Source organism: Bactrocera dorsalis, chromosome 3, assembly GCF_023373825.1.
Source record: "Bactrocera dorsalis isolate Fly_Bdor chromosome 3, ASM2337382v1, whole genome shotgun sequence".
NCBI classification, from domain to species: Eukaryota; Metazoa; Arthropoda; class Insecta; order Diptera; family Tephritidae; genus Bactrocera; species Bactrocera dorsalis.
The window spans coordinates 55,101,242-55,245,420 of record NC_064305.1 but is presented as its reverse complement, the minus strand read 5'-3'; the positions used below and the strand labels follow the sequence as shown (position 1 = coordinate 55,245,420).

Sequence of the window (144,179 nt, the reverse complement as noted above, 5' to 3'; positions counted from 1 at the left end):
CTCTAAATTGGTTTAAAAAATACGTTTCCTTCACTTTCTCAATGTGGGCGTCTTTAACATAAGATAATAAATCACTCTCATGGCCCAATTCTTTACGATCTCACGAGCTGTACTGACCAAGGATTTGTATGATTAGAGTACAAAGAGTAATCGAAAAGGTGGCGACCAAAGTATGCATTTAAAGTCACTGTAAACAAACTCAAGCAATCGTACATACATATTTCCAGCACAGAGTTGAGTGTGCCAATTTTATGTTTTTTATCTGCAAGTGCGGGGCGTGGAGATAGGCGCTTACGTAGCGCCACCAATTATTTGTCTAGGCCTCATCTGCTCCCACAAAACTGGTCCTTTTCATTTTTATTCGGAATTTTTCGGGTGATAATTACAGTGGCGTGCACAAATGAGTACATAATTCATTTCTTTACTTTTCTGAACGATAAAATAAGTAATAACAAAGAAAATAAAAATAAATATTTTTCCGTTTATTCGTTGTTCCATTCTGAATAAAACAACAAAAAATTCAAAACATAAAGCAACAAATTTATAGAGATAAAAAACCATAACAAAAATAACTCGCATGTACTCAATTTTGCACTTTTGTATGTACTCAGTATAAAACCAGTTTATACCGTTAGTTTTGAATTGTTTGCTATCGTCTACGACCAGCAATGCAAATTTATGTGTAAAAAAACGTGGTGTGATTAGTAATAAATAAAGTGTTATATCAAGTGTACCGCAATAATATTCTGTATTAAAAAAAAATGAAAAAGTTATCGCGTGATGTGGAGAATAATGTAGTTTCCTTAACAAATAATGGTGCTTCATCTCGGGAAATAGCCAAGGAGTTAAATATTAGTCAATCTGTGATCGTTCGGGTTCAAAAAAGACGACATGCTGCTCCCAAAGAGCAAACCAAAGGCCGCCACAAACTGTTGACCGACGCGGATGCACGTCTTATGATGGCAGAAATGAGGCAGAACAAGACCATTACTCCGAAAAATACATTAGTTGCCAAAAATAAGCACGTTAGTGAATGGACAGCACGACGAGCGCTCCACAACATTGGCTATATTTCAGCCGTTAAAAAAAATAAACCTGCATTGTCCAAAAAAAACCAAAAGGCGCGAATGAAATTTGCAAGAGAGCATAAAAATTGGACGATAAATGACTGGCAACGAGTTATTTGGTCAGATGAATCAAAATTAATCGTTTCCAATCGGACGGTAAGCAGTACTGCTGGCGTCTCCCTGGTGATACCATTCAACGCCACCACGTCAAGCAAACTGTGAGGCATGGTGGTGGAAACATCATGGTTTGGGGATGCTCTTACTTGGTGGCATATTGGGCCATTACACAAAATTGAAGGTATAATGAAAAAGGAAGATTACCTTACCATTTTGCAGACTCATCTTCCCGAGTTCGTTGACAAGTGTGCCTATCCTGAAGAAGAAGTCGTGTTTCAGCAGGATGGTGACCCAAAGCATACTGCGAAAATAGTGAAAAAATGGTTGAGTGAGCAAAATTTTCGTCTGATGAATTGGTCAGCCCAAAGCCCCGACCTCAACCCGATTGAGAATTTATGGTCAATCGTGGGAAGACGGCTGGGGTTGTGCCAATCAGCTCCATCAAACCTAGAAGAGCTGTGGGCACGGGTACAGCTGGAGTGGCAGAATGTACCAAAAGAAATAATACAGGAACTGTTGAAAGCATGCCAAAGCGCATTAATATGGTACTAAAAAATAAAAGGGTTATGGGACCAAGTACTAAAAAAGAGTTATTTTTTGTTTATGGTTTTTTATCTCTAAGAATTTGTTGCTTTATGTTTTGAATTTTTTGTTGTTTAATTTTAGAATGGAAAAACGAATAAACGAAAAAATATTTGTTTTTATTTTCTTTGTTATTACTTATTTTATCGTTCAGAAAAGTAAAGAAATGAATTATGTACTCATTTGTGCACGCCACTGTATATGTGGCATATGCACTTACACATATGAATGTATGTATATATGTTACGTACATAACACCACCATGCTTCCAGTGCACTAGTTGCTCGGTGTCGCCGCTTTAGTGCTTCGAAGATAGCTTCGTTCATTCGAATTGCTCGTAATTACCCGTATTTTATGCAAATGTATGACGCGATAGCGTTATGCCACAACTAACTAACATTCATGGTATACCCAAAGCCACATAGAAGTTTAGTGAATCGCCATTTCATAAAAAAAATCGTCTGTTGAAAAAATGTATTCTTAAACTAAGTAAGCTATTTGTGTCATTGGTATATTCAAAAATATTCTGCATAAAAGATAGAATTCGGAGAACTCCTAATGATAACTGGAATGCGGTCGCCATTATAGATTACAATAAAAATTTCTTAAATTCTTGTTAAGCACACTTTTGCACCGCTGAGAAATAAAACAAAGAAAACACATTAACTTCGGCTTTTCAGAAAGTTATTTTGTATGGCTGTTACATACTAGGTTATCCGATATAAACAATTTATTCGACGATTATAATGCTGACTTGAAGAATAATCTTTGCCAAATTTCGTGAAGGTATGTTGCCAAATTATTTTCCATATAAGCACTCAAGTGTCATCACATAGTGACCCGATAAATGAGCAGCTTCTTGTGAAGAAAGAAGAATGCGTGCAAATTTTCAGATCGATATCTCGGGACTCGTTCGAGTATATACAGACATATAAATATACTCCTATGTACATACTTTATAGGATCTCGGACATTTCTTTCTGTGTTACAAACTTTGTTACAAACTTAATATATCCTTTTCAGTGGAGAGAAAATGGACTGCCTACCTCGCAACGTTACAATCGACCACAAGACGTGCGGCATGGTATAGAACCGAGAGTTGAAGAAGAAACCAGTATTAACACAACAATATTATCTTCGAAACCAAACGTAGAGTTACTCTTGCCAAATAAAATCTTATCTCGACGAACAAACTCCAAATTCTATAAGTCTATTATTTCCGTTCTACTGTATGGTACAGAAATTCTGTGGAATATTGCATTCGATGGAACGGTGAGCTGTACGAGATATATGACGACATTGACATATTTCAGATCAAGTCGTCCAAATGGACAAAAATACTCCTGTTCTGAAAGTATTAGACGCAGTACCCGCCGGATATGCAGAGGAAGACCTCCACTACGTTGTAAAAACCAGGTGGAGAAAGATCTGGCTTCACTTGGAATCTTCAGAAGAAGAAGTTCAGGGTATAACTATAAATTAGGGCCGAGCAATGCACCGAATGCACTACAATGTGCCACTCAGTCACTTATTTTTTATTCGCTGAAGTGTACTAACTTCGACTTAAAATAGATACAGTTCATTCTATGCGATATTCAAAGGTACCATGGAACTGAACTCCATAACTTTTTCCTGGCATATTCCTCTGTCAAATCGTAGAAAATGTCTTAACCTGGAAACTCATGTACCCGATATTTAGCCCAATGAAATTAATGTCAACCCTTATGTACATGCATCTTATTGTTTCTAATATGATAACGAAAAATCACATGACATGCTACTTCATTAAGAATTGTTTAGGCATTTATAAAGATCTGATATTTATATGGCGTATTCGGATAGGAGAACCGATTATGGAAAAGTATGTACATATTTTGACACTTTTGATCCGGTTTATGATTCATGGTAATAAGAGGGAATATACTATACACGACAGGGATACGAGGGCTGCTATATATATTTCTGGACTAATAATGAAAATAGCCATATTTATCAAATGTTTTTTTTATTTATTTATTTATTTTTTTTCTCGTTGGATTTGGCTCGTCTTGGAAGACCCACACGGTCGATTGCTGTTTTGTTTCAGGCTCATACGCATAGATCCATGATTCGTCACCTATGACGATCTTATAAACGTCTTTTGAAGCACCGCGATCGTATTTTTTCAGCATTTCTTTACACCAATCCACATGAGCCTTTTTTTGAGCGATTGTCAAATTGTGCGGGATCCAACGAGAACAAAACTTTTTTACGACCAGGTGTTCATGCAATATCGAATGTATGCTGGTGGGAGAAATGCATAGGCATGCCTCTAGCTGAAGGTATGTTACATGACGGTCTTGCATTATCAGTTCACGTACGGTGTCGATGTTTTCTGGCACAACGGCTCTTTTTGGACGACCTTTACGGAATTCGTCTTTGAGCGAGCGTCGGCCACGATTCGTTGTACCAGTTTTTCACAGTGCTATAGGATGGTGCTTCATAGCCATACAAAGATTTTAGTTCATCGATGCACTCTTGTCGTAATAATCCCCGTCTAAAGTTGTGAAAAATGATCGCACGAAAATGTTCATGAGTTAATTCCATTTTTTAGCCGAGATTAATTTTTTAATTCCCTGTAAATAAAACAATTCAAGATTAAATGACAAAACTGATGATGTTGATATCACCTAAAAATAATCGAGTTAGGTATGGGGTTATGTTAAAATCCGAACTCTCTCTCTCTCTGTCTGTCAAACTGTAACTTGTGTAAAATTGGAGATATCGTAATGAAACTTTATACACATGATTATTGGCAATAAAGTAATCGTGAGTTCATAAATGGGATTTAATAGGATTAATGCACATACACCCCGCCTACTCCCCATATAACGGTTTTGCTAAAAACCACTAAAAGTGCGATGAATTAATAACTAAATCATGGGCGTGAACCGTGCACATTTGAGTTGTTTTTTGAAACAACTTACTTCCGGACTTACCGGACCAATTTCAACCAAATTTGGTACATATTATTATCCTCCTTGGCGCCCACTTAACTGATATTCAGGATTTTGAAATTGTCCGGCTGAATTTACTCCATATAAATGTTTATATGTATATTGAATTGGGTCAAAAAAGACGAATGGTTTTGGTTAGCTTTGTACCTTAAAAAATTACTGATAGACACCTCTTTTGAGTGGCATTTTATAGATAATTTAATTTCCTACAAAATCCTCAGAACGAAATATTCTTTAAATGCAAGTGAAATTTTAATATTAGTTTATTGGATTTAATTTTAATCTATTAACAAATTTAAATATTACAATATTTAATTAATACGTCACATTTCAATGTTTGCTTAATGACTAACTCATCCTTGCTTAATAACTGCTACAGAAGGTCATCTCGATTATTTTACTTCTAACGTATAAGACGTATAAGAGCGTATTGATATTAATTTATTGTTTGAGTGAGTGTAGCAATGTCACTCCTCCCATCTTAAAATATTGCAATGTCCTCATTGCAGTTTTGGTTTTTATTATTTACAAAATAAGTAGAACTAAAATGTTAACAGGTTCATGGGATGCTTAATAATATTAGTAAATGCTTAACCCATTTGGTTTGTTTTTTGTTTTGTACAAAATATTAAATATTTAAAGACTAAAACTAAATTGTAAACATAAATCAGTTAGACATATTTTTTTCTTCTTTTAAATTGGCTTTTTGTATTTTCTTACTTTTCTGTTTTTAAACTTTACTACATGATGTTCCCCATCAGACTCGGTTTGAACAAGTCTTACTCTTTTATAAGGGTTACTAATTTTATCTAATCTTTTCCTAGAGGTTTCGGCGCTAACAAAATTCGTATCTATTTCTTTTTCTTGACGGTTTTGATTTATGTTATTTATTCTTCGCTCTTTAATTAATTGGGGATTTGTTTTGGGTGTTTTCGATTAAAAAATATGTTGTACGGACTTTCACCTGTAGTGGAATGAGAAATAACATGATTGTAGGTAAATAATGCTTGCTCAATTTGAAGGTATTTCAACTCTTTATCCCCAGAGCTACAAATAATTCGCAGTTTTTCATTCATCGTTTTATGAAACCGTTCAATGTCACAATACCAGTTTTCCCAGTTGTGACTTCGACTGCTATATTCAATTGTTGACACCACTGCTTTATGCTAACATTATTGATACCTTGGTCCTGATCTATTTTTAATGTTTTCGGAGGTCCCATAAAATTAAAAATCTTTAGGAGAGCTTTCTTAGTTTCTAACCAATTTAAAGCTGATACTTTTTCAGCTGCAGCAAATTTGGAAAATAAATCAATACATGTTAAATAATTTTCATCATCCCATTTCCAAAAGTCTACTACAAACTTTTCTCGAGTCTCATACACAGGAGGCGTAACTTTAAATGGTAATTTGTTCGAAATATGGTCGTTTTTGCAATGGTTGCATAACTCACATTCATTAATTATTTTAGTTATCTCCTTAACGTAATTAGGGTGGTAATATTTTTGCTTGAAGCAATTTGCAACTTTTTCAATTCCCTGATCCACTCCTTCGAGGTGAATTGCTATTACTTTTGATTTGAAGTCCGAATAATCTTCAATATTTTCTAATTCCTTCATGGTTCGGTAAATTTTAAATCTGTTTGAAGTGATCAGTCTATTATAAATGTTTTGCAATTGTATAAAGTCGTCGTCATCTGTCATAAGTATTGTTGTATTTTTGTTTAATAAATAAGTTTTAATTATGTCCTTTATAAACTCAGTTGTTAGTGCCGTATAAGTTATAGTAGTAAGATTGTTAGAAAATATTTTGCATGTGTTTGTACAATTTTGGTTAGATCTTATTAGTTTAAGTTGGTTTCTGAATACGTTTAATGGCCTTTCGGCAATTCTAATAAACTCACCGGAGTCTTCGTCAGCGGAATGGATTGTGGCTACATTCGAAGCAGTTACTTCATTAACGTTACATTCTTCAATTTTAACGCGAGATAGCGCATCGGCAACATGATTTTCTTTACCAGGAATGTATTTGATATCAAAATCGTATTCATTCAACCTAATCTTCCACCGTTGCAGTTTTGCATTTGGCTCTTTTAAATTATGTAACCATTGCAGAGGGCGATGATCACTATTTATTAAGAACCTTCTGCCATATAAATACGGTCTGAAGTATTTCGTAGCCCATACCATTGCCAAGAGCTCTTTTTCTGTTGCCGAATAATTCAACTCATGTTCATTGAGTGTACGGCTGGCGAAACAGATCGGATGTCCATTTTGGCTTAATACTGCTCCTAATGCTACATTAGAGGCGTCTGTCGTTAACGTAAATAATTTCTCGTAATTTGGATACGCCAAGATCGGCTCTTTTGTTATTAATAACTTGATAGTTTCTACGGCTCTGATAAATTCTTTATCTGAATTATTCACTATATTGCCTTTTTTTAAACAATTTGTTAAGGGTTTTGTTATTTTTGAAAAATTTTGTATAAATTTGCGGTAAAATCCCGCTAAACCCAAAAATTGTTTTATTTCCTTTTCCGTTTTGGGAATCGGATAATTTAAAATTGCTACGACTTTATTAGGATTTGGTTTTATGCCGGAAGGGGTAATAACATGGCCAAGAAACTCGGTTCTTGTTTTAAAAATTCACTTTTGTTCGGCTGCACTTTTAGATTCGCTTCAGCTAATCTTTGAAACACTTTATCGAGAGATTCGATGTGCTCCTGCAGAGATGTATTGAAAACTACTATATCATCTAAATACACCATGCAATCTTTCCCAATTAGACCGTCCAAGACTGTATTCATCAGCCGTTGGAAGGTGGCTGGCGCATTTTTTAAACCGAATGGCATTCTCAAAAAATTCGAAGTGGCCATTTTGTGTAGAAAAAGCTGTTTTTTGTCTATCTATTGGATCCAGTTCGATTTGATGGAATCCTTGCGCCAAATCAATTGTCGTGAAGTATAAACATCTACCTAACTTGTCCAGTATCTCGTCCATGTTGGGAATGGGGTACTTGTCATCCACAGTAATATTATTTAACTTACGGTAATCTACAACGATTCTCCACTTGTCTTTACCTGAAGCATCTAGCTTTTTAGGTACCACCCAAATCGGTGCAGAATATGGAGAAGTACTGTGGCAAATTATTTTTTGTTCTAACATATCTTTTATTTGTTTGTTTACTTCCGCTTTATGTACTTCTGGGTACCTATAGGATTTAACGTAGATGGGATCTTCATGAATAGTTTTTATTTTGTGTTTAATTCTGTGGGTGAATGTAAGCTTCTCACCTTCCTTGTAAAATAAAGTTTTGTGTTTCTTCAGTAATTTATTCAATTTTTCCGATTCTTCATTATTTAAATGGTTGAGTCTGAATGTGTTAGTAAATTGACCATCATTGACTTTCAACTCGGTTAGTAAGTTTGTGTGTGTATAATTTTTAACAGTGTTGAAAAATTTGTATATATGTCCTTGTAAACTAATCGTATTATTTTTTAAATCGATTTTAGAGTTGAGCTGACGAAGTGTATTGTAGCCTAATAATCCGTCGTAATTATCGGAAAAATTATAAACGTAAAACGTCAATTTGTGGTTATGGTAATTGTCGAAAACTTCTTGAATTTGTTTTAAGTAATACCTTTCCTGTAACTGTTTTTTAATAATATTGGTTCAACTTCAACGATTCTACTACTAAGAACTTGGGGCTTAATTAAACTAACAGAAGACCCCGTATCTATCAAAAACCTTATAAATTTATGTTCAATCTTTAATTCTATTGTTGGTAATCCTCCGAGGCTTCTAATTGAAAATTTGATGACTCAAATTCCATTGGTTGAGGAGCGCCGTATCGCCTTATTCTAGATTGATTCGAATTACTTTCATTTTGCCTTCTTGTTTGTTGCGAATTTATTTTAGGTACATTATTGTCATTATGCGCATTAAAATTATTTCTATTAGTATAACTATTAGGACAATTCAAAGTTGTATTCATTTGTGGGTGATAAATCCATCCATTTGGATTTGAATGATAAAAATGATTTGCGTTATTAGGTGGCAATGCATATCCCTGATAGTTATTGTCATGAGAATAGTCAAAAAATCGATTTACATTAGGCGGACAAAAATGTTGAAACTCGTTACCATTTTCTCTATTTGAATTTATGTGAGAAAGGATAGGAACTCTGGGAAATGGGATGTTTCTCTGATTATGATTTTGTTTGGTTTTGCTCAATCTTCTATCATCTTCAAAAACATTATTTTCTTTCAAAATTTTAACTGCGGACTTAAGGTCAGTTACTAAATTTGCGTTTATTAATGCTGTTAAATAATTTGGCAATTCCCTTTTCAACGTCTTTAAACTAATCTGATCTAGCTCTTTGTACAAAAATGTTTTAGTGGATATATTTTCATTTTTTAATTTAATGCAATCTTTTACTCTACATACTTCGATGTTAATTTCTTCGCACAATAATTTTACACTATTCTTAAATTTTATATTACTGATTTCCAAAATAAGAGTAGATACAGGTGTATGTTCGCCAAATTCATCGATAAGCAATTGTCGTAGTGTTGTCCAATCACACGGTTGCTCCCGTCTTACAATATCAAGAGCAGAACCTCTTAGAGTGCAGGTAACACAGTTGAAATAAAATGCAGCCTCTTCTGAAGAGATAGTTGTGTACCGAGGTACAACGCTATCCATGCTGTCGACATACATCGCTAAGTAGTTTTTGTTGCCGTCAAACGGTTGAATCAGCTTAATGGTTCGCATAACGAGATCACGCTTTTCTCTTCCTTCGGTCATTGTTATTTCTTTATTTATACTAAGAGAGCTCAACTTTTTGTCTATAGTTTCTAACTCTTCTTCAACGCGCATTGATAAGAGCAGTATATAGATTAATATCAATTGTTTTTTATATAGTTCTTTTTTTTATCAAATTATCTTAACAAAATTAAGTAATAGATATCGGTAAAATTTTTCTTTACTTTAGTAGTATTTGTTCTAAAGCTCTCTTTTTATACACGAATTCTTTATTGTCAAGAGTATTAATTTTCATACACTGTGAGTTTTTTGAGTCTCTTAACTAGTTAAAATTCGTGTAAATCACTGAAGCCGATTTGATTAATTTTTTTTTTGTATTTTAGTTCTCGTTCTTTCGTGTAAACTGTCACTGTCACTAGAACCGTTCTTAATAATTTTTTTTTTGTATTGTAGATGTCTTTCCTTTGACATTAATTTGTCCTTAATTTACATTGACATTGGCATGATATTGAAAGACACTACACTGATCTTTATTTGACATTGAACTGCTTTACTTTGACATGACGGCATGACAATAGAATATGCCTTTTTTTTATTCAGCGCGTGTATTTATTTTTATTTTTATTAACTTTATTTTTATTATTATGATTATTATTAATTTTTTAATTGTAGGTTCGTTTAAGGATCTTTTTCGTAGATCCTACCGACTGCGCCAGTGAAATTTTAATATTAGTTTATTGGATTTAATTTTAATCTATTAACAAATTTAAATATTACAATATTTAATTAATACGTCACATTTCAATGTTTGCTTAATGACTAACTCATCCTTGCTTAATAACTGCTACAGAAGGTCATCTCGATTATTTTACTTCTAACGTATAAGACGTATAAGAGCGTATTGATATTAATTTATTGTTTGAGTGAGTGTAGCAATGTCACTTGCATATTAATAGTTTTTCAAGACAAGATATCGAAGAAACATACATATTGTTCATGAGCACAGTTATTATAGTGATCATTTGTTATTCCGAGGTGGAATTTGTGCGTCGGTTGATTACGTAATTTGTACGTAGTTTACAAATCAGCCCATTATGCTCCTTCATATCTATAGATTCATGGAAACTCAAGCTCGCGTGCCGATTATTGTCACTGCAACTATTGCTGTCGGCTATAATTTGAACCAAGTTGCTGTCGAATAGCTAGGTAGGTATGTATACCTGGCTACTCATAGATATATGTATATGTATGTAGGTGCATATGTAAGTCCGCAGAGGTGGCCCCACATATTAAATATTGAAATATGTATACTTCGTGGCTTAAGTCAGCCAAAATTGCAGTTACATACTTAGATTACCTATTGCAATCACACAAACCTACATAAGTACGGTTTAGTACACTATGCTCGCATATGGATGTGTAACAGGTGGAGAACTAAATTTGCGCGCAACGCTTACACATATTGATGATATTGAAACAAAATTGTCCTATCAGCGCTATCGGTGGCGGCTTAATTGGGTTTCAGGTGTCAACGTTTTTAATGGCTGTCTCCAAGCGATGGTTTAAATAATGCGTAGTGTGATATAAGGATTTCTGTGCGACAGTGTGTGTAAGTTCATGTTCACGTATGGTGCTTTGCTTCTAGTTAAAATCAGGCATATAAAGATATGGTTATTCATTCCGAAACTCTTAGGTATGTATGCATGAAATTTTTTTTTAAATGCATAAAATGTGATAATTTAGATGACTAAGGGGCAGTTAACAAACAATTGGGCGAATAATTTTTGTTTATGACTTATAAATTTGATCAATAAAATAAATATATGACCTTTGTAATAATGAATTTGATACTTCCACATTTGTATAATTTATTTTTAAATGATTTCCGGATGTCACGCCATACATAGACCTACTGGTCCTCAGTAATGTAGCATGAAGATTTAGTTAAGTTTGAGGTGAAGTATTCGTCATTCAGAACGTACACGCCTTATGTAAACTTTAAGAGGGACTTGATATCTAGGTTTAATATTTCCCCTAGTTCATTAAATTACGAAGGTCCTAGATACTTAAGATGGGTTCTAGATAGATCTGAACACAAGCATAGGGGGTGTTTCAAAATCTCTCTCAAGATAACTTCTTTTCACATTCTGCAGGTATCGTCGTAGGTTGTGACCTGTCAAGAGGCCAACAACCAACAGCCCCCAGTCCTATCGAGGACGCGTGAGGAAAAAACAAGAGAGAAATCCTAATGGGCTCTTGCATATAGTCTTAGCGATCCCGCATGTGTTTATAGTACTCCATTTCGTCCTGATCCGAATGTCAGCCTCTTCGAAAATTTCATTGTGAAAGTACGAAGAAGTTAGGCTTAGAGAAGTACTATCCATGCACGTTCCAGTACACAAATCAAGCACCAATGAATACATAGACATCGAAACCTTGTGACCAAAATTTGTCGAAATTGGACTACAACTATTTAAGCTCCTACATGCCGAGTATGTGGACCACAGTTCCAATTACCAATTAATCTTTATCGAAAGTATCGGTAAATCTGTAAGATAAAAATTCGGAAACCCTCTCTCCTGATAATAGAATTTCTGAATACAAAAAAATATTTTGAAGCGGATATTTTTTTCCCGCAGCCCCCATATATAAAGATTTTCGAAACTTCCGGAAGTCTTTATGTCACATATACTGGTCAATATCGAGTCAATGTTAATGAAATCGAGCGACCGTGTTTTTCTAATAAGGAAGCGACTTTGCGTCTGAAATTAATTAAGTCAGGATAGTACTTGCCCTTGCCGCATATAACTATTATCAGGATTCTCTAATATCCGGTTGACATTGTCCCACATATGGGGGTGATGGGATATGAGGTACTTTAATGAAACTTGGTTCAATCCTATCTCCCATATACCTAATATAGGATTATCAAAATTCCGGTTTATATCGTATACTATATATCGACCAATATGTATGATACAAAAGCAAAATTATCTGAATACATAACGAATATTCTATTATTTGGATATACTATGTATTAATACCGAAAATATGTGAAATTATGCCATAGTGCATATAATAATTTTCATCTGTCGTTCGTCATCTGTGTAAGCTGTAATTTGAGTAAAAATTAAGATACATACATTGAAACTTCGTCCACATGTTTCTGGCACCATAAGAAGTTATATTAAGAAGTGAGCATGACCTCACCCCCTAAATAGTTTAGTTTATATATCTTCCAAACTTTTTAAAACAACTTTTTCTCATATAAAAAATTAAACATTTTATTTGTTTTTTTTTTTATTGTTACAAATACACACTATTAACAAAGAAATTCTGAAAGTTTTGGGGAAAATATTTTAAACTCGGTCATTGCGATACAATTTCCGGTAACCCCTCGGGAAAAAGATGCGCCCGCGTTGGCAGGATAACCTTGCAGAATCATCTAAAGTGAAAAATATGTGTTTTACGTAAAACCTTAACGTAAAACTTGGACGAAGGAAAACAAAAACCTAAAATTGGATTGTTGGCAAAAATTTTTTCAAAAAAAATTCAAGTCTTTAAGAATTGTATCTCAAAGACATGTGTAAAATTTCATGAAGATCAGTTGAGTAGTTCTCGAGAAATCTTGCCAACCACCTCACGACACAGTTTCGAGAAAAACGCGTTTAAAGATGGCGCGCTTAGCCTAGCTAGCCTCGAGCGCACAAGGTTTCAAGGTTGTAAGGCGTTAAGCGGTGTTCCAGTAGTATGGTTGCGACATGTTCAGTTTTTCCAAAAAAATGCAACAATTTGCTTGGAACCACTGTCATCATATTTCTTTAACAGTTCTCTTCACCAATCGACACGAACCTTCTTTTTAGCGTTTGACAAATTTTGTGAGATCCAACTTTTTTGCAATGGTATTGAATGTACTCTGTACTCCGACTGATGTCTCTGACAATAGGTCACATGCCGATTTTGCAATATCAGTTTGCGCACAGCACCAAAAGTTTCCGGAACAACAACTGAGTTTGGACGACTTTCACGAAATTCGTCTTAGATTGATCTATGATCTCGATTGAATTCATAAGTCCTTCGATAAAGACTGGTCCTTGATTCAGTTTTGTATGAAGATCATTGACCCATTAGCTTAGTTAGTCCACGTCAATAATAAAAAAATAAACATGTGCAAATCTTCGCTATTTAATTCCATTTTTGCCGATATGAATATATTAAATTACTCTAAACAACACAAATAGCGGTCAAAGGTAAAAAAATTCTACAGGATTTCTCCGGAAGGTAATAAAACTGATGTTCTTTCGCCGCGACTGTACTTTGGAGCGTGCGCGCACCGAATGGGCGTTCCTAGCCAAAGGTCGACCGGTCAGTTGTCTACGAGCACCTGGGGAGCCAGGACAAACATTTTCGCGCGACGTGTTTTTGTAAGTGGTGCAAGACGAACTTCGCCGGGGACCGAAATATGGTTATTTATAGTACTAGATTCCACCACAGAAATATTCATCAACCTACCAGGCTGTCTGCGAATCGAAAAGCCACCGATCAGACCAATCATGATAGACGGAAGCCACGTCTCTAGAGTTTTAGATGAGCGTATGCTCCGACGTCCGAACATCGACCAAGATACGCACCCACCTCCGCGCAGCAAAGAACGCACGTCAACAAACACAAGCAAGGTTCGACGTCGAGAAGTTGCAATCACATCAGACAGCCGAACAATTTTCAACTCGACTCGTATTCATGCTCTCTGAGCACGCCAACAACTAAGTAGATATAAGGAAACTGGGGATCGGTATTTTAAGCTCATTACGTTTAGAAAATACAAAAGAACAACTGGTACGATGAGGAGTGCCGTGTCGCCGCGGACAGAAAACAGACTGCCTACCTCGCAACGTTACAATCGATCACTATACGTGCGGGATGGAATATAGTATATACCGAGAGTTGAAGAGGGGCTGACAAGGGTAGTGCTCGAAAATTCTACGCAAAGACGCGACGACTAACAGATAGCAATTATCCGTCTAAAGAACAACAAAACGGCGGGACTGATGGATTGCCACCCGAGCTTTTCAAACACGGCGGCGAAGAACTGATAAGGAGAATGCATCAGCTTCTTTGTAGAATATGGTCGGGCAAAAGCATGCCCAACGATTGGCATTTAAGTGTGCTCTGCCCAATCCACAAAAAGGGAGACCCCACAATCTGCGCCAACTACCATGGGATAAGCCTCCTCAACATCGCGTATAAGGCTCTATCAACCGTATTGTGTAAAAGATTAAAGCCCACCGTCAACAAACTGATTGCACCTTATCAGTTGAAAAATAAACAACTAACCTGATATTCACCATGCACCAAATCTTGGAAAAAACAGTGAAAAAAGGATCGACACACACCACCTTTTCGTCGATTTCAAAGCTGTTTTTGACATCACGAAAGCCTTTATTCCGCGATGTCTGAATTTGGTATCCCCGCAAAACTAATACGGCTGTGTATACTGACGCCGAGCAACCCTAAAAGTTCCCAATCTACTCTTGGAGAAAATAATTCGAGTTGCAGAACTAAACAGAGAAAGTACCATTTTCTATAGGAGTGTACAGCTGCTGCCATATGCTGATGATATTAATATCAATGGCCTTAACAACCGCGTCGTTAATTCTGTTCCTCCAGAATGGATAAGGCAGCAAAGCAAATGGATCTGGTGGTAAAGGAGAGCAAGAAAAAATATCTCCTGTCTTCAAACAAACAGTTATCGCTCTCGCAACTAGGCACTCACGTCACTGTTGACAGTCATAACTTTGAAGTCGTAAATAACTTCGTCTATTTTGGAAACAGCATCAACACCAACAACAACGCCTGCCTCGAAATAGCAGAATACCTTTTGCCACCAGGTGGTATTTCGGACTAAGTAGGCAATTGAGAAGTAAATTCCTCGAAGAAACACAAAACTCTATAAGTCACTCATTATTTCCGTCCTGCATTGTGGTGCAGAGTCTTGGACGATGACAACAACTGACGAGTCGACGTTGCGAGTTTTCGAGAGAAAGGTTCTGCGAAAGATTAATGGACCTTTGCGCGTTGGCCACGGCGAATACCGCATTCGATGGAACGATGAGCTGTATGAGATATACGACGACAATAACATAGTTCAGCGAATTAAAAGACAGCGGCTACGCTGGCTCGGTCATGTTGTCCGAATGGACGAAAACACTCCAGCTCCAGCTTCGACGCAGTACCCGACGGGGAAAGCAGAGGGAGAAGAATACCTCCACTCCTTTGGAAAGACCAGGTCGAGAAGGACCTGACTTTGCTTGGAGTCTCCAATTGGCGCCACCTTGCGAAAAGAAGAAACTGCTAGCGCTCTATTGTTAACTCGGCTATAACCGCATAAGTGGTTTCTGCGCCAGTAAAGAAGAAGAAGTCTAAAATCGATGTGGAACTAACGACTTTAAGTCGAGCTTTTTACTGCTTACATAGTTTCTTGTTCAGAAGTTTAATTGAGACGTAGATTCCCACATATATGATTTGCGGTTTATTCCGCTCCGATCTGCTCTAATGCATATATATGTACATACATATGTGCATGTTTTAATATTATTTTTTTTTAATTCAAGCATTTCCGTCACAACGTTTTCGTAAACAATCTATTTTGAAAATAGCTCAAAATGAAATTATTTCAGCTTAATAGAAAGAATTAAGTCATCTGAGTAAATGATGTGAATCACATTGAAAAATACATATGTACATAATTAATACATATAAGAGGGTGGTCAAATAGATATTATATTTATTTTACAGTAGATAAGCGATATACTTGTATGTGACTCAGCGATTCGACAACTGCAAAGAAGTTTCCTGAAGGTCGTCAGAGTATATCCCCTGCGATTAATCTCGCCGTTCGACACAAATTTCTACCCGGTGAGTGATGTTTTGACGTTTTCAAACAAAACGAAGTCGCACGAACCGAATACGTTAGATATAATAGCAGTTCGTAGACCAAACTCACCAAATCGGAAATCTACTGCCTCGACTGCTCCTTAGCCTTTGGAGAGTATCAGTGGTTTCTTTTCTATTCTGTTATTCGGGATGAGCAATCGCGCCGACATCTTTATTAATATAATGCTAATATAAGCACTTAGGACCGTTTCCTTAATGTCTTGTTAGAAACCATCTATCAGTAGACTTTCCAAAAACAGGAAATGAATTGCCGACCGTTCCATCTCCGTACATTATCGTACCGTCCTCGTATATATAATTAAATATGCAAATATGTAAACAAGAAAAAGTGAAATTGATAAGCAAAATACTACAATATTTTTCCAGGAATTTGTGGTCGTAGAATTTGTGTAATAGAGCAAAATAATTAATAAGAGGTTACAGTTAGCTGGCACGAAGTCACTTTCGTTATTGGGTAATTATGAATAAATATGAGGGAATGTAAATCTAAGACGCAGTTAATGAATTAAATGAGGCAATCAAGAATTCCCCTGTAAGTAGTATACACGCTACATATGTATATTTATGTGCGCTTATATACAATATATATACATATATTTATATATGCCCAACCGATTGCGCTAAATACGCACCAAAACAAAAACACTACGTTCTAACTAATGATTAGAAATTCAAATATTAAGATAGCAGTGATCCGCATAACCCTTTAATCTGGGAACAATCTATGATTTATTCTTGTAAGAAAACTCAGACTTGCTGCTTATTAATCAAATAAATAAGACAAAAGAACAGCTGGTACGAAGAGGAGTGCGGTGTCGCAGTGGACAACAAAAACAAACTGATTTGATTTTTTAAGTGTTACCACAGGCCTGAAAAATCAACAGCTGATCACATAGTCACCTTGCCATAAATCTTGGAAAATACCCTTGAAAAGAAGATCGACACACATCACCTCTTCGTCAAACAAATACCAAACTCTACAAGTCACTCAACATCCCCGTCCTGCTATATGGTGCAGAAGCATGGACGATGACAACATCTGATAAGTCGACGAATTTTCGAAAGAAAGATTCTGTGGAAGATTTATGGTCCTTTGCTCATTGGCAACGTCGAATATCGCATTCGATAGAACGATGAGCTGAACAAGTTATACGACGACAGTCACATACCTCAGTAAGAGCCAACGGCAACACTGGCTAGGTCATGTCATCCGAATGGATGAGAGCACTCCAGCTCTGACGCGGTACCAAGGCGGAGGAAGCAGAGGAAAGCCTCCAGTCCGTTGGAAAGACCAGGTGGAGAAAGACCAGGCTACACATGGAAACTCCAATTGGTAACAAAGACAAAAAACGGAACAACAACTGGCGCGCTGTCATAAACTCGGCTATAACGACGTGTTTACGCTAATAAAGAAGAAAAATAATGGAAGTACTGCAGTGACCCAAATTCCAATACCACTCTTCAGGTATTGAAAGTTCCACTTTTCTTTCTCCATAATTCTCCTTACTACTTTATAATTATCAGGTAAGATGATAAGTTCAGAAATATTTCTTATAAGACAGTTAGAAATATAGGTTGATTATTGATTACAATCCATCTTTTGATAGCTGTATTTTATTAAAGGTTACAGGTGGTGTTTTAATGTTCACTATTTAATATTTAATTATTTTAAACAGTATGAGAAAAATAACATTATGAATTTAGAAAAATGGCAAGAAAATGTCAACTCAGAAACACTTATAAGGGGACATCGGTGACACTATAAAATCCATATATAAAGCGTATAGTCAACTATACCCTCAGTTTCTGATATATGGATATGAAATTTTGAATTGTTCTTTTTCCCAAAAAGTTCAAGTTCTTGTATGTATGAAAAAAGTTTTACTTAACGATGTATTCTCCCTAACTATACTAACCGAGTAACGAAGTAGAGACCTCCGTGTTATACGTAATGCAAACTTTATACTAGAAATATCAATGAATAAGCGAGAAATCTTATGGAAACTAAGTAAGCTACTTTTCCTAACAATGTATAAATAGTAATGGTAATAAAAATGGATGAAATGCTTCTAATCCTTTAACTCCTTATACCTAATATTAGCTGTATTATATATTTGACAAGCGTTAAAAAGGAGCGAATCGAACAAACTGTAACAGATGTTCAAACAAACTAAAAACAGGAAATTGTATTTTCATTTGTCATTTGAGCCATTCAAAACAGTAAAACTGATCAAAAATATGAGACACAAAACTTGGCAGTATTGAAGATAGTGTTATATCACTTGAATGTACTCTCTTGTGTGAATTCAACTCAGTAACTTTGTTGTTGCTTTTACAAGTAATGCGGTATGCAGGTTTTTATTTGAGAAAAATATATCTTTAAATTACTCTAGCTAGAAAAACAATTCGCTTGAAAACGGCAAGAATTTTGTAAGTCTCCATAAACTCGATAAACTCGTCTACTTTGTTTAATTGCTTTAAAGACATTACTTTTTCTAGCGAGTGTTCTCTTGTCACTCGGTTCCTCGGTTCTTCGTGCGAGATAACAGTTTTATTACTTATCATAACTCTAATGCACTGAGCAACAAGTAGCGCAAAAGCATAAAAGCGCTGTGTATTTGGGAAACCCTGCATTCTGGCTGCAGCATTTAGATGTAATTTAGAAATTGCAAGTGTCTTCCCAACCTTGTTGTGTGTGTATTTGAGTCTCACATAAAGATTGCTCGTATTGCAAGCTATTATTTTCTCAAACTAAAAACGCGCGATCTCCAGCAAGGTTATTCATCACATTCGCTTGGCATTGTTTGAGGTTAAATGGTTGTTCAAATTGCTGGCGGTATTAATAGTCGCGAAGATAATGATGTGACCAAGCACACTGTGGAATGGATGACAACACAATAAAACTCAATTGCTTTGTTTTTTGTTATTACACAACAACAGCAATTGATGTACATATGGATGTGCGTATGTAAAATAGTCGGTCAAGTGTTAGTGAACGTATTTCCAGCTCGCCACTCGCCACTTTCCGCTGCTCAATTTGCATACATACATATAGACTTACTATTGAATAGTTTTTTCTATCCCCGCTTTAACAAGACTTAATTTTGTTTTCATTTGAGTGACGCTCTCTTTCATTCTGAATCACTGCTGAAAGTATGAGAATATTATTGCATTTTTGATTTTGTTTAAATATTCGAGATTAAAGGCCTAAAAGATAACACAAAATAGCTTGATTTTGTTCGGACAGTTTGTATGGCAGCTACATATATGTACTTGTATATATTATAGTGATCTGATCTGACCAATTTATTCAGAGGTAGTACCGTTACTTGGGCAATAATGTTTGGAGCTAGACTAAACCTAGAGTCCCATCGGAAATGGCGTAAGGCGAAAAGTAACAAGTAAGGAAGGGCTAAGTTCGGGTGCAACCGAATATTTTATACTCTTGCAACTTGCAAGAATCAAAGCCAGGAATATACTTTAAGGTGTAAAACCAATCAGATAGAGTAAAGTGAGCCGAATATTCGAAAATCCTGATATAAGTATTTTAGTAATATATACTTGGATATAACACATTGGTCTAAATATTCTGTACCCAGGGGCTTGAGCAGTTTTTATTGCATTTAAAAATATCTTGGTCATAAGGTGTCACACACTAAACACATTATTCGTGCAAAGTTGTATCCCGTTATAATAATTCCTTCTTGATTTGTGTACTGTAAACTGAACGAATTATGTAAGTGGAATTTAAAATTGTGCTATATAGGAATTAAGCGTGGTTGTTGTCCGGTTTCGTTCGTTTTCATAATGTGACATAAGAACGCACTAAATTTTCAAACCAGCTCCCATAAAACTCTCTTATACCTCTTATCTCGGTGGCAAAATTCATGCTTCTGCCGTATTTAGTTATTAATTTATCGAGCTTTTATTAGTTTTTAACATAACCGTTATAATGGGGAGTGAGCGGGGTATCCTCCGATTTCATTTTCACATCGTCGATAGAAGTTCTTATAAGATTTGTACTCCGCAAATTTGGTTGTTGTAGCTTACGTTGTTTACGAGATATGTACATTAAATTTGTCAGAGGGCGGCCACACCCCCTTTTTCAAACAACAAGAAAATCATGTAGTAATCAAAAAATGTATTTGGTATGCAGTATTATCTAAGAAAATGTAAGTATTGCTGAATAAATAATTTTTTTTTAAGGATTAAAAATAACTGTTTCCGTTTAGAGGAAAATGTGCCTTGTTTAAGAGAGGAATTAAATATCCTTGTCAAAGGCAAGTAGAAATATTTGTCATATTCGAACCGTATTCAAAAAGATAGTTTGAATCCCAATTGAATTACTAAGCACCATTTTCAACTGACTAACTACTTGAGAAGAAAATCGCTTGGCACAGGGGTGATAGCGGTAGAGTCTTCGCAAGAAATTACAAATAAAAGACTTAAAACTGCTTTCTACATATTTTCACATTGGTCTTGAGAATTTGAATTCTATAACATCTGCGGCTGTTGAAAATGCAATGCAATATATTAAAACAGCTCCAAAGTGCTGAAGTTCTGGAATTATTTGGCGCATTTTGACTCATATTTAAAAATGTGTCCATAAATAAATAAAATCGATCTTCGTCTTCACTGCGCTGTCGCATGTTTCCTCATTGTTTTATGCAGACTAAATACATACTATATATGTATATATTTGTAAACATACTGCTTTTGAAACTTGCATTGATTGTATATTGCGAACAAGTGCGCTTTTCGCTTATCAATTGCTCTCCGGTCTCAAACCTTATGGCATAAAATCACATGAGCGTCGACATGGGCACGTGATAGCTCGAAAATGGGCGACGCGGCATGGTTAGAGGCGACTGAGTTGCCAACTGTCAAAATGACTTAAGCACATACAACCACACAGTCACATATGCTCTAAGAGGCCATATGAGTATTAATAGCTTTAAATATTTTTATACACATATTTCAATTAATTATTTAATATAAATATAGAAGTACATATGTTATTTAATCGCCTCTTTTTCCACTTATGGCGCATTTTCTTCTCCTTATATTTATTTATTCTCTAACTATTTGTTGACGCTCTAAACGGATTCTACACAAGCGTGATTGTTTTACTTTCAGCTTTATTTTGCAACGAGCGCAAATTCAAGTACAATCCCAAGACTGTGAGCAATGAATCAACTGCATCCGGTATAATGCACTTTTCCCTACTTCGCTCTTATATAATTTATTTAGTTTAATATTTATTGTATGCTACTGTGTCTTCCATCAATTGCGCAATGATGTAAGGGAATATGCCAGTTTGTACTTAATAATAACTGCGTCTTATCAAATACGGCGGAGAAGAATAATTTGTGGATGGATACTTTCTTGGAGAATAATTGCAGTCCTTTAGACTTGAATATCCATGTACATACATATGAGTATAACTCATTAACACCACCTTAAATATTTGACAACTTTTTTACTCAAGCAAAATAAATCAAAGCAAGGACCAACATGCAAAATATAAAAAATACTAAAGTCGGAGAACTATTAGGTCTACAACTTTGCTTCTGCCGTTTTCCAGATGTCTCTACGGTCAAGCACTGGTCGATTAAATCGATTAAATCGTTTTATATCGATTTTGGACATTTTTGTCAACATTAACCCAACAAAATATTTGTAGAGATCTGTTTGCATCCCAAAATGTCACTTTTTGAGCCGAATTCTCGACATTTGCAGGAAATTTCGCTTTTTTTTAATTCCAAGAAACGTGCGGCTGAGTCTCATCGAATGCTTTCGGATACGTACGGTGAGGCTGTGCTAAGTGAAAGAACATGTCGCGTTTCAACGTTTTATGAATGGTGATTATGAAGCCGAAGACCGGCATGGTGGTGGAAGGGAGAAGATTTTCGAAGATGCTGAGGAAAGACACTATAAAGTCATTCTCCAGCATAACAATGCTCGGCCTCACGTCGCAAAGGTTGTCAAAAATATTTGGAGACGCTGAAATGGGAGATCTTACCCCACCCGCCGTATTCTCCAGACGTTAATCCATCTGACTACCACTTGTTCAGATCGATGGCACACGGTCTAACTAACAAGCACTTCAATTCTTATGAAGAAGTCAAAAGATATTTAAATTCTTACGTATTCTATCTCTTTTATTTAGCTCCACCTACTTATAATTGCAAGAATTTACCTCATTCTAGAAAACATTCGTAGGATTAAGTTCACAAAATATTAATTCTAATAATAAGCTATAAAAGTATATGTGTGGAAAGCTAGCCTAAGTCCTGGACCTTTTTATAGGAATACTTCCTGTTTGACAGCATTTTATTTCAATTTCATAATTACAAAATAAATTATTAATAATTAAAAATTGCATTCATCTGGATCATAAGCCAGAGTCTTCAAAATACCACACTTATTTATGATGCTTTGATGATTTTATTGAAAACAAATTATGCCTTCCTAAAATACTCGCAATGGAAACGTGTGCCGTTGATTTTTACAAGGAGAGCCATTGCCACTACAATCAGCAAACCAAAATTATGTTAGACACAATAATAGACGGTTGTAATAATCATATTTTAAATTTCAAACCACTAAAAAGTGTGACCACTGCGTGAGCTATTTTTACACATGATCTCTAAACGTCAACGAAAACGAAAACTATTTGCATGCTCACAAATGAGTGTAGTTCGAAGATGTTTATGAGTATCATCTCTCTTTTCAGCACTCATTTTCATATTGAAACCATAAAACCGTCTTCAATCGTTTTGGAGCATTTTCAAAATATTTTACAAGGTCGTTTATTTCCATATCGTAAGGTCACTAGACCAAAAGATATGTGGTTCAACGTACCTATGCAGTTTTTATGGCGTGTGTTCTTGAAAAAATAATATTTCGGAAAACTTTTAAAAATTAACATTTGGATTCTAACCAAATCTTAGTTCTTGTAACATCTATCCTACTGTGAATAAAATAAGATTTTTAAAATATTCCAGAAGATTCATGATTTAGTCCGTCAGCAGGTTATAGTATGTATTTACAACAATAAATAATTTTGTTTACTTCATAAATTGAGACGCATTTGATTTTTGCTGCCTCGAAAACAACGCGCGTCTATTTATTAAATATATTCATAGGCTCTTATACAGACATACATACATATAAATGTTAATAATATATACATACATATGTGTATATATGCAGGCTCTACTATCATTTTAATTTGGTTGATACCGGGCTGGGTGGCGAATTCAATAAAGATGAACTTGACATTGAACTTAAGTACTTACGCCCATGAATAAGTATGTAAGCATATTTATTTATATCCCATAAATAAATCTAATAAATTCTGTATGAAATCAGAGAGTATTAAAAATCGGTCATTAGGTCAATTTGTATTTATGTACAGAAATAAAGCCTTAAATTAGATCAGAGGGTCGGAATAAAATATCTCACTGCTCCAATTCCTGGAATGTTGAATGTAGTAGGATTCCTAGAAATTTATTGCTTTTTTGTTTACAATTTGCACAGTTCTAATTCCGACATAAAATACATAAACACCATCCATTTTGCGCACACCGCCTAAACCCAATAATCAGCATAATGATGTCAGCTCGAAAACCATGCGTAAGTATCTTCGTTTGCATATACCATCGAATAATGTTCAAAGCACAGCGGCCTTATCTTCGATTTGCGTCTGTTTTTTATCCGTGCAAATATGGGTTTATTTACATTATCGAATATGTGTATATTGACCCAGTTTATTGAGAACTTACAGTCGATGACATTGACCCACATTCGATTTGTTTAGCGTTTTCTTAAAACCAAGTAGTAAGTATTTTTGAGATAAATCCCAGCAGTATTCGACTAGCTAAACCTTGTAGTGTTGCGAATCGAACAAACAACATAACTAAAGATAGAAACTATATGTTCGGTATAAAGCAAATTAAACTAACAAGATTTTCGGTGTAAAGTTAGCTATAGGTACCAACGATTCATATTCGGTTTTTGGATATTAAGAAAAGTTTATCCGATTTTTACAAATTTTAGAGAAGGGTTGACGTCGCTGTGGCCACTTTTCTGTTCATATCGTTGAATTGGAAGTGGATAAAGTAATATTCAATTTTGCACTTTGTCATGAATTGTTAAAGAGAAATAAATGTTTTTTCTACGTTATACTCGTATTGATAGAAGAAGGGATCATAACCACCTTTGCACCAGACTCGAACCAGAGTCAATTCTGTTGAATAAGGTGGTTGACCGGTTGTATTCACTGCGTTTTTTATAAACTCCTTCTAAATCATACTATTTAAAAAAAAATTGAGCTTTATAGGGATGAGTCCAGCAAGAACGCGTTTCATACCCAAAATATCTACCAAAATCATTCGAACGAACTCGCGAGAGATGTCGAGCTCTCTTGCCATCTCTCTAACACTTGCCTGATGTTTTTCAAGCTTACCATACCCTTAATTTTTTTTTAAATCTTCATTCATTTCATTTTTGAAGTGGTCGAAAGTCGTTCAGAACCAGGCAAGCTTTCAACGATCGCTCTATCGCCTTTGAAGGCTTTGTACCTACCACTCGTAGGCTTATGTTTTTGGTAACACTGAATCACCATAAGCCTTTGTCAACATTCGCACCGATTTCACACAAGAAATTTGGTTAGAAATACAAACTTTGAGAAAAATTCTTTGTTCGATATTTTTTTCCATCCTCTTGCAATCATTTTTAACCAAAGGCTGAAAAGCTTGTAATTCTAGTATTTCTAGTAATGAGGCAAAGACTCACGAGATAACTTTACATTACGAGAAGTTTGCAAAAACTGGGAGGAGGTAACGCTTCCTTTGACAATTCATCAAACACACTGCTTCTCAAACCTACCTGTAATTTTCCTTTGGACGTCGACCAGAGAAATCAAAAGACAAAGCTTTTCCTTATAGATTTTTATAATTAAATACAACATTTTTTATTTGCAGACATTTGCATTTTTTCCTTCTTTAGCTGCTGTCAAAGTAAACTGTTCTTTATATATAGGTATATTTAGTGTGTCATAAATACAAGTCAACCCACATGGGCATGAAGTTGCGAAACAAGTGGGCGATAAGCAATTGCCATTAATTAACTTAAAATTAAACCAAGAAAACTAAAAACTCATCATAAAAAGTAATATATAGGAAAAATACATTACAATACATTCAGTAATTACTCGAACGAGCGAATGAGTTGCATATGATGCATCCTCCTACTTTTCTCTGAACAGAACGATTGGCTCGAACGATCTTTGTTAAAGCTTAGTTTAGTTTAATTCGATATACTCACTGGAGTACATGAGTATATTACATACATATATAAATTTAAACAAAATATTTTAGTTATATTCGTATTATTAATAATATGCGCACACGTCCGATGGATGTGAGAACCTTCCTTAGGCTTAGACTAGGACACAACAGACTTGTCCGCCTTGGCAATCGGTGCCGGGTCGCTGTAGGTACTCGGCACAGGTGTTCATGCAGATGCCCAAATGCTGCTCACACGGTGCGGGCCTCAGTGGCACTACTCGGTATGCAAAATGCGAATATGACGTGATTGGGTTGATGCAGTGATGCAAGGTTTTCGGATGGATGTTGTCGATGAGCGTGGCGAATGAGTTCAGTCACGGAATGCATTCATTTCGGCGGAGGCGCGGTTGCGTTTGCGGCGAATGTTGAATGTTTTCGATTAGATTGCGTTAGAAAAAATCATCATCATAGGAATTTGTTGGATTTTGGATAGTGTGGTAACATAGTAGAAGGTGGTGGCAGGTGGAGGCGACAGTAAGGATAACAATGAAGAAGAATACAAATATTACAGTGGATTAGTGAGAGTGAAATACCGATTTTATTTGCTTTTGTTAGTATAGAATTTGTGTGGAGCCAACACAATGGAATTAAGTGTAGATATATATGTATATATATATAGTTTTTGTAGAGGAATTCAGTTTTTGGGAGTTTTTGTGTGATTTGTTTAGAGATTTTCAGGATTTACTGTCGAAAATTGTGTAAATGTTAGTTATGTCCCCATCAGCAGTGTAAGTGTGCACAATATACTTACGTTCATAGCAACATTCCACGCCACGGTGTTTGTTGGCTGGGCATAGTCCGCGATTCGTAGTCGGCTCCAAGCAATCGCTGTGGTGCACACACAAACCGCCAAGCAGGGCGCACTCACGGTCGGCCGGATAGACTTTCACTCCCTGTAACACTGAGGATTGAGAGAGAATTTATGTTAATAATTTTGCGCAAAATAGGGGCTAGTTCTTAATAGCAACATAAATAAATAATGGTACGCTATGTCGGAAAAAAACAAAAATGTTTACGTATTTTTTTCTAAAAGCAGCTTATAAGATGGTTAATTTCTCAACACTTAGTAAAACAAAAAATTTCGCTGTTGGTTGAATTAAAAAAAAATATCCAGTGACAAAGAATTAAATTAATAATAATCGATCCATAATTTATATTTCTTCAACCTTAGTCTTTCGTTACTTTTAACTTTTTTTGCATCTCTTAAAATTAAATTAATTTCAGTTTCACATCTTTTGTTTATTTTTCAACAATGAAATGCGGTAATTGCTTTTTACGCTAACGGTACACGTATGTATGCTTGTAAACAACAGTTGTGGCTACAGTTAAAAGGTGTTGACCCAATTTAGCCATACTTTGAAGTGCTGATCGTCGGTTACATGCTTGACTCAAGTGATCAACTTTTATTTTTTGCGATCTCAAACAATTAATATTATGCAATGTTTTTACTGCCGCATTATAAAGATGGATGTTAAATATATTTCACAGCATGATTTTCTTATAAAAAAATTTAATTATTTTTTGCTTAATTTTTTTTACAAAGTTTTTTAAACTATAAAATAATTTTTTTTGCTCAAACTTTTTTACATTTAAGTATTAAGGGTTTCCTAGTTTTAAAGTTTATAAAACATTGAAAATAAAAAAATATCTATTTTTAATTTAAATATTTTTTTTTTTTATTTAAATATTAACTTAAAATTTACATTTACAAAATTTATGAGACACTTAAAATGTAAATATTTTTTTTTAATTTAAGTTGTAATTAACTCATAATTTGGATTAATATTTGATTAGAAATACATTATAAAACTGTATGTAAATTTTGAAATTTTCATTCCTTACTATTTTTAATACATAATTGATAAATTTTATGAAAATAATAAATTTTATACTATAAGTGAATTATTTAAGTGTTAGTAATTAATGATTATTTGTGCCACTTCCAAGTATTTTTACTTCAATTATTTTTTGTACTTCTATTCAAACATTTTTAACAGTAAACCAACTTTATTGCAATAATATTTATTATTTTTAATTTTTTGATTATACAGAAATTGTTAAATCTCACTTTTCTCCAGATTTTTTATAAATTAAAGCAAAAAAATTGAAAATTTAAAAATATTAAAACTAAATTCACTGAAAAGCACTTCAATGTTCATATGTATATTATATATAAATTAATTATTTTTTAAACTTTAATGAAAAATATATAATTTTATGGTTATGTTAAAAATCAATACTTTCTTTCCAAATATATTATTTTTCCTCGCTCCTTTGAACTTTTTCATATAGTCAAATAGTTGTTAAGTGTTTTTAAAATTTATTAATTTTATTTTTAGTAAGTGCTTATAGTATTACAATTTTTTATTAAAATTATATTTGTTTAATGGAATGAATTGGCGATCGTTCCCAAATATTTGTTATGTTTCAAAAACAAAAAAATATGTTTGTAAAAACTCTTTCTCTGAGTAATTTTGAAGCAATCAGCTGTCCTATGTAACTTTTCTACTTTTTGATGTTATTTTTAATGAAAATTTTGCATTAAAATTACGAATTTTATTATACAGAGAAACTCCTTTAGTGAAATTCTTATTTAAAAAAATATTTACGAAATTAAAAGTCATGAAATTATAGTACGTTAATGAAAAAATACGTTTATATAAATGGAAAACAAAGTATCAGCCAAAAAAAATTTTAAACTTCCGCTGTCCAATATATCCAATATATAATCAATTTATAACCAAAACACACTTTATAAGTGGTTTATATAATATCGTGATGGAAACTTCATTTGTAAACTCGTGAATATAGATTTTATGTTATATTGCATTTTAGGTGACGATATACTAAAATTAAACATTTATTTAATTCAATTAAAAACAAGCGGTTAATCACATTTTTCTTGTTAAATTATGCTTATCACATTTGCTAGCTTCTCACGTATACAGACAGTTTCGTGCAATATATGGACTTGAGCTTTATTTCGATGTTCAAAGCACGATGTTTTCATAAAGCAGCGTCAAACTCAAAACGCAGAATATTTTTACAAAGCAAAAAAATGTCATTTAGATCACGAGTTTGCAGCTGATAATTGCTGAGAAACCTTCTGTTTTGAAAGCACAAATATTTTACTAATCGCGGAGATTAAACCAAGATTTTGTCGAATAATTTTTTATGCACTCGCCATTTGCTATATTATTTTTTTCAAATTACATAAAACTATGGAATGGGTTGAAGTGAGCACTCACAGTAGTATTCTGGCGCATTGTCGATCTCGTTATCATCCGTGCCGGCGCTGATGCCGTTTATCGGTATCTGTGCAATAAGTAGAACACTTAGCAGATATGAGAACACTTTGCAGGACATAATATTTTCTTTTGTTTATTTAATTTTGCTTATGGCTGAGCTTGGCAAACTGAAGCGCAACGCTCCTGGAGATACTTTGAAATGCACTTGACGAACGCAAAACTCGCAGGTTTCTATGCACTTGACACCGTAATTTATATCAGCTCGAATTTGAAGCTTTCTAATGTGATTACAATAACACTTAAAGTATGCACGATCTTCCAAAAATTTCAATTTCTATTTTTGCCACACTTGACGGCGCGCCAGCTCGTTCACAACTGAATGTTCTAAATTATGCGATGTTTCCTTTTAAACAAATCTCCAAATTAACAACAAACATTTAATTGCTCGCTAGTATTGAACGTTTTGTTTATGCGATAGTTGTGTGTGCGTGTGTTTGTTTGTGCACTATATATATATATGAATATTCACATGTATATCAGTTTGTGTGTGTGTGGACGCTGCTCTTTAATATTTTATTTGATTATTTATTGTTTAGCACAAATTTCTATTTTTTTATATTTATTTACGTTGCTCAGCGACTAAGAAAGAACGCTCTTTCGCGGTTCGTTGCAATTCGATGAATGAATTTCTTCTCAGTTCAAATGAATGGTAAATGTTGCCGCTGGCGCTTGGCACTCGCGCGATTCGCACAATTGGCGATCGCCAATGCCAAAGAGAGCGCCACTCTTGGGAGCGCATGGCACGAATTGCGCGAACACGGGTGCCTGTGTGTGTGCGTGTTTCGTGAACTCTTGCTCCTTTTCATGCTGGCTGAAGATCAACGAAAATCGCATTGAATTGATGAGTTATCAGTGTGAAATTAGCAAGTTATGCTGTTTTTGTTTTTCACAATCTTTTGCTTTCCTTCGGTTAGAGTTGCTTATTTAATTGCAAATGTCACAACAAATCGCGTGTGTGTTTTTGTAGTTATGTGTGTCATAGAAATATGCGATTATTATTTGCAATTGAAGGCGTTACGTTACCCATATTTTTTCATTAATTCAATGTTTCATGTGTGTCATGAGACCAAAGCCATCACGTGGCCTTAACCAATAGCGCTGCAAATAGTTCGAGAGCAGCTCAGCGCAGCAGACAAGGAAGAGTTCCGGTTATATTGGGTTTTAATTGAACAGTCCAAGAACATAAACAATAACAACAAAATGGAGGGAGTATTTTTCTGTCGAAATAAGCTGCATAAACAATTATATAATATATGGCACGTATAAAATGTATATTCATACATAAATACATATGTATAAATAAGCTAGGAAAGTTCAAGAAACTATTGAAATGTGTGGACTGTGCTATAAAATTGCAGTTATTGAACTCTATTACAAGCGTTGTAATTATCTATTAATAACTCCTAATATCGCCGTGCAATAATATTTGCATCTTTTATTGCACACGAACAATTTATGGGCACAGACATACATACATACAAACTAGCATACTATATGTATATAAGTATGTAGGAATGTGGGTACCGCGCTGACCATTCACAGTCACCAAACAATCACGTCAAAGTGTTTACACACTGACTCCTCTAGTAGATCCATAATGTCATTTAGTAAGCGGCTTTGTTTTGGTTGTTTTTGTGGCGAATACAACACCAATGGCGCGATTATGTATGCAACACGCATACTAATTAATTTATGGCGGTATTTCCATGAAAAATACTACATACATATTTGTAATATATCAACATGAACATACGTACTAGAGTATATACAAACATAAGTGTCTACTTTTAGAGACACTTTTTCCAATAAACTAGGTATAAGTTTCAAAAACATCCCGTTTATTTCAAAAATTAAAATTGCACAAATTATGACAAAAAAGTACCCGAAATTGTAATTTAAATTCCCCGAGTAAATGATACTTAAAAAAATGTATTTTGCTCAGTTGGTAAGACTGCCTTTATTTACCAAAACCGCAGAAAAATCAATGTGATGCTTATTATTTAATTCGATATTCGTGTTTTAGTTTATTATGAATTTATTCCGGAGGGGCAGATAGTCAATAAGGAGTTCTTTTTGGTCATATTGAGGCGGCTGGTATTGTGAAAAAATAATTAATGGATTTCGTACGATGATAATGCACTATCGCATCAAGCCACGATTGTGATTCTGAACAACTTTGCTAAGATGCTATGAGTCTAAAACGTGTTTCGAGCCAGCATAAGCAGCGCGGAAATCTTTATAAAGGATGTTTTCAAAAATAAGTAAACCGCATGTAATTTAATCTTATTGCCATCACTTCCAATGGGAGATGATGCTTTATAGCAGCATACCACAAAAATGTGACATACCATGTACTTTGTGCATATTTCACTACGAGATCGTTATAAAGGTTACTACTGTAACTTACGAAAATAATAAAAATAAGCTTCTAATTTAAAATTTTTTATTTTACCTCTGAATCTGAGTATTTCATCAACTAATATCTCCATTTCATTCTCTCATGATGATGAGGACAAATCGACCAATAATGGTTTTAATAAAATTAACCGACTCATTTTACTTTGTGCAAAAACTTGATTAATATCTTTTGGAAATTTCAGTTGGTGCATTTTTGCTTGATTATGAAGCAACACTTGAGAAAAGATCGAATGAACCTGAAAACATGTTGAAATTTTTGCTTGATAAGCAAATGAAAACTTTATTTTTAATGTTAAAGCAATGAAATCTGTACGTCAAAATAATATTTTACTTCATAAGTCATACAAAAATAATGCAACTTTGATTGCCACATAGGAAAAACGTAAGTTGAATGTTGAAAATTTAGCACTACTTCTTAGTTTTGCTAAATAAGAAATATATTAACAAAGCTAATTGGTATCTTGCAAAGGCTCGTTAATTTGTTGAAGACCGGAATCTAAGCTTACTTTACGAAGCCATCTTTTTGCTCGCTTCTAAAAGTATCTACAGCCATGGACATATAAATAGCACAAATCCGAATCCAATATTACTTCAAATTTCTTTAATCGTAAAGTAGCAGAATTATAAAAAATGTGGTATGTATCTATAGTGTTGATTTGAAGTGGACACATTAATAGTACATTTTGTGCGAAATTTTAGCACGTTTTTAACTTAAATTTGCAAATCAACAATTATTTCGTCGATATTTCATTAATATAAGAAGAGGAAAATATTGCACGCCAGAAAAGGAAGCGTTTATATGCGATACGAGCAAAAAAGGAAAAGCTCTTGTTGAAGTTGCTAAAATAATTCATTGTGCTCTTTATGCACCAAACAAAAAAAAACATCTTATATCAACAAAAAATAAGAAGAATACCAAAACCACGTAAAACCGTTATTGTATTAATAAAATCAAAGCCGATCCTTTGAAGTCAGTCAGAGAAATTATGATCGAAGTTAATGACGAATATAGTGTGGACGTGCCGAGAAAGCTTGTAAAAAGACAACTCAACGAAGCTCAATTTTTTGGACGAATTAGCAGGAAGAAACCACTTCTGTCAAAATGCCACTTAAAAATTCGACTGGCATTTGTAAAGGCCCACAGAGACAAACAAGCACAATAATATGATGGGCCCAGATGAAAAAACATTTGTACGTCGCCCACGAAATCAAACCTTACCCCTAGGTATACTAAAAAACCATTAAGCACGGCGGTGGAAGTATCATGGTCTGGCACCCGTTTTCATGCATTTCGTCGGGCCAATTGTACGAAGTAATGATATAATGGACCGGTTTCAGTATTTGGATGTACTGAAAAACAAAATGAATACATTTGTATTTGAATCCATGTCCATAAACTTGGCACTAATGCAAGATAATGAAAGCAAAGGTGGTAAAGCATTGGCTCGACAATGAAAAAATTAGAATATTGGATTAACCTGCTCAATGCCCGGATCTGAATTCAATAAAAAATTTGTGGAATGATGTTAAGACCAAAATTGCAAGCAAAAAATTTCAATGATTTATGGGCTGGAATTGAGGAGGGTTGGTATTCAATCCTAAAAGAACGATGTCAGAAAGTGGTGGACAGCACACAGCGAAGATATGAAGATGGTAGATATTGTACAAAGCACCAACGAAGTGAGCAATATTATGATATTTTTTTACTCATTTTTAAACATTTTTGTCCTTTTTTGTAAACCATTTCAGATTATGGATGGGATAGAAGATCCGTAAGTGAGAGTAAGGAATAAATGGCTTTTTATTTGATGATCAAGTGAGCTATTTACGTGTCCATGGCTGTGGTTGCATCAACATTTTCAAAGTGATTATTTTTTTCAAATATAGTTTTGAGCAAATCTTTAGGAGAATTCATCAGCAATATGTCGAGAATATTGTGTATAAATTTTGAGTCAATTATAGTCAAATTAACGGAGTTCCAGCGTTTTAAACCACCGGCCGTGATACCTGACTTTCAGGTATAAAAAACTTCAAATCGATTTTCCCGAAAACGCTTTTTTTGAAGTTCGTGAACATTAGAACTCAAAATCTACTGAACCGATCCTTTCGAAAATTTGAACATTACTTCTTCACATAAATCAACAAGTAATCAGATGGAGTTTTTTTACATTTATTTTTTATTAACAAATGAATCGCGATTTTTTGAGCTAAAATCGCGTTTTTATATATACTTATAAATATTTTGTACTTGAGAAATACATCACTTTTAAAACGCATATCAATTTTTTTTTGTTTCAGAAGATCCCGTAATGAGTTCTAATGTGCACCGCCAAACCACTTTTTTCAAGGTGCTTCCGGAGATTCACCATCACTGGCTTCTTTATATGTAAATATTTTTAATTGAAAATTTTTTGTAATATACTTCAAAAGTTGTACAATTATATGTCATTAAATTTAATAAAATCATATTAACTACTCATGTCGCCGCAAAACAAAAACACATATATATCCTTTTTTTTTGCCTTTAAAACCCATGCAAGCATTTGAGTCCGATCATTCAGTTTGTATAGCAGCTATATGCTATAGTTAACCGATCTGAACAATTATCAATCTTAAAAAATAACCTGTGCCAACTTTTGTGAAGATACATTGTCAAATCTGAAAGTTTTCCATATAAGAACTTGATTCTGAAGGTTCAGTTTGTATGGCAGCTATAAGTTATAGTGGTCTGATATCGGTAGTTCCGACAAATGAGCAGCTTCTTGAAGAAAAAATGATGTTTACAAAATTTCAAAACGATATCTCAAAAACTGAGGGACCAGGTCGTATATATACAGACAGACGGTCATAGCTAAATCGGCTCAGCTCAACATACTGATCATTTATATATATACTTTATAGGGTCTCCGACGTTGCATTCCGGGTATTACAAACTTTGTGACAAACTTAATATACCCTGTTCAGGGTATAAAAATCGCCGATTCAGGAGGAATCCAGGGAATCAGTGCAGTAAAAATCAGGGAATTTTCACGAACATCAGGAAATTCCCTGACCAATCAGGGAATATGATAACCCTATATATAGCATGTAATTGATATAAACTAGTTCATTTTAAGTTTTCTAAAATCTTTTTATACATAAGTAACTGAAAACGATAAGAGCTTACTAAGCGAGCTTTTAAAAGCACATCTTAACGTCTCGAACTTTTGGATAAGTTACATGAATGCTAACTTCCGGTTGATGTCTATTTGTGAAGACATAACCTTTTCAGAAAGCTTTCTGATTAAAATATAAACATGTGTATGAGTCTGTATGTATACCGAGCATACGAAACAGGGTATAAACTTTATACTTATGTTCTGACAACAGCATACTTCTTTTGTTCACTAAATTAGAAAAATTAATTGATTCCAAAGTTTCAAGTTTTCTCAATCGAAAAGTGAGTTTTGTAAAAGTTGTTCTTTATATTCAAATGATCTGTCTAAAAATACACATATACTCGTATTTCTAGATATATGTATGTACCTCAGCTAATCACAAAATTGCACGATCTTTGCATATACAAATGGGGCAAATATATATATACTATACATATTCTATATATTTGCTCCATATATACATACATGTACATATATAGATCACCGCAGAATAATCCTAAATCCGTAAAACTAAGTATAACAAGTTCGACACAAGAGTAAAATAAAAAATTGGAGTATGGTTTTAACAGCTCAGGACACTCCATTAGCAACAAGTAAGAAAGGGCTAAGTTCGGGTGCAACTGACAATAATTAAAGCCAGGGAAATAGCTTAAGGTATAAAATGTCAACCAGAGGATCAAAATCCAATTTTATACACATTTTCATATACAATATATGTCTTATACACTGACCGACATGACATATTCAGCTAGTCGAGTGAAGCTAGCTTCAGTTAGAAAAACGAATATCATAATTTATAGTACTTCACAAATTGATAGGGTTTTGTCCGTTTCACTTCCTTCAAAGTAATCCCCTCCCGCTGCAATATACTTATACCAACGAATTTTTCCAGTCATTATAGAACTTGGAAAAGTTAATTGAGTCAAAACGGTGTCCTTGGAGTGGTCATGTGAATTTTCTGAATAGCCAGAAGTTATACGAAGGTAAACCAGGCGAATGGGGTGGTTGCGGCACGATATTATTATAGTTGAAAATGTGGCGAAATGATCAGGAATAACCAATGCAGTATGAGATGGTGCATGATCGCCCTTCTTTGTTCAATAAATTCAGACATAGTAAAAATTGAAGAATTCACTTTTAGAGCCTCACCAAACTACGCGGATCTCAAATAATAATTAATATTTTGACGCGAAATTTAGCATAGATGTCACTAACAGTACTACCAACTTACCGATTCGAAAAACACTTGAATTATAAATTAAAAATTCACATTTTAATTTGATCATTGTAATATATATGAAAAAATTATAAAAGGGCCCCCATAATTTTTTTAAAATTGTGCAAATTCTATTTTCATTATTTTTATTCAACTTACATATATTTAAGATTATTTTGCACTACTCTTTTCAATGTGTTAAAAATCATGTTTTTGATTTTTTTTAATATTTAATTGATTCAGAGTATTTTTCCGAATATATGGAGTAATTACTTGAATCATAACTGGCTCAGTGAGCTGGCTATTTTGGCAGCCAAAAATGTTGATGTTGATGAAATTAACTTCCAAATACAATAGTTGTTACCAGCGATCTGATGTCTTTTAAATCAATCGATACTGTTCTTAATGAAAATGAAAGTGTAAGTTTTGAATTTTTAAATTCAGTAGATATACCCGGAATGCCACCACATAATCTTCGATTAAAGAATGGTTCACCTATTTTTCTCCTGCCTAATTTGAATACACCTCGATTATGCAATGGTGCGAGTTTGGTTATCAAAAAGTTCACCGGAAATATTCTGGAAGCAACTATATAATCTGGAAAGTTTAAAGGTAAAGTGCTCCTGTTGCCACGCATTCCAATGATATCATCGGATTCAACGATACCTTTGAGGGGGCTACAATTTCCAGTTCGTTTAGCTTTTTCAATGGCGATAAATAAATCTCAAGGCCAAACAATGCCCATTTGAGGTTTAGATTTGGAAAATCCATGTTTTGCTCATGGGCAACTACATATATGTTGCACGTACACGTGTAGTGTATGAAAATTTGAGAAAATGTTCTCAAGGAGTTGCTCTTTAAGATAAAGCAATAAAAAAATTTTCGATTTTTTGAAATTAAAAAAGGTATATAAACTGCGACTTTTTCCATGAAATTGGAAAGTCTCTAAAACAAAGAGTTGATTTGAAAGCAAAGTGAGCACCTCTACAGCAATAATTCGTAATTCAATTAGCATTTTGGGGTTAATATTATCATGTCCCGGCGACTTTTTGGATTAAGTTCATTTATGATTCCAATAATTTCAGAGGATGAAGTCTTAAAAGACGTGATATATGAAGGAAATATTACGTTCCCTGATGTTCAATAGTAGTATGAAGACGTACTAGTGTAGTAAATTCCAGCATGAGAACGGAAACAACACCAATGACATCATGGAAAGAAATATCTATCAGTTTGCATTCATTGTTGAGTGCATTGAGCGGTTTAAGAGATTTAAGAGAAATAACAATTCCGAGCTTGAGACTAAAGTATAAAGTCCTAAAAATTACGTCAGTCAGAATTTATTTATAAAAACCCATGTGATTGTGGAAATTGTACGTGTGTCAGACAAGACTCTAAATCGGAATATAAATGAAGCATATAGTGCATATATAATATGTTTTTAGAAGGCACAGTAAATCTTGAGACCGACGTGAATAACTTGAGCAATTTTTATAATGGATTCCTTAACAAATGTAAGAAAATTCAATTTAGATGTAGTAAGAAATAACAGCGGTTAAGATTGTATTTGACTCTAACATTGAATAGATTAATATTTTCTAAATTGCTTTTATTTAATTAAAAGATGAAGCCGCAACTAACAAAATAAAGATACTTGCATGTCTCCTCAGACCCGAAGCGCGTGCTACTTTTGCCGTCAGTTTCATTGCACCCAATACTGAAACCTTAGAAACCTTAAGAAATTGTTACTCCCGACCTTCACCCACCATTTGAGTCAAGCAGAGCATCAACGTAAATTCCTATCCCTATGCATCTCCACCGCACTTACAAGTATAACGCCCAGATAGTTCGTGGCCTTAATCTAAAAGCACTATGTGAGAGGATGGTCATAACAGCGTTGGTTTATTAAAAGATCTTGACACAGTAAAGCATAAAATGCTGCTCGAAAACATAGAACAAACTGTCCTTCCTCCAGGACTTTCAAAACTATCGCAACCCCCAGAGAGAATTCCATGACCGAGTATGCAGAGGATACTACGACATTATCATCGGGCTATATCACAGATCTTTTTCACTTCCGCTCTGCAAATTCTTCGCTACTACCATACTCATGAACTGTACGAGGTAGTACATACTGGATCTTATTATCGCAGTCGATGGCATACAAAATTCTGACTATCAACCACCCCAACTCCGCAGAAGCAACTAACTTCAGACACTCATTGAAAGTCACTCACAGCGAAGCCACCAAAGCATTCACCGACTATCTCGAAGTTAATTTACCAAAAATGGATAGCTTAGTAGGTTAAGGGGTACTCGTACAGTTAGGAGGTCGAAAAAAAGGCATTTTTCAAGAATTTTTCTAAGCAAACTATTTGGTTTATTGATTTGAAACTTTTCAGGTATATTATGGCAACCTTAAACTATATTCACATATTTTTTATTGCCGAAAATAATTATCGGGAACGTTGATATTGCCAATTTTGCAGAGATCCGCAAAAAAAAGGTCTCTTGCGGTGAGCACGATATCTCTGGACTGGATCATCTAAAATGCAAAATCCAAATAAATTTCATTAATATAATAAATAATCTAGTGATTGATCGAAGGAATTAGCAAAAAAAAATGTTTGACAAAATGGCGGCTACTCGAAGCAAAAGGTTTGATTTTCGACTAAAATTCGGTATTTAATTGTTTATAAAAAATAAGAAACTTTCATCGGATGGGGAAATCTTTCGATTAGTTAGTAAAAAATATAGTTAGGAAGCTTGTGTAAAAATTTCAGTCCGATCGGTTCAGCCGTTTCTGAGAAATCTTGCTCACCGACTTTGAAAACACCGTTTCGATAAAAACGAGTTTAAAGTTTTGAAAGCTCTTTACATGTAGTCAGCGCGCCTTCACTAATGTGTCTATAACTTCGAAAATTTTCGTCGGATCGACGAAATTTTGTGTGTGTATACTCAGATATATATATATATATTAAGAAAACGCATAAAAAAATCGATTTTTTGAAATCCAAACTGTACATATATAACCCCTTAAACTCCTATCTATTCATCTCTTTCAGGGAACACTTACACAGTGAGGCCCGTACGCTTCAGCTTAAAAAATATAACGCACTCCTCTACAGGCAGTTTCTGAAACATAATTTAGTACCAAAACACTTATCTCAGATAAAGCAATTAAAGAAAAGATTTTAAACAGAATTGGTGGACTCGCACATCCGTTCATTTCTAACTCCAATCCCTTGCTGCTTTACAATGGTTCTTATTATACCCTGAACAGGGTATATTAAGTTTGCCACGAAGTTACGAAGCTGAGCTGAGAAGTTGAGCTGAGCCGATTTACCCATGTCCGTCTGTCTGTCTGTCCATCTGTGTGTCTGGCCGTCTGTCTGTATACATATATGCGAACTAGTCCCTCAGTTTTTAAGATATCGCTTGGAAATTTTGAAAACATCATTTTCTCTTCAAGAAGCTGCTCATTTGTCGGAACAGCCGATATCGGACTACTATAACATATAGCTGCCATACAAACTGAACGATCGGAATCAAGTTCTTGTGTGGAACACTTTTGCATTTTATAAGATATATTCACGAAATTTGGTATAGATTATTTCCTAAGGCAGCAATGTAATCTCCAAAAAAATTGTTTAGATCAGATTACTATAGCATATAGCTTCCATACAAACTGGACACATATTGACTAAAAGAAATTCGCCTGTGAAGGGTATATCAGCATTGGTGTATCCGAAGTTAACGTTTTTTTCTTGTTTTTTATACATATTAATTCTGAGAGGAAATGCAAGAAATGAAAATATATTTGAATTTTATTATTTTAATTAATCAATGTTTCTGAATATTAAATATGATTTAAGAAAGTTAAACATCGTCTCAAACTATGGAATCAATGTTTCTGAATATTAAATATGATTTAAGAAAGTTAAACATCGTCTCAAACTATGGAATCAGTGCATCAAAATACTCCCTAAGTCAAAAAAGAAAATAGGAAAATGTTAAATTAAATTGTTTGCTTGGTAAGAAACATATTAACAAATCGAATTGATATCTTACAAGGACTCGTTAATTTGCTGTTGACCGGAAGCTTACTTTACACAAACCATGACTAGCTCACGTTTCTCGCTTCTAGGCATCTAGCGATTATTTTTACTGTCAATGTTTTGTCAATCTTTGGTTTGGTATAAATATATATGTATGTATATTTTTTTTTTATTTAAAAAAAATTAAACTTAAAAACAAATATGCAAATCGTGGACATAACATTGAGTGCTAAACTTTTTTTTAGCATTTTTAAGTATATATACATATGTAATTGAAATCTTCATAATTTGTAAAAAAAATCATAACGTTTCATTTACCTAATTGCCTAATTTAGATTAGTTGTTCATAATTTTTTTTTATAATTTTTGTCACACTTTACCTTTAACATTCATAATGGAGCTTAATATGCGAAGCTTTTGAAAGTGTGTCGAGCTTTTGGATATGTCTAATGTTTGGCAACTTCCGGTTTGTGTCTACTTCTGAAGACATAAACTTTCGAGAAAGCTTTCTGATATGCTTATACACATATGTATATAAACCTTTCATATTCTAGCAACATGTTGACAAGATTATTTTACTTTTATTCAATATCTTTTTTTAAACAACTCCATTTTTTTAGTCGGCTGAACATTGATGGCCGGAAGTTGTGGACCTCTCCATCGAATGATGGCTTATATAAAAATTATTCTTTCTTCCACGAAATAAAAACTAATTCATATAAGAATCTTATACAAGACTGGAGCTCGCAAAAAGCAGAGGTGTTTTCATAAATAATTCAAATAGTTTCAGTAAAAAAACGAAAGATTGGTTGTGCTCACACCCTCCAATAAATATTACACACTTTGGAAGTACAATAAAGACTCAAAACACCGTTAATAATATATAATTTTATAGAAGTAGAATTCCCAACTGTGCACCATGGAAGTATTGAAGTAGTTTTCGTACCATATTTATGTCTGATTACAAACAATATTCAGTTTTAGTTCAAATATGTATAGTTTTCCGGCGCATATTTGATTGTGGCAGGGTCATGCACTTCGAACCAAATGGGTTGATATAGGGGCGAACTATTTCTATCAGCAATAGTGCGTATCGTCACCTGAAATGCAAAATAACATAACAACATTTTCGGAAATTTACAGTGGCATGAATGAAACACGAAATAAAATGGAACATGAGTGAAACAAAATATTAATATTGGTTAAAACTGGTTTATATATGACCGCAGAACCAGAAAATGTTGAACATATTTAAAATTATGTATATAATTTGAAGTAGTGAAGCGTAATCAATAAGACACTCAATTTCGAATTTTTTGATGATACGTTATTTTGCATTTCAGGTGACGATATGTATATTTTTTCAATTTTATAGAATTTTTCAAGAAATTAAATTTTGAATTTCGAAATTTTTTCTAACGCAATAAGAAAATTTTAAAATTTAACTGAAAATTCGAAAGCAACGTGATCGTAATCAAAAGTTTAACTATTCAAGCTCATTTGGGATCAGGAAGAAAGTGGTTTTCACTTAAATTTGTACTTGTACTTAAATATTGAAGAATTAATCGATATTAAACCTCTACTATAAACAACACGTGTTTGCAATTTAGAATTTACACACAAAGCAAACACAGCAAAAATGCAAATTTACTAACTACTGCTCGAGCATGCATCTGGTAAAACCATTAATAATGGAAAATTAATTTAACGCAAATTGAACTCCATTTAATTTCAAGTTCAACTGGTTCTATATACCCCATTTGTTCCCAAGCCGCTAGCATATAGCACTATGTGCTTATTAAAAACAACAAAATTACTTTTAATTAAAAATAAATCACTAACGATTACATTCTATGAGAACGTTGCATTACACATTTCATATACATAATTGCATAATATTACTTACATTTACATTTGTATGTATGTATATATGTATGTGAAGGAGCGGTAAGCTGTTATAGCGTTTTCTTTTCTCGCTGAAAATGGCAACATTATAGAAATGTTCCATTCATGACATGACAACTGAATAAAAGAAATGCAAACCAGCTCTTTTGCAATATCTATTATTGGGCTTGGAAACTGATCGATTCCTTGTAAATAGTAGAAAAAATTGATTTAAAAAAATAACTATCAAATACGAAAGATAGACATCGCCCACATTCTGAGAATAAAACAAAATTGAATGCAATACATTTGTGAGATAATAAAACGCTCTTAGTAACATGATCGTAAACCTTGTTTCTGGCACTTTGAAACAACCCCTGAAATCGACAATTGAGGGTAATAATCGTCACCATATTCAGTATCGGGTACTGAACCACCAAAGAAATACTGTACAACAAAAAATTTGAAAATATAGTAAACCGCAAACTTGCTAAGATTTATAATGTAAGTCCATTCGAATAAATTTATAATTAATCTATAATTGGATGCAATATAAACTGGCGTAATTAATTGAGAGAATCCAGTATCGTATACTCAATACGTTAGTTACAAATTTGTTTCACAACTTTTACAAGACTGGGTAACAAAAGTGCCTTGATATCCTCGAAGATGCGTTGATCACGTTAATTGTTTTAAGAAGAGTGGGAAACTTAATTAGCTTTACCAAATTTGTATAAGAAACAATATTATAATTAGATCTCCAGCATTAATTTCTTAAAGGAAAAAACTTAAATTTTTTTAGCCGACTCTATCCAATCATATTATTTCATCTTAGACTCTAAATTACCAAATAGGCTAAATTAAGGTTATATTAACTGCCTATGGTAGCTTATCTCTCTATTGTTTTGTTTGTATACAAAATATTATTTTAAAAGGAAACGTCAGAGTCCCCATAAAGTTCATACCTAACTTATCAGCGTGAAGAGCTGAGTCCATTTAGCCGTCGTCTAACTGGCCGTTGTCCGTCCGTCTGTCTGTATATATACGAACTAGTCCTCAGTTTATGAGATGTCGAATTGAAATTTTACACCCGTCCATTTCTCACCAAGAAGCTGTTCATTTGTCGGAATGGATAATATCGGACATCTATAGCATTTTGTAGCTGGCATAGACTGAACAATCGGAATTAAGTGCTTGAGTGAAAAGCCTTTTCATTTGACGAAATGTCTTCACGATATTCATGGATTATTTTCTAAGGCAATGATGCAATGTCCGAAGAAGTTGTTTAGATCTTATTTATAAAAATTGTTATACAAACTGAACGATCAATATGCTTGTAAGAACTATTTTGCATTTGTGGAGGGTGAAACTGAAGTTACTGCTTTTTCTTTACCTTTTCACTCTTTAAACACCACAGAATTTAATATTCAATAAAAGAATGTAGCACAATTTTAGCATGTGTGCTAATTATCAAGTTAAATAATTATCATGCTATATATCAATTCTCAGATTAGAGTTATTTCTCTTGATTCTTTGAATTGAAGGAAAAGTGATGGTCCTTTTAAAAATAAAAGCATTAGATGAAACCGAAAATAACATTCATTAAATAACATTTCATAGCAAAGGAACAAGGACATTATTGCATTTAATTTCAATCTTAATACACTCTCGATTTTGACTGAGCTTTTCAAAGGACAACTTTTCTTCTAATTTTACATTTTCGTTCCGACGAATTTTTAACTGATGCCTACATAATTTTTTGTAATCCAAAAATGTTTGCATGACAGGTGTTACACAGTGAAATTCATGATTGTTTATTCGAGTTTTTAGTTTATTAGCCTCCTCACCCAATTGCCGCACAGTTTGCGAAAGCTAAGGTGTGCTCTCTTGCCATCAAAACAAGCCTCAAGTTTTAAGTAATAATCTTATCAGCAAGACAATTTGCCGGTAAATGTTGCACAAATATGAACACACATACGAAATTTAATCTAAATTGGGCGGTGAATGAATAAATAAAAGCAATTCATGTGCTTAATTATATTCAGTTTATTTTATGGAGCTGTCAGTCTCTCACTAAGCAAATATTAGTCTAACAACCCAAAATAATTACTTTATTAAGGCAATAATTAGCTGGGCACAGTAACAATGAAATCTTTTCAATGGATCGTTTTCATTCCATGTTTAACGCACATACATACACACTATATATAGGCGTGTTAGGATTTTTCTAAATTTATACTCCAGCAACATGTTGCTACAGAGTCGAAGAGTTTTTTTTACATAGAGATTGTTTGTTTTAGGAGTACTTACATATGTACATATATATGTATAAAAGATCGAGATGACGGAACGAGTTGAACTCCGAATGATACTCTGAACAAATTCGAAAGTTAAAAATGGGTTGAATCAATGAAGTCTTCTCTTAGCCGTTATATACCTACTTAATATAAAGAATTTCGAACGCAGTGAGCTTATTATTAGTATATGTTGCGTTAATAGTAGGTGACATTCAAAAAATAAGGTCAACAGTTTGATCCCTCAGACTCCATACACCTAATATACAGTTTTGAAATTTTTAGTTGACCCTATACCATATATACGAATTATTCCCATATTGTAACGAGTGAACCAAGAAGAGGTACTTTTTTCAATAGCCTTTTTGGACAGATCACGCATGAATTATGCCAAGCTGTCATGTTATTTTTGTTCTGTATTGGCATTAAACAGCTGTGTCAACTGCAATACCAAAAGCGTGAAGGACCCCTCCTCAATCTACTGATGCAGAAAATAATTGTAGCTGTAAACCTCGAAGTTAAAGCTGTGCGAAGACTGAGGTTTGATGACAGGAGATATTTCGTCTTGCCCTCGGCCCCTGTGTTGAGGCTGATGATATCAATATCATCAGCATACGCCAGCAGCTGTACACTCTTATATCAGATTGTACCTTCTCTGTTTAGTTCTGCAGTTCGAATTATTTTCTCCAGAAGAAGGTTGAAGAAGTCGGACGATACATACCGGCCATGAAAGGAAAGCGTTATGCAGTCGTAGAGGCCATTAAAAAGGCTTGCTCCGGCATACTGGCGGCCATACCGGCCAACGGGCTAAAACACTCGTTAGACATGCTTTTGGAACGTGCAAAAAGTTGTATTGAAGCAGAAGGAGACTATTTTGAATAAAATAAATTGATTTTGCCGAAAAAACCATTTGTTCTGTTTTTCTTAAATCCTTTTAGACACGTTTAATAGTAATTTTATTTATAAAATATTAATTTTAGGAAAACAAGTCAGCTAGATGTCAATAAAAAATATATGATAACTCATAGATAACGAATTGAGTCAGAGTGAAGAAAGTCGGAGGAGTCTAGAATATATAGTTAAGTACGAGTATACACAGATCGATATACACAAACTTTCATTTACCGATTTAAACCCTGACTATATATGTACTCCACCTTACTCAACTACCCGTGGAACATAGCGAGAATCAAATTCTTGAATTATTGGACGGCGAACATACCTTCGACCATCAGGACCTAAGCGATTAATTTTTGCTACATCGTTCCAAACGACATATGTACCTCCGTTGATTTGTTGTCTTAGACCAATTAGAGTTTGCAAAGCCTACGCGTCGTTTCTAAGAATTTTAGTCAGAATTGAGTTCCTGCGTGCTGCCCTGCCGGTAAGTCCAGATGTGATCAAACGTCGGCCAATTGTTCTCTTAGATCTTTGGACGTTTTATTCGCCTTGAATTTCATGTAGAATGTCAGTGGAACTCTTTTTTGGATCACTTCGCGAGGCAGTATTAATTCTGAGGTCTATTTCTGTTGCAGTTTTCGGATTTTTTCTTTTCGTGCAACGTTGAAAATAGTTTTAAAATTCTGTATATGCTTAAGGACATTCAAAACAATTTTTTTGAGCTTACTCGAAATTTCTTTTATATCTTTCCAGATCGACAAAGGTCAAAAATATAACTGCGAAGAGTAGGTTTATAGCTGCAGCGTTTCCTCATTAAAAAACTTGAATAATACATTTTAATATATTTAAACCACAACTTTGGAACACACGCTTACTATAAATCAGTAATATTAGTAATAAAAATTAATGCCTTGAGGAATTTTAATTCTTTAAACAACTGTTTCTAATTAGTTTTCGCACCTTCTACATAGTAACGCATTTACTATTTGGGAAAAAATTAAAAGAACTCTGACTTCACAACTACAAAACAGAATGAATTTAGTAGTAAATAGAGTATTACGAACAATACAAGACTTTAGGAATATAAATAACGGTATACAAAAACATTTAATCATTATACTCATTAGACACCTACAAAAAAGGGAGCGTGTCTAATTAGTTGTCAACAGCTGTACATTACTACCCACAGCGCTTTTTAACAGCTTTGATAAAATAATTAATAAAGATAACTGAAACATGTCTAATTCAAAATTGGTGACAACATCACATCTATTTAAAAATACTCTGGAAAACTACTTAAAATTTCCTGTTACTGCACCAAAACGGGATTTATTATAGTATGTAAGTAGGTAATAACTAACTTGCCAACCTGAACCTTGGGAGAGTAAGCAAATGGTATGCAGAGCATTAATTGGTAAAATCAGTCGATTCTACCTAACTCTGTTAACTATTAACTCTCTTTTACATGAATTATCTTATATGTTATAAAGTTAAGGATTTGCCATAATATTTTAAAAATCATTCCGGGCAAGTGCTCGGGCTCGAATAAGTTCCAGCCGAGACGCCCAATTTCCTACCACTTTATGCAGCAATTAGGATCATATGTCAGCAGTAACTAAGCGTCAATTGTCTCGAGCTTAACTGCAAAGGCAAGAGGTGTAAACCTCTCGACCTGACTTGTTGATTATCATCAGACGAAATGCAGCATTTTTTTTATTAATAAAGCTATTCAGCCAAAAGTGAGCTTCTTTACTGAAAAAAAAACTCACACAGTCTGTTCCAACTGTTTCGGTGTAAGTATGTTCATTAAGAATTGGCAAACCAAAGTGAGTATAAATCGAGTAACGGCTGTCAAAACGACCCACTTCAAAAAAAGGCCTAATTGGTTGCACGCGAGGCTCTTCTTTTGGAAAAACTGGGCATGCCTTTCAAGAAATCAAGAAAACCAAGACGCATCACTCTTCACCACGACAATGCTAGCTTTCACACATCGACTGAAACAACTGCATTTTTGAGCACTTACAACATCAATTTGGTGAGTCGTCCACCGTATAGTTCTTACTTGGGACTAAGACTTCTTTTTATTTGTTTTTCGACACCTTCGGGACACGGTTGATGCATTTAAAAGGCATGTTTTAGAGATATCTCAATCAGAGTGCCAAATGTTCTTCGACAACTGGTTCAAACGTATGCAAAAGTGTATAGATCTTAATGAAAAATATTTTCAAAAATAATGAAACAATTTTCGATGATTAAAATTTATTTTTGTTCTCAAATCCCGAAAAATAAAAGGCATCTTACGTATGTATATATAATATTATACAGTCGAATATGCTAACGGGACGGAAAACTATTTTCGATAGGAACTGAGCATGGTTGTGATCCGAGTTTGCTATAGTTCAAACTTCATTAAAAAGGGGTCAAAAGACACTAAGAAAGCTCAATGTTTCTTCAAAATGGTCACGTAGCTTTTGAGATTTGAAGTTGAAGTGAACTCACACGTCTATAGTTCCAGTTTTGCATATTTCGATATTAAGAATGGGTAGTCGAAAAAGTTTTTTCGTATTTCTTATCAGACTTCAACTTATTTGTTTTTATATTTATACTAATAAATAAATAAACAAATATGTACCATTTTGGTCGACTACTTTTTGCCACTTCTCTGCAAGAGACATTATTCCATCAGTGTAAATCGAAGTTCCGAAATTTCCAGACCAGAAGAGAGAGAACCATTGTTGTGCTACACGAACTGATGCTGCATCGTCTCCCTAAACTTCACAAATTTCATTGCTGGTTTGCATGGCTATCTTCCTTTTTAAGCAAAAATTTCAGATGTACCGAATTTCTTCATTATTTTCACTCATTACTGTAGTTAGAAAGATTAATAATGAGGTAATAGACAGCGACCTAAGGTCTATTGTGCCCTCTCCTATACCACATGTATTGACCAAGTTCCAACAGACTGAATAGTTCCGGGAGTTTGCTGGGCGCTACTGAGGTGAGGTGATCCCTGTCAATGTATATGGAACCCAGGGCCTTAAGCCTTCTTCTGTGCGAGACAGCTCCTTAAGATTGTGGGATCCCACCGTGATGCATGGTTCTGGTCCCATCATCTTGTACGCTGCCGCAGAGCGGGCTAGTTCGCCGACCCTATCAATTCCTTCTACCCCTTTGTGCACCCGGTTGCACAAAGATAGGCGGTTTAGCCTTTCTATGCATTCCTCTACTAAAAGCGATTTCATCTCATATGCTGAGATCGCTTTTAGTTCCACTTGACTATCGCTGAGAATGCGATAGTTGCGGCGGAGGCTGACTTCTACGCACAGACATATAGTAAAAACTATGGACAGCTTGGTACGCGGTCCCGCAATACCTGCCCCAATACCTTTCGGTGTTTTTGAACCGTCAGGGTACCACTGGATGGTACACTGAAGATATATGACTGCAACGACATCTATTGACAAAATCCGAAAAGACTTTTTCGACTACCCAATATTGGTTGAATGTGTTAAATGACGATCCTAAGCAAAATGTTATTGCAATATAAGTAGTAGTACGCATTAAACGGTCTAAAAGTTATTTCAAACTGCGATTAAGTAATTTGATATTTTCATGGATGGTATTTTTTGATCTTTTGGCACTTTCGCTAGTTGATACGCACTTGTGATTCATAAAATTTATGGTTATGTTTATGATATGTAATTTTTATGCACTTTGAGTAATGTAACTAATCAGACCTAATGAATTGTATAAGTGAAGTGCACAAATAATTCTTAGTTATGAATGAGTTAGTAATGAGTTGTTCCATAATCAGTTCTATTGCTTCCCGTAAGATTTTCACCTCCACTATAAGTGAAGGACATCCTACTATAAAAGTTAATTATTACAGATAGTAGACCATGAATTTTTCAGCGGAGCAATCCATTCAACGATTTTGCGCCACAATCAAATAAAAACACGCCATTTTTAATTTCCATTCAATTTGTTAATGATAATTTAATTCATTTTATTATCTTTTCTTAAAAGACTACATAATACTTCTTCGCACGTTGTGCACTTAATTGTATTAAATACAAAAAATATTAATTATTTGTTTAATATATATATTTTTTTCATTTCAAATAAACACTTACAAATAATATATACTATATGTACATATATATGGTATAATAACAGGAAAACTTAAAGCACCGACTAATTACAGTGGAAAATATGGTTTTTGCATATCTTCGCAAATAATTCAGTCTTTCGCTTACATACTTACAAATCAAGGTAAAGCTATGTCGTTTTATGTATGCACATAACGTTATCATAATAGTATTACGTAACGTAATTGAGGCTACATAAATAGAAATGATATATATGTACGTACGCATATTATTTACATAGAAATATTTACATATAGTTTCTTTGTTTTCATTTACAAACGCACTGCAATTATACGAGTATATACTAATGGCGAATGTTATTTTTGTTATTCTCACTCACTTGCAATGCATAATAATAACAGAGCTTGCTTAAATATGTATTCAACAAATGCAATTAGAAGCAACTTTAATTAATATCACAGTTCTTTTGAGAAAATTTGATTCGTTTTACGTTGTAAATATATACATACATATATATAAATGTGTTCTCTATATACATACACAATTATACAGGTAAATATGGTAGTTACCAGTTAGGGCTACCAATTGCGCAAATCGACTTTGACGTATTAGAATACGCTTTACGTTAAGCGCGCCGGGTGTGATTCATGCTGACACATACTGTCACATTTAAATCGATTAAATGCATAAACACATGCGCACATATTGGCGACCGTTAGCCCAGCTGCCCAACTAGCAACTGAATTTCTCCAACTCATTCACTGTGTAGAAATTGATTGCTGGCGTGGTTGGTGTCTGCGGTGTATGCACACCGCCACCATTACTGTTATTGCTCACATCTTTATTCGCTGATGGATCCATGGGCGCGAAAGGTATAACGAAGACGCTGGTTTTGGCGTCGTGCTGCATTTTGATCACTGAATCGTAACTGGGCGGTGCGAATTCGCTGTACGAGGGCGAGGGTGTGGGCGGTGCAATTGGCGTTTCGTTGCGCAGCACGCTGCCTCGGGTCTCCGTGCAGCGTCTGTCCGAGCAGGCCATGAGCAGGAAGAATGCCGCTAGCGCCAGAAATGTGGCCACATACCAAACTATGGTTATGATGTCCATTGCAGTCTGTGACAATTCGTTGGATTGTTCGTGTACTGCTGCAAAAAATACAAAAAAAAAAATTACAATTAAAAAGTTTATAAAAAGTATAGTAAATAATTATTCAAGTTTAATTACAGAATCAATGTAAAAACAAGTACAAGTTCAGCTGTACATTGGAATTCACACTAAGTCCCATAATGACTTGGCTTAAATGGCAAGTTGGAAATCGAGTTGATGATTACTATTAGTCCGTTGTTGTGAAATAGAAAACGCAGCGCATGCTGACTGGCTGAACAGCTCGCTACTTTAAGTAAGAATTTCATAACTGATTACAGCGATAATTACCAAAACCGTAAAAGGGAAAAAACTGCGAACCCAAATAATGATGGTTCAATGGCTTCTTTATCGTTTTAGCTCTTTAAAAATAGCATTCTTAACACACAGTTAAATGTACAATATGTTAACATAATCTACGGTTCCACTCGTGGAGGTAATTGTGCTGAGAAGTGCCGAAAATCGCGATTAAACTTTTGATCACTCAAGGGCTACTGATTAGACAAAATTATTATCGATTTATTTTTACATTTCTCTAATTATAGAACTACGCGTCTAGTTTTTACTCACAGTTAGGTAAATATTAGATCACATGGAATAGATTGTGATCCAACAAGTAGTGGACAAATAATGGGTATTAGCAGAATAAAATTTTAATCCTTATATGGTTTAGTTATGCCAATAAGTTAAGTGATCGCTTTCTCAAACTCTACTCGTAATGTGATCTAATATCTAACTGATAAATTAGAGTGTGAGAAAGCGATCACTTAACTTGTTGGCATAACATATAAGGATTAAAATTTTACTCTGCTAATACCCATTATTTGTCCACTACTAGTTGGATCACAATCTACTTCATGTGATCTATTATTTAACAATTAGTAGTGGACAAATAATGGGTATTATATGATTTAGTTATGCCAACAAGTTATGTGATCACTTACTTACACTCTAATTTATCATCGATATTTTCCAATTGGGAAAGAAGGTTAAACGTCTATGTATATAGAAAAAGATGGTTGCTGTAAAGGTATGTTAGCTACGCGCAACACTCTAAACATCTATAGGGATGGCTAGAAAATGGACGATTAAGTTGGTGCGGGAATATAACCTCATATCGCATATCGGTCAGAAGTGTCCTGGGAAGCGGGGCATTTACACTGGGTGCCAAGCCACAAAGTCATCGAGGGCAATGAAATGGGAAACCCATGCATTGTCTATCTATAGACGATCTCGACAGAGACATGGTAAAAAAAATTAAGATCCGATGGAACGGGCTAGCTGGGTGCAAAACTGCAAAAGTCATTTGCAAAACGGTGGATAGGAAATACACAAAATTCCTATTGGCAATCGATGAAAGAGACTGTAGGAACTTAATGGGAATACTAACTTGTCACTGTCTGGTAGTGAAACACGAGCGCAGGATGGGGCTGACAGAAGGAGAGTACAGCAGGAAATGTCTAGAGCAGAGCACCAGTGAAACAATGGAGTATCTCTTGTGTACTTGCCCTGCATTGGCAAGACTACGCTTTAAGTGTCTGGGGTCTCTACGGTACGATACAGTTGAGGAGGTATCGATAGTGAGGCCGCAGATTCTGTTAAAATTCGCGCAAGCGCCGGAATCCTAAAGGGTAACTACTCCTTTTGGACCGCAAAGGGTTTAAACTGGTCTATGCGTGGCTTATTGACCTATCAGGTTAACCTAACCTATCCCTGATATACAATATTTTAACGGTATAAGGGGAAAGGTTGAAAATTAGCGTTCATAAAGACTACCTATCACATATGTACTTATTGTTATGACTTCAAACTGATCATATATGTTATAGAAGGTAAATAAATACTGGCAACGAAAGGTAGTGTCAATAAACATAATTATACTCTAAACAGGAGAGTAGGAGACCATATAAAATGTATCGATTGTCCTTCTGCCAGTTTGTATGTACATACTTGTATATTCTCTATTTCGCGTTTTTGAGATATCGATCTGAAATTTTGTATTAATTTTGTATAGATTCTCAGAATCGGCAATATCGGATCACTATTGCATATAGCTGTCATTCAAACGATCGGGATACAGTCCTTATATGGGAAACTTTTATATTTGAAGAGATGTCTTCAGTTTTCGTGGATTATTGTGCAAAGCTACGGCATAGTCGCCGTAAAAATTTTCCAGATCGACCACTATAGCATATAAATTTATCATTCAAAATTCACTTCTTGTATGAAGAACTAGCTCATTTGACAGGATATCTTCACAAAAGTTGGCTTGGGTTGTTATTCAAAACAATGGTACAATCACCGAAGAATCGTTTAGATCGCACCACTGAGGTTTTTTTCTTGTTATTAAATAATTTCGCATTCGCAATCAAATCAGCTGTTTACGAGAGTTTCACAAGTTGGTGGAATAAATTCCAGATTTCAGGAAATATGAAAGAAATTTTACAGAGGCACTTGTAGCTTTCATAGTGAAATCTACCGTTCGTATACCGAAATTGAGACATTTGTTGTACTATAAACCATTAAATATATTTATTAATGGCTAATTTTGCTGATACATTATTGATTACTGTTTATTAATAGCACATGGCGTCGCGTTTTATTTCACGTATGCGATATGGCTTTATGCCGTGCAACAACACTGAACGATAACACAAACGGCTAGCAAAACAAAGCAAAGTGCGCTTTTAAGTTTAGCGCTTCAAATATGTACATTGTAAATACTTCTTAATTAATTTTAATTTTAACGGTAATTTTGCAGCATTCGTTTTAACCGATTTCCGCAAACTAAAGTGGTACTCTTAGGCACAGATACTCACTACTTTTTATAACAATTATCGTGGTGTTGTTATCATCAAACTCTCCACGCGTCTCCAAATGTATGTTCGGCACTGTATCCGTATAATTTAGACGTTCGGTAAGTGGTTGATTCAAAAACGTTTCATGTGAATTGCCTTCCGAAAAGAAGTTTCGCTGATTTTGTCCCAAAGTGAGCAAAAACGATTGACCGAGCGTTCCTTGCACTAGAACAGTTAAAACTGAAATGAAATCGCATATCGAAAATCAATATTAAAAACTCATGAAAAAATATGATAACGAAATAAATGTAATGATAAAAGCGTAGAGTCTGTATGTATACTACAATGAGTGTGCCCAATGATATGCATGTTGAGGTGGATTTTAAATTAAAACAAAGAAAAACGGTGTCACTGTCTGGGTGGTGAAAAAACGCCGTCGTCGTAATTGATGGCGCAGACGAAATATGGGCGTGTGCTAAGATTTAATGCAAACTTACAATAACAACATGCGCATTTGAACTACAACTGTACTTTACTAATGCCGTAACAGCTGTCTTCTGGTCTCTATTTGGTTTACTATCGGAGACCTGCACTTTTAGTATCTATGCGCAAAAATAGAACGTTTGCAAAGGTTCTTCTGGTATAATCCGGCTATCGACAATATGACGTAGCCGTTCTGAATTGACGTATCGGAGTGAACAGTATCAACGCCGGCAGCGTGACGGCTAACAGTTTGTTCCGCACCTGCTCGGCCAGCTCTGTCGACAGAAAACACGAACCGTTCCGTTGTGATAAGAAAGGTAAACAAAAGGCGTCCATCACGTATCGCAGCCCATGTAAATTGGCAATGCTTGAGAACGTACGTACGTATGTACCTAATATATACAGTATATCTGTAGGTTCCGTTAAGTGCGACTCGGATTTGCCGTACTTAAACTTTGGACAGTGCACCAGGTTAAATATTAGTATATAAAAAAAATTGTATCCAACATCAATATTATTAGTCATGAATCGTGGTCTTAAACGCAGGGTGATTAATGGTCAAAAGCGGTCTTTCTTGGTTCATTAAAGCCAATTAACAAATAATCGTAAACTAGTTCCGACTTCCTATAGTATATGGTAGTTATGAGATAACAACCGCCAACCTGGTGTATAGACACTATTTACAGACTTTTTACGTTCTTATCCCTCAATAAACATGCCTTGTATGTAATATTTCCATTTAAATTGAGAAAACAAAATTAATAATGGCCATTGGTAAATAAATAAGGAGAGTGTGTCGAGTAAAGTGATATATACTATGCGACAAGCTTTCTAGAAAAGAAAACAACATTAGTTAGCTAAATAATTTTAGCAAGTGATGCATGCATTTATAGCTAATATTGACACATTCAAGGCAAACAACACTTCAATTTACTACGAGTTGCTTAGGGTAGTAAGTGAGACCGCATCAGCTGATCGATAAGTGGCCATTTCGTCACAAATCAAAAAAGTTGCTTGATACTTTTTATCAATATCATTATTTATATACATTGAGATAGTAACCATTATCAAAAGATATCAAATGAAGCGGAAGATCCCCCATTGGTGTCTTTTCCTAAAGTTCTTCTGAAGACCTCCAAACCTACAACTAATGTACAATAATATAATTTATGTGGTAATTTCCTGAAACACAAGATCGAAAATTTGATACACCAACCTACTTCGACAAATCGTTCGACATTCATTTCACATTTCCAGCTGATCATCTTCATATTTTTTGGTTGGTATCAAGAGTGATAGCAATAAAATTGCGCGACCCAAATAACGGTGACATAATGAATTCCAGAATGAGCGAGAATAATATGAAATAAATTATCTTACAATGAACGCAAGTCAAATAAATCGTTATAACCTGAGCAGGATACATTAATTTTATCTCCTTAAAGAAGCTTCGAAGACCCTATAAAGTATAGTTATCTAAAAGTGATCAACGTGACGGGTTGAACCAATTTAGCCATATTTGTCCATTGTTATGCAAGTGAACTAGTGCCCCAATTTTTGAGATATTAATTCGAAATTTTGCCCACGTGCTTTTTCCCGCATAAAGCAGCTCATTTGTCGGAAACGACGGTATCGGACAAATATAGTATATAGTTGCCATGCAAACGGACCGATAAAACTCAAGTCCTTATCTCTACAAAGTTCAGATCGGACCTTCATCCAAACTGACCGAACGAAGTCAAGATTAAGATCTTTTATACCCTTTATGCAATACATAATGCAGAATAAAGGATATTGTAGCTTCGATGCAGCCCCGGCATGGTACTATTGACTTGACTTATTCGCATAAAAAAGTGGTGTAGGAGGCCAATTGAAATGACAATTGTCTCCCCAGAGCACTTTAGAACGCATTTATTTAGGCATAAATTTTATCTATAAGGTTGAATTAATGGCGCACGCTGTCATCCAGACATCAAATTGGATTTTCTTATTCATATTTGTAGAAAAATGTGAGTGTCGAGTGAAAAACTGTTATCATTTGCACATGTTAATACATAAAGATAGTATATACACGCACTCGGCACTATTTTTGTGAAATAGTTGAAGAACTTATGAAATCATTAAGTCAATATGAAAGTCGCATAAATCTGAAAATTGTCGTACAATAAATTAATTTTAACTGAAATCTAAGGTAATCAATCATTTTATTTTTAAATTAAGTGATAAAGTATATGGCCTACTAACGTCTCATTAGACCGGTTGACGACTGTGTAAAACAATAAAAGATAATAAAATACTAAAAATAAATAGAGTCGAATGGACTGTGGTATATATCTTGTGATAAGTAGAAAATTGTCGAATGTACACCGAATACGAATTATACTTGTAATACCTTTGTTGAGAAAATAAAAAAGCAATAAAATGTAAGTACTCCTCACAAAATCAAAAGCTTCCTTACAAGAACATGACTTTGATGGGTCAGTTTGTATGCCAGCTACAATACATGCAATAATGATTCAATCAGAATAATTTCTTCTGAGTTTGTACCGTTTCTTTGTGCGACAATCCATGCCAAATGTTATGAATATATCTCGTATAATAAAAAGTTGCCCATACAAAGACATGATTTTAGTCGTTCTATTTGTCTGACTTCTATGTGCTACAGTGGTTCGATATCGGCGATTCTGACAAATGAGACCTATACCCTGATCAGGATATAAAAGACGTAAAGAAGTAACTATGATCATTATTGATTATACCGATCTTCCAACTGTTGGATACCTTTTTTGTAGTACAATTTGTCATTCGCTTCAAAAACGATTTCAATTTTTGATCATTTGTGACACTGAGGTGATTTATGAGTTCGCGATGTCCCACTTTGCACCGAGTTTTCGAATACTCAAATAATCATGAACAATATGTCTAATCCGATCTTTGGCTTTACGGCCATCCAAAATAATTTTGCGACTTTTTTTTATCTCCTCGTTCCCTTTGAATCGCGCACTGCTTTCATCGTCTTCAAACTCATTACGGTGGATTAAATAGTATTTCATTAAATCACGAAATATCTTTTCATACATTCTTTTTTTACCAAAAGTTGTAGTAAATTCTAGTGGTTCGCTTCCATTGGAAAGATGCGAAGCTGTCAGTCTGGAAACAAATATTTGAAATCCATTTGCGAGTGAGATTTAAACTCAAGTTGAAAACCTCTAAATCTTTTCTCATTGTAAATTATTGCAATCTCTAAAAAAGTGTTGATGCTGCCGTGAAAACTGTGCTAATGACGACTCTCAAGTGAAGGTGCTGCTAAGAGCAGTAGGAAATCTGAGAAGTACGTAATTTCTCGAGTTGCTCTTGAACTTAAATACTTATTGGGGTTGTTTAAAATTATCAACAGCATACCACTTTCGAGCAATTGTTCATCACATGATCGTTTGACGGTATCTGTTGATGTTGCCAACAAATAAACTGCCGTTAATTGCCATATAAAATATATGAAAAACATGATTTACATACTAGATAATAGCGCTTCATATGTATATATGTTGGTACATACTTATATACCTGACTTTTTCGACTTTTTATACATATATGTGTCTATATACAAATATTTGTATATTTACTATTGTCATTAGCTTGGTGTGGTACGGCTTGCTCCGTTTCATTTGATTTGTTTGTGTATCTAAGTAATTGTCATGTTACTGCAAGATACGTATGTATAATATATACATAAGGAGAAGCGTGCAGATTCTCAAATAGGCACATATATACATAATCGCCGAGGAGTTCATAAAGTGTCTGAATTCGTAATTAGCACAATGCAGCTATAATAATGATAACTGCGATGAACTCCAGCTGTACTTAGTAGAAACGCTTAGAACTGCTAGCCGTGCCCCAAGGAGATGGCTCCAAATGCGTCAAATGGATGTTTTGATTTTTCAATTGTCGCACTTAGACGCATGCCTACCTTTGAGAACCGACGAAGTTATAAATTCGAGTGTACTTTTATAACAAAATAACACTTTATTTTTGCAAATATTTGCAAATAAAACGTACACTCAACTTTATTGACATTCCGCTTTACTTTTGATTATTTAAACGAGTGTCCATATGTGCATATTTGTGCACCCTTTCATTTCCCAAAGATTGTTTATAACTCATTGACACTCACATAAAATTTCATTGTCAACATTTTATAAGGAAGTTAATTGTTGATTGTTCAAATTACGCTGGCCGTGCCGTAGTTACAATGCATGCAAAAAATGCAATAGGTGCGTAGCTGAATATTTGAGTTTATATATGGTATTTAGAATTGAAGTGGACCAAGTAATGTAGCAATGCAATCTCTCGAAAGAATACAAAAATATATATCTTTAATATTTCTTGAACGCCGTTAGACGCCGACTGAAAAGCTTGAAACACAGGAACACTGTGGGAATTATGGAACATCCGACAATAGAATTCGAAGTTTTTGGAAAGTCCCTCGTTAATGTTTTGGGTTCAAGAACACCAAAACTCATAATAAACACTCATTAAAAAGTTAAAGAAAGACAGTGAACATATCGCAGGCATTCTATTAAGTCGTTATAACATCAAAAATCAATCGTCCCGTTATTACTTAGATGCACACTTAGTTCGCTTTCAAGAACTCAGAGACTGTAAGATTTCCCAAAACGGCATTGATAGCAAATCTCTCTTAACTAGTAGATTAGAGGAAAAAAAATATCACTTTGGTATATTAAATCTGAATGTCATATCTTAAATATATTATTCTGATTATTAATAATAAGCTTTGAAGATACAGCTAAACCTCTGTACTGTGAACCTTTGTAGCGTGTAATTTTTTCCTTAGTTCTGCTTTCAGCAGTGAACGAGATCAAACAGTCGACGCACTCGCGACTTGGCTCTCACGTCACTGTTGACAGTCATAACTTTGAAGTTGTAGATATTTTCGTAGTTATTTGGGAACCAGCATAAAGACCACCAACAATGTCAGCCTGGAAATTCAACGCAGGATAACTTTTGCCAACAGGTGCTACTTCGGACTGAGTAGGCAATTGAAAAATAAAGTCCTCTCTCGACGAGCAAAAACCAAACTCTATAAGTCGCTCATAATTCCCGTCCTGCTATATGATGACGAGGCTTGAACGATGACAACAACTGATGAGTCGATGTTGCGAGTTTTCGAGAGAAAGGTTCTGCGAAAGATTTATGGACATTTGCGCATTGGCCACGGCGAATATCGCGTTCGATGGAACGATGAGCTGTACGAGATATACGACGATATTGACATAGTTCAGCGAATTAAAAAACAGCGGCTACGCTAGCTAGGTCATGTTGTCCGGATGAAGGAAAACACTCCAGCTCAGAAAGTATTCGACGCAGTACCCGTCGGAGAAAGCAGAGGAAGAGGAAGACCTCCACTCCGTTGGCTATCTTCGCTTGGAATATCCAATTGGCGCCACGTAGCGTAAAGAAGAAACGACTGGAGCGCTGTTGTTAACTCGGCTATAATCTCGTAAGCGGTGTCTACGCCAGTAAAGAAGAAGAGAAGAAGAACTATATATGTATGTATGTACTACTATGAGCAAAAAATAGTAAGACTTCAATGTGCATAGTGATTCACGGTCGTTTGAGTTTGCTAAATAGCCAGAAGTCACTTGGAGCTAAATCATGCGAATGCGTTGGTTGCAGCACGATATTGGTTGAAAATTTGGCGTAAAACTCAGGAAAGAATCAATGCAATATGCGACGGTGCATTATCGTGGTGCAAACACCATGAGTAGTCGGCCCATAATAACATTGACACATTATGAATCGGAAAGAGTTCAGAGTGCACCACACCTCGATAATCGAAGAGAACTGTCAACATAACCTTGATTTTAAACTGCTTTGACGTGGTTTCTTTGGCTTCGGCTCAACTTTGCCACGATATTCGGCCGATTTATCGTCTGTTTCTAGTCGTAAGCATAACTCATCGCCAGTAATAATACATTTCATGGCATCCTGACAGTCGGGAAGCATTGTTTCACAAACGTTAACGCGATGAAAAAGTTGAGTGATTTTGGAACCAATCGTGTTTTCACTTTCCTTGGGCTCAAATGACATTTGAAAATGGTTTTCATTGATCCTTCCGATATTTCAACGATGCCAGTATGATATCTGACTGCTAGTCACCAGAAATTTGATTCCGTACACAAAATTTGATTTTCTTAATAATTTCGTAAAAATCGCCGAATGCACTTAATATACTTTAGAAAGACAAGCATATAGTAAAAACTAATGATAACTGTGATGTGAAATTGGGCACATACATATGTCACTGACAGTCATACCAATCTATCAAAAAAATATCGACGAAATTTCCCTTCCGCGCGAAATTTAAATTAAAAAACATCCCACACAAATGTTCGAAATCGTTTCGCGCAACTAAATATAATAACAATAACGAATGTCTCTCAAATATAAATGTTTGTTCGTGATCATAATATTTGCAAGCCTATTAAAGTTTCTATGATAAACGATTCAATTCCAATTTTAAACCATAATAGAAAAAAAAATTTGTTTTCTTTGGAAAAGCTTCTGCTTTCTAGGCTTTCTCACGCCAACTCACATTTCATTAAACATATTGTGTGTATGATAATTAAAAACTATTTCATATTTCCGCATAATCATACATATTCGCATTAACATTGCCGGTTAGCTCATTCTTTTATTCATTACACAAATCTAAATACACGGAACTGTCAACCGAAACCACGCTTACGCTGCAAACACTTGAAGAAATTGAAGATATGTAACTATATGGGCACATGTGTAGAGTAGAGCTAGATAACACTGCAAAAATTATATTAGCAAGAGAACTAATTAAAAATTTAATAAAAGTGTGTACTTAGAAAAGTCTGCTTATCTATTTAATGGCGCTTATTGTCTTTAAATAGCACAAGACTTAAATTTTACAGAAAATGAGTAGCCTGAACAGAGTATATTAAGTATCACATGAAGTTTGTAATACCCAGCAAGAAACGTCGGAGATCCTGTAAAATATATATAAAAATGATCAGCGTGAGCTGAGTTCTTTAAGATATCAATCTGAGATTTTCCACACGTTCTACTCTCCCTATGAAACTGCTTATTTGTCGAAATCGCGATGTCGGTCTATTCTAGCATATGGCTTCCATACAAACTGAACGATCGAAAACAAGATCTTGCATGGGAAACCTTTTTATATAACAGGATATGTATTTGTACAAAGTTTTGAATATACATATGTAGTACTCTCCAAGGTAACAAAAAAAATCGTCGAAGAACCTGTTCTGATCGCACCACTATATCATACAAGTACGAGCCGTATATATAGCTGCCATCAAACTGACCAAAGTAAATTCAAATCTTATAAGAAAGCTTGAACTTGTAAAGGATCCGATGTTAGCTTTCTTTTTGATTAAAAAAACAAATATATTTACCACATTTGCACGATTTTCTAGACTGGGTTACTGCAGATAATTAGTTATTTCATGAATTAAGTAATCAACTCAGCCCTTATCGGTCGTTGGGTAATTGTAATTGCCCAGATTAAGGGGATTTCACCCTAAGTGTATTATGTATTATACAATATTAATCACTGCATTAGTGCCGTATTTATGATCTTAATGTTAGTATGCATGTGTTCTACTTAAGCGTTAAATGGAAGCTTCGGCTTAATTTAGTGGAGGTGCTTACCTGTGATTAGTTTCAAAAGATTTTTATGATTCTGTTTGTCGTACGTTGGCATCTTTGCTATTTGTATTTGTTTTTGCTGTTTATGGTTTAGTTTCAGTTTTTTTTTTTACGCTGCACTTTTTAATAACCAACTAATGCAGATCACTTTTGTATTTGGATAATTTTGTTGTTTCTAGTTTTCGTTGCTTTCAAAGCGATCACTTCCTCAATTCGTTCGAACACTGAATCGATCGGCGCACACAACTACACTGTTCGTGAAAAACAATACAAATTATTTTTAATTACAAAATTATAATTTTTATGTACAATTTAATTAGCTTAATTCATTTGTTAATAACGCGCAGTCAACGAAACTCGATGCACTCACGCGAACTCAAAAAATACAACAAGCCTGAAATATTGGTTATGAACAACACACGACAATCACAGTGAGCGACTGAAACGCGAATAGTTAGAAAACCGGCTGAAAGATCAATGCAAAGTGGTAGATCGGTTGGTCATCTCGCGACGTTAACGATTCAATGCATGTGTGGGAGCTTCGGCAGTGTAAAGCGCAACTGTAGAATAACATTGAGAGGGGCTCCCCCAGCCAAGCGTGGCAAACTCAATGAAGTGGTGTTTCGGAATTCCTGAAATGTAAGCTGAATCACATTTTACGAAAACCGCGGTGGCTGTGACGAAAACGAATCTTTGCCTTTTCTTTAGAAAGACATACGTCAAAGCCGAGTGACTAATGACGTTTCTATATTAGCATACTTTTAGAGATTTTTGAGTCTAAATAAACGCATTGTATGGACATAAGAGAGCTCATTATTGGAGAAAGGTGCGTGGCTCAACTAGCTGGCATACATACACACACACAAATACATATGTATACATATATGTATAAACATAAGTGGCTTAAGCGCTGTAATACAGTATATTATCTCTTTGTTGTTGTTTGCAATTGTTATTAGCGACTAGCATTTTTGTGCTTGCTGCATCGATTATACACATACATATGTCTAATTGCTTTAAGGACGCATTTTCTCGAGCAATAATTATCTAGGCACGAACCTGAATCCAATCCAGCGAAACACCATGAAAACTTATCACTATCAGCATACTAGTGAAATATGGATATCAAAAAGACCACAGCAAACAACGTGCATCAGTTTTTGCTACTGTTTGTATATATTACATAATAAAAGAATTAATTGTAAGCTATGTTAGTCAAACAAATTTTAAAAGAGCGATTTTCAATGTAAATATTTTTTGCGTTATTTAATTGGCACACACACGAGCTTTCTTATCACTATTTAACTGCTGATGGCAAAAGCAATTATTTATATTTTATATTTAAATATTTGATTTTGTTTAACATTGTCATTGCACCAATTTTCGTTTGCACAATTTGCGTAAATTTACCGATATGCTCACACGCGGTCAGCTGAAAATCATTTACTTTGCTATTAGCGCACAAGTGGGCACTTTACTACGACACACCCGCTTTAAGTGGAGTCACGTTCTAGAATGACCTAGCTCGCAACGGCAAGCCACGCTCAGATGTTCACTCAGCTGTCAGTGGAAGTGGCGATCTCCAAGCAGCACGCATTAGGGTTGTCTGCCGGATGTTAATTACCGTTTACTTTTGAATTCGAAAATTTAACTCTCGAGTGCTTTTGAACTTTTCTGTAATTATTATCCGAACACACAAGAAAAATTAATAAATAACTTTTGGAGTTAAATGTGATTATTATACTCTTGCAACCAGTTGCTACAAAGTTTTACACTTTTGTACACATAACGTTTGTAAGAATCACCTAAAACTAATCGAGATAGATAAGGAGAAAAGTTGAAATCCGGGTGAATGTCTTTCTGTCCGTCCATGCAAGCTGTAACTTGAGTAAAACCTGAGATATCTTGATGAAACTTGGTATATCTTCTCGGGACCCGACAAACCGATTTCGGCTAAATTTAATATGCATCATTTTTAGAATATTCCTATATTACAATGTGAAAATAGGCAAAATCGGACTACAGCCACGCCCACTTCTCATACACAATTTAAAATTCCATTTGATTCTTTCACTACCCAGTACACGAATCACGAAGTAATTAATATAACGGAATAAAATTTTGCAATAACAATTCCCTTAAAGTATGGCACCTTTTGACCAAAAATTGTCCAAATCCAACCAAAACTGTTCAAGACCCTAGGTACCGAATATGTAAATCCCAGTATCTATAGTTGACTTTTGACCAAAAATATCGGTCACCGTGTGAGATATATTCTTGAAATTCAGGGATAATCCTTCTCTGACAATGGTATGTCTGTATTGCAAATATTGGCTGAATCGAGCCCTCATATACTTAATATAAAGATTTTCGAACTTCCAGGTGATACTGGATTTATAAGCCAATATTTCAGTTATCTTAATGAAATTGGGAGAGCGTGTTTTAATCATGACAGTTTATCTATGTGGCTAAAACGGATAATTTGATCGAAAACTTCACCCAACCCCCTTATAACCATTACCTGAATTTTTGAACATCCGGCTGACTTTCAGCCATATGATTGGTGATTGTACATGAGGCACTTTTGTTTTTCTAACAATTCTTACGCCGAATTTGGCGGCCAGTGTAGTAGTTATATAGAGTATATGTACTACAAAATCTTAGACTCCTATCCTCTGGTTGACGTTGTACATCTTAAGTTATTTGCCTGGCTTTAATTCTTGCAAGTTGCAAGAGTATAAAATCGTAATAAAAAAGCACCCGGAAATTATAATTAAATTCCTTGGGTAAATGAGGTAGGACCCTCTTTAATTATTATATCAAATATGAGGGCGACTTGTCCACTAGATTGTTATAGTTGAAGGCATGCCTGGTTCTGGGCGACTTTCGACCTCTTCAACTGATGAAAATATTAAAAATGTGAAGGATTTGGAGCTTGAAATTCGTCAGGTAAGTGTAAGGAAGATGGCAATAGAGCCCACATCTCTTACGATGATTTTTGGTTTGATAGCGTCGGAGCCCCTATTAAGTATGCATATATACATATGTATGTATAACAGATCAGCGTAATAAGCAGTCTCGTTTTAGCCGCGTCTGACGGTCTTTATATATGGGAACTAGTCTCTCAGGTTTTGAGATATATTTCTTCTTTTTCTCACCAATAAGGTGCTGACTTGTCGGAATCGGAAAATTGTTTCATTTAACAAGCTATCTTCAAGAAATGCGGCAAAGATTATTTCCAAGTCATCACCGCCATCTCCGGAGAAATAGACAGATCGGGCTACCATAACACATATTTAACTGACCTACAAACTGAGCTGTGAAATCAGGGGCTTGTATGGAAAACTTTTCAAATTGACGAGATAACTTCAAGTAATTTGGCACCGATTAACATCCAAAGCATAGCTGAAATGTCCGAATATATATTCAGATTGGACCAATACAGCATACAGGTGCCATCTAAACTGACCGATACAAATCAGAATAAATATCTGTTTATATATTTTCATACAATAAAAATACTCCTGTGAAGGATATTACAGTTTCGTTGAAGTCGAAGTTGACGTTTTTTCTTGTTTTGCCTTTTATTTCTCAGTTACCTTCTTATGAAACACACTGACACATAGTTTAATTATTTTTTAAGTAAAGCCAATAAAAATCTGAACATCTCTTCTTCTTCTTCTTAAAACAGCGCATTTAAAAACCAGTGGAAAAAATTCTCCTAATTTTAATTTTCATACTTATTTACTTTAAAAGTCTCTAGATTAATTATAATTCATTTTAACCTTATTTTAGTTTCCCGTTAACTTCCACCAGCTTATTGGTTTAAACTCCTACAAATAGAAGGAGGCGAATCTTACTGAGGACTAAAAGCTCACTTAACCTCTTGTGATTTAGTCCGGACCAAACTCCAAACCATTCAAACATAAACATGCTGTAAATTTCGCAATTCTCAGTTTCACTATACTTTATAAAGAATCATTCTCTCCATGAAAAATAATATTTTATATTTGCTATTGCTATTTACCGTAATTCCTTATTTATTTATTTGCTGAAAAACTTGAATTGTTTTTATAACTATAAGCATCTAGTTCGAGGGAGTTCACCATTCTAGAAAAACGATTTTCTCGCAAAAATATAATATATGGAGAATTCAAGCTGTTTCCATGAGTCTACAGGTCGAGTATCGATTTCGGTGTAAATATAGTGGATTGTTGAAAATATCAAGAAATACTCTCTTATTCACAATAATAATAATTTCCTTATTCAGGTTTTACTGAGAGCATGAAAATTCAAGTAACTTTCGAAATACTTGAACAAAAACGACAAACAACTAATAACAAGCTCGGTCATTAACAAGCGGCATGAAGCCGGTAGTACGCGTTACTTTAATTGAACTCATTAATTGAAAAGTTCAAAAACATTATTTTTATACCCATGAGTACTCTGTCGTCAACGGTGATATAATTTTATAATGTTTACTCGTACATACATATATGACCGCGTCATTGTCGGTAGCAAATAGTGATTGTTCATTGAACCCTAAGTAAAAACCCTTAGGAGAGTATATCTAAACCTTTATTCAACCATAGTAAAGGATAAAAGGTCCAACGTGGAATCATCTTCATCATTTGACACTGGATTATGCCTAATTCAAACACAAACAATGATTTTTTCAAATGCATATGCAAATAACCTCGTAATCATCAACTGCTCCAAAGAGGCGGAGCGTCTAAAACCTGTTTCAAAGTCGCTGAACATAATTTCTACAAAACAGTTTCGCGAAATTTATACACATTTCGGATATATCAACTCCTCTGGTGATATATGAAGAAATTCTCGACAAAATCTTCCATTTTTTCAAGTAAGAATTTTTATATATAAGATACAGGGATCCTTATATACATACATATACTTACACACAAGTATATTGTACTAAACAAAACCAAAGTTTTCCAGACTTCAAACTTAGACCAGGTTAGGATGAAAACCATTGAAAACGAAAGATAAAATAACCAAAATTATAGGTAATAATAATAATTCCGGATGATCTTTGGTCGGGAAGGAGAGGAGCGATGAAGGTTTAGAAACGGTTTATCTCGATTTCCGGTAAAATTACGAGTTCTATAGAAAAGGGCTTTATCACGAAGTTGTAGATAATCATAAAATCGACATGTTGTTACAGAGTAATTTGTCCGCATAACGGTTTTTTGTAAAGCCTCGAAATAATCGAGTTATATATAGGGTTATACCTACACATATAAATGATCAGGGTGATGAGATGAGTTGAAATATAAGATATAGAATTCTATAAACTGTCGTGGCCCGCCTAATAGGCTTAATGTACATTTATCCTAAACCACTGAAGCTACAAGAACCAAATGTACGAAATGGGATGACAATCTCGCCTACTCCCCATATAATGGTACCGTTAAAAACTAATAAAAGTGCGATGGATTAAAAACTAAATATGTGACATAAAATTTTACCTCCCATATGATATGAGAGCAGCCGGGGTCAATATTGTACAATGGGCGTAGCACCGCCTTGTTTTAGGTGAATAGGTATATATCGGTAGATTTTCGAACTTCCGGGTGACTTAATACCGCATATGTAGGCCAATATGTGAGTTATCTTAATTCAATTGAATGAGTGTGATTTTCTCTTAAAGGTTGCTTCTCTGGACCTAAATACTATAAAATCGGGAGAAAACTTATCTAAGCCTCCAAATAACTAATATAGGGATTTTCAATCATCCAGTTGATTTTATCTCTCATATATATTTGTATTGCTGATGGTATATAAGGTACCTTATTGCCACTCAGAGAGCATCTGTTTCTGTTACTAATATGTCGTAATGCCAAATCTAGATAAAATCGGGTAAATATTGCCCATATCTCCCATATACCTAATGAAGATTTTTTGCGGTTGGCTTTATATCAATATTTATGATATCGTAGCAAAATTAACTGAACATATACCATAATATTAGGCACACCTTAGTTCAATGCCGAAAATATAACAATTTCAGTTATTCTAACAAACCGTATTATTATTAATGGTTTAGCTTTAAGCGTGAATGGAGTTGATGTAGACCCCGGTCTTATTTTCATATCCGTAATATTATCAATTCCGATCTTCTGCTTAACGTTTTCCACATCAAATCAATATAACAAATTTAGCCTCTTCTTAAACTTAGCCCTTCCTTACTTGTTCATATTAATTTTATGTGAAAATGGAGTCAATACAAATACAATACAGTTGTGCACCTTTTCATTATCTACAACTTTGCCATATATGTAGCTTTTTTCTATAAGAAAATATCAGGACGGAAGTGAAAATAATATATTATATTAGTTCTCAGCGTCGTTTTATGTTTTTTTCTACAAAGTAAATGATTAGAAAACATATTTTTGAATGAAATAAGAAAACATCTATGTAAAATTTAGCAGTTACTTGGACATAGTAATTGCAAATGCTTCACTTTTATTGTAAGCCCCTTCTGTTTATTGCGTTCTAGGGGACTATTCGTCAATAAAACGATTGCTACAATACAGATCTGCATATACTATATACTATAAACATGACGCATGTCGCAAGGTGCCTGCGTCCGAACGATAATCCAATTTTGTAAGGTTCTCAGCAACACTTCATTTGTTGGTCAGTGCACTCACGCTGACGATAACAATCAAATCTTCTTTTGTTTAATTGTGTTAATGCGAATTGTTATTTAAAAACAAGTCCGCAAGCATATACATATGTACATTACCACAAGTTTTTTGACCAGTACTCTTATCTCTGTCTTATGAGTACTCTAAATTAAGCAATGCCAGCAATTCAACAAAATAATATGGAGAAATACTAGAGGGGAATTTGGCCCAGAGTGCTGTGAAACGGATCAGTGTCAACAAACCAGATATATTTTTGTATTCCCAGACGCATATTGACCGCTCGATACAAGAAAATTACTATTTTGTGTCACCCAAACACTCTCATTAATGTCACAAGAGCTTTCAAAAATGGATTTACTGTGGACTTGCAATGTGCGGACACTGTACCAAAACTAATATCAAACTCTTAAATGTACCGATTACGCATGCGGCAGTGAGAAGGAGGATTCTTGCCTTCCCAACATCACTCATAAAAGAATCTCAGTTACCAGATATTCTGCAACGGACCACACATAACACACTGTTACTTATTCCAAAGTTGGTTCTATGTAGAAACGAGTTCACAGTCATGAATGTAAATATTACTCTCCAATGTTCACGAAGATACAACAAACCAGCAACCTTTATACATTGTCTAACCATTTCCAACAACTCGGGATAATTACGAGCCCTACAATGGTGAGCCTTCAGTAATTCCGCCTTCCACGACATTATCGTCATGTTCATAGAACAATTTGCACCTGATCACAAAAATAAGAAAACCTTGCCTATTTCTAAACACAACAACATAATCAAAATTATGTGGATACCAGGACACTCAGGGATCCAAGGAAACAAAATGGCTGACAAACGAGTGAAGAAAGCACACAAAGACCTCTGCAAACTTTACCACAAATGATATCAACAATTATGTTAAACATCACATCGCCGATTGTTGTCTAAACGATTAGAGACAGTACAATCAATTATATAAATTTTCTAACCGAATTTGTACCTGTTGGCAAGAGTTATTGCGGCATAAATGCAGCTCCTTTTCACGAGGTCGAAAGCAGCTTTGAAATCAACGAGGAGGTGGTATGTGTCGATTCTTCTTTCACGGATCTTTTCCAAAATTTGGCACATGGTGAATATGTGGTCGGTTGTTGATTTGCCAGGTCTAAAGACACACAGATAAGGTCCAATCAGTTTGTTGAAGGTGGACTTTAATCTTTCACAAAATACGCTCGTTAGAAGCTTATACGCGTTGTTGAGAAGACTTATCCCACGGTATTTGGCGCAGATTGTGGGGTCTCCCTTTTTGTGGTCTGGCAGACTACACTGAAATTCCAATCGTTGAGCATGCTTTCGTCCGACCACATCTTTCAAAGAAGCTGATGCATGCTCCTTATCAGTTCTTCGCCGCCGTATCCATCGGCCCCCGCCGTTTTGTTGTTCTTCAGACGGGTAATTGCTATTCGAACTTCTTCATGGTCGGGCAATGGAACGTCTACTCCATCGTCATCGATTGTGGAATCGGGTTCGCCTCCTCCTAGTGTTATGCTTTCGCTGCCATTCAGAAGGCTGGAGAAGTGTTCCCTCCAAAATTTTAGTATGCTCTGGGTATCGGTTACTAGATCACTTCTGCGGTTCTACAAGAGTGTGCTCCGGTCTTGAAACCGCCTGTGAGCCGACGCATTTTTTCGTAGAATTTTCGAGCATTGCCTCTGTCGGCCAGTTTGTCAAGCTTTTCATACTAACGCATTTCGGCCTATCTCATTTTCTGTCTGCAAATGCCTCTCGCTTCCCTCTTCAACTGTTGGTGTCTACCCTATCCCGCACATTTTGTGGTCGATCGTAACATTGCGAATTAGGTTGTCTATTTTCACTGCAACAGGGCATTCCTCGTGGTACTAGCTGTTCTTTTGCATTTTTCTATAATCAATAGTTTTGGTTGAAGCTATACGTAAGGAAATTGAAATGCGGTCCCACAGTTCGCTTATACAGAGTTGTTGAAGAGTGCTCTCAGAGAGCAGGAGCGTATGTCGAGTAGAAAATCGTTCGGCTATTTATTGATATTGCTGCTTCTCGACGTCGAAGCTTCGTTTTGTTTGTTAGTGTGCGTTTTTTGCTGCACAAAGACGGGTGCGTATTTTGGCTGCAACAAGATATTGGTCCGAGTCGATGTTAAGACTTCGGAGCGTACGAACGTCTAAAACTATTCTATTTGGTACTACAGATAACCAAATTTCGGGCCCCGGCGAAGTCGATCAGCCTCAACCTATTTGGGGATTATTCCTCATAGAGACTGAATTTACCGACTGTTTGGCCAAAGATACCTTTTTTCCCAAAGGTGCCAAGTACGGTTTTGACATTGTGACGGAGGCAGCTCTCATAGGTACGCTCCATGCGTTCATAGAAGGCATCTTTGGTCACATTGTCTTTCTCTTCCGTAGAGGGCATGAGAGCAAGTCATCGATATGTTGAATCTTCGCTTTGATGCGGATTATGGCTAGACGTTCATACACCGGGGTGAATGACAGTACTCGGCCACGGAGTTTCTCTTTCACCACGAATCCCACCGAGTTTGCGCTCCTCCATCCTACTCGCCTCAGTCCTTGTTCCGTCCATCGCTTTTCCTGGACGGGGGTGATGTCAGTATTTTTGTCTTTTTTATGTGGCGAATCCCAAACCCAGCACAACCCTGTGGAGGGCATGTTTCCCTTCTCAATTTAGCTCGCTTTCAAACGGATGTTCTTTGGCTACCCGGATATTCTATAGTTATAGATAGTTATTACTGTTCTGGAAAGTGAATGGTGTAAAAGTTTTGTGCTTATAATCGGTAATTTTCGATGTAACCATTATGATGAAATTGTGCAAATTATGATCACAAATTTCGAACTCTAGGAGCAAATGTGAGTATCAAGTTTTGATTATTATATTATCTAGAAGTGATCTATCAAGTGTGATGAAATCGACACCTGATGGCAGATTACACCTGGTTGGTACACCAGGTAAATTTATCCAAAATCATTTTAATATCAACAACAAAATTACAATTTTCTTGGGCTTAACTGTTAATCTGAAAAATGCCTCTACCACCAGAGGTAATTGTTTCAGACTAAAAAACTATAATTCCAGCTGGGGGCCACACTAAAATCTCCGCTAAACTCACGACAGCCATATTCACCAATTAGACGACGGACTGACCCTCGTGCCTTGTAACCTTTGTGGATAATACCAGTTAAGGAGAACAGCGAAGTCTTCTCCAAGCAGTTTCATATATTCACAATAGTCTAAAATAATAATAAAATAACGCATTTATTGAATGTTTATGTTTTTTGTTATAAGAGATATATCTCTATAAAAATAAGAGAAATTATTAATGATTTAACATTTTTTATTCGGTAATTGAAATCACAGGACTTGAACTCGTAATCAAGAATTCATTAGACTTTTCAGGAATGATCTTTTCTGTTGTGTGATTTTTATTTTATCTAGGTCAACTCTAGAATGGGTCAGATGTTAATTTTAAATTATCTAGGATTACTTTGCTATTATCCTCTCAAGAAACTTTTCTGGATCAGGGTGATACAAAGTGTTTATTTCTGACCTCTGAAATTCAAATGATTTCTAACAATCGCCCTTGCTACTTTTATATTGATATTTTATAAGATAAATGCATCAGTGACTTGAAGAAATGGACTCGTGCATGGAGAAGCGCTGAGTTGTTTCGTTGAGTATATTAAAAGACCACATTAGGATCGCCTCATATAGAAGCTGTATTTGTAGCAGCATTGAATATTTTTCAGTCCACCGTACTAAGTAATACGAGTAAGAGGACCTCTGTATACTTTAGTGATATCATTTCAACGATTTACATTAATTTCTTTGAGTTTTTGGCTTTGCTTTCAATGTCGATGATTTGGTTTTCTATCCCATCTTTTATACCACGGATGTATCTTGTTCGTAGAGATCGACAGGATTTTGCTGAACGTGGTATTGAATTTTGCAATATAATCTTTTTGATTTACTCATTGATTAAGGCAACCAATCACACTGGGACGCGTGGACTCAAACAAATGTTGGCAGTGCTGTCTTTACTATTTTCAAAATTTTCTTTAGATTGATTCTGATTCAAGCTTGCAAATCCATGAAGAAATTTAGTTTTACTTCACTATTCAAAACCACAGTTAACAGCAACAAATTGGACAAATACTCAGGTATTGAGTGCAGGCTTAGGCATCTAACAATTACTTAAAGAATTATTCAATTTAAAGAAAAAAATGTATGTATATGATGAGATTAGACATTCTATTTTATTTTGACTTATGACCGGATTTTTTGCAAATATTCCTATCAACGACGGTCGACAATTATCCGTATTATTTCGAAGTGAACAATCTAAATTAGGAGAATGAAACAAATTGATGACATATGTATGTTCAAAAGCAAACGTATATGCCTTAGAAGTTTCTCGCTTCTTCACTGCAAGGATTTTATATTTTCTCCTGCTAAATCCAAGTCCTGTTTACTTTGGAACCCACCTTGTACAACATCAACCACAGTCTGCACTCTTTCACTTCGCATACAACCGCTTTGTTACAAAAGTACCGAATTCTCAAATCGCTAGCCGACAGTACATGGGACATGGACAATGGGACGTTGTTGGACAAGATACAAATCAATCGGCAAACCTGTCGGAACTCTCTCCGCCGCTCTCCCGGCTATAACAGGATGTCTCCGATAAAGCATCTTCATGTTGAAGTCCACATGCTCCCTATAAATGAGCATACTACACTTCTACCCAAGCAGTTTCTGCTCGGATGCTGGAATCTAAACACCGCCCATTGCAGAATAAGAGCTCGAATTGCCGAAAATGAAACCAACTCATTCAACTCCCCTTTCCCTATGGTCCAAATCCGTGTTTTTGTTGTTGTAACGGCAGAAAAGATTCCTGAATTAATTTCTAGGCATGGTGCCGAGTCGACAGACCTTGGCTGGATAAAACTTCCGGGTCCGTTCCGGTTACTTAGACCATACATGTCCGAACCCGTCGAAATAGTTCGACTTTGATGACAGTTAACTTATTGTTTTTCCCTCAAACAGGGTTTGGATTTATTGCAATAACAATAACAACAACCATGCCCGGATTTATGCTGATACAACTACAGCGACATAAGATTTGCATCTACAAATACAAGGAAAAGTTGCTTCCAAACCGCTATATTTATTAATTTTGTCTTTCTAATTTTTTATTTACCTAGTTTTTCTTCTTACATTCAATATAAAATAAATTGTAATACAAGGTAAATTCACACTAACCATGTGACAAAATTTCAACTACACATTATTACAATTAATTTATTACAAAAAAGGTTTTCTTATATTAGTAGGAAATATATTAAACAATTAATAATAGTAATAATAGAACATACATAAATCAAATATATTTTAAAATTCGTGTGCATTTAGACAGCTAGAAACTTTATAGACTTAGACAAAGAAATAAAATGAGATATAGTAAAAAATAACAATGAGAACAGTCTGTAGGTAAATACAAAGTTCGAATACTTTCAGTGAAAATTAAAAAAATGAATGTAAGGGTAGATCAAAAAACTTTTTAAAAGAAAAATGAGTATTTAAGGTGTAGTTGATTTCTTAACTTGGGAATAGGATTTACGTTTTACATTTTTTTCAACACTTGGCTGCTTTACCAACTGGCTATAATTTCGTTTACAGTCATATTTACATATATACCAATATAAATAAAAATGGTGTTTTAAAGACAGTGAGGTTATTTGTATACATTTTAAAATTTCATCTTCATATTCGAACGTTTTATGATACTTATTCAACATTTAATTTACACCAAACGGTGCCGCAAATACTGATGTTACGTATTTTGTGATATTGTATTACATAGTTACGATAAAGATACATATATTACGACTTTATATAAATAAGTATCTTACATGTATTTTGTATAACATATTGACTTTGTGTTGCTTGACAGTGATTTCTAACATTTTATAATTGAATGGTCATTTTTTAAAGGCAGTTACAATTTTCAACAGATACATACATACATCTTATTCGAGTTGGTAAGATGTCAAATAATATCAGTACTAAATGCAGAGTTGTACACTTTTAACTGTACATCGATGGCACTCTAGACATTCATTTGATCGACATATTACATTACAAAAACAAAACAAAAAAACCAAAAAAAGTAGAACACAAAAAGCTAGTGGCACAAGTTTGACACTTCAGTGTTAATTAGTTCACAAAACTGGATCACCAACATTTGATTGAATTGTAAAAGAGATTCCTTAAACATGTAGATAATAGTTTGGCTTGCGTCTAGCAGTAACATTTTTAAATAAATTGACTACAACGCCACACTACCGCTTATCTTTCAGGAAATAATGATTCATAGCTTGGCGGTAAATCTTTTGGTGATTGTGGTTGATGATGTCGATTATCTTGTTCATATCCAATACTCGAAGTAATAGCACCGCTAAAAGATGGTGCGTTTGGTATCTGGACTACAGGGGTTTCCTGGAATTAAAAATTACATCATTATGAAGATAGTCATAAGCACAAAAACAAAGATTACTCATTAAAAACATAAAGCACTTTGTTGAAAGCGTACTACAATATGTACTAACCGTTTGCCCTCTACGATGAGCAAGCGCCGAAGCTTCGTGTGCATGCTGTTGCACGGTTATGCAATTCCAATATTTCCAACAGACCCATATGCAGAAACCAACGCCCAACATTGTAAAAATTAGCGAAGTTAGCGCTGAAAGTGCTACATAGGTGGTGTCAGCTTCCACTGAAGTAGGTGCATCGTGAAAGCATGATATTTCATCTCGACATGGATACATACAATTCGTTATATTATCACGCACAAAATGACGGGAAATACACGAGTACTGGTCTTTCGGATCACAGAGAAAGTCTCCAGTGTATTTACATTCAGAGTGCGCTGTCATCACCATTCGCAATTCGAGTGGTTCCTTTATCGAAACACGCTTATCGATATAAATGTGAATATTAACTTCACGATTACGTTCATCGAATATTAACCGACCCGGCCCGTCTATTGCTATTTCGTTGCATATCTTTTCAGATGCCGGACGATTACCACCAACAAATTGAATATAATCTATGCAAGCATTATTGACAGGATTACGCCGAAATTTAAGACGTGTGATGACAGTGTAAATTCCGCGAGGCGGTCGATGAGGAGTTTGTACGCGAAAATAACAATCGTATTTTAACTTGTTAGACGAGTAATAGCCAGGTAACGTTGTATTCCACATCTGGGTTATGATGGCTGCAGAATCTCGATCCTCAGTTAGAGTAAATGCGGGATGAACATGAAGGGATCTCTGTATATCTAATAAAAATTTGTCCGCGCATAGATAGTCTTTTAGGATTACTATTTTAGAAAGAAAGAAATATAAATTGTTTATCCATTAGGATATTGGAGTTGTGACTTACTGTTTTTATAGCATTCACATAAACTACACGCGTTCATGAGCAAAATAGCCCAATAAGGTACTGAAATTTTAGGTTTTGTTTTCATTCTGTGCACACATTCACTACACTCAAGGACGTTACAATTTGCTTTTTAATTCTGTTAATACAGCATTGTTTTACTAGAGCTATTTATTTCTACTCGCATGTATTACTCACAATTTCTTTACAATTCTGATTTATTCTTTGACTGTCATTTGTTGCAATTTTATTTTGTTTTAGACACTTGCTTCTCTTGCGTGGTTGCCACGGTGGGATTATACAGAAAACACAAGTGATTTATGTTATATCAATGACTGGTGTCTTTAGAAAAAGCTAAAACAAAACACGAACGTTCTAAGTTATTAAAAAAAAAACTCTTCAATAAATATGTAGTTTCTATGATATTGTGACAAACAATATACTTAGCTTTTTTGAAGGCACTGTATTACAACAAAAACGAAAATAAATCTGAGAGAACTTTCGTCATTAAACTTTTTTCAAAATTTTTGCAGTTGTCCAATGGTTACAATGGCGATATAGAATAGCATCTCTCGATTTCGGGGTTAAAATGGGTATGCACGAATAGAGGAGGTCCTCCAGATCAAGAATATATACATATATATGTATATAGTTCCCGCCGTCTTATGGTTTTTGAGATATTTGCATTTAAAGTTCAAAAGATCAACTATTTGAAATGTATGTTTTTCGGTTTTATAATGCATTTGGCACTTATATTTTTAATTTTTATATCCACTAACACTTCACTAATCATTTATTTTATATTAATTAGTGCAAAGCTATTCTAAAATTTACCCCATTATGGGTTATCAAACGATTTTCGAACACTAACACAACTATGGATTTTCTTGCAGACCCTAGCTTAAAATTTTTTAGAAAGAAACGTCCTGGCAGCATTTGTGTTCCGTCATTCTGCTTCATTTTCAAAACGTCATTTTTTGTTTACGTTCCTATTCGTAATTGAAGAATTGCTAAAAAAAAGTTTGCCAATTTTTGCTCGTTTGAAGAATTGTTATAAAGCAAGGAAAGTTTTAAAATATCCAATAAAATAAAGTAATATATTTATTAAAAGATGAATAATAGTGTTTGATTTTACTATTTTCTTTAACTTTTTTCCCGTTTATACAGATTCATCTTACTTGCTGGTGTACACTTGTTATACATTCTTACAGTTTAGTTTCTGGACTTCTCCTCATTCTTTGAAGGAATATACACACAATAATGACTGAAGCAAAGAAGAACGCACTTACAGCTGCTTATCGCGCACATAAATCCCTGCAATTGGAATTAACTGACTTTGAGGATAATACAGCATTTGCTGCACACTTGGTAGAACAATTACGGCGTCTGCCTACAGACAGCCGTGTTAACGCCATGGCCGGTATATTAGCAATACTGAATCGCTTTGTACGTGTACAAGGAGAAACTCAGTAAGCAATTTGCATGGAGATTTATTTCGCCGGTTCATCGTCCGCATACTGCGTACCTATAAGGATATCGTAAGAGGGCGGTGACGGTGAAAGCAAAATATGTTAAGGGAAATGTGTTGCTAAAAGCATCAAATCTTTGGAGGTGTTCCTAATGTGCGTTTAAATATTTTGTTGTGTGTCCTGTTTTCTTGTAAGACATGGCATATGTGCTACCTATTTTTCTTTTATAGAACTCTATTGAAAGTATGACGTCGATGTTCGAGTTATGAGGGAGTATAATGTAATAGTTAGCATGATTTTCCGATTCATCACAAACATTCATACATATATTTTTGTTACATTAAAACACATCGAAAAAACTGTAATAAGTATTTAATTTAATATATAGAATATATCAATCATTTTGCAAAATAGTATGATTTAAATAATCAAATTAAATGTGTTTTGTTTACGATTGTCACTGAATGCTTAGATACTTTGATATTTGTCTCGAGCCGATATAAGTAAATCAAAAAACAACAACACAAGTGTTGAATGTGGGGCCTGCCTCAAATAGTTTGCCCAAAATCCTTTATATAAACCTTGTAGTCCTTCGAATCTGAATACTTTGTGAGCACAATCCCACCAACCTTTATATAGTATTCCTTTACCGAATGAGTCAGTGCCTTGATTATACAGCCTTGTTGAAATTACATCAGGTGGTGTAATCGCCAAAGCCACTACACTGCCCGCTCCAAATGCTGCCGTTAATGTATTAAGTATAGGTTGCGTGACAATTTCATACTCGCGCAGCATTGATTTTGCCTTACTAAAAGTTGCAATCTGTGTACTTGAACCGATCGCAACTCTCGGCAGTATTCCAGTGGCGCCACGCCACAGACCAAAGAAACCACTTTCTTTTAAAATGTTTCTAAATGCATTTATAAATCCAGTGTGTTGGTGTTGGTAACCAACGGCAATTTTGCTATTCGATCGGGCTTGTAATTGAATTTTCACCTGCAAACAACAGTAAATTGTTAAAAACAAACCTATGTGCGAAATATTTGCAAACTATACACCATATAAAACGGGCTTGCACAAAATGAGCCAGTAACACCACCGGCAGCACCCCATAGCATACCGCGAAAAAATGAAACATCTCCATTTCTATTATGCATCCATTTGTTATTCATGGCAGTTTTGTATACACCTAGCCTAGAACAAATTAAGTTGTTAAATAAAAATATCTTAAATATTTTGTTGCTTGCTATCTTTTGCATTATATACTCACCTAACTGAATTTAATATAAACTGGAAATGTAGCGCGGGCACAAGTCCTTTTTCTAAAGCAGACCAACCATCACATCTTATCACAGTGATTAAAGCGTCGAAAATTCCCTTGTAAGGCTCCACATATGATCCTCGTGCAGCTAATTCACCTTGCAATTGTAAACGAGTTTTGATTACCTGAAAAAAGCGAGGCATAAATTGTTGCTTTAACAGCATAAAAACTTTTTCAAACAGTTTTGTTAACACCAGTTTTGAATATTTTAAATTGAGTATCAACATTTTATTTTGAAATATATTTTTAAGTAATATAAATGCCGTATGTATGTATTTACAATGTATTTGCATTTTTGTTGTAATCCCTGTCTATATTTGTACCTCGAGTGGGTTTGTGAAGCAGATTGCACCCATTGCGGCAAAACCACCGATCATGAAGTCAGAGATATCCATATTTTTTATTGTTGCAGAACGTAGCTATTAAATATTTAGTATAATTATATTACAATGAAATCTTAAACAATATTACCTTAATTTGAATCGACGTAATCAGCTAGCCATTGTTTAAATTTACTTACTCTGTCATGAAACTAACAGCTATTGCATAAACCTACCAACCTGTGCAATGCTGCTATCAACAGAATATTGAAGTTACAAGCCACAACTGTTATCTACGAATTTGAGCATTAATAAAAAGGTTTGTTTCATAACTGCTAACTGTTATGGGCAATTCATATAGAACTTATGCTTCGCCTTGCATCTGAAATTTGTTTTGACAGAAAACTTCGATGTCCGTTTATGAATGAGTACGTTCACATCAAAAGTTTTCGACGTGAAGCCAAGGAAATTTTGTGCAACTTTCATCTTTGTACTCTTTGCCAAGCAAAAGTCGCTATTTTATTGGAGTGAAACACTAAAACCGTTCATTGTGGCATACTCTTTGGGTTCTTCTCTTCGTTGACATAGGGCTTAGGCTCAAAGCCGAGCAGAGCGTAAATGGGAAAATGCGCTCGGCTTGGCTTTAAGCGTCCACTCTGCGAGCACCCTTAGTACGAAGTGAATGCGAGCAAAGTTGTATGTGAATGGGCCCTAAATAGCTAGCCAAGTTTGTGCTCTAAAAGTTTTTTATAAAACGAAACGCTGGCAGAAAGAATAGAGCAAAGTTATTAAGATATCTGCTTGCAGAAAATAGCTACTAACATGCGAAGGAACAACTGTGAAACATATCGCTCATTTGCTGCAAGACCGGCATAAATCAAAAAACGTGATTTTTGAGTGAATGTTGCAGAATTGTTCGTTATATCATACTTCATGTTGAGTGAAAAATTCATATGAATACCTCTTATATGCTCCGCTTGAGAAGAGGTGTAAGGTTGGAGTCACCGTGTAAGGTTGTAGTCAGTTGAAAACTTTAAACGCGTTTTCTGGAAAATCGATTTTTTTGACTTATGCCGGTCTTGCAGCAAATGAGCGATATGTACATATGAATTTGAAGCATTTGCTTTGATTTTGTTGATTATAATAGTTCTATTAATAATTTTCAATTGTTAATTTATAAAAAAAGACTTTTCGATACTTTTTTCTTTGATAATTTCTTTAGTTTTCCGCTTCTTTCCTCTTTTATTATATCGCTCTTTGTTAGAGTAATTTGCATTCTTGTTCTATCTGCCAGCTTGTTGCTATTAGCGGTTATAAAGTGCTGAACACATAGAACGCGACACGACATGGCAGCACGACAGTGAACTGCAAATAGCATCGTGAATCCTTCTAAATGAACATTTGTAAGAAGGCAGCAACATAACAATGGCCGGCATGTACACAAGACAACACATCTGTCCATTTTGAATGAACACAATTTCGTTGTGGCCATACTAATACCTTTCACTTCAGTGAAATTTTAATATTTTGTTCAAAGTGAAATTTTGTATGCAAAAAATAAGTAAATAGGTAAATTTATTTGTTTTAAATTATCAATTGTTATTACAAATGATATAACAGAGCTATTTTATGCTTTTATTTTTAAAATAACGTCAGGTTTGTCAGAGCTTTGAATAATATTACATTTTACATATTAGTGGCATCACTCTTCTCTACTGTTGACTCTACTGTCGTCGGCAAATTTAAAAATATATTGAAGTTAGCGAAAGCGACAACTGATCGCCTGCAGTCTTGTAGTCGTGCAGCTGTCAAAATAACTGTGTCCATAAGAACGTGTGTATTTTCGTATTTGACAGATGTCGCTTGCAGTCTGTCCCGCTCTATGTGTTCAGCACTTAAAACAAATCTAATAGGGCATAATAGTTGGGAAGGAGACAATTGATAATAAATGAATTATCTTTGTGCAGAACAAATACACGTGTGTGCATACTAATATAAAAATGATAATTTATGCAATATAAAAATAAATTTATTTAATTATATTAATCATTAATTTTATAAAAACTGAACGCTCTCATAAAACACACTTTTAAAAGTTTATATAGACTAATTTAACTTTACTTCTGTCAGTGGCGGATTCATAGTTTCTTTCTAACATATTAGGCTGTCAAATATCTCCCTTCCGTCTTTTTGTCTTTTGAATTTCGCGCCTACGTATTGTATTTTTCCATTCTTTCGACATATTACTACAGAATATTCTAGTATTGTGCACCTACCGGTTGTTTGAATGACCTACATCTTTTAGGTAAAAATGTATTTCTACATTTATAGTATGTACATAAATTTAAATGACCAGGATGATGAGACTTTATCCCCCCAAGGGGGGTTCGGTATTGCAGATGGGCGTAATGGGACCACTGCCACGTCCACAAAACGGCGTTAAACGAAAACCAATAATATACTATAAAATCCAAAACCATCATTCCGTGTATTCGCCTCTGATTTCTATAGAAGATTACTTAATAAAAATTAGTCCTTTCTAAACGCATTTGCCCTCTTCGTTACGGCAAAAGAAACAAATTATTTTGGATTATGGGTTGGATGTATTAAAACCAGGTTATTTCTATTTATCGAATCGAGGCGTATGTAGGAGATTTTCCGCGCAATATACAATTTTAGTGATTATTCGACTTTTATGGAGTCAGCATAGAGGCATCCGCTGACAGAACAATTCCTTTACTATTTAACCAGAGGAAGTTAGGTTTTTGGGCTCTACTTCTACTACCGAATACTGGGTTATAGCATCTGGCTAACTTTCCTGAACAAGTCATACTTGAAAGGGGTTTAGACCAAAATCCTTCGAATACCTTTTTCAAATACCTGAAGTCTGGTAACTCTTACCCATTTCTTTCAAATGCTCAAAGGTTATTTCCAGTATGTAGATTATAGAACTTCTTGTCGAATTTATAACATAGCCATAACCGTTAAGAACTTCAAGATATTTGTATTTATACATCAACATACGAAGGCGGTGCGATAACGGCTTAGCTTAGGATATTGGCGAATATCCAATGAGAAATCAAATTTTGTATAGTACATTCTAGTAGACGATGGCTCTTAAGCATCTGCCAATTCTGACTCAAAAGCTTTGTTTTGCCCGCGTGTGAAAGAGTTAGTGTCCGCGGTATGATTAAACTATTTTTTTCGAAGCGAAATTGCTTAGCGAAATCAATGAAAACCTGGACGTTGTATGTGGTGACAATTCTGCTTCGATGGCGATTGACCAAATTTGGTGGAACGAGTTTTAAAGTTGTCGCACATTGTTTTTTTGTAGAGCTACTCTCACCGGTGAAGAAAAAAGTATTATTCTGCCAATGCAACTCTCACATCTCCCTAGACTAGAGTAACAACGAGATTCTATCTACCATTCTCTAGATTTGGCTCTGTGGGACTTCTCTTTGTCAAGTCACTTGTACAAAGATTTGAGCTCAATGAACAGGTTGTCGCCACCACGGAGGCCTACTTTGAAGGTCATCCAGAGAAGCCATTTTTCAGACACTTACATAAACGTATATTTCATATTACGTTAGGTTTTTTTTTTTTGATATAAGAAAATAATTTGGATGCCTTGACTAAACTACTTCTAGTAGACAGTTCGACTAGAACTGATTCTGTAATTCGCGGATTCTCAACTGTTGCTAAAAGAATATATATAAGAGAACTGTTGGGTAATCGTTAACTCTTTATTGAAATATGTAACCTATAAAATTCAATGCAACAATTCCAACAGCGGCAAATAGATGCTACAACTTATTTTTTAGAGCAATTAGTTCCTCGAAAAATAGTAAAGCCAATATTGATTGCGGTGTCAATCGTACGTAAGTTGTCCAGAAACCTTTATATAGTCCAGAAATACCCTCGATTCGCAGAATTTTCGAAGCACAATCCGACCAACCGTTGTAGAACAAACCTTTACCTTGCGCATCCACACCCTGATTATAGAGACGTGTTGCAATAACATCTGGCGGTGTAATGGTGATTGAAACTACCAAGCCAGCTAAGAAACCCCCACATACTGTATTCAATGAAGGTTGCACCACTAAATTATGCTCATGCAGCAATGCCTTCATCTCAGCAAAGGTCGCAATTTGTGCACCCGAAGCAACTGTAACACGCGGTATGCAGGCGAAGGAACCACGCCACAATCCGGCAATTCCATTCTTTTCATAAATCTTTCTCATCGCATTGTACATACCAGTGTGGTGATGTTGATAGCCAACGGCCACTTTTTTTGGAGCTTCCGACTGCATTTGTGTCTTTATCTGCCAAAAGTTGTTTGTCATGGGAAGAAAGTGTCAGACGTTTCTTGTATATCAAAAATAAAATATAATGGATTAACAAACCATGAAAAATGGACTTGAAAGGTAGGCTCCCACAGCACCAGCCGATATGGCTAATAATAGGTTCTTGCCAAAGGATTCTCCACCGCTTTCATTGCTGGTCCACTGATTTCGAACAGCTGTGTGATAAAAACCTATCCTGTAAGCAATGTTTGCTATAGTGATACCACTGTATGTATATAACCGATACTTGCATCTACCGTATTGAATTCAAAATAAACTGAAAATGCATTGCCGGCACTAGTCCTTTTTGCAACCCCGTCCAACCTTCGTTTTTAACTATCGTCACGAGCGCATGTATAGTGTTCCTGTAGGGGACGACGTAGGTACCGGGCGCCGCTAATTCACCCTGCAGTTGCATGCGAATTTTGACGATCTGTGGAAAAGCTTATCGCTTAGAATACAGTTTTGCATTTGATAAATCTTGGTCCTTTCACCTCCAGTGGATTGGTGAAAAATATGGCGCCCACAGAAGCAACACCGCCAGCCACAAAATACGCCGGACTCATAATGAGTGTCAGTTTGTTCTATAAAGGAAGTTCGCTTTGGCCTTTTATTAATTTTGGTATGCTTTTTCGATATCAATATGCCGGCAAAACTAATTTGTCACTGTTAAACTCGCACCGCAAACACCTTCGTTTTTATTTAGCGACAAATACTTATACACTGAATTTGCAGAAGATTTGTTTCCTTTACCAGAGTTAACTTCGGCTGGGTGCAATTATACTTTCCGTCAATCTTATCTATGGTAGTCATAATGCACGGAGGCAACAAACCGGGAGAGAAATTTCAATAAACCAATGATACCTGTATATTGTATTCAATCGTTATAATGTTACCATAAGTAGAGAGTTAACATTCTGTTCGACATGTTGTATGAGTAACATTCTGTTTTTTACATTAGTTCAACATGTAGGTAATAAATTCAAGAGTTTTTAAGTTTCTCTGCAGCAGTTGAACTCTAGAAGCTGAAACCGGTGAATACCAAAAATGGAAAACATAATCCGGCACCTTGTAAAGGCAGCTTTACTTTAAAATTATAGAGGTAGGTCGGTTTGCATTACCATTGTCTATGGTTACCATTTTAAAGGCATTTTAACGGGGGCAAATTATTATATACACTTTGTTTCATTGCAATAAAGACAATATATTTCTGTGAAATACTGGAAAAAAATGTGTTCCCCTTCCAAAAACAAATGATATTGTTTTAAAGTTCTATGGTAGCCCTAACAATACTACAAAAACAATTTTGTTTCTTCTAGCGATACTCTTTCTACTACGGTAGGTAGGAAGAGGAATGCACTGAAAACGGTGTTTCATTGCTATAAAGACAACCTTTCGACCAAAAGAAGAAAAGAAACACATTTATCATTTATTCTAATAATTTTTTGGGATTCCACTGCGAATATTCGATTTGGCGTTGAGTTGGTGTAATGAGAACGAGTTTCTGAGCACATGTATCCAAACTAGTAATTTTCAGATCAGAAATCGAATGAAATTGACGATAATCCACGTAAACCCATCGTACCAGCTATCCCCCTGAAGCCACGTTTTCGTTCGTATGGATTCTTGCGTTATCTTGTAGAAAAGAGAAAAATTTTTGCGGATGGCTGTGCATATAGGGACGAAGATTTGTTTCTAAAATGTTCCCCATACCATAAGTGAGCCTCTGCCGAAACTGTGCTTTGAAAAATAACGCTGTTATTTTCATAAATCTCTCCAATATCCCAAAAGGTTGTCTGGATCTTCAAAGTTGAACTTTTTCTCATCGGAAAAAATCAACTAGGACCAATAGTAAAGTTTCTTTGTAAGCTCATTGTCTATTTTACCCCAACCGTTGTATTAAAAATTGTATTTTTCTTAATCTAACCTGTCTGCCAGTCTTTATTGATGTGATTTCGTGCAAAACTGAGACGAGAGACTTTATGGTGTAGTTTCAAGAGAGGCGCTTTCTGCATTTACTCACGTACAACGACAGGATTTCGTTCCACCTCACGCTAAATTGTTGAAACAAGTGCAGATCTTCGGTTCTCTCTTTTCCCATTCCGTATTACCGTTGTTTTATTTGATAACTGTCGACGAATTTCTCTTTCCTGTCGCGTGCTAATAATTTTTTTTCGACAATAGTAAGTTCTCTGGCCATAATTTTCTTTATTATTCAGGTAACTCGTATGTTGGCCGATATATGTATGTGGTATAAGGTAACCTGGAAGTTCAAATATCTTTGTAGTGGGTATATGGGAGCTAAGGTAAGTATTGACCCTATTCAATCCATTTTCGAAACACAGACATACCATTGTCAAGAAAGAATTATCCCTGAATTTCTATTATTTATCTTTCACATTGACGGATATTCTCGGCAAAAAGTCATTCATGTGCTGTGGGGTCTACATTTCCGGTATCTGGGGGTTGAAATAGTTATGGCTTGATTTGGACACTTTTTAGCCATAAGCACACCTCAGTTTAAATTGATTTGTTCTTGAGTTGTATACATACTTGAAAGTGAATTAATCAGATGGAATTTAAAATTGTGTTTTATGGAAAGTAGGCGTGGTTCTTATACGATTTCGCCCAATGAATGAAAACAATCCTGTATACAAAATTTGGTTGAAATAACTACAGTAGGTCCATATACATATGTATATGGGATTGCACATAAAGGTGGGCGGTGCCACGCCCATTGTACAATTTTGACACCGGCTCTTATAAAGTCCTCTTGTATCATCCTGGGTGTAAAATGTCTCTGGCTTATTTAATATACCGTTATATGGGGATTGGTTGTGATTATCATCCGATTTCACCTATTTCCGCAAGAGCTGTCGACTTTATTTGTCTTGTGACTTTGGTAGATGTAGCTTGAATTTGAATTGCTTTTGAATTTTGAAATTCAATCAGACTTTGATTTTTCCTTGTTTCAAATTTGTGAAAAGCGAATTGTTCGTCTATATACATATGTACTGCTACTTATATACATATGTATGTAATAAAAATTTGTAGAAGTTGAATGGTTTAACTATCTGTAAGATTCTAAAAGAGGCGCAAGGAAATTTATTCTCTGCATTAAGTAGATGGCGATTTGTTTAAAGTTAAAACTTGTCAAAAAAATAAATAAATATAAATTTTGATGTTTTCAAATGGCGAAATTACAAAATTAAGTATTTAAGTATTGAACGTGTCTTGTTTTGAAAATTTTTGAAGCAATGATGTCGCCAAATTCCCAGAAATCTGCACAATCTATCAGGGAAAGTGAATGGGAGGGTGAAACATTTGAGACAAAGTTATTTTCTCAAAATGAATTCAGTGTTTTTATACGTGATCAAGTTAAATATGACACAGCAATGTAAATTGAGAAATAAGATTTAAAAATAAACGAGAGTAAATCTTAATCATTGATAGTTTCATGAATGGTGGGTACAAATATATCCAAAATCGATCTTACATCCAGGGTAATGAAATCCTTGTAGATCAGTTTAACTAAACAAATAATAACATCGATTCTAAATTGCGGAAAATATGCCAACTTGGACCTCGTGTTTTCATTGGATGACGAGTTGGTACACTTTCAGCCGTACTATTCTGAAAAATAAAGTAAATAAATCGCTCTAAAGTGGTGAAAACGTTAAGCTACATACATATAAGTTTAAGTTTAATAATGCTTCAAGCGTAATTTTTTGTGACGGATTCGGTTGATATCGATAAAACCAAATTTAAAAACTTCAACCAAAATACAGTTGGATTGAAAACCGAAAAAAGGTCCGTGATATCAACAAAAAATTGAAGCTTGACAGCACTTTAAGCGAAATTTGATATCGATATAACCGAATTTGAAAACCGTAAGCAAACCGCAATAGGGGCCTGTGAAGGGTGATCCATTTTGAGGTTCCCTATTTTTTTTGAAGAAACTTTACTTAATGGGAATGTTTATTATCATTCGAAAGAACATTCTTTGAATTTTTTAAGATTGAGTTCAATTTTCAATTACTCGTTCGAGCATGTCGACTGGTAACTGGCGAATGACCCGAGATCTTTTGCTCCAAAGTCTGAATCGAAGCGGGATTGTCCGCATAAACTTTAAACTTTACCTATCCCTAGAGGAAGATGACTAACGATGTGGTGAAATTAGCTACTCACCGAAGTGTTCTCTCAATAAATCCATTGATTTATGCGATGTGAGTGAAGTGTCTTGTTGGAACCAAATGATCGCGGGCTTCTATTTCTGGCATCAAATAGTTGGTTATCATAGCGCGATAATGATCGCTATTGAAAGTTACGTCTCTCTCATTTTTGAAGAAATATGGACCGATGATTCCGCCGGCTCACAAACCACTCCAAACCGTTGTTTTTTTTTTAGATGAAATGGGAGCTCTTCAATCTTTTCGGGTTGCTCTTCATCCGAAATTTCTTATTTGCATATTCATTGAGCCAGAAATGTGCCTCATCGCTGAACAAAATTTGGCTCCAAAACTTAAGATCTTTTTGGAACTTTTCAATAGCCCTTAGAGCGAAGTCATGTCACTTGGGAAGATCAAATCGACGCTCCACGGCCTTAGGGTAGACTTTCAGCGACGGCTGCTATATTTTTTATTCAAATATGTACGCTGATTGTCAAGATGGGTGATGGTGTTGCGAATAGCACGCTCAGTAGCCCGATTATGTTGACCATAAGTTAAGCGAAGCGCCGGAAACACATTCTTTAAAGAACGTGAATTTTCGTAACAAAGTTTGTCGATTTGTAAACGTTGTTCAGGCGAAAATCTTTCCATGATGAAATGCCAAACTTCACTGAACAAAAATAACATGACAGCTTGACCCAACTCACGCGTGATCTGGCTATTGAAAAAGTACCTACATATACTTGGATCACTCGTTATTAGGGATATGGGGTCCAGGTCTGGGCAGATTTCATTCAATTTTAAAAGTAAGTAATATTGTGATTAAGAAAACGTGTTCACTTTATTTTAATTAAATATCAATCATATTGTCAGATACATATATACAAAGAAAATCAAAAATACTGCGTATATGGAAGGATAGGTACGGCTCGGAGTGATTTTATTTACTTAAACTAAAGCACATATGAAAACATATTTCTTTATATTCATATTCATATAAATTTTGATTGACAGATATACAACACATTAGGAATTCAACTTGTTATATATTGACCGAGTTTAAAAACATGTATTTATGAGCAACTATAATTTTGGACTTCTTGATTGTAGACTTAAGATGAAGAACAAAATGTTAAATTTAGGTAATTTGATAAAACCAACGGAACATAACTACGCAATAACATTTTATGCTACTTTACCAAATTATTTTTAAAACCGTTAAAAAGAAAAAAAAACAGTGCATTCTAGTCCTAAAATCGATTTTTTTTTCTTCATTCTACCTACATACATATAAACAGGTATGTATGTATATATTTTACATATTACTAATAATATTTACTTAATAAATGGTTTTGTACATTGCATACATTGCTAAGTGTTCTCGCAACTGTAATGTAGAATATCCGAATTAGGAAATATCGTTTTATAAACGAAGGAAGGAAGGATTCCGTTAAATTGTATAGCTTCCCTAGTTGTAATTTGGTTTAAGTATTTCGCCTATGCTTTATTTACAGTTTTATGTCGCATTTGATACTTTTGTTTCAAAGCTAACAGTTCATCGAAAAATACCAGCAAAAGGACTGAGTGCGGAGCAAATCGTAAGTAGCTTGCCCAAAAGCCCTTATAGAGACCATATAAACCTTCGCTTTGCGCTATTTTGAAAAAGCAATCCCACCAACCGCTATATAATAAGCCTTTGCCATTAGCATCCAAACCCTGATTGTAGAGCCGTGTCGATATAACGTCCGGCGGCGTGATTGCCAGTGTTACAACACAACCAGCCAAGAAAGCAGCACACATTGAGTTTAATGTTGGTTGTACAACTAAATTGTGTTCGCGGAGCATTGATTTTGTTTTGCCAAACGTGGCGATTTGTGCGCCCGAACCAATAGAAGCCCGTGGTATGGAGGCTATAGAACCACGCCACAATGCTGCAAGTCCACCACTTAGATAAATCTGCTTCATGGCGTTAAACATTCCAGTGTGATGATGCTGATATCCTACAGCCACGTTCTTGGCCGCTTGTGACTGCAGCTGAGTCTTTATCTATAAATGAAGTAATGGGATTAATTAGCGAATAAAGAGTAGGTTGGCAGCATACACTGCCCAAATTTGATAAGATATCATAAGCTGTTAGCTACGTAAATATAATGTTTTATCACATAATCTTATAATATATTACATAACTAACTAAAGTCAATTATAATACAAACCATTAGAAATGGACTGGCACAATAGGCGCCTACTGCACCACCAGCAGCGCCCCAAAAGAGCCCCAATCCAAATGATTCTCCACCATCCTTCGTGCGAGTCCACTGCCTATTGACTGCGGCGTTGTACATCCCAAGTCTGTAAGTAATAGACAGTTGAATTGTGTGTCCATTGCATGGCATTTAGTGAGGAGTACCGTATTGAATTTATTGTAAATTGAAAGTACATTGCCGGCACCAGCCCTTTTTGCAGTCCAGTCCAACCGTCATTTTTGATAACTGTCACAAAGGCATGCACTATACCCCTATAGCGAACATCGTAGGTCCCGCGCACGGCTAACTCACCCTGCAGTTGTAAGCGCGTCTTAATCACCTGCCGAAGATACAACCCACATAGGTTATACATATTTTACAAGAAGATATATTGTAGATTACCTCCAGTGGATTCGTGAATAGTATGGTCCCCACAGAGGCCAAACCACCGATAATAAAATCGCTCATATCGTGGAATTGTTTGAACGTAAGCGGTTAATCAGATATTGCACATTTAAAGATTTATTTAATATTCAACGGTGTTTATTTTAGTATTTTAGTACTAAATGGAAAAGAGCTCTTCACACTCCATCACTCAGCAATCCAAAACGCAAATAATTTACATTAACAAATATCTCTCAGCGTCCTAAACAAGTCCATCATTTCGCCAAACGGCAACGATACACTAAAAGTTTAAGATAAATTCTTTTATAAAGTAAATTAAGTTACTGGTTAACTATGATTTTTGCAGCTCTTATCTAACTAAAACATAGTTGTTAGAAATAAAATTAAGAGAAGTTGTGGTGTGATCTTTCCTAACATATGATTACAGTGGTGGCAATATATATTAATACATGTGGGTAACACGGCGTATGAGCTATATCAATTGAATGAAGCAATTTAAAAGCTAAAACAGTACAAGACCTAAAATGAAAACCGGAAATATAATGAATATACTGCTACATTAACCTAAATCTGGAATCAGAATAAGAGAATAGGATGTTGAAAGGCTCAGGTTTTTATGATTGGATGCGTACATATACATATGTATATATGCATTTCTATTGATATAAAAAATAAAGCTTTAAGCAAATTAAGCTTAATACAATTTAGGTATGTACATCTAAAATATTAATTAATTTCTTTGCTAAGCAGGTTGGTAGGAAATAATTCAGATTTATTGAGATGAGGTAGAGATACAGCTATGATTTCGTCAAGCAATTAAAACAGAGTGCAATCCACTTATTTTTCTTACACTTCCAACTCATAATCTGATTTAAGTTTGCAGTTTTATTACAACTTTTAGTGAAAAATTAAGTTTAGAGTGTAATTAGAACCATCATTTTATTATCATTCATCTACATAAGTAAATATTCACTATTTTCAAAAATATTTTTTGTTTTAAATTAAACAATGCTATATTCAAATACAAGCATACTAATGTAAAAGGTTACTGTTATATCACGCTTAAACATGAACAAGATGAGAGATAACAATTGGTATATTTACGAACAACAAAAACAAGTAATTTGGAAGAAAAATAGAAAAATATTGCTTAATTACATGGACATTTGCACTCTTTTCTTCTATTGTGCGTGCATATAAGGCCTCTGGCGCTTGTCAGTTACGTTTTTCTTGTTTTAACTATAATATTTGTCTCTAATGGACATTAATTCGTCATAAAATAGTAGCACTAATGTAGAATGCGGTGCGATGCGCAAGTAATTTGGCCAAAATCCTTTGTATAGGCCAAGCAAACCCTCAGTGCGCACAACCTTTACTATGCAATCTAGCCAACCATTGTAATATATACCTTTACCACTGGCATCAACTCCCTGATTGTACAGTCGAGTGGTTAGCACATCGGGAGGTGTTATAGCCAATGACATAATAGTGCCGGCAATACTGCCGGCGCAGAAGGAATTCAGTGTGGGTTGCGTTACCCAGCCATTGTCGCGTAACATAGACTTCGTTTTGCCGAAAGTGGCAATTTGTGCGCCGGAGCCCAAAGCTGCCCGAGGTACAGTAGCCATTGAACCACGCCATAAACCAGTAATACCACGCTCAGCATAGATTTGGCGCAATGCTTGGAAAGTGCCGGTGTGCTTATGTTGGTAGCCGACAGCTATAGCCTTAGCAGCTTGTGATTGCAATTGCGTTTTTATCTGAAATAATCCATAGAGTATTAGATATCATTACACAATAGTAATTTTTGCCATAAACTATTTGTCTGAGTAATTATTTTTCAAATGATTATAGGTGAAGGGATTTACTTCTTATCACTCTACGAACATGTTGTTTTTGTTACGAGAGCGAATAGAAAACACACAGACAATACACGTTTGTACAAACATATAGCATGCACAAAATATACTGATGTGCTTCGTTAATGAACGCAGCAAATTTACCAGATGATTTCGAGGATGATTCAAAAACCATTTGAACAATTATATAATTTACCATAAAAAAGGGACTAGAAAAATATGTGCCCACACAACCACCCAACGCGCCCCAAAACAAACCCAATGGGAAGGAAACATCACCATTCTTCTTGTGCATCCACTTTTTCTGCATAGCCGTAGTATAGAAGCCTAATCTAAGAAAAAATATACTTCATAGAAAGTTGTTCAACCAATATGTGCACAATCTTACCTAAAAGAATTTAATATAAATTGAAAGTACAGCGCCGGCACTAGTCCCTTTTGTAGACCACTTATCCCCTCATTCCGCCCGACCACAATAAACGCATTAATTACTCCTTTATAAGGCTTCACATATGTGCCACTTGCAGATAGTTCGCCTTGAAGTTGTATTCTCGTCTTTATCACCTATTTATATTCAATGAGGGTAATGAGGATATACTAATTTCAACTAACGGGTCCCAACCTCTAATGGATTTGTAAAGTATGTAGCCCCAAGTGAAGCCGTACCGCCAATAATAAAATCTGTTATATCCATTTTAAGTATCTAACGACGAAGTTGTGCTGATGAATTGTGGAACACTATCGCAAAACAAAAAAACACGCTACTGCAGTCTCCGATTGCTGAAACATTTGCTAGTGCAAAAAATATTGACACATTACTGCAGCAATACACTTATGAAATTCTTCTCCATTGTGGACCGAGGTAGATTTGTGTTTGAATTACAAAAATAAAATGAAATTTAATTTTCTTATCTTTTCAACTCTCAGCTGATCCCATAGCGGGTAATCCGCAGTCACAATAAACAACTGATGTCATATAACAGTTTGCCAAAAGCAAAACAGCGACATCTATATAATACTGCCTTTCGAACCCTAAGTTGGTTTGGCACTTCGGTAATTTTTTAGCTTGTTACAGAGAACGCATGAGAAGCAGAGATTGTATGTCATATGATATGATAATGATATCTATGACATGCGTTCTCTTGGAGGTCAACGGTAGAAAATGGTGAACGGAAGTAGGAATTGAATACATACGTGTACATATAGTATATTAAAATTATTAATTAGCAAAAGCTATTTGGGTTTTATGCCGTCTTAACCTTTACACTCAAATATTATTTTTAAATTAATAACAGAAAATACAAGTGTTGCATAAAAGAACTCGTGGAATCAACTTACCAATGTTTTGTGCTCCAACTGACAAATAGCAGCGAGAGGTATGGAAAGAAGTATGTGGCATGCAACTCAATATGTCAAATTAAAAAACCTCTTCGTCAAAGGTGGTTTACCGAGGTATTTCAATCTCAGTGTGGCAATAGTTGGGAAATAGAGAAGGAAGTAGCAAAATGATTCCATCTCGTCTTTCTCCATACAGCTTTGCAAAGAGCGTCGGGCAGAATATTTAGCTGCACCGCATGTAAATCTATTGGACAGGGGGCAGTCAGAAAACCCATAATTGTGGAGAGATTGACTTGATAAAAGTCAGTAGTTAGGTGACTCACTCTGGACCAGAAGGTTCTCGCTGTAGCACAAGTTCTGGTTACTGACCAGCGCTTGCTGAGCTCACTGGAGGTCCAAGGGTTTAACGCCAGAACACAAGAAGCCATCGGAGAACCGATTCGACTAGAATCAGATAAAATTGAGGAAAAGATGCAATGCATAGCCAGCTCATGGGCTCTGCAGTTTCCAGCGATTTCGCTGTGCACCCCTTGACTAGTTTTGAGTGCGCAGTCTGTGAGTTCGAAGGTAGTATAGTAAGGAGTGATCCACGTAGAGGTATTTTTTCAACATTATTGAAAAACTTACTCCCGAACGACGTTTACAAATCATTCAACTTTATTGCGAAAATTTCCGTTCTGTAATCGGCCTACTGAGCGTACTATTTGCAACACAACCACCCATCTTGAGACCCAGCGTTCATTATTGGATAATATTCGACCGAATAGACCACGTCCAGCACGCAGTGAAGAAAATATTGCAGCCATAACTGAGAGTGTACACGAAGACCGTGGAGAGTCGATTTGACGCCATTCGTAGTAACTCGGATTGACGTATAAAACGACTTGGCGCACTTTATGCCGAGATGTTAAATTGAAAATTAATACAATACATCTTGTGCAAGAACTGAAGCCGATCTACCCTCCCAAGCGACATCGCTACGCTCTACTCGTATAGTCTCTTCGAAAATTCCAATAATATCCGACATTTTCGAGTTAAATTTTGTTCAGCGATATGACCTATTTCTGGCTCAATATGTATATGGACAACAAAGTAGTCGTATTTGAGACATAGAGCAACCTGAAGAGATTTAAGAGCTGCCATTTCATCGTCTATGTGAATGCAAGGCTTTGCATGGAAAAAGAATAGCAACCGGATGATGTATATATAAAACTTCTCGAATTTATGAAGTTCGTTAGAAGCACAGAGTGGTGCAGAATGTACATAAAAGAGTTCTGCTTGTGGCGAATTGCGCCTCTTAAAGACCTCGGTGAATCTTCAGATATTCACCCTACCTTTGGTACATCATTTTGACCGATGATTCTCTTGGCAATTAATTACAAAAACTTTTGTTACGAAAGACTAGATTTTTACACTTCGGCAAATCTGGAAAAAGAAATTAAATATGAACCGTCAACGTCTGATTAATAATACTCCTTTCTGTTGTCAAATCTGGGTATAGAATCTGTGAAGACTTATACGTCTGTGAGTATTGAAACAGAGCGGCTCTTTAATCTTTGAATATTTATCACTATAGGATATAACTTAAAGGTTTAGAAACAATCTCAACCTTGAAAACTAATGGTACTCTCTTGCTATTACTGCACACTTTCACTCCATCCACAACATATTGCGCTGAAATTATTTAATGCGGTCCTAATTGGCGATAACAAAGGAAATCGTAGAAGACAGTCTGGATACAGTTTTGGCTTCATTGGAACCAACTGACATGATTTTGTTGGGTTAGCCAATTCCTCGAGGCGCTTAAAGGATCCATCAAGAAGAGTACTTACGATGTATAGTATGTATATGAAATTAAACTATGATGAGTTAAGTCTTTTATATACTCGATGCAAGTATGCAGTTCACATACTTTCATACAAATTATTCCCAGATACGTCCAGTGCTCTAGAGTGTATCACTGAAAATATCCTTCAGTTAAGAAGTTAGGTCTGCCTCACTATGAATGGAACCTAAGGTACATTATAAGAGTAGTATATTCTTAGTTTAAGATGCAAGCCTTCCGAGTTGAGATCGATGCTACTTCGGCTTGGGTAGTTTGAAAAGCCAACTTATGGTTGGCACTGCTCAAGATACTAGTCGTGTTTTTGGAGAAAAATATGTTTAGCCGACTAGTCGTTAACAATTATAATTTTATTTAAAAACTGTTATTAAAATTTGTTTGTCTCAAACCGTCGTGAGTCTTGCATCTGTAGAATTCGATTTATTTGATAGTTATGCCTCTCCTTCAGTGCCACCAGCGTCGGAGGAGCCGGCTGTATGTAAATATTTCCAAGCTAACGGTACCAAAATTGCAGCGGGCACATGTGCTACGGGGTATATCCAAAATCCTGTCCAAGTATTTGTTAAAACGGCCGGTGGTAGGGAGCGTGCCACGTTCATGCTGGCGCCGGTATAAGGTGCCTATTAAAAGAAAGATTTCTTCGATGCTTTCATCATTATTGTTCTGAAACTTACCGCCGCAAAAATAAGACCACCAATCAACAAACCAAAGCGTATAGGTAATGAATCATGCACCTGTGAATTGCGTTTATCCCAGGCGCCACAGCAAAAATACACAAGTATGCATGTTAAGAAGAACTCAATCAAGATTGCCTGCCATATTTCGATACCAAGTACCGGCTTAGTGACGCAAAAACTGTCGGTGCGGACATATGCCGTAAGGGACGCGAATAGCAATGCATAACCGGTGAGTCCGCCCAGAAGCTGACACAATACATAAAAGCAACCCAATTGCCACTCCATATTGCCAAGCATGACGGCCGCAATGGTGACGCTCGGATTGATGTGCGAGCCGGAAATCGTGCCGAGTGTATGCACGGAAATGTGCACGGCCAGTCCAAAGCCAATTCCGATCATTGACAAGTTTCGTTCATAAAATGGTAATGTAATGCCCACCACAGACGCACAGCCGACACACATGAGAATCGCGGTGCCGATGAATTCGCTGACACACACCATGAACAAATGCCTATCGAATTTCATCTTACGATGTCACTTAGTATAATACGCCAAATTTGAAGAAAAAAAGTCTATATTAATATAAATATTTAAGTATATATTTGACCGTTTGAATATTATTGTCAGTCACATAAAAAAAAAACAAATAAACTGATGAATTTTTCACTCGATATTCAAAGCAAAAAAATTATGAGTTCATACGGCAGTAATTTCAATATCAGAGTTGTTTACTCTTCGGCAGGTTTCGAACCTTCGTTAAGTAAAAATTTGTGCACGAGTGACATGAGAATTGCTGCCGGATACGTTGTTGCATGATAAATCCAGTTGTTCTTCCAATGCCAGTTGAAGAGAGCACCAGCTAAGCTCTTTGCTGAGTTCATGCTTAAACCGGTCATGTAACCCTGTTGAAGAAGAATAGTTCTTATTTAGTGTTTCTAACTAAAAGTTTGTAATAATTTTTTTTGGATAAATATGTTGGATAATTGAGCGAAATGAGATTAGAACCACGCCTATTTCCCCAACACTCAATTTGCCTACAATATTACTATATGGTCGCTTCATTTTGAAGAAATTCGGTTCAATGTTTTCTTCTGCCCATAGTGCTCAGCAAACAGTAACTTTTTGAGGTTGTAACGGAAATCCAACAATGGCTTGTGGATTATCATCACTCCAAACACAATAATTGTGATTACATTTTAGCGTTCTCATTATTCGTTCATCGCTTAATCAATGAAGTATTGTCTCAGTGACTTCGTCCCACTTAGAAACAATCTCGACCACTCGTCTAAAATAATACCCGTTATGAATGTCTCGGACATGAGGCAAAAAGTACTTATGAAATAACTTGATTATATGACTTATAGTACTCGTATAAGTAAATACGTAAGTGATTCTTTGGAACTTTCATAATTTCTGAAAATACTTTCCAAAAATCTTATCCGTTCTGGAAGTTCGCACAATTTTTTCTAATATTTCGATTCAAATATTTTCTATTTTATATCTATTCATTTCCATAAATTTCTGGTTTATTTTAAGTAAATCGTCATTTAATAACCATTCTGCAAATCGGGACGATGAAGAATTCGAGAAATCAGAGATAATTAAAGTCGGTCTTGTCGTTATAAATAGTAAAATTAAACTGTCATTATTTACTTAGTTCTGCCACCACTTTAGTTACAAGTTCAGATCGTCTTAAAAATGAAACTATAATATATTTTTAATAAAGTTAGTTTTATTTTATAATGCCTAGATTGGATGACCGATGTACTACATTTATCATTTACTCAAGCCCTCAAATTAACCAAGGAACACAGCTTCTGAACCAAAGATTTTTGACGCTCTCCAAATTTTGGTGAGGGTTTCGACAGACTATGTTCTCCAACTCTGACCACAAGCTGGATTCAAATCCGGACTTACAGACACCAATCATCTCCAGCTGTGTAACCAGGAATATCGCTTTTAAGCCACAGTTTTCCACCTAAGAGATCTTAACTACTTTGGAAATTTAATCACTTACACCTTTCAGCCTAATGTGCTTCAAAGGCATTGTCAGAAGATAGCCAGTTGGCTTGTTATATGAAGATCATCTCGAATAAGTCTTGACGATGATTCCCTTTTCCCTAGCCATCATTTTCTATTAACGTGTGTTAAGAGGATTTCTGCGAATGTTTTTGCGAACAGTTTTTTGGGCTGAATTGGTTCGAACTTCGAACCACGCCCGGCCAGTCGTTAACTGAAGGCGTGTTTAGGAAAGGTTATTAATAGTGCGGTAAACAAAAATTCTCGAGATATTACATTTTTTCAGAAGCTCATAAATTGCCTGTTTTCCACACTTATGTAAAGCTGTCACAACAATACGGTTTGCAACAGATAATACATGATATCAGCTGCCTGGCTGTCTCGGTAATGCTCGAAAATTATACGAAAAGATGCGGCGACGAACCCTAGAATGCCCAGAGCATACTAAAATATGGAGGGAACACTTCTCCAATCTGCTGAATGGCAGTGAAAGCATAGCGCTAAGAGAAGGTGAACCCGATTCCCAAACGAAGGAGCAGACGTTCCGTTGCCCGACCATGAATAAGTTCGAATAGCAATTACCCGTCTGAAGAACAACAAAGCGGCGGGGCCGATGGATTGCCGGCCGAGCTATTCAAACACGGCGGCGAAGAACTGATAAAGAGCATGCATCTGCTTCTTTGTAAAATATGGTCGGCTATAACTCCGTAAGCGGCTTCTACGGCAGTAACGAAGAAGAAGAATATATATGTAGTAAGCATACACAAACCTAAACGCGAACCAAAAAAGAATAAATCTTTAACTGTAACATTTTTTACTTTTGTATTCTTCTTCTTTACTGTATGTATACTTGTATTACCCCAATATATTTAAGACAAGGAAAACTTCCAATCTAACCCATTAGAGATATCGCGATGACCTGACTTATAAAATTCTTAATTTGTCAAATATTTGACCCTATATCGAATTTATTATGAAAATATCACCTCCAGAAAATCCCACTTACCTCTAATGACTTATTAATATATGTAAATATTATCTCCACAAATAATTGAGCAGTTGAGAGTTTTCTCACAATCGCAATCTACTCACCGCGCAAAGTACAAGTGACATCATTACGGCGCCCATGCGTAAAGATATGGATTCTTGAATGCCGTGAGTGCGCTTATCCCAGGCAGAACACTGGGCCAACACCCATGCTGAAGTCATGAGGAATTCCAAAAGGCAACCGCCTAGTATAGAGGTCTGTGGTGACAAATCAGTTACACAATAGAGATCTGATCTCGTCATCGCCGGTGTTGTGTAATAAGCCAGTATCAAACCGAGCATTGTACCCAAGTATTGCATAATCACATAAAATATGGCCAAATCCCACTTCAGTTTTCCCATAATGACGCCGGCAACTGTTAAACAGGGATTCATGTAGGCGCCAGATACACAACCGAATGTCTGTATGATTATCATCAGTGCGCAGCCGTCACAGAGACCATACGACATTACGCCACCTTCGGCAACTAACGGATCAATGCCATAACAATGTAACTGCATCCACATCGAAGCGGCACAGAATTCACCGAAAATTTGTACGAAGAAAAGCTTGTTGAACTTCATTTGCCACAAAAGAGGACGAGGAGTTAACTTTGTACAAAATCAGTTTATACACAACACTTATTGTATATGTTTTTATTACATCGAGAACATAGACAATAAAAGAATATAGAATTTATGAAGCAAATTGATTGATGAGATGAAAAAATATATACATTTGACATATGATGACACATTGAAGTAGAATGAAATTCCTTCTGTTTGAAGGCATTGCTTGAATGACATGCCCATAAGCTGGTTTGTATGTATCTATGCATGTCGGTACGCTCCGAATTTTTATAGCCATCAATATTTGAATATTTTATAGCACATTTTGACTTTTTCGAGAGATACGTTTAATCATATGGTAATTTTATATGTTTACACTCCTAGTCATCTCTTTTCGTTCAGCTCCCGCTCCACCATATCCCGCTTGAAGATCACTTTGTAAAAGGTGGCGCTCACCGCTGCACTGAGCATTGGCGCTGCCCAGTATATCCAATGGTCCTGGTAATCGGAATTCCAGACAGCTGAGGCAACAGCTTTGGCAGGGTTCAGCATGGCACCAGTGTATTGACCCTAAAATTAGTATTTGTATTAAGACATTTTACGTTCGTGAGCTTGCTTTAGTTAGACCTTACCCCCGAGAGACTAAGGCAGGTAACGGTTAAGCCGAAGCGGATCGGCAATGAGTCTTGAAACGTAATGTTTCGTGAATCGGCCGCACTACAGGTGGTGATTATCAGCATCGCAGTGAGAACGAACTCAATCCAGAAACCTTGCATTGTGGTAATTTCTGGATGTGGTGTGGCAACGCAAACACCATGTGCGGCGCCGCCCAACTTCACGGCACTTTCTGGTATCAATGCCATCATTAGAGCGTAACCGAGAAAGGCGCCAAGTATTTGTCCCAAAAAATAAACGCCCGACATTGTTAGTGAGATCATATCGTAAATGTAAACGGCCAACGTGATGGCGGGATTCAAATGTGCTCCACAAACGCAACCGAAACAATGCACGATCACCATTACTACTAAGCCAACCGTAAATGCCGACTGAAACACGCTGTGTTCGAAGCTGGCATTATAGGAACATCCCATGCAGCCGAGAAATACCAGCATTGCGGTGCCGATTAACTCGCCGAGAAACTGGCATATGTAATCAAAGGTACTCACATCTATATTCAATTTTTTCAAGCAACTGAAAAATAAAAAGTGATTATCATTAATAATTTTTTACCGGAAAAGAAACTTAGCCTTATTGTCTTTTTCTACTGAACTATTTGAATCGTACCACTTAAAGAGTACTTAAATCAAATTGGAATATAATTGAATAAATATACATATACATATATGGTTACGTTAAATGGTCGTTCTCAACAGGGATCTCATTTGGATAGTTTAGAGCTTGTGGTAACTGGAACTCATTGGAACTCGTATGCTATAAAAGTGATCATAAGTCGACGAAGCGCCTTGAGCCGATCACAAGCTGTTGCAGCGGCTAATGTTAGTTTAGGCTATCTATCTTGGTTCGCCAATGCCCATTGGACAATTCCCAGGAAGCGTTTACGAGATCCGTAGGTTCAGTGCTACAACGCAAAATTACCAAGAAGAGTCCAACTTTTTCTAATTCCGATGTGAGCGTACTAAGGATGACCTTTCTTGCTAGTTCATAGGCTATGCAGAGTCTGAAAATGAAGTAGGTTCATGCTATACATACAAGTATATGTATAGTAAAGTTAGACCGTCCTTGACATCCTCAGGGATGCAATAGAAAGAGGTAAAAATGCTTAAACCCCTTCATATACGCAATTTCTCTGAGCTTTAGAGCGAACTTCACAATAATGCAACTGCCGACAATATCCACCGGTGCTATGTGTAGAATGGCATTGAGTGCTATTGTTGGCGCATTCAGCAGGGCACAGTAGATGTCGTTGAGAGCTGTTCAGCTGTTCTTTTGATACTTTCAAGCTTCTTAAAGAGTTTAGCCCTTTCGAGCGCCGTACACTGAACGAATACACCATAGAACATTATTGGCTTGACTATGATTTCGTAGAGCCAAAACACAACTTTTAGTGAGAGTGCCCACGTCTTCTCTATAGCTCCTCTTCAGAGGAAATCATCAGTCATGAATCCTCAAGTTATACTTAGTACGATACTCTTTTTTAGTTAATACGATAACAGCACTTATCTTGATAAACTTGTTCTGATACACTCACAAAATTCACAGACTATTTGTTGTAAGATTGCTCTTAATTGTGCTAAGTCAGGTTAAGAAGGATGAGGCATTTTTTCCTTCCCCGCAGTTCATTTAACAGGTTGCCTAAGAACCGGCTTCTTAGTCAAATAGTTCACTTCTGTTGATGTCACTTTTGGGAGGATCGGTGATCAACGAGACCTTGCTTGAATATACACAAGTATTCAATTTAAAACAAACCTTCTTGTCCATCGAATCGGCTGTGGCTCGAGAACATATGTCGGCTGTTGTAAGGATTCTACGCCCATTTTATTTGAATTTTAGTCCTGTGATGCCAACAAAAAACAACGTGTACAGCGCTTGAAGTGAAATTGAAAACTGTCACTATAAAAACTTGCGAATGAAAGTAAATTAAAGACAGCAAACAAACCGTTCGCACGATTACTTCAGCCAATATTTCCGACTGATATAACGGTGTATCCATACTTATAGCCGTAATATTTGCACGCTGTCTGCCACACTAAATTTTGAAGTGTTTAGTAGTTGAGTTTTGCGTCGCTTTTGAGTTTATTTTAACTTAATCTTCACCATTGTAATGGAGTGCTCTATTGCAAATACATTAGGAAGGTTAGAAAATTACCCAAATTTTTTTAATTCTGTTTCTAAGAAAACTTAAAATAAAATAAGATAAATATTGTTTGCACGAAAATGCAAAGAATTTGGAGACAAATTGTGAAGTGGAAATGAGAAAAAGGATTTCATTGATAAACTAAATCGTAGAACTATCCACATCAGCAAATATGCAATCCTTAAAAAGTATTTACTCTGGTCACTGTTAAAACACTGGTGAAATTCGTCAAAGTCATAACGAGTAAAATGTGGGGAATCGTGGACTGCTGCATTGACCTATTCCGTGGTATTCTGCTTTAAGCCACTTTTGGATTCCCTTAATATTTAGTCATATTTAGTGAGTGGAAACGGTAATCACGTCTTGGAAAGAAAGGACTTTTAATGCCTATTATCTTTTATTTGCATGGCTTATACTTATTACTTGTTTACATGTCTAATTATAAGTAGCCAGTCAAGTATTAGACGAGTGCTTACTTAATATTTTCACACAAAAATTATAAAGTTCGTTTAACTAGTTGCTAACTGTATGGTACATCATTCTGGTCGTGCTAATTTTAAATTGGTAAGAACTTTTGAGGTTGTTTACAAGTTTATAGAATGGTAATTTTATTTCGGTACTTATAGGTAATGGCACTTGTAAATGAGGTAATTATTACTTTGTTTTCTCTCTGTTGCCTCGTCTTGTTTTGAATTGTGTTTGCGATCTATCCAAGTACTTCTTCAAGCAGAAAACGAATTAAAAATGTTGTAACGATAAGCTTCTTAGTAATTTGTAAACACTTTGACAAATCTACTTATCTCCAAAGTGAACAAACGAATGTGCCATAAAACCCTTAATATATAATCTTAATTTAATTATTGAGAAGAATCTTAATAATGGATCGGTTTTAAAACTCTAGTTTTTAGATAAGGAGCAACTCCTTTACATTGTCCGAATGTTACGGAATAATACTCAATAAGACGAACGCCAAGGTATTATACCATTTGACTGGACCATATACTCTGGCATCACAAATTTATTTAAATATCTCACAGCACTAACAATTAATGTGCTCATGTCTATCATTCCTTTGTATACTACATACTATATGTTTGAAAAACTGTGTTGTAGTAATAGAAGACACGTCTAAAGTGATACTTTACGGCAAGTGGACAACTTGAAATGAGTACTTATTGTTAAAATATAACGAATGCATGAGAACAGAAGAACAGAAGCAAACAATATTATACGACTATATAACTAAATCGCATCGTTATCGAAAACATCGTGAATAAGAATGTGAATATGAATGCATGTGAAATATCGCCATATTGCCTAATTTTACCCCAGTTGATAGAAGAAAAGGGTAGTTAAAATATGTCATTAATTAAAAAATTCTGCACACAATTAAGATTGGTCTAAATTTTGGCGAAACAAAACACTCTACATATACACTGTGACAAAAAGCTATCAGGAAATTGTAAATAAAACGCCAAATATTTAATTATTCATCAATTATATTGTCGGCTTCAAAGTAATCCTCACCAGATATAATACACTTATTCCAACTATTTTTGCAGCCCTCAAACACTTTTCATAAGCACTTTTTGGGATGGCCTTCAGCGAATCTCTCTGAGAATGGGTTGCACGGAGCGGTAAGTTCTATTTGGGGAACAAGAAAAAATCACACGTAGCCAAATCACCACTGTATTCCTAACATCGACTCGGACCACCATCTTGTTGCAGCCAAGATTCGCGCCCGCCTCTGTGCAGTAAAAAACGCACGTCAACAAACACGAGGAAGTTTCGATGTTGAGAAGGTGCAATCTCAACAGACAGCCGAACGATTCTCTACTTGACTTGCAATCCTGCTCTCTGAGAGCACTCGTCAACAACTCGGTATAAGGGAACTGTGGGACGGCATTTCAAACTCCTTACGTACAGCTGCAACCGAAACCATTGGTTTTTGGAAAGTGCAAAAGAACCGCTGGTACGACGAAGAGTGTCATGGAGAGAAAACAGACTACCTACCTCGCAACGTTACGATCGACCACAACACGTGCGGGATGGGATGGATACAGAGAGTTGAAGAGGGAAGCAAGACGCATTTGCAGACAGAAGAAGAAAGAGGACGAAATGCATGAGTATGAAGAGCTGGACAAGCTGGTCGACAGGGTAATGCTCGAAAATTCTTCGAAAAGATGCTGCGACTAACTGAAGGTTTCCAGACCGGAGCATATTCTCGTAGGTGATCTAGTGACCGATGCCCAGAGCATACTTAAATTATGGAGGAAACACTTCTACGGCCTACTGAATGGAAGTGAACGTACAACGCCAGAAGGCGAACCCTGTTCCCCAAGCGATGACGATGGAGCAGACGTTTCATTGCCCGACCATGAAGAAATTCGATAAGCAATTACCCGCCTGAAGAACAACAAAGTGGCGAGGGCCATTGGATTGCTGGCAGAGCTATTCAAACACGGCGAAGAAAAACTGATAAGGAGCATGCATTAGCTTTTTTGTAAAATAGGGTCGGACGAAAGCAAGCCCCACGATTGGAATTTAAGCGCACTCTGCTCAATCCACAAAAGTGAGACCCCACAATCTGCATCAACTACCATGGGATAAGCCTCCTCAACATCGCGTATAAGGTTCTATCGAGCGTATTGTGTGAAAGATTAAAGCTCACCGTCAACAAACTGATTGGACCTTATCAGTGTGGCTTTAGACCTGGCAAATACCCGTGAAAACAGAATCGACACTCACCACCTCTTCGTCGATTTCTTTCGACAGCACGAAAAGGAGCTGCCTTTATGCTGCGATGTCTGAATTTGGTATCCCCGCAAAACTAATACGGCTACGTAAACTGACGCTGAGCAGCACCAAAAGCTGCGTCAGGATCGAGAAGGACCTCTCCGAGCCGTTCGATACTAAACGAGGTTTCAGACAAGGCGACTCCCAGTCGTGCGACTTCTTCAATCAACTCTTGGAGAAAATAGTTCGAGCTGCAGAACTTAATCGAGCATGTACAATCATTTATAAGAGTGTACAGCTGCTGGCGTAATGGCCTCAACACCCGGGCCGTTAGTTCTGCTTTCTCCAGACTGGACATGGAGGCGAAGCAAATGGGTCTGGCAGTGAACGATGGCAAGACGAAATATCTCCTGTCATCAAACAAACAGTCGTCGCACTCGCGACTTGGCACTCACGTCACTGTTGACAGTCATAACTTTGAAGTCGTAGATAATTTCGTCTATCTTGGAACCAGTGTAAACTCCACCCACAATGTTCATCTTGGAAATCTAACGCAGGATAACTCTTGCCAACAGGTGCTACTTCGGACTGAGTAGGCAGTTGAGAAGCAAAGTCCGCTCTCGACGAACAAAAAACAAACTCTATAAGTCACTCATAATTCCCGTCCTGCTATATGGCGCAGAGGCCTGGACGATGACAACAACTGAAAGCGGCTACGCTGGCTAGGTCATGCTGTCCCAAAAACATTCCAGCTCTGAAAGTATTTGACGCAGTATCCGCCAGGGGAAGCAGAGGAAGAGGAAGACCTACACTCCGTTGGAAGGACCTGGCTTCGCTTGGAATATCCAATTGGCGCCATGTAGCGAAAAGAAGAAACGACTGGCGCGCTGTTGTTAACTCGGCTATAATCGCGTAAGCCGTGTCTACGCCAATTAAGAAGAAGAAGATTTTATCCATTGCAAAAATCACATACCCCGACTTAAGCAGGTGCTATAAGCAAACTGGTTGACAGATCACGTTCGTATTCGTCATAGTAATTAAGCAGTCCTACCAACTTAGCAAAACATTTCTTTTGAAACATCATTTACCTGGGGAATTACATTTTCCGGATACTTTTTATAAGAATGTATGTATATACCTTAAACCTATAGGAGGGGGAAGTTTTTTTTTCAAATTTAAATTACGTCATCCACTGCGTTTTACTTATACACAGCTGTTATGAAAATAATAGAAGTGCAATTTCTTATCTATTTCTCTTCGCAGCGTAGTAAGAAAAATTAATCGTTTATTGTCACTTAAGTGATGCAGAAGTACCTCTAGCTCTATTTTTTTAATTAACTTTTAGACGAATCAGGCTGATAGATCAGATAATTTAGTCGTGGGATTTAACCACACCCGACTATCCAAAGTATTACCCTACGATTAAGGGATAATAATTTAACAGCACACAGCCCCAAGAAAATTCCTTTTCAAACAAAGAAACGCCTAGCAGCCCTGATTTAATTTGCAAAACGACACATTGACTGGTCACCAGAAAAATGGCGTACCATATTATGGACAGATGAATCTAAAATTGTGCATGGAGAAAATCTGGTCGATAGTAGATTTTCCAGTTCTAAAGCCACTCTGATAAGGAACAATTAGTTTGTTTACGGCGGGCTTCAGTCTTTCACACACTACAAGTACGCTCGATAATTTGCGATATTAAGGAGTCTTATCCCACGATAATTGGAGCAGATTGTGGGTCCCCCTTTTTGTTGATTGGCAGAGCACACTTAAGTTCCAATCATCGGGCATGCTTTCATGCGACCATATCTTGCAAAGAAGCTGATGCATGATGTTCCGTCCATAATTTCAGTATGCTCTGGACACAAGTCAGTGCAATCTTTTCATACACATGCATTACGGTCCCTTTTTCTTTTTTTGTCTGCATATGCGTCACTCTTCTCTCTTCAACACTCGGTATACAAGATGCGTTTCAAAGTAAACAGAACTTTTTGAATCTAGCGCCCCCTGGTGGCGCAATCTATATGTCGACTGGTGAGTTAAAATCTGCTATCTTTTTCGATTGTCCAGTGAGAATTTCATGACATTTCATTGATTGGAAGTGAAGTTATTGCGTTTTAAGTGTCAGTATGTTTGTGTTATCGGTGCGAAAATGTGCTTCGAACAAAGAGCCAACATAAATGACGATCAGCATATGGGCCAATCAAAATCCGTGATCACCGGAAATTACACCGAAACTGTGCGAGAATTCATCAAAAATCCGCCGAAATCATCACTGAAATTCATGGAAATGGAATTGAACATTTCTAAAACATCGATTTATCGCTAGAACACTCGTTCGACATTCTTTTGGACCATGAAAAAAGCTGCATTGAAGCAGATGGAGACTATTTTGAATAAAATAAATTGAGTTTGCCGAAAAAACCATTTGCTCTATTACTTTAAGTCCTGTTTACTTTGAAACGTACCTTGTATATCCCAACCTGTTCATAATGTGATCGATCGCAACATAGCGAAGTAGCCTATTCGCTATCTCTCCACTACGGCACGACAGTCCTGATCGTACCGGCTGTTCTTACGACCTTTAGGAAAACTAATGGTAAGGAGCTTGAAATGCCGTCTCACAGTTCTCTTACTTATATCGAGTAGAAAACTTTGGATGTGTAAAATCCCATATCTTGGGACCCGACCAATAGATTTCGATAAAATTTGATACGTGGAATTCCTTTTGTATTTCGACCACGCCTACTACATATATACCACAACTTTAAAATCCATTTGATACGTTCAGTTTCCAATACGCAAATCAAGAATCAATTAATATAACGGGATTAAACTTTGCACGAAGAATGCTCCTTATGACCAAAAATTGTTTAAATCCAATGAAAACTGTTCAAGCCCTGGGTACCGAATAAGTCAATGTGTGATATATATATTTGAAATTAAGGGATAATCCTTCCCTTATAATGGTATGTATGTATGTCAAAGATGGGTTGAATCGGACCAATATTTCCATTGGCCCTAATATACTTAATATAAAGATTTTCGAACTTTCGGGTGACTTTGTTTTGTACCGCATATATTGGCCAATAAGTGAGTTATCTCAATGAAAAAGAGAGAGTGCGTTTTACTCATAACAGCGCATCTTTTTGGCAAAAATAAATAAAAGTTGACAAAATCTTGACATAGCCCCTATATACTTAACTAATATCAGAATTTTCCAACATCCGGCTGTTTTTTCTCTATGGTTTTACACATTAAAGTATTTCCCTGGCTTTGATTCTTGCAAAGTTGCGAGAGTATAAAATGTTCGGTTCCCCCGAACTTAGCTCTTCCTTACTTGTTTGTTTATATTTTTTTCATAACTGACTATGTAAGTTAAAAAAAATAAATTCGAAACATTTAAATCACGTTTACATTATTTTTTCTGCATTATCCGTGAAGTCGATTTGCACTCCTATTATTTTGATAACAGCGGTAAATGCTTATACTTATATGTATGTGTCTATATTTTCAAAATGTATAAATCACATACATCATATACAACATGTATATAGGAGAATAGAGTGTAGGAAATAAATGTTTGCTATGTTTTGTCAGAATAATAATATTAAAGAAATGAAATTTTCGAAAAATCGATTTTTTTTTGTTGCATTGTCGGATACTGTAATAAACATTTTCTAAAATTTTCAAATCGAAATTCAAATTATTACGTCGCTACAGAGTTTCTTGTAGAAACGGAATATAGTGGGGACGGAGCGAGACAATTTTTACCGATAAACTAGTATTTATGTATAAGTATGTATTTGTGAAGTGTGTATAATCTGTGGATCAAAAAATAATACTACGTTTGTTTCATAAGAACGAAGGCTATGACGCGTAAGTTTAGAAATGTAGCTGATCCGCATAGTATACATGGGTGTTTAACAAACTGAAGGGTTTAAGACTAAATAGTATCAGTATCAATTTATGTAATCTTGCTTTGTTCTGTACTTTGATGTTATCGGACAAATTTAATTCAGTTTTAGTTTTAACTAGCCATTCTACATGAATTTTTACGCTCTCCTCTCATTACCTCCATTTATTTCTTGGCACTCTGAAAAGATTTGTATAGCTGAGGGGGAAAATCAGATAACTGTTGGGCCTATAGAAGTTTATGACTAAGTTATAAATGTATGTACAACAAACAAACAATTTTAAAACATTTTCGAGAATCAGATTGATAACACTCTACTAGATGTTTTATTATTTTATAATAAAATTGCTAAGCTTAAATATAATCATTATACTGTATTTCGTTTCGATGATATATGTATAATGATTAGGTACCAATATTCTTTTAATTATATTTTCTCATATAATATATTTCTTTAGTGTGGATTTGGCTATTTTACCAACAAAAGTAAATACAAAGTTTAATGGGACCGTCCAAATTTCCACATCAGTTGAAGGATTTTGAACATTATCTTGGTTTTACTAGTTGATGGCAGATTTCAAAAACTTAATAAAGAGTCTGCTCACCAGTGATCAGCTTAATTTGGTTGCTTTATCAGTGCCATCCAATTGTTACAGATAAAATCTTTATGATGGTTATAGTTTGGTTTCCTCAGCAATCAACTGTACATACTATGTACTACAGTAGAACTCCAATTATCCGAACTCCGACTATCCGAATCGCCGATTATCCGAATCACAATGTAGGAGAGTGGATGGCTTGTGACACGTCTGACCCTGGTTTTCAAATTCTCAATGACGATGAAATTGTTGTAAGTGTGAGAGAAGATGTTGAAGTGGAAGTGGAAGAAGAACTTTCTGCTGATGTTGAAGTAGACGCTAAACCATCAGCTAGTGAAGCATTTGCCGGCCTCGAGACTGCTTTGAAGTGGATGGAGCGTCAGCCCGAGTGTGACCACTTGCAACTGCTCACCGTCAAGCGAATGCGTGACCTGGCTGCCCGAAAACGGTTGAAGACCGCAAAACAGCTTACATTGACGGAGATGTTTAAAAAACTATGATTTTTATTTCTAAACTTGTACATAAGTACATTTTATTTATATTTAAAACATGTGAAAATTTCATGTTTCTTTCATTTAATTCAATAAAAAAATAGTGCAATATCAAAACGTAGCTTTTATTCTCTCCAATGGCAATTTAAAAAAAAAAATCCGATTATCCGAATATTTGATTATCCGAATGGGTCCCGGTCCCCATTAATTCGGATAATTGGAGTTCTACTGTACTTGTTTTCGGAAAAATGTTCAACATGACAAAGAAGGTCACTTACATATGTCATCGAGCAAATTTATATTGGCTGTGAAGAGTAGTTGGACATAAGGTTGATCAGGGTCGAAAAAATATATAATTTGATTGTTGCTAATAGTTGTGATAATGGAAAGAGAAGCCAGAATTTTAGTAAAAAATTCTGATTTCGAGACCTTCAAAAACTTTTACAATCGTTACCACTGTATTGTTTACTTTTTCGTCCTCGAAATGGACAGCATAATGACAGAAGTCAATTTATCTTATGTTTTCGTTTCTACTTTTATTATTTAAAAGGGTTTTATGAGTCGAGAATGCGCAATGGTATTGAAATGTCAGATTATAAGATTAGCTAAAGCTTAAAAGGTAAAAGTTGGGGATGCGACCCTTGCATGGTACCCCCTTTCAAGAGAAACGGGGGTCTGACTCCATGTAATGGTATTATAACCTTATCAGATCGGCAATCCCGGAGCTAAGTACGGATACCGAAGTGTAATCCTCTACTCATTTTAAATCTAATATAGTTGATATAAACATATATAAACAAATATACTAATACATGTAGTATTATGAAAAAGGATCACGAATAGGAGCATGGAATGTGCGCTCTCTGTTAGAACTCAAATTATCGCAAGGCGATTTCAACGCATGGGCTATTGAATGGGGTAGTAGCTACACAAACAGACGGGGTAATGCTCTACTCAAAGCGTTTTCTGTGTTAGACGCCGTGCTGCTCAATACCGGAGGTAGAAATACTTTTGAAAAGAATGGACGTGGATCGATAATAGATATCGCATTCGCCAGCAGCACGCTAGTTCGATCTGCAAATTGGAAGGTGTGCGACTTTTACACACATAGCGATCACCTGGCCATCTTGCTGGAAATCCGCAAACAAACACAAACTCGATCCAGCGTAAAAAAATGGCAGAAAAAAGGATGGAAGGTGGAAACCTAGATGGTGCGATCAACGTTGACCGACAGGCTGAAAAACTGGTGAAGCACATAAGTAAAGCTTGTGATGCTGCTATGTGTAGGAAAAGGCACAACATAACCCAAAGGCCTGGATACTGGTGGAACGAGGAGATAGGCACATTAAGAAGCGAATGCCATAAAGCTAGACGCCTCTGCTAGAGAAGCCAAGGTGCGCCACATCATACAAGATTGCGAGAAAGTTTCAAAAGAAAACGTAAGGAATTCAAGAAGGCTATCGAAAGAAGTAAGTCCTCAAGTTTTAAGGAACTATGTGAGAAGGTGGACGAAAATCCGTGGGGTGACGAGTATAAAATAGTGATGGCAAAAATCAGAGGGGGTAAAAGTCAAGCACCAACCTGTCCGACCCTCTTAGAAAAGGTGGTGAAAACGCTTTTTCCAACGCAAGAACCACAGACGAATAGAACGATACCAACCATGATAGAATCGCCAATTGTAGACGAGGAGGAGGTAATGGAAGTGGCGGAAAGTGGCATTCGCCGAACTCTACACACGATGTCTGAATGAAGGAGTTTTCCCGAAAGTATGGAAAAAACAGCGGTTGGTTCTTCTTCAAAAGCCAAACAAACCGGCGGGAGAGCCGAGTGCGTATTGTCCACTTTGCATGATCGACACGATGGCCAAAATACTGGAAAGACTAATCTGCACACGTCTAGAACGCCACCTAGAAGACGAATCTCCTGGGTTATCTGAAAACCAATTTGGATTCAGAAGGCAGCGGTCCACTTTAGACGCAGTTGGAAAAGTGACGGACATTGCAGCCAAAGCCATAGAGGGCACCAGATGGATGTATGGAGATAAAAAATATTGCGCAGTTGTTAGGCTGGACGTGAAAAACGCTTTCAACTCGGCGTACTGGCCACATATACTGAGAGCATTAGAGGCAAGAAACATCCCGGGGTATCTTCTGAGGACAATTAGCAGCTATTTGTCTGACAGACTGCTGCTGTACGATACCGATGCAGGTTCAAAATCATACGCGGTGACAGGAGGAGTACCACAAGGCTCCGTACTAGGTCCACTACTTTGGAATGTGTAATACGACAGGGTGCTACGATTACCGCTGCCAAAAGAAGCACAGATAATTGGCTATGCGGACGACATTGCCGTGAACTCTTGCAGATACAGAACATATGCAATGAGACCGTGGCGAAAATTAAAGACTGGCTTACGAGTACCAAGCTGCGGCTTGTAGGTGAAAAAACAGAGGCAGTGCTCATCACGAGCAGGAAAAAGCTAGACACGGTCACTCTGAACATAGATGGATATAACGTTGTAACGCAAAATTCACTGAGGTACCTGGGAGTTATGATCGATACGAGGCTCAATTTCAAGGCGCACATTGAAAAGGCCTGTGGTAAGGCGGCTAAAGTGACTGCGGTCCTGTCGAGAATCATGGCAAACATTGGTGGCCCAAGTCAAAGTAGGAGAGCTCTGCTGGCTAAAGTTAGGACAGCCCTTCGTCAAAAGACCTGTGTCAATATGGCCAAATCTGTGTCCAGGTTATGCGCCCTTAGAGTTGCCTGTGCGTTTAGAACGGTGTCGCACGAGACGAGTGCTATCATATCTGGTCTTATGCCACCGGATATAATGGCCTCTGAGTTAAGTAGAGTCCACCGTAATACAAAAGCCATGGAAAGGCGCCTAACGGCCGACGAGCGCAACAAGGAGAGGAAGACAAGTCTTGATGAGTGGCAAAAGCAATGGGATGCGGGAGATAAAGGAAGATGGACAGATAGACTAATTAAGAATGTACCGGCCTAGATTGACAAACAATACGGTACGCTAGACTTCTACTTAACGCAGTTCTTATCGGGCCACGGCTATTTCAGGTAATACCTATACAGTTGGAAAGTTTTTCTTAATGCAGGGGCGGAGCACATCGACTACAAAGGGAGTACCGGATCTTCGCTTACATATGGTACCTCATAAACAGATACAAATTAACAATCACAGAGCTGCAACAAAGGTACACCAATATCGACAAGCAAATGAAGAAAAATGGTAGAGCTGATAAGAGAAGTTGAAGTGAAACATTTATCACACGGTAAGCCGGTTGCACGCTTCAACGCGATTAAATCGCTTAAAAACATCAAAGCTCCCGGACCGGACAACATCAATCTGGAACTACTTAAAGCTAACCCAAAGATAAATGTTCGGATTTTGCTACCCTTACTGGAAAACGTTTGGAATTCCGGAAAAATACCATCTAAACTTAATGAAGAAACCGATGTAAGACAAAAATGTGTTTTAGCACCGCTGTTATATTATTACTGCTGGACCTTGTATACGAGAGGATTGTGCGGTAAAAAGAGGTAATTTTGGAATGGGAATGGCCGCTTAGAAGATCTAGACTATGCTGATGATATCGGTCTGTTGACATTAGCCGTTTCAACAGATCGCGATGGGTATTAAAAGCTAACAGGAAGCGCCCAATAAACAATACAATCCATCTTTAGTCGCTGTTTCCGCAATATATTTTGAACCAATGTTATAAGCAATGGAAATTGATAATTTTTAGTACAATGTCGATTTGGGTATGAACTCTGCAAGTGATGAAGAAAACCGTGTGTGCAATTATTTATAATTTAGTCACTATCGTGTTGATGACCTGTTGGACGATGAATCGATCAATTGATCTTCAAGCTTCAAAAATCAAACATACACGTCTACGTCTGTAGATATATGTATAAATGTAAACATTCGCAGATATTCAGATAAGCGAGCAAACAGTTGTCTACTGAGCGTAATAGTCTCCGGTACATTTTGTATATAGCGATTTAATTACTATCCAACATATAATATGTACATACATGAAGTGCTCAAATATAGGCGAGTATTGACCGCATTGTAGATTTTGGTATTTGTCAACGTCAAATAAATAGTCTAGAAATAAATGAACAACGAATTACCTTTGGGAGATTTATGTATCTTGTATTATCTTATGTATCGAATTGAGCGACAGATCGACTCTGGTCCTCACAATGGTCATTTGTATATACAATATGTATACATACATACATTAAAATGATTATCTTGATTATTTACATATATACGATATAATGTCTCCTACGTTACCACTATAAGTTAATCTACAAGTGCAGAGGCACATAAGTTTCGTCTTTCCTGGAGTCTAATTGCAGTAGTAGTAGTTTAGAGGCCAAATACTGGAACACGCTGAGGGCGGTGTGGCACGCCGCGTTGTCGTGATGAAGGATCCAGTGATGTCTGGACGCACTCTGTTGACTCGTTTTCGCAATCTTTCGAGTACTTGGCAATAGTAGACTTGATTCACAGTTTTCCCCGGTGGAACGAATTCTTTGTGGACGATTCCACGGCTATCAAAAAAGGCAATAATCAATAATGACAGCTTGCCTAACTTCGCGATAATACTGCAGTTCGAACATTGCACACAAAATTTGCGATACGAATTTTTAATTCGGGTGAAAATAAAATTCCTGATTATATGTGTCGTCATAGGGCATTTGTCCTCTTTTCCTTCAGAAACTTGCTCAAACGGTTGAAAGGATAGACAATTGCCTCGTCTTCAGACAGTTGAGATGAGATATCTTTCCTTGCCCCCAATGTTCCAATCTTAAAGAAATTGGGTCACTGAAAATTTTGACGAATCCAGCGAGTTCTTCAATGGTGCTTAATTAGGATTCACATGAGTTCACTTTCCCGAAATTGAGAGAAGATTTTTATTCAGCCATGAAGCTCCCTTTTGGTTAATTGGGTACGTTAATAAACAAAATTGTCACATTTGAAGTGATGATAATCCACAATGCATTGTTGAAGATCCGTTACATTCTTAAAAAGTTACACTGGGCGCTATAGGCAGAGGGAATATTTGGTTCATACTTCTTCAAAAAGAATGTCGGCTATAATGTTACAGTAAGTTGGGAGCGCAAGAGAGACACGATTAATGACTTGTAGTGAAATAGCATTTGTTTAAAATCGAACTCTTTGTAATAATATGACGCATTTCGTACTTACATTTGAATTTAACCTGATGGAAAATGGGTTTTACGTTACTTATGTAATGTATGTCTGTCAAATGACTAAGGTTATAACACTTTAGAGGCAACGATTTGCCTTTATTTAGAAGACATCATAAATATTTGCAAAACCGAGCCCTTTTCAAATTGGTCATTTGTTTGTGCTTTAGATATGGTAGCACTGTGGGTTGGGTATAACAAAAATCATACGAATAATTCAAAAATTTCATAAAATTGATTTTATCTTTATCAATCCATTAAATGATTACTCAAAATCAGGTCCACGCATTGAGGAGGACAACTGCAGCTTTTGTCTCAGTTTCATGTTCATAAATTTCTTATTTAATAAATATGGTCAGTCCATTTTTATACAAACAAATGTAAATATATATATATACATATATATATATATATATATATACTCGTATATATGTTTTTATAAATGCACTTCAAATTAAAGTCAAGGCAAATAGTAAAATTAAACGATATTGTAAGGCCAAATGAAGCAGACAATGTTTTGATTTTGCTGCTCCACTGGAATATCCCCAAAAGTGCCGGAGTTCAACAATATTGTCATATACATATAAGTATGTTCATACAAACATACAGATGTACATGAGTGACACTGACTCCGTAATCGACTTTAAAATTGCATCAAAACAGGTTTGAGTTAGTGGTCTGTTTACTTTTTAAGAATTTATGGGAAGGAGTTAGTTTGAGTAGTGGAAAAGGTCGTGTGGTTCATGTTATGTATGAGTATATGTATGCATTTCTTACATAAGCCCCTTAATAAAAGAAACAAAGGAAGAGAAATATTGTATGAAACGAAAAAGGGGTTTTAGTTTCGAATTTTATGTAAAAACAGGATTAGACTTCTTTGTTTTTATTATTATCAAAATAAAGAAAGCCCTAGAATTCATAAGCTTAAGCTTATATTACTGATAAAAGGCTGTACCTTTATACATATAAATGAAAAATTGAAAAAATTTTAGGAGAATTAAGTTTTTTAGCTAGATTTTGCAGAAGATAAGCTTTGGTTTTAAAGAAAATCAGTTTTTAGAAAATGCGACATAGTGGTCTTCACAATTTTTCATACCGTTTGTCTTTTGCTTCAAAATAGGCCTCATTCTTGGTGGTTCAATTTTCGCTAAATATTTTTCTTGAAGTTTGAATGGCTCTGGGGCCAGATCCGGAATAAGCCATACAGTATAAGTAGTGGATGCGATTCAAAATCCAATTTGTTAATTTTTTTTTTATAATTTTCATTACATTCTGATTAACTCTCCCCTATTTAATTCAAACCCACTTCAGAAATAATATTTACTTTTATAATCATGTTTGCTTTTATACTTTGAAATAAATCCACCGTGCACAGTGACACTTAATCGAAGTACGAGTATTGCACCCATTTAGTTTGCACAGTTTGTGGCTACGTCAAATACGAATATCAATTGATGATCGACACTTGTTGACCATTATAATTTTGCAATAATTGTGACGCTTAGGTACACATTCACACATTTTTATAACGGGTGTTTTAATCGAATCACGAGCCTATTCTCAATTTCTTTCAGAGTTAACTTCGTTTGCAGCCAACTCTCTTGAATGGCTGAAGGAATAACACGTAGAGAGCGAGTTTATCAATGTACTTTTTCTGAACCTGCTGACTAGACTTGAGGGCAACTGAACTGTGATACCGTCTCTATGGCATAATATTGGGACATAACATTTCATCTTTATATTTTCCAAAAATTGGTACCACACAACCTCTGTTCCGGGACTGGTAATGACCACCCCCCTTGGCGTCATTTACGTAAAATTTAGGTTTAGTTCATTACATTTTTGAGACACCCTTTATAAAGCAACGCAGATGTGTTCGTATGAACAGATGTTGCAATTCATAAAAATACAGATAAATGTTCATTCGTTTACACACTTAAATGAGAAATAATTAATAAAAAGGGAGCAAAATACGTTGTTGCTGCAGTTGATCTCCTAAGTGAGTACGCGTAGTGCGAAAAGTGCTTGTGCGAATCCCTTCAAGTTAGCTGCGTTGATTACTTATAAGCAACAAGCGTATCAGCGCATTTCCCGTGTTAGTTGCTCCAGCAGGAAAACTGCAACGTCAGTGTATGTTCATGAAAAAGCGCCAAACTGACAAACCGCCAAAGCCCGGCAGCCTACGCTAATTTTAGCATTTCATTGCTTTGGCTCCGCAGTCACTTTCCGCGCTTTACAACGAAAACATCAAGATGCGGACAATTGCAGCCGTGATTGTGGCCGCGCATTTGGCAATCGTTGTCGTCGAAGCCACAGTCGTGCCGCGCTCTGAACCAGTCGCTTCGGCGGAGGCTTCGCTGGCGCGTCTCAACTTCCTGGTTGGTGTGGCGCAGTTGGGCACGCTCCGCGAAAACGGCACGCGCTGTGGCAGAGAACTTGAAACTCTGCTGAAGGCTGTAGCGGCCAAAGAGTGTTGGAGCTTAAAAGGTCTCTGTGTGTTCATTGCTGCCGCTCAAAGCGCTCACTTTATCAGTGTGTTTATTATTTTTGCCACCATATTGTTATTATCTGTTTATGTTTAACTTAATTTCTTGTTTCTTATCGACACGCCGCAAGTGCTCGATTCGTTTGGTGGGCCACCGAAGTCCTTCAGTTGGGGCAATAACCACTGGTTCGGCCCGCAGTGGCAGTGCAACGATTTGAATAGCCCATATGTTGTCGCGACCTCGTCAGAGTTTTTACGCACCTACACCTTGGATCCGTTCAATGTCACCAGCCCTTTTCGCATGCGTCTCACCATGGTGTATATGCGTTTCTCCACGCCCCACTTTATCGATTTGCGGCTTCCGTATGAGGTGATTCAAATCTGCAAACTCGTTCATTTTTTTACTGTTTGCTTATGTAAATCTGTGTCAAATGTGTATTTGTGATTTTTCGTGAAATGTAGTCTTTCATTCATATCGGCCTGTGTTTGCCACAATCCTGCTCGAGCGCCGCTCTGCGTCGCTACACGGATGAGTACTTTCTGCGCGGTGAGTTTACGATGCAACGCGATTTCGAGCTCCAAATGCAATCGGTTGCGGCCAGAGTACCGTCATTAGGCTGGGATTTCTTGCAGCAAACCGGAACACTAATTTCCATGTAAGTGTACCAATGTTGTTACATGTTTTCTGTTGAGAAAGTAAGCCCCGTTTATTGTCGGGGAGAGTGTAAAAATTTATAAAAGCTGCTTGTAGTTAGAAATCAAAACAAATTAAGTAACATACAAATAGGAAAACTTGATTAAAGATAGGTCAATGTAACAAAAGCTGTGTGACAAAGCTTTCTCATATAGTGGACGTATGTATGTATATACTAACGGTTAATGCAGACAACACTAGTTCAAGTATTTACGTATAAAACTCTTTTCACCTTTCGTTGTTTGCTAAAAATGTGTTATATTATACTTCTAATTATATTAAAGAAGCAGACGGTTCGCATAAACTCAAAAAATCCATAAGCGAGTTTATCTTTTTTATTGAGCGTGTATTTTAAGAATATGTATACTAAAACCAACAAAATTACGGTAGCAAAATCAAAAAATAACTTCATAAACTTAAAGTATTTTATTTCGAAGCAATAAATTCTGAGAAGCTATAGGTATATACATTTATGGGTAGTCTTTCAGGCTTCTACTTCTGAAAAAGTTTTACGTTTTAAAATAGTCCAAAAAAGCTCTATCAGGCTTAGGTCTGGGAACTGTTCAGGCCAATCCATGAGTTTAACCGCATTGCATGTATACATATATCGCCTTGGCAGAGCTCGAGACCGAATACATAAGTTAAGACGTGGGAGATATAAGTCCTAATAAAAATAATTTCTTCATTAATAATTTGGCCTTCAGACGTTTAATAATAACTTTATTAGCCTAGTGCTCTGTGCCTGTAATACCATTTAGGTATTGTAGGAGACAACTTTTTTGGACGACCGCCATTGTTAAAAGTGAATTTATATAGTAAAATTTCCTGAAAAATTAGTAAGTAGTCCTGATATACAAGTTTGGTATATATGTATTTAATAATTCTTTTATAAAAAAGTGATATAGATGCGCCAATTATTTCTCATGGTGTAAAAAGTAGCTGCCTCTTAAAAGGGAGAAGATTACTCAAGTTATTTCAGATGCAGTGGAAGCTGATGAAGATATCGAAAATGTTGAAACTTGTGTTGTTGGATATTCTAAAGAATCGTTTGCTGGGTTGGCTACTGAATGGCTTAATTCTGGTGACATTTTGCTAGCAAATCAAATCAAATATCCTTGTAGAGATTCCAGTCGTCAGTGCACAAAAACGTACGTGGAAGACTAGAAAGCCGCGTACTTTTAAATCAATTAATAAACAGTTAATTTTTCCACTAGCTGACAACGACACCACCGAAAGAACTCCTTTTTATAAAACATTTGAATGACAAGTCTTTTGTAAGAGCAGTTTACTAATTGAGAAACCATCTGCATATATGTAACTGGCATTTCTGCTCGGCCGTGCAGTTGTGCGATTACATACATATAATGGATAATTTCTTCCCGTCTTTTCAATTATTTAAACCTTCGTGCTAAAGTTTGGACGGCCACTAAAAAAAGAATCTTCACATTCTCTGCAGTTTACCTCCAAATCGCAATCTAAGCTTTCCACCGAGAGACCTCATTACGCGCCAATTGGAGATTCCAAGCGAAACCAGGTACTTCTCCACCTGGTCTTACCAACGGAGTGGAGGTCTTCGTATTCGTATTCGACGCAGTACACGCCAGGGGAAGCAGAGGAAAGCTTCCCCTGGCGTGTACTGCGTCGAATACTTTAAGAGCTCGAGTGTTTTCGTCCATACGAACGACATGACCGACGAGTAAAAGTAGTAATTACTAACTATTAAAGGAGGGATAAGTTCAGTTGTAACCGAAAATTACATACTCTTGCAACTAGACATGACCAAAGCTGGGGAAATACCTTCAGGTGTTGACAAAACTTAATTTTTGAAATTTTGCGAATGAATTGAAAATGCATTGCTTGAACGGCTAACAATGATTTTACATAAATAACCAAATCATTGCATGTAGTATTGTATATGAGAGTTTGGGTAATCAGGAATTGTCATTTTTACATATTTTATGCATAGCTGACCCCGCATGCGTTGTCCTGCGTTAAATTATGTGTTTTCAAATTACAGGAAAGTTGAATTTAACTTGTTTTAATAATCATTTATTTTCGATTTGAGCTTGATAAACATTTTTTGATTTATTTTCCGGTGCGTAAGTGTAGAGAGAAGATGGTTTTCCAACTCGTGAATACGCCAAGTATAATTTGCCGTGTGAAAAACATGGCATTTCCAGATTTATGCCACACACTTCTAGCGACTATCCTTGTGTCCTGTTGATTGTCATCTTCAATTTTCATTTTTTGCGATTTGCCTATTTCCAATTTTTATCGAATACGATATAAAATGTCTTCGGCAATGGAACTTTTGCTGGATTTGAAGGCTGATATGTCGAAATGATCATCGCGAAGAGTGTGCGAACTTCAGTGGCATGCGAAGTAGCTATCGAATCGTCCATCGTTTGATTTTATTGATTATTATGTTCCAGCAATTGTAATTGCTGGCATGCTTCTCAAAAAGTCACACCGTACCATTCAGAGTACGCAATGACTCAAATGAAATTGAACCACGTACATTTATCAATAGCAACTGAAGAAGCAATCGTCATTTTTTCGGGTGGATTGTGTGAATTCGTTCTAAGGTATTAGTTGAGAGCACATCTGGATGTCAATCTACTGGTTGAACCGTAGGAACGAATTCAATGAACCCAATTTTCGAGTACTTTTTCCTTTGATGAATAGTACGTTTAATATTGACTTCTAAAGCTTGAAGAGGATATGGTTTATTGTTAAAGACCAATGACTTCAAAAAACCCCACAAGAAGTAGTCTAATGGTGTTAAATCACAACTTCCTGGAGGCCATTCAATGTCGATCTTGAAATAATCGAATTTGGTTGTTGCGCGTACTGTGTGACACGTAGCCCCGTATTGTTAGAACCAGATGTTGTCGAGATGAACTTCTTCCATTTGAGAGTAACGGTGTCACCAGCTTCAGTTAGAAAGATGTACGGACCGATGATTCCATCATGCATGTTAAGGTAGGTGAATGTAATGGTGGTTCATGAATAGTTTGTGGATTTTCTACGTATCAGAATCGACGGTTTTATTTATTTAACGCACCACTCAGATAAAAGTGAGTCTCATCGGAGAAAATTATTTAAAAAAAAATCAGGTTGTTCCAAGGCAAATTCACGACGTCTAATGGCTTCGGTTCTTGAGTGAGATCAATTTTATATGAATGCAAGCCCAAATCCTTTCTCAAAATCCGCCAGGTTGTGACAGTCCCAATTTTTGATAACGTCTCGGAATCGACAAAAGCGCACGAAATGTTGCAATTGGAGAACGATTATTTTGAATAATTTGTATATGTTGCTTTTGCAAGTATGTTGCGAAACGACACTTACAAATCATACCATCCCTATTGTAAACCCTTTTATACGGAGTAAGGTCAACTAGATGCTTAAATAAAAAGTTTATTTCAAGCTTTCACCCGATTTTATTCATTTTATGCATTATTATATATTGTTAATAGAAAAATACACTCTCTTAATTTGATTAAGATGACTCACATCTTTGCCGAAATATGCAATTTGAAGTCATCCGGTAGTTTAAAAATCTTTCTATTATTGATCCAATTTAACTCTTCTACATATACATACATACATATATAATATAAAAGAATCAGGTGGAGTTTAGAAATTTGTTATGTGGTAAGTAGGCGTGGTTGTTACTTAATTTTGTTCATTTTCATCCAGAAACATAAAAAAATTTAGTTACCTACCTGAATTTGGTTGAAATTGGTTGAGTAGGTCCAGAGTTATGGGTTTTAACCTAAATATGAGAGGTGCCATGCTCGTCGTCAAAATTTTATACCGGCTCCTATAAAGCCCATCTATAGTTTTATTGCACTTTTAGTAGTTTGTAACAAACCCAAGCCGGTTAAGGAAGGTAGGTAAGCCAAAAATTTATAATATTTGCCTTCAGCGAATTTGGTTATTATAGCGTGACGGTTTGGGCCACCTCCCCTTTTTTTCAGCCATGGATTCTCCTCCCTAATGCAATTCGTTGTACGAAATAACAAACTTGCATCTTATTGTTCTTTGATTTTGAGTAATCACTTTGTATGGCAGCTTCAGAATTTCTTCTGTTATTATTCTGTTTGTTTTTTGTTATGGAAAATAGTTCATGCCAAATTTTGTGAAGATATCTTGCCAACTAAAAAAAGTTTTCATAAAAGAACTTAATTTTGATTGTTCAGCTTGTAGTACAGCTTTAGTAGTCGAATTTCGGCGGTTCCAGCAAATGCGCAGCTTTTGAGGGACTATTTCGCGTACATACAGACGGACATAGGCTAAATCCACTCAGCTCAACACGCTGATCATTTATATATTATATGCCCTGTGTAAAAATCTTTATGTACTTGTACTAAAAAAAATCGAATATATTCCGCGCGGTTATATGCACTCCGCATTTTGTCTCAAACTTACATACGTACGTGTGGTGAAATTTCGATGCATGTACGAACTTAAAGCTTACTACTTGCATTCAACTTGTCATCATGCATTTTTATAACATTTAACATGATTTTTCTCCTCCAGCATTATTCTCATCACTCTGGTTCTACTGATGGCTTTAGCGGAGATTGTTTACCGGTCGAAAGCGAAATTGAAGCTCCAACAAATGTGGCATACAAAAGCTCCACACACTACTGTGATGATAGATGGCGCGCACATAACAAATGTTCCGATAGAGTCCGCATATGAAAGTACCACAGTTAAAAGCTCAACAGTTGAAGAAATTATATTATGTTTCCGCTTTACTGAGAATTGGCAGCGCGCTTTGAAAGCCGACCGCATGAATTCAAATTCAAACTTTGTGGGTGTTATTGCCGGCGTGCGCACTGTTATTTGCCTGTGGGTTTCCACTTTTCACGTATACTACTATTCGGTCTTCGCTCTAACCAATGCGCCGATGCTGTTCGTGGCAATGGGAAATTTTCTCAACCAACCGCTTTTAGAGGCCATTTTTTTCGTGGATGTTTTCTTTGTCATAAGGTATGTATATACATTTGAAACCTAATCAACGTGATTTCACTCACTGAATCAAGTATTGATATTAGCGTTCGGTACTAAAGTATCACAGATCGAAGAAATCCAGGATTCGAAGCAGAATTCGGTTAATTTGTATATATGTATAAAAGAACGTGTTAGTTACGCTGGTTGTAACTCAAGAATAGCTGAACCGTTTTGGCTGAAAATTGGTGGGGAGGTAGCCTAGAACCAAAGAACAGATACAGAATAATATCATAAATATAAAAACTATATCTCAAGTCATAAGCATGTGTTCAAAATTCGTGTATGCAAGAATGGTTTGAATATTTTATAACTTAAAACAAGTAAGGAAGAGCTAAGTTCGGGTGCAACGTAATATTTTATATTTATATTTTTACATACATATATTTTTATATAACTTGCAAGAATCAAAACCAGGGGAATACCTTAAGATGTAAAATGGCAACCAGAGGATCGGAATCTAAGAAATTTTATATATACATATCTTATATATAAAAAATAAGTTGGGTTTTTGTCTGTTCGCTATAGCTGACTAAGCCGTTGCATGAAATGAAAAATTATGGTTTGTAAAAAAATCACAAAATTGTAAGTTTTAACCGACTTACGAGCGTAAATTTCCAAAAAGTGACTTTTCCATACAAAATTTTTTGTTTTGTTTTCCAATTGATTTATTTGTAAATTTTTTTAATCGTTCAATTTCTGTCGTTTGTTTTCTTTATTACGGCTATTCAAAGGTAAATTATTGAAAATTATTCATTGAAATATTTATGTGTGTTTCATACAAAGTGATCAATTGTAGATCGAAATTTGTTACGATGAAACGAAGTGGTAGCGCTAATATCGGTCGGCGTTCTTTTTGCTTGAGGCTGATCGACTTCGACGGGGCCTGAAATATGGTTCTCTGTAGTATGTACTAGAGCCCAGCATAGGAAAACTTATCAAGCTACATGGCTGTATCCGGATCAAAAAACCACCAACCAGATCGATCATGTTGTGATAGACGGAAGACACGTCTCCAGTGTTTTAGATGTGCGTGCGCTCCGAGGTCCTAACATCGACTCGGACCACTATCTTGTTGCAGCTAAGATTCGCACCCGCCTCTGTGCAGCAAAAAACGAACGCCAACAAACACAAGGAAGGTTTGACGTCGAAATCACAACAGATAGCCGAACGATATTCCACTCGAATTGCACTCCTGCTCTCTGAGAGCACAAATCGGTATAAGGGAACTGTGGGACGGCATTTCAAGCTCCTCACGTACAGCTGCAAACGAAACCATTTGTTTTGGGAAAAGGCAAAAGAACAGCTGATGAGGAGTGCCGTGTCGCAATGGAGAGAAAACAGACTGCCTACCTTGCAACGTTACGATCGACCACAACACGTGAGGGATGGGATACATATCGAGAGCTTAAGAGGGAAGTGAGACGCATTTGCAGACAGAAAAAGAGGCATGCCGAAATACGTGAAGAGCTTGACAAGCTGGCTGACGGGGGTAATGCTCGAAAATTTTACGAAAAGATGCGGCGGCTTACAAAAGGTTTCAAGATCGGAGCAGACTTTTGTGGAAACCTCAAAGGTGATCTAGTAATCGATGACAAGAGCACACTGAAATTATGGAGGGAACACTTCTCCAACCTACTGATTGGCAGCGAAAGCATAACGACATGGTGAACTCGATTCCCTAATCGATGACGAAGACGTTCCATTTCCCGACTATGAAGAAGTTCGAATAGGAATTACCTGTCTGAAGAACACAAAGCGGCAGGGGCGGATGGATTGCTGGCAGAGCTATTCAAACACGGCGAAGAAAAACTGATAAGGGGCATGCATCGCTTCTTTGTAAAATATGGTTGGACGAAAGCATGCCCAACGATTGGAATTTAAGTGTGCTATGCCCAACCCAAGCCTCCTCAACATCGCGTATAAGGTTCTATCGAGCGTATTGTGTGAAAGATTAAAGCTCACCGTCAACAAACTGATTGGACCTTATCAGTGTGGCTTTAGCCCGGTAAATCAACAACCGACCAGATATTCACCATGCGCCAAATCTTGGAAAAGACCCGTGAAAGGAGAATCGACACTCACCACCTATTCGTCGATTTCAAAGCTGCTTTCGACAGCACGAAGAGGAGCTGCCTTTATGCCGCGATGTCTGAATTTGGTATCCTCTCAAAACTAATACGGCTGTGTAAACTGACGTTGAGCAACACCAAAAACTCCGTCAGGTTCGGGAAAGACCCCTCTTATATCAAACGAGGTTTCAGACAAGGCGATTCCCTAACGTGCGGTTTCTTCAATCTGCTGCTGGAGAAAATTATTAGAGCTGCAGAACTGAATCGAGCAGGTACAAACCTTTATAAGAGTGTACAGCTGCTGGCGTATGCCGATGATATTGTTATCATCGGTCTCAACACGCGTGCCGTTAGTTCTGCTTTCTCCAGACTGAACAAGAAAGCAACGCAAATGGGTCTGGCAGTGAACGAGGGCAAGACGAAATATCTCCTGTCATCAAACAAACAGTCGTCGCACTCGCGACTTGGCACTCACGTCACTGTTGACAGTCATAACTTTGAAGTTATAAATAATTTCGTCTATTTAGTAGGGAATTGAAAAGTAAAGTCCTCTCTCGACGAACAAAAACCAAACTCTATAAGTCGCTCATAATTCCCGTCCTGCTATATGGTGCAGAGGCTTTGACGATGACAACAACCGATGAGTCGACGTTGCGAGTTTACGAGAGAAATGTTCTGCGGACGATTTATGGTCCTTTGCGCGTTGGCAATGGTGAATACTGCAGTCGATAGATCGATGAGCTGTATGAGTTATATGACGACATTGACAAAGTTCAGCGAATTAAAAAACAGCGGCTACGATGGCTAGGTCATGTTGTCCGGATGGATGAAATCACTCCAGCTTTGAAAGTATTCAACGCAGTACCCGCCCGGGGAAGCAGAGGAAGAGGAAGACCTCCACTCCGTTGGAAGGACCAAGTGGAGAAGGACCTGGCCTCGCTTGGAATATCCAATTGGCGCCACGTAGCGAAGAGAAGAAACGATTGGCGCGCTGTTGTTGACTCGGCTATAATCGCGTAAGCGGTGTCTACGCCAGTAAAGAAGAAGAAGAAGTTCTTTTTGCCATCAACATTCTTTGGCAGCCCAAACCAAATGCACGAGTACTCGCAGGATGCGATGGCATATGTGAGGAATTATGGACGGGCGGATTTGTTTATTACATTCACCTGCGAGGCAAAATGGCCATAAATTACGGAATTTTTGAATCGCGATCAATCAGCAAGATCATCACCATGTCACAGCACGGCTTTTCAAATAACAGCTACGATGTTTGATGGACTTTATCTTGAAGGAACGTATGTATATACTATATACTGCTGTTAGATGCTGGATGTACTCTGTTGAGGCGCAAAAAAGAGGTTTGCCGCATGAACACATTCTCCTTAGGATGGTGGATGGTGGTTACACCAGATCAAATTGATGAAATCATTTCTGCGGAAATTCCTGATCCAGAATTATGAGAAGTGGTGAAAACCAATGAAGTTCATGGACCTTGCGGACACCATAACCCCACTTTGGTTTGTTTGTCTGACAATAAATGCACGAGACACTATCCAAGTGTTTTTCTTTCGGATGGATATCCATTGTATCGGCATAGCTCAACAAACGACAATGATAGAACATTTAGCATTGAATATAGAAGAGTGAATATCGAAGTTGACAATATATGGATTCACATTCAAAACTCATATCAATGTTGAGTATTGCAGTTTGGTGAAATTGTTCAAATCCGTTTGCAAGTACGTCACCAAAGAAAGCAACATGGCGGCCTTGATCGAGATAGATGAGATCAACATTCATCAAATGGGTCGATACGTGAACTGCAATGAAACGTTTTGTAAAATATTTACTTTTGCAATTCATGAATGTTTTTCGACTGTTGTGAATCTCGCAGTTCATTTGGAGAAAGCCAAGGAGTGTATTTCAACCCAGAGAATGCAATACAGCCAGAGGAAACACATTGCTCTATTCAATGCCTTGATATTATATTATACATGGAATGCATCGTCGAAGAAATGGTTACGCAGAAACCAAGGCCAACAAGTAGATTGAGATCCAGGTGTGTTCTCAACTAATGCCTTAGAAAAAATTTACACAATCCACCAGAAAAACGATGATTGCTTCTACGGTTGCTATTGATAAATGTACGTGATTCAATTTCATTTGAGTCATTGCGTACTGTAAATAGTACGGTGTGTGAAACTTTTTGAGAAGCATGCAAGCAATTGCAATTGCTGAAGCATAATAAATCACCGATTTTGCCTATTTTCACACTGTAACATAGAATAGAAAAAAAAAAAAAATAATACGTATTCGAAATAGTTTGGTCGTGTCCTGAGATCTGGGATTTCACCAAAAAGTGGGCGGCCCCCATTGTCCAATTTTCACACCGGCTATCATAAAGCCTAATCATATCTCCTTCTTCTTTATAGGCGTAGACACCGCTTACGCATTATATCCGAGTTAACAACAGTGCGCCAGTCGTTTCTTCTTTTCGCTACGTGCGCCAATTGGATATTCCAAGCGAAGCCAGGTCCTTCTCCACTTGGTCCTTCCAATGGACTGGAGATCTTCATACTCACGCATTTTGGCCCCTTTCTTTTTCTGTCTGCAAATGCGTCTCGCTTCCCTCTTCAACTCTCGGTATCTATCCCATCCCGCACGTGTTATGGCCGATCGGAAAGTTGCGAGGTAAGCAGTCTGTTTTCTCTGCGTTTCAACACGCCACTCCTCGTCGTACCAGCTGTTATTTAGTATTTTCCGAAAACCAATGGTTTCGGTTGCAACTGTTCGTAAGGAGTTTAAAATGCCGTCCCACAGTTCCGTTATACCGAGTTGTTGACGAGTGCTCTCAGAGAGCAGGCGTGGAAGTCGAGTAGAAAATCGTTCGGCTATCTGTTGTGATTGCAGCTCCTTAATTCGTTTGCCTTGGTCGTCATCAAAAGGGGGGTCACTCATCCGAGGAGGATACTTGGTCAAAGACAGGAAGTTGTGAGCTGCTTGAACCTTATGTAAAGAAATTGTTTCTGGCCACTCCCAAGTGAATGGCGATCAGAGAACTTTCCTCACTTGCGTGAACTTCTGACTCCATCTTCATCTTGTAGGTAAAAATTTATGTCTCTGGCATGATTATTTACGGATTTACTGCGTTTTTAGTACTTTTGAACACCACCTTCAGATATAATACGATATTGGGAATGGCAGAATAGAACTGGCACCAAATACATTCGCGACAAAAAATGATTAATTGAGAGTATATTCCTAAAAATCTTTGGCACTACGGTCGGTAAATTCAGCCTCCACGAGGAAATATCCGCAAATGGGTTGAGGCTGATCGACTTCGTCGGGCCCGAAATATGGTTATCTGTCAAGCTACCTAGCAGTCTGCGTATCGATAAGCCAACAACCAGATCGATCATGTTATGATAGACAAAAGATACGCACCTGCCTCTATGCAGCAACAAACGTACGTCAACAAACACAAAGGTTCGACGTAGAGAAGCTGCAATCACAATAGATAGCCGAACGATTTTCTACTCGACTTTCACGCCTGCTCTCCGAGACCACTCGTCAACAACTCGGTATAAGGTATCTGTGGGACGATATTTCAAGCTCCTTACGAACACCTGCAACGGAAACCATTGGTTTTCGGAAAATGCAAAAGAACAGCTGGTACGACGAAGAGTGGCGTGTTGAAGCGGAGAGAAAACAGACTGGCTACCTTGAAACGTTACGATCGACCACAACGAGATCTGAAGAGGGAAGCGAGACACAATTTTTTCAATCTACTGCTGGAGAAAATAATTCGAAGTGCAGAGTTGTATAGACAACCGCGTCGTTATTTTTGCAGTATCCAGACTCGATAAGGAAGCACAGTCGTCGCACTCGAGACTTGGTGCCCACATCTCTGTTCATTCAAGTGTAAATACATCTCTAAATAATTAAATGTAGGGGCTAATTAAACCTGTTCGTTTTCAATTAAGAGATTTTTGCGACTGTCACTTACTGAATTGCAAAATCGTGTCAAGTCACAAAAATTGTCTCTAATTTAAAATCTCAATTTTAGAGACTTGTGACTGTATCACAGAACAGAATGCACGATTAATACTATACCCTGTTCAGAGGTAATATAATTGCTTATAATTACAAATCTGTTATTTATACCTACGTATAGTATATACCATGGACACATTTAATAAAAACATCTGAACTGTTATTGTAATCACTAAACTCACATTTATTTAATTCCAGTGCGTTACTGCTCGTCTACAATTTTCTCTCTTCCGAGTCGAGATTGAAGGAGATTCGACAAAATGATTTCGTACAGAATTCGAAATTATTTGGGAAACTTCTATTGCAGCGGTATTTGCGGTGGGTATGCGGCAATCCATTTCAAAGTACTAATTGAAGCTGCGTATTGTTTCCTAATTGCTCCTTGCTTTCGTTACCAGACTCACGCCAATGCTGATTACCACAATGCTTCTAAGCGATGTATTCTACGACTTGACCAACACATATTCACCCTTTTACTTGGGAGTGAACAGCGGGTATTACTGCAAGCAGTGAGTATATGCGAACTATACACGAATAAATATGGTACTTATAGTATATTGCCATCTAGATAAGTATAACTAATTCATATTTATTTATACATTTTTTATTAGTTGAAGAGTTTTTGTTGATTATTTAAGGCGAATTCTGAGGGTTATTTGTTCGTTAATTTATTCAAATTGTTACAAAATAGGAGAATGCATGTTAATTGCAAGTGCATAAGTTTGTATGTATGTATATATGCTTTTGATATGGGAAAATAACGCATAACCCGAATTAATTTAAATCGGATTTGGTTATGCGTGCATATTATTTAATCAAATATATGTTGATTAATGCAATGATTTTCAATTAAAGGCGATTCAGAGCCGAAAAAAGGTTTAGCAACCACACGTTCAATTTATTTTATACGGAAATGCTACAGCGGCTGCCACACACACGCACTTACATATGTATACATTTTAGATGAATGTAATCCTTGTAGACACACTTATATAAAATATTTGTCAAACGCTTGTCATACGTTGTAAGCCAACCGCTGTCCCATTACATGTAACGGTTATGTAATCGAATGCGAGATTTAATTACCTGGATGCAATCAAGCATAAATTGTTTAATTTTTTGGTTGAATAATAGCCGGAATGTTTTTTTAAAGTATGGCAAATCAAGCAAATTGAAATTAACTTGCTTTGGGAAGAGTTTAGTAGTTTTACATCTAGAAAGGCATCCGTAAACAGTATTCTTCAAAACCTAAAATACTCACCTAAAGAGCCGAAATCTTTAAAAATGAGATTGAAATCAAAACATTAACTGAATTAATTATTTTTATTTAATGCTTTGATTTTCGCCTCACCGAATATCTCGGTGCACTAGTTGAAGATATTTGGTACAGTAAGTATAACATTCATATGAAACTAGGTCTGAAAAGAAGTAGGACTGTGAGAAAATTTAGTACTCTATATTATTTTGCAATGTCAGGCCGAGTACTGAAATTCAACGAATAATCGCTTAAGCAATTCCATTACTTATGAGAATAAAATTCCTTTTCATAATTTCAAAGTCTACAATCCAAACAGAGCTAATAATTTATATACGAGGAAGGCCTTTAAATTTCGGCATTAGAGAACAAAGCAAATATGTATTAGTCTTTATTGTTTTTTAAAATATTCTCCGTTAAGATCTATACACTTTTGCATGCATTTGAATCTATTGTCGGAGCACTTTTGCTACTCTGATTGAGGTATCTACAAAGCCTGCATTCTGAACACATTAACGGACACTTCAGGTGTCGACAAATTTTGACCTCTTAGTTTATCTTTTATAATATTATCGTGGTGTAAAAACCAAGAATTGTCTTTCCACAATTCCGGCCTTTTTAGGCGGTAGTCGAAAGGCATCGTTTCACACACTTCAACGCGACGCCTTTTTCCAAAAAATTCAATGTTTTCGGTACCAGTCGAGATTTGACGCGCTTGAGGCCCAAAACATCCTTCAAAATGGTATTGGCTGAGCCTTTCGATATGCCATCTACATCAGCAAGGTCTCTAATTGTTAATCGACGGTTTTCAACACCAAATCTTTGATTTGTTGAACGTGAGCTTCGTCGATTGAGGTTGATGGTCGCCCTGGACGCTCTTCGTTTTCGATACGTTCACGGCCGGCTTGGAACTCACTATACCACTTGTAAAAATTTTTTTTAGACATAGCCTCATCACCAAAGGCTTTCTGCAGCATTCTCAACGTATCCGCAGCAGAAAATTGATTCCGTAAACAAGATTTAATGCAAATTCTTTACTCAACAAATTTCGACATCGCAAAAACGAAAAACCCACTTTTAGCAGCTCACAAAACGACACGTTTTTCAAACACTAATGAATATTTTGACATGAAATTTGACATAAATGTGACTAACAGTACTACCAACCTAAAAAAAAAGAATTCTCCAAATCCTTCGACGCGCGCAGTTTAAATTCAAATGTCACCTAATTTTTTGGGCACAGTATAGTATGTGTATGTATGTATATATAAGGAAGTAATTCGGTGCCAAGGCAGGACTCAGTGCCGCCGAAAGAAAGACCAGGCGATGGGGCTGTTTGTGATACTTTATAAATTTCATTATTATCTTCCCACTTAATACTTCAATGCTTTTGAAAAATATATGCTCTCATATCACGTACTAAAATTACTTTCTTTTTGATGTTCGATGGAACAAATCAGGTCAGATTATACCGGAGTATATGAATATAGAGATTGTAAGACTAGAACGTTAATAAGTCCACAGAAACATCGCAATCAAACATTTGTTTATACATCAAATTAAAGAAAAACGATTCTTTTAAATTCTGTTGACCATCCTGATTAAGTTTTTAAACATGCAATTGGAAAATTTCCAATATGCAATTAATTGAGACTTAGAAGTGAGCTTTTCGAGCTTACCTTATAACAAAATTTTAAATTCCATATAATTTTTTTGTTCTACAGTATACAAATCAAAAACAAATGAAGATATGAGGTTAATACTTTTCACAAATAGTGACCTCAAGGTATGACATATCATGTCTAAAAATCGTCAAAATGGAATCATAACTTATCAACCCACCCACATACCAAATATGTGAACAGGAGTCAGCCGTGTATCTGTGAGATCTAACACCGAAATATAGAGAACGTATTTACCTGGTGATAATAGTATCCTTGTGCTGAGATTGGGAAAAATTGGGTCAAAGCTGCTGATAGTCCCAATGTACTTAATATAACGATTCTCCAATTTCCGTTTGACTTTATAAAGTCTATACGTGAGTTATTCTAATGATACTCAAGGAGTATCTTTTTCTGGTTGTAGTATGTCTTGATGTCCTTTAAACTTGAAAGACTTTCTGCTAGTAGCAATTTATGATATCAAGGTGAAATTAAGTGGAGGCTTTCCCTGAACGTAATGTGTTTTACCTAATAATGGTATATAAATGTTAAACGTGGGGAGCTGAGTCCATTTACCATATCCGTTTCGTTCCCTGTCCGCCTGTCTGAAATTTGGAAATGTCTTTCTCCAATAGAGGCTGCATATTTGTCCGATCGGACCACTATAGCATATAGCTGCAATTCAAACTGTTCGATCAAGTTATTGTGAGGAAAACTTTTTTATTTGACAAAATATCTTCTCGAATAACTACTTAAAGCAATGCTAGAATATCTGAAGTGGAAAATGGTTTAGATCGAACAACTTTAAAATAAAGCTGACACTCAAACTAACCGACTAAAATGAAGATAAAGATCTTCATAAAAGAACTTTTTTCCCTAGCAGCTTATTAGAGAGAAAAGTACGCTTGCAAAATTTCAGATCGATATCTCAAAAAACTGAAAGACCAGTTATCGTACATACAGACAGAAAGACCGCTGATCATTTATACATATATTTTATAGGGTCTAAGATATTTGCTTCTAGGTGTTACAAGCGTGAAAACTTACCTATTTAATATATGAAAATATCTATGTTCTCATATTTTTGATGCTTAATTTTTGGTATTTTGTTAGACGCTGGTGGCACAATGTGCTCTATATACAGAACTTCTTGGACATGAAAGACATCTGCTGCTCGTGGACTTGGTATCTGGCGTGTGAAATGCAGTTCTATCTGCTCATAACTGCTTTGCTCTTTTTGTATGTTAAAAGTGAGAGTTTTGCCAAAGTCGTCTTCGCCGCACTTGTCTGTGGATTTCCAGTGATCGGTTGGCTCTGCAATTATCACAATGGCATAACATTCGAGTAAGTATGTATAACGTAATCTTCAAATATGTATGTTTGTATTGTATGAAGTTGCATGCGGTTCACAATTTAGACGCAACATGCAAGATTTTGATACCGTTAGCAGATACTTTGCCACAAGAAAGTTGCATGCATACATATGTACTTACATACACATTTGCATCGTCTACATATTCCTACAAACATATAGTTCATCTAAAAACACTCACTTTGTCCAAATAAATTGACACATAGCATTGACAAAATACACTCCACGCTGAATCAGCTGTACGTGAAGCCGTGGGTGCGCATCAATCCATACCTCGGCGGTGCCCTTTGCGGCTGGCTACTGCACAATCACGCCCAGCAGCGACGACACCGATACCATAATCACCAACAGCAAAATCAACAGCCGCAGCCACCGCACTCCCACTCACACTCACAATCAGAGCCACACGTGCCAACACAACAACAACAACACCAATCACCAAACCGACAGCCATGTGAGTCGTCGGCGGCTACTGCAACGGTCGATTCGTTGGCGAGCAATAATATTAGTTGGTGGCGTGCGGCTTTCTGGCTTTTCGTCGGCATCGTCTGTGCGGTGGCAAACTTCATGAGCTACTGGCACAGCACACCCACATGGCTGGTGGCGACAATTATGTCCTTTGGCAAATTGCTTTTCGCACTCAGCATCGGTGGCGGCATTCTGATGTGCGCTTGGGGACATGGTGGCCGCTTGAATGTGTTGCTGAGCGCGCGCCTCTTTCAGCTGCTGAATAAATTCTGCTTCAGCATTTATTTGCTAACGCCCATAATTACATTGATCAGCTATGGTCTGCGCAATGAGCCGACCAGCTTCAATGAGATTGCCTCCGGCTCGGACTTTATTGCGGTGAATGTGTTGGCGGTGCTATCTTCGTTTTTGGCCTATGTGCTGATGGAATTGCCCGTGCAAAGAGTGTGCAACAAATTGTTGCATACACGAAAATAGACCATGCCACGTGCGAGGCACACATATGTATGTATATCAGTGAAAAGGACTTCAAGGAAGCTCAGGAAGCCCTGGATATGAGAGATATTTCATGTACGTGTATATCAGATAAGTTTTGTAGAATATATTTTTTATTGTTGTACTATATTTGTATAAGTTTTTACAAGGTTTTGTTTGTATTTCCATAACATCACTAGATATCCATCACAATAAAGAAAAATTAAAATATACCGTGCCTAAGAATTTATTACAGGTTAAGGGAGAAAGTAACGGAATCTTTAGAAATAAAAAGGGAGTATATGTACTTGGTATTTTACAGAATCCTAAACTTGGACTCTGCAAACCGAATATTATTATTAGAATAATATCCTATCTAGTTAGTCGATTAGTCGAATACCAAAAGCTCTATTTTAAACCATATATCATCTAAGTGAGGTTTCGGTGCCAATTGACGCTGCTGTCCACATATTTTAGCGTTTTCTGCTATATTCCCCAAAAAACAAGTTCCACAGGGTGTAAGAAATATTTATATATTAAACAACAAGAATTAATTAGTGCAGCAAATAAAATATGTATGTGCCAAACGTGTAGCGTTAGTAGCGTTATTGTTTGCTTCCGTGAGCGACGACGAGACTCGTAAGGAGAAATCATCTCATCGGCTGGTTCGACACTCTGCGGTGACGCCGTGGTGGAAAACCTTGAAGACGGAGTAGCAATATCTGAAAATCTACATTAATGGCGCAATTTGCTTAATTTTTAGGCTACGGATCATAAATAAAGGGTGTCGTTTTGGAGTGAAGTTTTAAATGACACAACAACTTTTTAGTTTGTTTTTGAAATTTCATAATGGACACACTTACGATACTCTACAACAAGGTTTGCAGATCGTGCAAATTTATTACCAAAATAATGGTTCAACAAGTAATTTTCACAGGCTTCTTTTAAAGCCAACTTTGCTCCGTTAAGGGAGTTCTGCATTGACCGAAGCAAATAGTAGTCCAATGGTGCAAGGTCAGGGCTATATGCTGGCTGCATCAAAACTTTCCAGCCAAGCTCTCCCAGTTTTTGCCGAATTATCAAAGATGTGTGTGGCGTTATTCTTATGGAAGCCTTTTCCGTTGATCAGTTCTGGTCATTTTTTTCGATTGCTTGTTTTAATCTAATCAGTTGTTGACAGTAAAATGTAGAATCAATCGTTTGGCCAGGCTGGAGCAGCTCTTAGTGGATAATTCCTTTCCGACCCCACCAAACACTCAGCTTAACCTAACGAGGCGTCAATCCAGGCTTGGACCATTTTTTTCGTACATTATTGTCGTATTTGATCCACTTTTCGTCTCCTGTTACCATTCGCTTCAGAAATGATTCGATTTAATTTCGTTTCAGCAAAAAATCGCAGATGTTAATTCGGTCCTTTAAATTTTTCACAGACAATTCATTTGGTACCCAAACATCGCAAGCGAACCATTGTTGTGCTACACGAACTGATACAGCATCGTTTCCGTAAACTTTACAAATTTCATTGGTGGCTTGCGTGGCACTCTTCCATTTTTTATACAAAAATTTCAAAATATAGCAATATCTTCAAAATTTTCATTCATTTTGAACTGATGTAACAATTTGTTTCAACTTCCCCGATTTTAATTTTTTTTTGCTTAAATGAAGCCTTAAATCTTATCTTTCTAATGACACAATGAAACTGGTAGCACTAGAGATATACGACTCCAACGACAAAATACGAAAATATATACTACTACCTTCGACTACTTAGTATAATGTTTTTAGTTTATCCAACAGACCTTATGTGCCTGTCCACATATATATAGTATATGAGTTATTATTATATATGTATATATAAATAAAATATATATAAAATTGAATTTCAATCCTCAGGTTGACGCTTTACACTATAAAGTATTTACCTGGCTTTGATTCTCGTAAATTGCAAGGGTATAAAATGTTCTGTTGCACACAAACTTAGCCCTTTATTACTTGTTTAATATACAGTTTTGCCAACACCTGGTAGTATTTAACCGGCAATATAAGGCATGTGAAAGCTCTGTGGAAAAGTAATGCAGAGCTCGCAATTAACTAAAAACAACAAAGAAGTCAAAACTCTTAGAGGTGCGCGATCGTAAGTCCAACTATCGCATTGATTCGTAACAATGAATGAAACCTGTCTGAATTATTTCACTCCGGAGTCTAATTGAGAGTCATCCAATTTTTTCTTATTCTCAGACCTCAAGGAAATCCTGGCCGGAAAGAATTTTTTCAGAATAAGAGAGATAATCGCAGATTGAGGCCAATTTTAAACAGCTGTAATAAGGGTGTCTAAAGGGCTTCCTTCTTTTTAGTTAAGTTCTTTATGCGTTGAATTTTTTTGTATTAATTTAGAATTCTAATTTAAATCATAAATTTATAATAGTCTGTAAGAATTAATTTTCATACACTTAAGTAACTAAATAAATAAATGAATGTCAACTTTCACTGTCTGACGAAAGTGGCTGCTAAAAAAATGTGTATATCCTGAACAGGGTATGCTAAGTTTGCCACGATGTTTGTAACGCCCAGAAGGAAACGTAAGAAACCCTGCAAAATACATATATATGTATGTATGTGATGAGCTGAGTTGATTTAGCCATATGGATATGTCTAATACAAGCCTTATTTTAGATAACGATCTAAAATTTTGCACATGTCCTATTCTTCCCAACTGCTCGTTTGTTGGAATTGTCGGTGTCGGACCACTATAGCATATATGTAGCTGTCATACAAAATGCACGTCCAAATTCATTTCCTTGTAAGAAAACCTCTTTTATTTCACACTAGAGGACCTGTCCACGACCTACTGTGGCTGACAAATTGATCATACTACTTTTACCATCTTTATGATTTCTATTAGTTAGATTATAACTATTAGTAAATGAGATATAGCATTTTGGTGAAGCAACTTGTGTTAGTTTACAAAACAATGGATCATAAAGCATTTCGTGTGTTAATAAAGCATTGCTTTTTAGGAGAAAATACTGTTGAATTTATGCTCTACACCAGGGAAACCAACCGTTAAAAAGAGGTTTGCTAAGTTGGAAAGAAGCGAAATGAGCACCGAGGAAATGCCGCCTTAAAGACGCGAAAACTATGCGCAAAGTGGGTGCCTCTCAAGTTCATAATCCAACAAAAAAACGAAAAGCTGATTCTGAGAAGTGTTTGAATGCTCATTAATCATAATAAAACCGAGTTTGTGCGTCGGTGTGTGACAATATAAGGTGCGTTCCAAAGTAAACAGGAGCTAAAAAAAAACAGAACAAATGGTATGGCCACCAGTATGCCGGTGCAAGCCTTTTGCATGGCCTCTACATCTGCATAACGCTTTCCATTTTTCCGAAGAGGAGGAAGTCGCTCGGTACCATATCATGTGAATAAGGGTAGTGGTTAATGGCTCAAATGTGATTTTTGGTCAAACAATCGGTCTAAAGCGTCGATCAAAGAGACGGCGCACAGTGAGACAGCCCAATAGTAACCGCGGCAAAAAATGGTTTTTGACGTGTCGTCCAATTCGGATGAAATTACACACAGTATATTAATAGATATATGAGTAACAATTCCCTGAAATTTCAGCCTCATAACTTCATTACTTTTTGGTCTAGAGCAAGTCAAAGTTGAGGTATGCCAACGCGCTTGAAATATGTTAGTTCAATATGTAATAATCAAAAGCTTATTAAAATAAAAATACATAATAAATGTAACTTTAAAGTATTTTTTAATTAATTTAGTTATTGTAGAATGAGTAAATGAAAAAATAAATTAAAAAAAAAAACACAATTTTTTTTTCTTAACAACAGAATTGTGGTGCAAAAATTGAACATTTTGCTTTTTCAATGGCCTAGGAAATATAGAGCAGCCCCTCGCCCTAGGTGCAGACTTATACCAAATGAAAGTTTGAAATCTCAGCTTTAATTTAAAGTAGAGGACATATAGCAAAAGTTTGCAAAAGCACATTAAACATACAAAAAACTACAAAAAGTACGTAACGTAAGTAAAAGCAAAACCTAATGAAATGAATAATTTGGATGCAGTTATTTTGAGAATAAATTCAGCTGAAGCATTGAAATTTGGAATTTCGCCGCTACATGCTCGAATAAAATTCATGGAATGTATATTACATATCGGTTATAATAAAAGTTTCAAAGCGTGGAGGACAAATAAAGATACAAAAGAACAGAAAGAAGCTGTTAAAACAGAAATGAAAAAAAATTTCAAATTAGTTCTGGGCTTAAAAGTCGATGTGGTGAAACAAGGCATGGGAACAACCAATGATGGTAATGTCTCTAGAAGATTTTTTGAAGATCCAGAAATAACCGCTGACATAACTGGTGTAAATATAGACTTATTCACCGCTTTAAAATTATATTAAATACTATAAATAGTAGTAAAAATATAGATGTTGGTAAATTCCATACGTATTGCATGGACACTGCAAAATTATATGTAGAGCTTTATGGCTGGTACTACATGCCCATCACTGTGCATAAAGTTCTCATTCACGGCAGCAAAATGGTATCTGAGGCTATATTGCCAATAGGTTTGTTTGCAATTTTTATTTTTGAAAGTATTTTTTTAAACTTTATTTAATATTAACTTTTTTTTGCTACAGGAATGTTATCCGAAGAAGCGCAAGAAGCAATGAATAAGGAGTATAGAAACTGTAGGCTATTCCATTCTCGTAAAAATTCACGTATTTCTACGAATGAAGATGTAATGCACTATTTGCAAATATCATCAGATCCTTATATTAATTCATTTAGAATGAGAAACAAATTGAAAAAATTAGAATACCATGATGATGTTAAAAAATTATTGATTGAATGAAAAAAAAAATAATGTTTTTTTTATTGCATTTCAATGGGAGGTGGGCGTATTAGTGGGCGTGTTATTGTAATTTTTGCATGAAACATTTTAAATGATATAAATTACAGTAATATAGAATTTGAAGGTTGTATTTAATATATTTTAGAAAATATGGCACTTTTTATGTTGAGGTAGTATGGGTGATGGGGTTAAAAGTGGGCCAAAGTTCAATTTTTATTTCAAATAATGTTTGTAACTATATAACATTCAAGTATACCAAAATGGCCGGTGGGCGTAAAAGTGGGCGAATTTTCTTATTTTTTTTTTTTAACTGGAATTGTCTCAAAAATAACCTGTGCAAAATTTCAGAGCTCTACAATGACTCCTTGTATTTAATGCCGGCGTTGTCTCACTGTGCGCATTATCGCACAACAAACACCAACTTTCATCTTCGCGATAGTCGGCCCGAACACGTCGAATACGACGCAACAAACGCTTCAAACTCCAAGGTAGAATACAGCATTAACGTTTTGGCCGGGTGGAACAAACTCTTTGTGGACAATACCTTTGGAATCATATAAATTGGATGGAATTTCCGGCGATCACGGATTTTGATTGGCGCACAAGTTGATCGTCATTTATGTCCGTTGAAACCACTAGTGCACTCTACTACGGAATAGGCAATTATCCTCATAAACTTGTTTCATCAATTGAAACAATTCGGTAAAAGTTTTGCCTATTATAATACAAAATTTAATGTTGGCTCTTTGTTCAAAGCTCATGTTCCCACCGACTGCTCAAACATACTGTCGCTTAAAACGCAATAACTTCACTTCCAATCTTCCAGTCTACGTATAGATGGCGCCACCAGGGGGCGCCTGATTCAAAAAGTCCTGTTTACTTTGGAACCCACCTTGTAGAGCATGGCTCCATTATTTCATACGGGAGTCTAATCGACAGTCATTCTAGATGAACCGATTCTCAAAAAAAGTCGGCTGGCATTTTATTTGGTTGCAGTTCTATTATATTGTTCCAAATATTTAGAAATTGTATTATTGTTGAGGAAAGATAAATTTGGAATTGTACGTATATACTTCATGGATTCTGTTTAAATATTCCTCGATAGAGAGCTCCGATAATAAACGTGTCCGATCACTGCAAAAAGTGTTATAGGGAGAACCGCCGCCTCCGACGCGCTATTAATAGGCACGCTTCCGCCGCTCCGACCGCCCTGTACCGTCGTAACGCTACGTCTCGCAATTTTTAAATCTGCAATATCTTCAAAAATATATCTATATTAAATCAACAATGTATTTAAGGGATTTAATTGAATAAGTATTAAAGCTGAATTGGTTAAAATCGCTTCGAAAATTAGCGAAAAAAATGATTTGTAGTAAAAAGTAAATGACGAAACAATGTTATTGTGGGATAATCATAAGAAATAGACATACATACCATCGCGGAGCTTCTGTAGACCTTTTCAATGTGTACAATACTTAGTACTTTGTTTTAATAAATCTTGTAGGGTTCAGCCTGCGCTTGCAGCGTAAGCGGAAAAAATTTAATTGTTTACGACATCATATTAGTAAGCTCAAAAATAACAGTATTTCTTCACTAATTAATGTATTTTATTATACATATAAAATCCATCCTCTGCGTAGTTCTAAAGATTTAGCCATAGAAACATACAAAGGGACAGAAAAACGGCTTTGTTTTATACTCGTACTATGTATGATAAGATGAAGATGTCTTCAGAAAATTTGGCATCAACTATTGTCTAAGCCAACGGTATAATCTCCGCAGAAATTGTTTCGGTCTGCCCTCTATAGCTTATAGCTGCCGCATAAGCTAACTGTCCAAAATAAAGTTCCTTGCGTCAATACTTCCCTTAGCCACTGTATACTTAGTATACATATTTTTTAACTTTCAGCTGAATTTATGACGTATTTCTCGGGCAATACGAAAGAAATCTCAATGAAACTGAGAAAAAACTTCTTTCTAATAACAATACAATTCCTTATTGGTAATTTTTTTTGATTTATGTGGATTATAATTTTTCTAGAACGATGCCAGGGTTTAATAAAATAGCGAATTTCCTACAGCTCAAGAATAATCAATAATATGACCTTGTACCTGAAATTTACTAACTTTAACAAAAGAAAAAAATAATTTGTTAGGTAGCAGGAATATTTGACATGCAAATTCCAAAAATATTCTGTAATCTACCTGCGTTTGTTGTTCGTTTTTAGGTGATCGGCGAATACCACGATCGCTAAAACGCCCAGTTAACCTTGAATTATTAGCTGCAAGTAAAGATTAAATCGAAACAGAAGGTTAGAAGAAAGGGGAAAGGGACCTCAAACCGCCCTTCATTAAAATTTAATTTTGCATATGGAAGCATCTTTTTGAATATTCACTCCTCTGCTAATCATAAACAACATAAAATTTTCGAAGATCAAACAAAAGGTTAAAAATTATAGCTTTGTGTAAGCGCCACGCCCACTTTAATTTGCATTCTATAGATTCTGAAGTTGTTGTATTTTCAAGGATAGCAATAAAAAAATCCAGCGAACTCAAACAAGCAGATTAAGAAATGGTCAAATTGCTATATTCAGAATTTTGGATAACCATTCATACTAAATGTGGCAAACCAAAGGAAAATAAGAGGTGTTTTCAGACTCAAGGTATTGAAAGGTTTTTGTGTAGTTAATGAAAGATCCAAATAAAGAAACTACTTTCACATTAAGCATACACGCCTAAAGGACAAAAAACAAAGCAACAACTCAAAATTGGGTGTTATGGAGGTTTTGAATTGAGTGTCTCGCATTTTAATAATACTATTATGAAATTATTTGAGAAGTATGTCCCTGTAGTAATTGTTAAAAAAAAGCAAAAGTACAAAACCGTGATTCTCGAAAGATTTATCTAAACTAAAAAACAAAAAACTCAAGATTTTAAACATTTTAAAAGAACTGGTACTTGTCGACTATTCTAAATATTCTGTATGTAAGACAATATGCTTTTCGAGTAAATTTGGATTCCCTTTTCCTTATGTAATAAAATACGATTTACTAGAGGAAGTTTTTAACTTTGTTGATTTGGGAATTACTATAGACCTTAAGCTTAATTTTATTATTCATATTGATACCATAAACTTGAAAGTAAAAGGTATAGTAAAAACCCAGAATGGAATATTTAGCAGTTTTCGCTTTTTGAGGCAATTTAGAGCCTTACTCTTAAAATCTTATAGGTGAAATTGTGAACTTAACGATCCATACCGTAGCATACATATGTCACAACTTTAATTCCCATTTCTCCACCTTTGATTTATGTGAATTACTTTCCAAAATTAAAAAAGCCATATTACCACAATAAATAAAATATAAAAATATTTTATAACGCATTTAATCTTAGCTGTTGTAATTTATGTTCCTGTAGCTGAGGAGAATAGAGTATTGTGCAGAAGTTCACGCAAACGAGAAAAGTTCTCTGATCGCCTTGGGAGTGGCCAAAAATGATTTGTTTTACATATGGCGTCTCACAACTTCCGGCCAAATACCAAGTATCCTCTGGGTAGCCAAAGAACATCCGTTTGAAGGCGAACCATCCCTCCCCAGGCTTGTGCACTGGGCTTGGGACCCGCCACGTAAAAACCGCCCCCAATGAAAGCTAAACAACAACCTCGGACGAGAAACCCCCTTTTCATAGCGACCATTGCAAACACATTAAGAATTATGATTTGAGGGCATGCATCCAGAATATCCGGTCGTTTAATTGGGAGGGTGCCTCTGCCCAGCTGGTTGATGTTCTCGTAAAAATAAAGGCTGACATTACCACCGTTCGTGGTGGGAGACAGACTCTGTCATCTGGCATTCATACCGGTGGATGAACGTCTAGCCACAATCAAAGCGAAGCTCTTCAACATATCGCTGATTTGCTCGCAAGCCCCGATGGAAGAGAAAGACGATGTGACCAAAGATGCCTTCTATGAGCGCTAGGAGCACACCTATGAGGGCCATGAAACTTTCCATGGGCTGAGGGTGACCGACTTTGAGGGGGACGGAATATAGTTATACAGTATTATGCAGATTCCTGCATAGGAAAATTCAACAAATTACTTGGCTGTCTCCGAATCGGAAAGCCATCAACCAGATCGATCATGTTGTGATAGATGGAAGACACGACTCCACTGTTTTAGACGTACATACGCTCCGACGTCCTAATATTAACTATCCACTATCTTGATGCAGCGAAAATACGCACCCAACTCGACGTAACAACGTAAATGGTGTCTACGCCAATCACGAAGAAGCTGAGCAGTTTTAGATCTCGACGGTTAAAAACTCTCTTTCCTCTCCTGACTCGGCTGATTCTGCTGGTATGCGGAATCCGCCACACGCGTCAGGCGATATTTACAAAAACCTCATTTTGCTCTACGAAACAAACCGCAAACCGTAGTATATAGCTAATAAAAGTCAATTTCCTTAAGTTTCTAATATCGTACATAGTCATTCGTTGTGTCTGTACTTTAATATTTAACTGAATGTTGATTTTATCAAAGATTATTCAATAAATATAAGAATAAATAGAATAACCTTTTTTTTTGATAAATCCATAAAATTGGAAAATGTGTGATGTCACGAAAGGTAGCCCCCCCTTAAAATGTGACAACTTGTGACAAGGACGGCGGGAGGGGTTAAAAAGTCCTTAAATTCGTGTGACGTAATTTATGGATGGCCCCTAAGTTAGAATTTAAACCATATTCAGATAATAACAACAAAAAACAATTAATAATTTTAGAGAAAGGAAAATAAGTATATGGAATCAAAATAAATTGAACATATAATTTAGTAACCACGATGCCAACCTTTATTTTGCGATTGCTTTGCCAAGCGCTGCGGT

General features: G+C 36.1%; 11 protein-coding genes and 1 long non-coding RNA gene across 18 annotated transcripts; 2 read left to right on the top strand and 10 right to left on the bottom strand.

Annotated features, from left to right (window-relative positions):
• Nucleotides 1-25,418: 25,418 nt before the first annotated feature.
• Nucleotides 25,419-29,756, bottom strand: LOC105227697 (U-scoloptoxin(19)-Sm1a). The gene is made up of 3 exons (XM_011207188.2): nt 29,081-29,756; nt 26,584-26,733; nt 25,419-26,046 (listed from the first exon to the last, which is right to left on the bottom strand). Exons 1-3 carry the CDS (start codon nt 29,196-29,198, stop codon nt 25,925-25,927), a joined length of 390 nt encoding a protein of 129 aa, XP_011205490.2. The 5' UTR covers nt 29,199-29,756; the 3' UTR covers nt 25,419-25,924.
• Nucleotides 29,757-49,203: 19,447 nt separating this feature from the next.
• On the bottom strand, nt 49,204-62,856 carry LOC105227696 (uncharacterized). Of its 5 annotated transcripts, none has more exons than XM_011207186.4 (4): nt 62,731-62,856; nt 61,324-61,571; nt 53,140-53,358; nt 49,204-50,322 (listed from the first exon to the last, which is right to left on the bottom strand). In XM_011207186.4, exons 2-4 carry the CDS (start codon nt 61,373-61,375, stop codon nt 49,910-49,912), a joined length of 684 nt encoding a protein of 227 aa, XP_011205488.1. In that variant the 5' UTR covers nt 61,376-61,571; nt 62,731-62,856; the 3' UTR covers nt 49,204-49,909. The 5 variants fall into 5 exon arrangements, with proteins under 5 accessions (XP_011205488.1, XP_049308010.1, XP_049308011.1 ...); XM_049452053.1 differs by having other exon boundaries at nt 62,380-62,832; XM_049452054.1 differs by having other exon boundaries at nt 62,768-62,832.
• Nucleotides 62,857-74,172: 11,316 nt separating this feature from the next.
• On the bottom strand, nt 74,173-75,706 carry LOC105227695 (uncharacterized). The gene is made up of 3 exons (XM_011207183.4): nt 75,477-75,706; nt 74,639-75,414; nt 74,173-74,528 (listed from the first exon to the last, which is right to left on the bottom strand). Exons 1-3 carry the CDS (start codon nt 75,559-75,561, stop codon nt 74,379-74,381), a joined length of 1,011 nt encoding a protein of 336 aa, XP_011205485.1. The 5' UTR covers nt 75,562-75,706; the 3' UTR covers nt 74,173-74,378.
• A 126-nt stretch (nt 75,707-75,832) lies between these two features.
• On the top strand, nt 75,833-77,380 carry LOC125777345 (uncharacterized). The gene is made up of 2 exons (XR_007422254.1): nt 75,833-76,565; nt 76,641-77,380. It is a non-coding gene; the product is annotated as an uncharacterized LOC125777345 (long non-coding RNA).
• On the bottom strand, nt 77,298-78,964 carry LOC105227694 (solute carrier family 25 member 35). Of its 2 annotated transcripts, none has more exons than XM_011207182.4 (5): nt 78,824-78,964; nt 78,587-78,682; nt 78,213-78,388; nt 78,001-78,136; nt 77,298-77,938 (listed from the first exon to the last, which is right to left on the bottom strand). In XM_011207182.4, exons 2-5 carry the CDS (start codon nt 78,656-78,658, stop codon nt 77,411-77,413), a joined length of 912 nt encoding a protein of 303 aa, XP_011205484.2. In that variant the 5' UTR covers nt 78,659-78,682; nt 78,824-78,964; the 3' UTR covers nt 77,298-77,410. The 2 variants fall into 2 exon arrangements, with proteins under 2 accessions (XP_011205484.2, XP_011205482.2); XM_011207180.4 differs by having other exon boundaries at nt 78,735-78,876.
• A 3,332-nt stretch (nt 78,965-82,296) lies between these two features.
• Nucleotides 82,297-83,664, bottom strand: LOC105227693 (solute carrier family 25 member 35). Its single transcript, XM_011207178.4, has 4 exons — nt 83,421-83,664; nt 83,184-83,359; nt 82,987-83,122; nt 82,297-82,905 (listed from the first exon to the last, which is right to left on the bottom strand). The coding sequence occupies exons 1-4, from the start codon at nt 83,490-83,492 to the stop codon at nt 82,387-82,389; spliced, it is 903 nt and encodes a 300-aa protein (XP_011205480.2). The 5' UTR covers nt 83,493-83,664; the 3' UTR covers nt 82,297-82,386.
• A 4,247-nt stretch (nt 83,665-87,911) lies between these two features.
• On the bottom strand, nt 87,912-90,147 carry LOC105227692 (solute carrier family 25 member 35). Its single transcript, XM_011207176.4, has 4 exons — nt 89,741-90,147; nt 89,503-89,678; nt 89,309-89,444; nt 87,912-89,141 (listed from the first exon to the last, which is right to left on the bottom strand). Exons 1-4 carry the CDS (start codon nt 89,804-89,806, stop codon nt 88,593-88,595), a joined length of 927 nt encoding a protein of 308 aa, XP_011205478.2. The 5' UTR covers nt 89,807-90,147; the 3' UTR covers nt 87,912-88,592.
• Nucleotides 90,148-90,656: 509 nt separating this feature from the next.
• Nucleotides 90,657-92,548, bottom strand: LOC105227690 (solute carrier family 25 member 35). The gene is made up of 4 exons (XM_011207175.4): nt 92,225-92,548; nt 91,991-92,166; nt 91,799-91,934; nt 90,657-91,503 (listed from the first exon to the last, which is right to left on the bottom strand). The coding sequence occupies exons 1-4, from the start codon at nt 92,294-92,296 to the stop codon at nt 90,979-90,981; spliced, it is 909 nt and encodes a 302-aa protein (XP_011205477.1). The 5' UTR covers nt 92,297-92,548; the 3' UTR covers nt 90,657-90,978.
• A 2,564-nt stretch (nt 92,549-95,112) lies between these two features.
• LOC105227689 (aquaporin AQPAn.G) lies at nt 95,113-96,007 on the bottom strand. Its single transcript, XM_011207174.4, has 2 exons — nt 95,458-96,007; nt 95,113-95,403 (listed from the first exon to the last, which is right to left on the bottom strand). The coding sequence occupies exons 1-2, from the start codon at nt 95,983-95,985 to the stop codon at nt 95,215-95,217; spliced, it is 717 nt and encodes a 238-aa protein (XP_011205476.1). The 5' UTR covers nt 95,986-96,007; the 3' UTR covers nt 95,113-95,214.
• Nucleotides 96,008-96,181: 174 nt separating this feature from the next.
• LOC105227687 (lens fiber major intrinsic protein) lies at nt 96,182-99,090 on the bottom strand. The gene is made up of 2 exons (XM_011207171.4): nt 98,572-99,090; nt 96,182-96,362 (listed from the first exon to the last, which is right to left on the bottom strand). Exons 1-2 carry the CDS (start codon nt 99,088-99,090, stop codon nt 96,189-96,191), a joined length of 693 nt encoding a protein of 230 aa, XP_011205473.2. The 3' UTR covers nt 96,182-96,188.
• Nucleotides 99,091-99,113: 23 nt separating this feature from the next.
• LOC105227688 (aquaporin AQPAn.G) lies at nt 99,114-101,732 on the bottom strand. The gene is made up of 3 exons (XM_029550856.2): nt 101,503-101,732; nt 99,708-100,266; nt 99,114-99,645 (listed from the first exon to the last, which is right to left on the bottom strand). Exons 1-3 carry the CDS (start codon nt 101,568-101,570, stop codon nt 99,460-99,462), a joined length of 813 nt encoding a protein of 270 aa, XP_029406716.1. The 5' UTR covers nt 101,571-101,732; the 3' UTR covers nt 99,114-99,459.
• A 15,128-nt stretch (nt 101,733-116,860) lies between these two features.
• Nucleotides 116,861-134,660, top strand: LOC105227686 (nose resistant to fluoxetine protein 6). 2 transcript variants are annotated; one of them, XM_011207170.4, is made up of 8 exons: nt 116,862-117,366; nt 117,496-117,734; nt 117,827-118,020; nt 122,601-123,056; nt 129,398-129,517; nt 129,598-129,708; nt 133,229-133,459; nt 133,694-134,660. In XM_011207170.4, the coding sequence occupies exons 1-8, from the start codon at nt 117,132-117,134 to the stop codon at nt 134,430-134,432; spliced, it is 2,325 nt and encodes a 774-aa protein (XP_011205472.2). In that variant the 5' UTR covers nt 116,862-117,131; the 3' UTR covers nt 134,433-134,660. The 2 variants fall into 2 exon arrangements, with proteins under 2 accessions (XP_049308007.1, XP_011205472.2); XM_049452050.1 differs by lacking the exons at nt 129,398-129,517; nt 129,598-129,708 and having other exon boundaries at nt 116,861-117,366.
• Nucleotides 134,661-144,179: the final 9,519 nt, after the last annotated feature.

Coding starts and splice junctions, on each gene's coding strand:
- LOC105227689 (XM_011207174.4), bottom strand. CDS start 95,985: ATGAAATTCGATAGGCATTTGTTCATGGTGTGTGTCAGCGAATTCATC. Junction 95,404..95,457: donor GTGGTCTTATTTTTGCGGCG/GTAAGTTTCAGA, acceptor TTCTTTTAATAG/GCACCTTATACCGGCGCCAG.
- LOC105227694 (XM_011207182.4), bottom strand. CDS start 78,658: ATGGATATCTCTGACTTCATGATCGGTGGTTTTGCCGCAATGGGTGCA. Junction 78,389..78,586: donor GCTTCACAAACCCACTCGAG/GTACAAATATAG, acceptor CGCTTTTTTCAG/GTAATCAAAACTCGTTTACA. Junction 78,137..78,212: donor TTTATATTAAATTCAGTTAG/GTGAGTATATAA, acceptor AATTTGTTCTAG/GCTAGGTGTATACAAAACTG.
- LOC105227688 (XM_029550856.2), bottom strand. CDS start 101,570: ATGGGCGTAGAATCCTTACAACAGCCGACATATGTTCTCGAGCCACAG. Junction 100,267..101,502: donor CCGATTCGATGGACAAGAAG/GTTTGTTTTAAA, acceptor TTTATTTTTCAG/TTGCTTGAAAAAATTGAATA. Junction 99,646..99,707: donor CCTGCCTTAGTCTCTCGGGG/GTAAGGTCTAAC, acceptor TACTAATTTTAG/GGTCAATACACTGGTGCCAT.
- LOC105227697 (XM_011207188.2), bottom strand. CDS start 29,198: ATGTCCTGCAAAGTGTTCTCATATCTGCTAAGTGTTCTACTTATTGCA. Junction 26,734..29,080: donor CAATGCGCCAGAATACTACT/GTGAGTGCTCAC, acceptor CTCAATCCTCAG/TGTTACAGGGAGTGAAAGTC. Junction 26,047..26,583: donor CGTGGAATGTTGCTATGAAC/GTAAGTATATTG, acceptor CATACCGAGTAG/TGCCACTGAGGCCCGCACCG.
- LOC105227695 (XM_011207183.4), bottom strand. CDS start 75,561: ATGAAAACAAAACCTAAAATTTCAGTACCTTATTGGGCTATTTTGCTC. Junction 75,415..75,476: donor ATGTGAATGCTATAAAAACA/GTAAGTCACAAC, acceptor TTTCTAAAATAG/TAATCCTAAAAGACTATCTA. Junction 74,529..74,638: donor CTCATCGTAGAGGGCAAACG/GTTAGTACATAT, acceptor TTTTAATTCCAG/GAAACCCCTGTAGTCCAGAT.
- LOC105227693 (XM_011207178.4), bottom strand. CDS start 83,492: ATGAGTCCGGCGTATTTTGTGGCTGGCGGTGTTGCTTCTGTGGGCGCC. Junction 83,360..83,420: donor TTTTCACCAATCCACTGGAG/GTGAAAGGACCA, acceptor GCTTTTCCACAG/ATCGTCAAAATTCGCATGCA. Junction 83,123..83,183: donor TTTATTTTGAATTCAATACG/GTAGATGCAAGT, acceptor CATTGCTTACAG/GATAGGTTTTTATCACACAG.
- LOC105227696 (XM_011207186.4), bottom strand. CDS start 61,375: ATGCCAACGTACGACAAACAGAATCATAAAAATCTTTTGAAACTAATC. Junction 53,359..61,323: donor TCTTTTGAAACTAATCACAG/GTAAGCACCTCC, acceptor ATTTCATTTCAG/TTTTAACTGTTCTAGTGCAA. Junction 50,323..53,139: donor GATAATTGTTATAAAAAGTA/GTGAGTATCTGT, acceptor TATTTTTTGCAG/CAGTACACGAACAATCCAAC.
- LOC105227692 (XM_011207176.4), bottom strand. CDS start 89,806: ATGAGCGATTTTATTATCGGTGGTTTGGCCTCTGTGGGGACCATACTA. Junction 89,679..89,740: donor TATTCACGAATCCACTGGAG/GTAATCTACAAT, acceptor TATCTTCGGCAG/GTGATTAAGACGCGCTTACA. Junction 89,445..89,502: donor TTTACAATAAATTCAATACG/GTACTCCTCACT, acceptor TATTACTTACAG/ACTTGGGATGTACAACGCCG.
- LOC105227687 (XM_011207171.4), bottom strand. CDS start 99,090: ATGAAGTTCAACAAGCTTTTCTTCGTACAAATTTTCGGTGAATTCTGT. Junction 96,363..98,571: donor TGTCACTTGTACTTTGCGCG/GTGAGTAGATTG, acceptor CTTCTTCAACAG/GGTTACATGACCGGTTTAAG.
- LOC105227690 (XM_011207175.4), bottom strand. CDS start 92,296: ATGGATATAACAGATTTTATTATTGGCGGTACGGCTTCACTTGGGGCT. Junction 92,167..92,224: donor ACTTTACAAATCCATTAGAG/GTTGGGACCCGT, acceptor GAATATAAATAG/GTGATAAAGACGAGAATACA. Junction 91,935..91,990: donor TTTATATTAAATTCTTTTAG/GTAAGATTGTGC, acceptor ATTTTTTCTTAG/ATTAGGCTTCTATACTACGG.
- LOC105227686 (XM_011207170.4), top strand. CDS start 117,132: ATGCGGACAATTGCAGCCGTGATTGTGGCCGCGCATTTGGCAATCGTT. Junction 117,367..117,495: donor AGAGTGTTGGAGCTTAAAAG/GTCTCTGTGTGT, acceptor ACACGCCGCAAG/TGCTCGATTCGTTTGGTGGG. Junction 129,709..133,228: donor AGCGGGTATTACTGCAAGCA/GTGAGTATATGC, acceptor GTATTTTGTTAG/ACGCTGGTGGCACAATGTGC.